The sequence below is a fragment of the Grus americana genome, chromosome 3, assembly GCF_028858705.1.
Source record: "Grus americana isolate bGruAme1 chromosome 3, bGruAme1.mat, whole genome shotgun sequence".
Lineage (NCBI taxonomy): Eukaryota > Metazoa > Chordata > Aves > Gruiformes > Gruidae > Grus > Grus americana.
Genome location: NC_072854.1, coordinates 56,455,127 through 56,599,305, shown reverse-complemented (window position 1 = coordinate 56,599,305; position 144,179 = coordinate 56,455,127). Strand labels below are relative to the sequence as shown.

The window sequence follows — 144,179 nt, the reverse complement described above, 5'->3', positions numbered from 1 at the left end:
TTCCATTTCACTTTCAAAAATCCTGCACTGAGATGGTCTTGTGATATTTTGTGAGCTTTTATTTCTCTGTATTGGTGGTGAGGTTTTCCAGTCATTTGGTTCCAAAGGATGGGAGTTTTTAAAAACAAATATGGCTGTTTCAGGTTTTCAAATCGTAGAGTAACAGAGTGTGAAAGTAACAGAGTCTTTCACAAAACAGCCTTTAAATTTCTTCAATGACCTAATACATTAGCACTGAAATAAAAGAAAATTTCAGAATGTGTATTCACACCATCTGCTACTTACTCTGATGGGTAATCTCACTGAATCTAATAAATCTGTGCACATTAAGGGCTACCCAACAATGTAAATAAAGGCTATACAAACAAACTCCAAAATAGAAACCTACTCAAATAAATGAAAACCAGAGTAGCTAACTCCCCCAATGCCTACCCAGTTGAAGATACTTTTGCACCTTTATTGATGAAAAACATTTTCTTTATTGCCACATGTTTAGAAATGTGAGTGGTGAGTGGTTTTGACATAAATTCTAATACTTTTTATCCAGGCTTTACAAACAGCAACTGAATTTCCACGGTAGTCTTTGAAATCTTGTAGAGGTTGATGAGTTTTCCACATGTGGCTGAACTGAGGGACAGAAAATTTGGCTACTTTGGCCACGTCAGAAGAGCAAAGGGGAGATGGGTGAGCTCCCTTCCCCTCAAGAAACCTTTTCCATCCTGTCCTCAGAATATCCTCAGGTTTTATTTCGTTTTGATTTTTGGTCTTCTCATTTAAATCATTCTGGAGTTTCACTTGGCATTTGAATGAATTTGGTAATGGGAGGCACTGTGTTTTAGTCACAGATCAATATATCATTGGTTACAGCAAATTAAATCGAGCTGCTTCAATACTTAAATAAGCATTGAAGCAAAACCAAAAGTACTTCTTATCTAGAAGGTCAAAATGAACATTTTATTTATGTTGATCTACTAATTGTTTAATATTTGGAAATAAGTCCCCTTTTTCTACCACTTTCTACATAGAAACAGAACTAGAATCAATTATTTATAGGCTGTCGTTTATTATTCCATATGTTTGAATAAGATTTGTTAATGACTTTTTTTTTTTTATTCATCACAAGATTAGAGAATGCTCATGGGCAGCCTTTTCCTGTAGATACAATAATTTTTAGATTGACTAGTTCATTCACATTTAGCTGAGTGACTGCGTTCACTCACCTGCAGACAGCCTGTTCTGGTCATTTTAGTGTTCTCCCCACACAACTGCCACGGAGACAAAGAGGATCGGCTGTCCTCTCACTTTATGTTTTTTGGGCTGCAGACAAGAGAAATTTAATGTCACCTATGAGAATGGGCCTGAAATACGCTGTTTCAAAAGATTTCTGAAAGACAGAGGCAGGGTGCGTGAGATGTTCCTGGCTGAAAGGCAGAGGCATGCTCACTAGGTTTCTTGATAGCATCACAGGGGTGTTTGAGGACATGAACATTTCAAGGCTTCCCTCTCATTTTCCCTACACCACTCTGTTGCCATTTATTGTACAGCTGCATGTATGTTGGTCAGAACCATTTGAGGAGCATAATTACTCCTTTCTTTTGACAGTCTGCAGGATTAACTGTGTTATAGACCTGAAAGGGTCTGCAAAGAACTGAACATCAAGAAATTTTACGTAAAAGCTATTAATAGGATTGACTGCTGGTAAAAACACAAATTGATTAAAAATATACTACTAATTAAGAGGTTCCCATAAGAACAGCTTTGGGAAAACAACTGGAAAATTAATCTACTGGAAGTAGCAATTTCTGTTACAAGAATTTCCCAGAAAGGGATCTCCCAGTATAATCCATGAGTCCTTTTCCCAGGCAGTAAAGAACATCAACTCCAGTAATCTGCTTTGAATTTAAATGTATGTACATTCATTTATTTAATTTCTCAGAAAATTTAAAATTAACCGAACTGCAAAAAAAAAAGTCAAGTTACACAGTGTATCAGTAATTTAATGACATGTACAAATGAGGCATAAAGAACATAAAAATCCCTTACTCCACAATTCAGGCTCATTAGCTATTGCTAGCACTGTTCAGCAAACATGAATGGTGCATAAGGGAAAACATTGCATAAGATATAACAATATCTTTCAGCTATTAAACTTTACTACAAACTACTTTGTATCAAAAGCATTCTAAAACCATACAAAACAAAAGCAGTACAATAAAGTGAGAAAAAATAGTTGTAATGTATTGAGCATTAAACCAAGGGTTAACTTTAACACTTCAACTTTGAATAATAAATCTCATCAGCTTTACAACTTTCTGAGGCTCCGCTGAAAAGAAAGAACTTTCAATTATTTGCCCTTAAAACTAACACTGGCATATTATCCATAAGGACAGTTCTTGTAAACTTAGAGTCAGAGAATCATAGAATCATTTGGGTTGAAAAAGACCCTTAAGATAATTGAGCCCAACTATAAACCTAACACTGCCAAGCCCACCACTAAACCATGTCCCTAAGCACCACATCTACACAGCTTTTAAATACCTCCAGGGATGGTGACTCAACCTCTTCCCTGATTACATTTCACTTGATTACAATAAAAACCAAAATGGGTACCAATAATCTCAGACTATTCCATATCTACAGAATATTTTCGGAAGATAGGAATGTAAGAATTAATTCCATGTTCTCACGGTCAATCAAGGTTATATCTTGCAAATTTTTCTGTCTAAAATCTAAATAAAAATTTGTAGGCAAAGCCAGTAAGATGCTATCTCCTATGAAAAAAAAAAGTGTCCTCATATGAGTGCTTTTTAAGGGTGATTTAGTGTAAGCATTGAGGATGAGAATGAATACAGAATTTAGGTCCTACTACAGATACGTGGAAATGAGGCACACAAGCCCTAATTTCTGGCCCAGCATGAACTCTTGCAAAGCTGAGGCAGCCCCCGCGGTGCTCGGCATGCCCAGAACCACCCCGCGTTGTGCTGCCCGGAGCCCATCCTCGCTCTGGCCAGAAACCCTGAGAAACCAGAGGCACCCCCACCTCCCTCCCTCCCTACAGAGGCCCTGTTTTGCCGTGGATTTTCAGAAGCAGCCCAGCACGGGCTGCCACGTGGGGCTTCCCACGCCATGCGCTTCTTCCCGGCTGAGGCCACTTGTGATTCTGCTCCTGCCGCTGCTGAGGGTTTTGCTAATTATTTAGTGATCAGAACACTTGCTCCCAAAGTGGTAAACTTGCTTGCAAGCCCTGCTGAGTGTGTAAGCTTCAAAATGGTATCTTGAACTTTCCAAGCCACTGCTTTAATTATTAGCAGGGCAGAGGACAACTGAAAGAAAACAGATGCATCTTTTATCCCTGTAGAGAAAGCTGCGTTATTTGCAGAAAGATTTGAAGACTTCATTAACCTGAGAAATAATTCAGAAAAAAATTACATGTGAGAATATTTACAGAATACTAACCGGCTTCTGTTTGAACCAGCGTTTGAGCCCTACACTGTGTAACTAAACCTCCCCATTTTATTCTGGTTTTCCTTGAGCATGCCCAGAAACTCCAGGAGCAGAATGACATCTCTCCTGGGGGAACCTGAGCTCCCTCCTTCATGCAGAGAATCACAAGCCAAAGAAACTCTGTCTAATGACTGGGAGATGGTATTGTATTACTGCTTCTAGCAGTTTAATGCCACACAGAGAAACAAACCCCCTGGCAGAAACAAGATTCACCCTGCCAAGCGCTCAAACCACTAAGGCAGAAAGTGAGGTTTTCATGGTGCAAGTGTCCTTTTTTCCCACTGTTTTCATTAAGTCTCAATTTCAATGCAGAAGCTCACACTTTCAAGAATATTATATATATATGCACCTTTAATACATATTTATGTATCTTTGAGATATGTATATATACACATATTGATGCTCTATATCAGGAATTAATTGTGTAGTCAATACAATGGTCACATCCCAACAACTTGCCAGTGTAGTTATATAACCTGTGAAAATATTGATGTTTTTCAATTTTGTATTTTTGGAATATATTAAAAAAAAAAAAAAGAAGAGGTGTGAAACAGTAAGTTTGGAAGAGAAAAGTTGGCTGCCAATCCCTCTGTTCACACAGAAGAACATGCACATTTTCCAAGCAGTAAGCAAGCACTTGTAAGAAAGAATTGTCTTTGTGTACTGAATTATCAGAAGTTCATTATTTCCACTCAATGAAAAATAAAAATATTAAATTAATAATACTTCAAAAGTGAAATTTGAGGAAAATTGGATCATCAGTGTAGTATATATATTTTTTTAAACGTTTCACTAACTGCAAGATACAAGGTAGAAATCCAAAGACTTTCATAACACATAATGTGAGAAAGCTGGTTACATTTTAGGAAACTTAGAATCCAAAACAGTGATATATACTCTTAAAGACAGGGTAAGTATTCATAACATGGGGTTGAAGAAAGTATATTTACTTCTGACAATTTCATATGGGCACAGCACAAGCTGATACAATCTACATGAGCCTGAGAACTCCTTTTGCTGTCCATTGCGCACGAGTTTATGGAAATTGTGAGTGATTACTATATTTCAGATGAACTTCTTTAGTCACTGTTTATAGTCCTCTGGGTAAATTCCTTTTCTGAAACCTGGAAAGCAGTCACAGGTACGAAGCCAGTTAAGCTGATAAGTGTAGAAGAAACTGCTGAAAATGTTTACTGATAAAGGAAGATCATGCTGATTAGCCAAATGAGCCTGAAAATAAGGGCTAATCTCAGGTACAGGAAAGGGAAGCACACACTATACACTGCAAGTAAAATGCTAAAACCAAAGTAAAATCTCTTTGGATTTCTTCATGAAACTGCTACATAAAGCACAGATCATTTTACAAATTCACATAGAGTCAAGTGATACCAATGCACCTGCACATTTTTTTTTCTTTCCATGGCACATAAATAGATCTTCGTTACTTATTCAACTTTTGTTCCCTGCCCTCAATACCATTTGATTTCAAGTAGGAATTCTACATCAAGAACAAATCGGGTCTCTACCAGCCTTTGAAATGGAAATGTAGAAATCTCAGTGTGAAACTGTAAAAGTCCTTGATATGCAATCTGCTCGACCCGCAGACTATGTCTGAAAAGTGCTGGCATATGTGTTGCAAGCCCTGGTGTTATACACCATCATAAATCAGCTTCCTTCCACCACTGCTCTCTGCTATAACAACTCACCATGAGTTTTTAAAAAAGTGGTTTGCTCTGATGGTGGATATGTGTAGATTTAATGTAGGACAGGCAACTGGGAACTGAGTATGTATTGCATATAATGATTCTGAATCTTAATGAAATCTAGGGAAACACATTTAAGGCAATACTATGCACTTAAAAATGTGTGAAACTTCTGTTGGCTCCCTTGCAAACTCCCCAGGGCAGGACTGGTAGGCAAAAGCATATTGCTTCTTTTATTCTATAAATTGTCCTGAGGAAGGTTTATTCCCGTACACCTATGATTGGTTGTCAGTGTTTTCAACTTCGGGGTGAAAACAAAAGCAATGAAAGAATGAACCCAAAGTATAGCAAGATTGCTTGTCTCATTCTTGAAGACACCAAAAATATTCAGGAAAGGATAACAATGAGCTTTGCGGATCAAATCCGTGGAAGGATCCTAACGCTGCAGTGCTAATCGATGTGGATGATTATCACAAAACCAACCTATTCAAATTCCTGCTCTAGCTTAGAAAGATGCTTTCCTTACACAGACTCCACAGACTGAGGCACCAAGCATGCTCCTACGCAGTCACAGCAGGAAGCAATTAAGGGGCTTCTCAGAAAATTAGGTGCCTCCAGACATGGCATTTGCTGACTTGAAGCTTCCAGGCTGTTACAGCAGTACAGAAAGACCTAAAACATAATTCAGCACCAGAAACATTCTGTGTGTTTAAGCCAAAATCTTTATCTTAATTCTAAATGTTATGCTGAAATGTAATCTTTCTTTATGTCACTGTTAATTACCAGTTTTACCACAAGCTCACATTTCTATGCAGCTCTGCAAACCAAGGTTGCAGATAGATATTAGACACAATTTTCAGATTGTGCCAAGAAGAATAACTACTACTGGGCAAAATGCCTGACGGATTGTTTAACATCCCGATCCTAACCAGGGTTTGAAGTTTTGGTGGCTAGGAAAAAGTGTCATCTGCACATTCAGCCAATTAACCTGGAAGACACTGAAGGGCAGAACATATGAATCTCCATATTGTCCTTATTCAGATTTGCACCACATCTAAATATAAAAGCAGCTCAGAAAAAAAATAAAATACATAAAAGCACCAGAAAATGTTAAAAGATAGATCCTTTTCATTTACAAAAGTTTTATTGGTGGCTATATTATTATTTTAAATAATTTAAAGATTTCTGAAAATAATTTTGATTTTATTCGAGACTAAGGTTTAACCAGACGAGCTCCGACAGGAGGCCGAGGCGTGGAGCGGCGGGGCCCGGCAGGAGGACCGCGTTTCGGCAGGTCCCACTAGGGGGGGATGTGAGCTAAAGGAGACCTTGCGTCCCGGCGCTGCCGGCGGGAGGCTGCCCGAGCCTGGGCGGGCGGGGCTCGCATTTCCTGCGGGAAAAGGAAAAGTGGGAGCGGAGGAAGGGCACAGAGCGGCGGCGGGCCGTGCCCCCGCCGTGCCTGCGACAGGGATCCCCCGTCTGTGATGCCGCTTCCAGTCAGCAAGGCACTGCACAGCCTGCCCGCTTCATCGATTCCTCATACCTCCGTCAGCCTGTACATGTGCTCATGTCTACATGTGCAAACGCAAAGAAACATTTTTCATAATATCTATTAAAAGCAGTATACATTTTTGTGAATCTACCCCCCTCCTCAAAAAAAAAAAAAAAATGTTCGTGAATGCAAGAATTAACTATAACTGTTAAAAATGTCACTTGGACATCAGGAGTTTTGGTTCATTATGGCCATTCTTCTCTTATTTCAGGAACGGACATCTCACAATTTCAAACTAGTGAGTTTTGAAGGGTGTCCACCTGAAACAGCAGTGATTCTTGAAATGTATTTCAAGGTCTTTTATATCATAGTCTATGATATATACTTGCTATAAAGTTTTCAGACTTTGACAAACCAACCCACAATTTCAGTTTGGTTTTAGTTTTCCAGTGAAAGCCAAGATAAGTTGTAGGAATGTTTGCTTCACTATCAGCTGGGAACATCTGCAAAATCAATCAACTCTCACCAAAGGCAAGTACGTCTCAGACGGTCAGTCCTTATTTTCCCTCTTGTACCAGGAATTCTGCGTTACATATGAAATACAAAACGTGCATAGTGTAGTGATTTGGCTAGGACCCCAGAGTTTTCAAGGTCTATTAGTACAACTAATTAACTGTCATAAATTGTCTTCCAGGTTCTTTACTATCATTCATATTACGCTATAAAAATGTTCTGGCTCTTCTGGGAGCAATATGTTGTATGATTTTGTCAATAAACCTGCAACACATTTTTCATTAAAGGTGTCAGTTGTATATGGAATGAGTGATTACTTATAATTGATTTGGGCAACTCCTTCTGGGCACTATGATAGAGCAATTGTCTTAACAACATTTCAGAGAATGTATGTAAAGCCTTAATGTTTTCGTCTGGAGGTTGTGTTCACCTGCAGTAAACCCAGATACTTAGATCACTTGAAATCTAATTATCTCTAGAACCATGGAAATTCCTTTACTATAAGTTAATAGAAAAATTATCAATTAATAATGATACATAATGACATGCTGTCACTTGACATCACTTCCAGAAAAGGCACTGTATGTGTTTGGGACATAAAAAAAATACTGTGTAAGGTAAATAACCATAGGTTACATGGAATTGCTGGCAGATGCAAGTAGTGGGAATTTAAACCCTTTCTTATTACTATTTATAATATAATCAAATCACAGGCACCTCTCCACTTGTACTGTAGATACAAGTTAATGCTAAGGGAAACAAATTAACAAAAAGTCAGGAATATTATGGCTTCCATCAGTTTTAAGTTGTAGCAGTTACGCAATGTTGACTGCGACAGCCATAGTAAATAGTATATCTAATTATTTTAGACATTTTCCATCTTTATATGATATTTCCAGGCACAGTTTGATAATTGCAAACATATTTATTGTTCAAAATTAACAATTTAGATGTTTACATTAATGTATATCAGGAATGCCTCAGGAATGCTCCTGATACTCATCATTCTAACCCTTGTTTCCAACATGAGTTATTTGTAGGCTACAGTTTTTGCTGCTATTTTTTCTACTGCTTGATTGATCTAATCTTAAACCCACAAGGGACTTTCCAGAAGATCATGTGTACTCCTCTAGTTCACCTCTAATAAAAAGACATGTACAAAACCACATTCATTTGATTCTAATATTTGATTTTCAGCAAAAATCTCTGATTATGCCTATCTTATATGGCTGTCCTTAAGAAAGCGTAGAATAAGGTGAATGTGTTGTGGCAAAATCTTGAGTTATTTGGCTCAGTAAAAAGCTACAAGTATTGAAAAGAAAAAAAGCATAATAGGTACAGTACTTAGGAGGTGAAAATAATCTACTGTCCTCTCTTGGCCATGAGCTTTATGACTGCACTGATGATAATGACACAGATATGAATTTTAATTAAAAACCACACTTTCACGGAATCTGTCCTGCAAAAGGTTTTCGTGTCTATGACAAATCTTCCAATGCTAGCTGCGTCTGAATTACATACAGACAAATCAAGACAGCAGGCAGGACAGTATAATTTACAATCCAAGCCAGTAATACAAATTGAAACGAAGGACAATGGCAAAGTTTGGGATTTTCCTGTCTGCCTGATTATTTGGTTTTCTGCAGGTAAGAACTGAAAATAGAAGGCAGACTACTGAAGATGCTCTCAAATGAAGGAAAATCTTTTCCAGCTATCGGGGAACTGAAACTAAAAATTCATTGCTTTTGTTCTCAGTTCTTGTGTGGCCTGAGTTATTTATAACTAACTCGGACAAAAGCCCTTGAAAGACAGCAATTCTGAAATGGTAAAACTATAGATGAGAGGACCTAATGAAAGCAATTTCCAGCTCTAAATCTTCTGATTTCGTATTTCAACAACTGAGGTCTACTCCTTCATTGTAGCAGGGAGAGCTGAAATATAGTCATAGGAAAATCAGAGATGTCTGCTTCTTGTGTCCTCTTTGAAGGCTGTGGAGATTAATCTCCATGAAGTGAACAGTATAAAGAGATATTGCTGAAGTCATGAGTGATTTTTAAACATCAAATCAAAGAAGATTAAACAATCTGAAAAAGAAATGTATCACATAAAGATGAAAAACTCTTATTGAAACCCATGCACTGCATGATGGATGTGCACAAACTTATTCAAAGCACACTTTGCCATGGCAATTTCTAGTAAACTATTATGTCTTTAGAAAAAATGCTGTGATATTTTAGAATTTCCAGTAGCTGGAAAGACCCGTCAACACTGAATTGCACTTAATAGTGGTGCATCCTACAGGAGTGTGAGAGATTTTCATGGAAGAAAAATGCACTTAGGTCTGTATGAAATATTGATGATACAAACCAGACAGTGATATGCTTAATGCTTCAATATGGATTATACTTCTGTAAATGTAGTCCGATTTTGTTCTCGAAACAACCAGACTGAGGTGTTTGTTTTACTGTGATCATCACAATGACTTAGATTTTTAGTTTGCCTTTTCAGTTTGGGAGATTTGTTTGTTTGTTTGTCTTTTTACTTTGTTCTCTGTTTGGTTTCATAATAAGCAATATTTCCTGCTCAGTATTAAGAACTTTGCTGGCTTAACATAGTTCTCAAAATCAGATTGAGTGTCCAAACAACTTGGACTTTGAATCACGGCTAAGGGCGGAGCAGCAGATAAATGTAGGAAACCGGAATTATCTCAGCTGTAAGGACTTACCTTGAAAGATAATTCCTAAAAGTGTTTTGTTAATGTAAGATTTAGTGGTTGGACATAATCAGTAAGAAGTATAGCTCCATTATGAATTTTATGCAGAGTCACGGACTGCACATAAGCAGTGTCATGCCAGTAACGCTTTGGGTAGATCTTTCTCTTGTTTATTTGGTTGCCTTCTTTCCCCAGCTTTTAGAAACTTCTCTGTTTGTCAAGCAGGGTTATATTTTATACGTACCACCTCTGGCAACATATGGAAGGAAGATATAGCTATGAAAGTGGTTGGATTAGATGACAGATTCAACTTTTTTCAACATAAAATTTCTGTGGCACCAATTGTATCTACTGTATCTGGGACAGATAGCCTGCCTTAAAACTCACAACTAGAAAAATCAGAATAATTAGTATCTAGCAAGGAGGTGCAAACTTTTATCTGGAGGTGAAAGAACCAGAAGATCATTTGGGGACTGTGATAACTAAACAGGGAAGTAGGGACCCTATCAGTCTCAATGCCTTCTCCCAAAGCTGAAGGTCCACCAGTCTTCCAGCTATCCCCTGATCTAATTTCTCCTGTAGATTAGCCCTTCCCATGCTCCAGGTTGTCACCCAATAATTGCTTCCAAGGCTGTGCTTTTGCACAGGTAAATGCACTAACGATCAACAGGTTTGCCAAACGATCAACAGTTCCGTATCTTACTCCCATGTCTTAGTACCAATAGTTTAACATGAAAACTTTCTCACTTTTTGAGAGCAACTGTAATACTCCTTTTTTGTGGAGACAGGGGTTTTCCTAGCAGTGATTCTCTATGTGATTCTAGGAGCTGGTTGCCTTACTCCCGACTTTTCCTGCAGTTGTAAACACAAATAGAGGCATATGAATTCCTCTCAGATAGTTTTCAAAATAACTTGGCTACTGAAGGATTAACTTTCAATTTCTGTTCCTTACTGTTCCTCCCTCCAAAGCATTATTTGCCAAAAGTAAGACTGTCGAATTTTCTTTCTATCTTGAATTGAGGCATGAGAAAACAGCTGGCTTACACATGTGCTTCTCTTTGGAGACTAATTACTAAAATGCTCAAGATTGCTATATAGTTGAATTTGCTAAATTATTAAATAATGCTGCAGGGTAATGCAGTTGTTCATGGTCTGCCCATTCAAAAATGTGATGGTATTTTTATCAACATTTTTAATAGAAATTCATATAGATACCCACCTAGCGAGCTATTAATCTGAACAATTTCTGTCATACTGAACCAAGAATATTGATGGCTATGTATTTGTCAGAATGCAGAACAAAATAATATGAAACCATTTTAATAAAAGGCAGTTTCTCCTTCTGCAGGATTTTAGTTGAAGTTTATTTCCATTATTTATTTGAATCATTTAATAATCTGTTGCAGTCCAATTAAAAAGACAGATTGGACTGAACCCATATTTGGAAGAACAGGGCATATTACTTTCTCCTGCTGTCACAATTCTGTTTAATTAGCACTGAAATTTGCAGCACCTACCTTTCCACCTAAATTACTGTAGTCAGCTGAAACGCAACATGTTTCCATACCAGTAAAATGTTCAAGATAATGAGGAAGAAGCAAGTTGTGCCTTAGCGCAGATTTTCAGATTCTCCTACACACCTAGCTGAATGCACTTACAAAGAAAATCTTTACCAGTATCAAAGAGGCAGATCACAGACCTGGCAACACATTCAGATTTGTTACAAGGCAATGAACCTATTCAATAATTAAGGTGAGTTGAATCCATTATTAACTTTTTCTGAAAGCAAACCTGTTATTTTGATGTTCAGGGTGTTCAGTAGAGCCAGGCTGTGGGATGTGTGTGTATACATAAGAAAAAGGAAGAGGAAGAATCACTAACTACAGAACCATCAAGCCCCGTATGTTCCCAAGAGCTGCACAAGCTGGAAACTTGTCAGGAGCTGGGCAGCATCGGTCTCACAGTGTCACCCGCCTGAGCATGCAGGGTGCGTGGGTTTAATGTCGCACTCAAATTGCTGCATATGCCACTGTCTCAATGACAGTTGTGGAGACACAGCTTACTCCACAAGTACCCTTCATCTTCTAGATGATTTTAGTGAAATGAATAGCATCTTTCTGCTCAGGAGATCCCACTGAGTTTCAGTGGGATGACTTCTAGGACAAGAGACTGCTCTGGTGAGAAAGGTTGGCAGACTTTGGGATGGAGAATAAATCAGGGGCAAAAAGGTGAGGAAAAACTGGGGATAAGATAATCTTACTTTACAAAGAATAGTTTCTTTGTCTTTTCGATAATTTATCATCAGGAGTTAGAATTTCTATCTGGGCACCTGGAATTTCAGTAAGCAGTTTGCCACCCAAGCACTATGATTTCATTTTGGAGACATCCATCTCCTTGTCTGACCCTCCTAGCCACCACTAACTCTCCCTGTTGACCCTACCTCTTCTGGGGTGGCAGCGGCAGCGGCAGGGCGTGGGTTTATTCTTACCGAATACATCTCGTGGCCCACCCATGACACGGCTCAGGCACCTCAGTGGAAGAAGTGTGGTGCCCAATCTTCAAGCACCAGTCGCTTGGTTCATAGTAACAGCCAAATTTACATAAGTACAATGTGGAACAAAATTAGTTCTTAATTTGTTGCTACAATATTGTCCAATCATTTCCACTGACACATCCTAAAGCTCTTGCCCAGGTTTGTCCTTGAGAGGATTCAACTAAGTACTGTTTTCACCATGGAACTCCCACCATTTTGATGTGCATTGAACCAGAGCTTTTCCTAGAGCTGGGTAAAGACTTCTTCAAGGTGAGTCGAACTGCGCAGCTTTGAAATATGTTTTTGTATTAGGAACCTGACAAGTATCACATTTCTACCTTGTGCATTCATTCTGTGAAATATAACTACAGTCAGCTTCTAATATGCCAAACACCTATGCCTCTTTTCCCTGTCATCTATGAAGGAGTATTTTCTCGATATAGAAAACTAGCTGTCTATTTTTTATTTTTTTTTTGGCTTCCCTGGAAAACGAAAACTATGGGTTCTAATTTGAGTGATAACATCACTTCAGAATGACGAATTGTCACTTTATGTGGGAAAATTCAAAATTGCTAAGAATAGCAGACTCCAATAGAGATGTCACTTGGAGGAAAAACTTGTATGACAGCAGGTTTTTTCTTTGCTGGAAAGCACATTAAATAAAACACTGCTAAGGCTAAATTGATCCTCCCGTAAGAAATCATAAGCTCTTGTATATTATTTAAAACATAAATAAAAGGAGTTGATTGCCTTTAATTTTCACTTGTTTAACTTCTGTGTTCACGGCTCTGATCCCACATTGTAATTCATTTCCGCATGAAGTGCCTCAAAGTTAAGGGGGACGAGCGTATTAGTGAAAAGCAAATGCACTGAATTAACATGTCAGGCTTAAATGACAGGTACTGTTTCATACACAGGATGTAGGAGCCTAAACAGGAATTAAGTAGATGTTAATGATGAAATTTAGTTGCATGCATTGCAGGTGGTGAAACTGTCTATAGTTGCAGGTGGCTAGTGCCACTTGGTGCACTTAGGATATCCAAGACATATCCATGGGACTGGGGAAAAATCACAGAAACAGAAGAGATGCTCAGCTCTCTGGCAAGACTTGCTTTGAAGTTCACCTTAAATTAGGTCATCTTAAACCCACCTGCAATTTAGGATCACAGAAAGAAACACAGAAAGCTTGATTCAGTGGACTAAAATGGGCATCTAGTGCCAGCTGAGATGCCCTAGGGCATTTGAGATTCACACATGTGTTTGGCAGATGTGACACAGGACAAACAGGATGCCTACGCTGTTCTGGAGCAGCTGGATACCACACACTGTGCCTGAGGACATCTCAAATGACACTAAATGCCATTTTTAGACAACTGAATTTGCCACTTGCTGCCCCCTAAAATCTTTCAAAGCCATTAGCCACAATAATCTATTGCAATATAGCAAAGGAAGGCCACACTTAACCAAGGAATTTTAATGTTAATTGCTCCAGAATAAAAACTGGATTTTGTTAACAGATGGATTATTTCCCATTGTTGTCATAACGTTGTTCCAAAGCATGTTCAGTACATCTGCAGGGCACTTTGCAGTCCTCACTGCCAATGACAACTCACAGATACCAAACAAGGTGGTTTCGCACTGCCCAGTTCTGCACAGCAGTGTGTTTCACGCAGTCAACAGATTAACACTTGCCAATACTCCATCACTAAGAGCCCAGGGAGGACCAGAAAAAATTTTATGAGTTTCCTTTGCGTTCACTAAACAGAATGTTGTCATTAATTGTTAATTGTACTTTCAGTCTCAGCACTGATGATGTGGAAATTAATGACCTAGATAGAGACAGAGCTGAAGCAAAGGCTAGTGACTGCTGCAAAAGCCTCTGAGCACTTGCGCACTTCTGTTGCAGACAGTCTGTCAGGGGAAAGGGCTAGGCGGTTACATACCAAAAGCAGTCTAGCAGAAAAACTATTTAACATGAAGTCTATGAATCCATGTCTTAACATGGACCACACCCTAGGTAATTCAGTTTGTCTTTTCTTTTGGCTCCTGGTTATGTGATTCATACTTACCGAGATTTGGAAAGTTTATTTCAGCCAGATTCTCCCATCAGTTAAAATATTATAAACGAAGGATGACTTCTAATGAACTAATTTACCAGTGTAAAATAAGCAAAAACAAGGCAGGAAATCACATAATTTTAGGTTCCATACATGCCTTCTATCCATTTACCAGTGTGCCACTAATCCCTTTTGAGTCTGTTCTGTTTATTCTTCTAGTTAGCAGCTTCCCAATTAAAGAATGTAATTTTGCCTTGTTTGTTAGACTCCTAGAATCATCTAAAAGAACTGACTTCAGTATTTCATAAACTAGCTGGTTTATATTCCACTTCTACTTAGCAGTTTTCATTAATGTAAATGCTTTAAACAAATTAAGGGTTCTGCCTTTATCAGGATTGAGATTTATAGTTCTAAATGCCTTCAGATCTACCCAGCAGGATGCTTAATAGTAATACAAAAAGGATGCAAATCAGTGAGTTTACAGAGTTAAAACAGGTAAATTAAAGAACCTTGAAGATTGAGAAAGTCATGGCAAAATATTAAACTGAAAAAGCTCAATACTGGCAGTGTGACACTTTTGAAGGGAGGTGCTAAGCGTATGCAAACATTTAAAGGGTAAAAGATCCACTATGGAGGAAGCTGGTTTATAGCAGTGGCAAGCTGAAAAACACAGGACAAAGCCTCTGAGAGTATGGAAACAAAGCATTCCTCACAGAAGGGATCCAGCTATGGTAAAAGAAAACAAAAAATCAGAAGATATTATAATCTGACTTTCTTTAGGAAACACAGCAAAACCTTAAACAGGAGAGACTCTGCTCCATCTAAGAACCACCCTACTTTGTACCGAGAAACATTAAACTCCATCCCCCTACCCCCAACCTGAATTGCAGGAATCTGAAGAAAAAAAATCAGTAAACCAAATTATTAGAATCTCAAAAGTTAAAAAGCACACAGCCCAAGCAAAGACCTACACTGAAAAAGAAAAATGCCAAAGAAAAGAAAATGCCAGGGACTCTCTGATGGCCTTTAGGAACTTCTTTGTTGTTATTCTTTAGCATGAATGATGATCAGCTACTCTGATAATGGCGTATAAAACTATATTGGGAGTTATTTTCAAGATAGGAACAGTGAGACTGGCTAAACAAAATGTAAATCTGATTATGTGGATTCTCCCAAAGGTTGTCGTTTCTGCCATATCAAAAAGAAAACAAAACAAGACAAACATGCACCAGAAAAACCCTCCTGAAATATCTTGTAGGGGAAAAATCCTTGACAGACATGAGGACAGAGGATATGACCTTAAGGGCCAACTTTCAAAGGGCTTTCAGCTTCGGCTGTAAATTGAGTATGCTGCCTGCAGGCACAAATGGGATCTATGCTTGCAGATAAGATTTTGCAATGTTCTCAGATCACTGCTGGGTCAGTCACTTGCATGCAGTAGATCTGCAAGAGGCCATTAAGGACTCTTGTAAAGTTGGTCTGACAGGTCATTTCCTTCTCTAATTCAAGTGTTTCTGTGACAGCATACGCTAATCTATGAACAGTTTATAGCATGAACATATTCAGGAATGTTCTACGCTCTACATCCAGCAAGACACAGTTTCCATCAGCAAGTGCAGATAGCAGGAAGCAATGAGTTTACTCCATCAGCAGGCTCACAGCTTTGCGCTACCAGGAAAATTATGCCATTATTTATATATAATGCCAACTTTAATTTCGTTGTGGCCCTGTCTTCAACTTACCTCTTTCTTTGTAGCTCCCCCAAACTTTTTCCTCTTTTTCTCCTGGTCTTTCATGCTGGTCTTTCTCTCTTTCTGCCCTCCTACTCCAGCCAAAAGCATCTGTTCTGAGTCTGCAACAGGCTGCAGGTTTTACCGTGCTTTCTGGCATCCCTAAACTGTGGCTTTACTTTCAAAAATAGTTAAACTGGGAGAATGCAAAGTCTTTATTCAGCTTCCCTAAACAGAATTTTCAACTTTCAATTTCCTGCTGTTATGGACAAGCACCACAGGATATACTGGCACACTCACAGAACAGATGCCATTAGTTGGAGAGGAAGGGCGTATAAACAGAAGTTGGAGTGATTTATTCACAAAGCATGTTTTTTCTTGTGATGCTGCATTGGCTCTTTTAATTAGTTAGTTTTGGGAGGTTTCTCTCATCACCCAGAGTTGATGCCAGTATTAGTGAGAAACAGGACTGCAAATAAGTAGCCTGAGTAGCAGTGGCTGGCGGCGATGTGTGCAAAGGAGACACTTGGGGAGCTACAGAGCATGGATACACAGTGCTTCCTAAAAAGCAAGCCCCACCAAAGTTTACTGAAAAATGCTTAAGCACCTCAAAAATCAACTATCCTTTTGGAAAACCCTGGTCTTAGCATTTTATCGTCCTGACTGAAGGAGCACTCGGAGGGAGCTCTGAAGGACCATTCCCCTTCTCCTGATAGTGGAACCTTCTCCCATACACGTCCTCAATGAAGTTAGTCAAGTCACTTATAATGTGATCAAAATGAACAGGAGAACCACTGCGTGGCTTGTTGCATTAAAGAAGCCACTGCTATCACTTTAAATAACCAGTATCAGGTGGCGTTTTATTTCAAGCCCTCGGTTTCCTCCAGCAACAACTGCAAAAATCCCTGTGGCAGAAATGAGCTCCCCATTCAAGCACAAGCCCAGCTTCCCTACCTTTCCTCTGTCCTCGATGCAACCGCTGCCGTCCTGCCACTCAGGCCATAAATTGTGCTTTCTTTGTATCCAGTCTTGCCATTAAAACGTATTGAGAAATCACTGCGTAGCCATAATTCATTTTTTGCTCTCTTTGCCCTCCCAAGACATTGTCAGGGAGCAGTGAGGGCTGGCTGTTCCTTAAGGGTTACAATTGCACTCAACAATGCTGAAAACTCAGATTTAAGACAAAAGAAGAAGCAACATGTAAAAATAAGGTAAGACCTTAAAAAGACTACCAAGAAGCTGTGTTGGGGAAGACCGACCTGTAACTACAGTATCTATATAACTTTTCTTCATTAGCAAGGAAAAAGTATTTTCTCAGACTATATTTTGTTATACTTAATATATCTGTAATACACTAGTGGTTTTTAAAAGCAAGCACACAGCCTCAGCAATTTTTCATGTTTCCCATTTTGTTTATATCATTACAACGGTAGTTGTATTATGGGACAGAAAAGCAGCCTCAGCGGACAGAGGTGAGGATGCTATGACTTTTTACTAAATCCGTTCCACAGACACAGCACACACAGCAAGGTGCTGTGTAAAGTACCAGCATGAGACCCTAACAGACCTTAAACACACACAGCAGTATGCAGCACTGGGCAAGCACTGTCCTTCTTGATGGGAGAAGTGGGAGCTTTATGGCCGGCTCGGTGCTCAGTCTCTCTGATCTGGCAGAGGTTCGTATAGCTCACTGCATCCCGTACAGCTGTCTGCTTGTTTTCTTCTGGGGACCATGGTTTCCTGTTCTTCATACCAGTCAGGCATAAGCCAAATATTTCATGGCAGGGAAGGTTATACTATTATATATTAATAGTGCACGCATTATTTCTGATACACACATAATAAAATATAGCAGTATACTTGCACAGTGCGTGACTAGGAATGTGGGGCAGGATGGTGCCGTGCTGAAGGAAAAGCCTAAAACAATGGAAACACCTATTTATTCCTAAGCATTTCTGCCACCATCACATCATTGTACCACTAGATAGAGCAGCTACTGTTGCTCTCGCTGTCATCTCCTACTCGGTACATGCATAGTCAGCATGGGTTTAATGACTACTGTTTGCTCCCAGATCAGCGGCCACAGGTGTTGGCATCAGTATAGATGACTATATGATGTTTGCTGTACTGTGCACATCGTTAAGTAGAGCTCATCATTACTAAGGGAGAAACTCCACAGCCCTGCCAGGTAGGCAGAGATTCTGCCCCGGGTTCCTGGGACCAGGTTTCCATTGCAGGTACCTCGCATCTAGAGAACACACTCGGGATTTAGATTGTGAATGGCTTCATTTCTGTGAATAACTTTCTTTATCCTTTGGGTAAATAATAAAGTTTAGCAGCTTAAGATAGACTCACATTGCTGACTTTGGGTTTTTCCCCACGGAAAAAAAATAGCAAGGAAAAGAAGCTGCTGCGGTCAGAGCTGTGGACTGTACTGAAATTCAGCTCAGCTGTCGCTGCAGCACCATCTCCCCAGGCCCATCAGACTCACTAAGTGCTATCTGCAGGTCTGCACCAGAGCACTGAAAACAGGAGCTTTTATTACTATCTGGTCGCACTGAACATAACTGAAAAAGATTTTGCAACCTAGAAAAAAATATAGGAATATGAATGAAATTAACTCCATCTTGTCTAGTAATCATTTAGTAATTTTTAAGAATAAAGATTTCTCTCAGGATCCTCCTCCACTGTCCCCCCAAAATCTTAATCAAATATTAATTAGCTAAATAACTGATTTAGATTTACTGTTTTGTCCTGAAGGTCTAGGCAAATTTAAGCTTTGTTGGTTTTCAGGTTTTTTCCCCCGCTACTTTGTACAGACTGATTCAGTTCATATGGGGACAATAATACAACCAAAATTATCTTCAAAATACATCAAATTACTGTTTAATTCACCACACAGAAAGTTATATTTTCATGGAAAATTAGTTTCATTTTCCTTATTGTTAATAAAGCCATTTAAACCGTCCTTCAGTAACACAGTGAAAACATAGAATGGCTCTTCCCATGACATAAATTTTCTATTGTCACATATGCAGAGAGGAAAAGACAACAGTGAAGCAAAATGCCTGATCAGGAGGACTACATCTATGATTCAACAAGCAGCGTATCGCTTTTACAAAGCATGCCCATCCATCATTCTTTAAATTACTGTAAAGAATTAATAAGGTTTTTTTTCAGTGCAGTTTCAGCTTTTTAAGAAAGAGTTACAGTCAGGGAGGCACCTTGCCACTACACTGCAACCCTCTTGCTGTTCGGTGCCTGCATACACATCTGTCTGGCTGATTTCATGCTTCTCCATTCTCCCTCACTTCAGCAGACCACAACCACAAGCACAGTGGGGAAATGCTCCTGTGATGTGGTTTCTGAAATTTGGCTCAGTTTTTTTCTTTGCTTGGCAAAGGCTTGTTCATTTCCATGCTCTGAGCCAAGCCTGTTCCCAGTCAATGATAGCTGTGTGCATGCATTTGAATGCTGAATTTGGCTTTTTGTGTTCAGCTGGTTTCACAATGACTTTTTCTGACTCAGCGCTTATTCTGGCAAATAAATCCAATTTTTAGTAAGTAGAGTTGATACTTAGCAGGGTTTTTTATTCGTAAGTAGATCTATACCTATGTCACTTCGATTTTTTTCTTTTTTCTTAAATTAAAAAATCAAAACCTCATTTCTAGGAACTGCTTAGACTCCACACTATATTAAATTTTCAGGTGTAACTAACACATTGTTCAGCCTTAATAGATCTCCAGTGATGTGTGGTGCCTCCTGTAAGAAGGTTGAAAATTACTTACATGATAAGAACAGGCTTTCAAAAGCAAAAACCTAGCATCATTTCTAAACGCATCCTTTCCAGAATGCAGACATTGACAGTTGTACAAAGGATATACCATAAAAATGCCTGGGAGGTCCCTGGTCCAGCCCTGCTGCCGCAGGCACAGCGCTGAAGGTCAGAGCGGGCCGTTCCGGTGATGTTAAACAGAACGGTTCCCAAGAGAGACCCCTGTGGTACTCCACTGTCACCAGCCTCCAGGTAAACACGATCCATTAATCACTGTCCTTTGAGCCCAACCATCCAACCACTTTTTAACCAACTAGCTGTCCGTAATGTCCCAACTTAGTTACTAGGATATTGCAGGAGACACTGTTGGAAGCCTTGCTAAAGTTAAGGTAAATGATATCCACTGCTCTCCCCGGTCCACAAAACTAGTAATTTCAACATAGAAGTCAATCAGGTTGGTCAAGCATGATTATTCCCTGGAAAACCCATGCTGGCTATTGCCTATCACTTCTCCTTCACGTGCCCAGAAATGTCTTTCAAGAGGACTTGCTCCAAGGTTTTCCCAGGGATTGGAGTGTCCTGGAGACTACTCTGTCGGTAGAAATTGTTCCAACTTCTATGTAAAATAAATTGTATCGTATTTCCTTCCATGCTACTAGACAGATTTGAAATCTTCAGAGTGGATAGAACATTAGGTTAATCACTCAACTTCATTTTAAGTTGGTATATTTAGGAATCCCATTCATTAAATTCCACTTCTTTAATGAGATCTTTTGTCCATGGCTTGACAGTGGAATTTAAGGCTTGGGCTATAAAATCCCACCAAAGCTGCTGAAATCTGTGAATATAGCTGAGGGAAGCTTTTCTTCCCTAGAAGACAAGTGGTGACCATAATTCATTAATTCATTATCAAAACAATGCCTTTAGTTTAATTTATTATTAGAATTGTACTTATACATTTATTTACATATTTTTAACTCTCTTAAACAAAACTGAGCTATGGTTTGAAATGTTATACATGAAAAAGTTAGAAAATTCTACCTTTAACATTGCTTTGTGTATTAAACTTGCGTTTGGGATATATGCCCAATTCTAGTATACATGAACGCCTACCGAGATGTTTGAAAGCCAGTTTTGCAGGAAAAGTTCACTTGACATTTCCAAATTTCAGCTCAGAAAATAGATACTTTTTTTAAGCATATGGCTTCTTGCTTGCTCCTTTAATTTTTATGCTTGTAAACTGTGACAGGGAGCGTCTTTCTGTTCTATGTTTCAACAGCACCTGGGACAATACAGCCCTGGTAAATGACTGAGCTCCTGGCAATAGCGAAGGGGAAGGATATGTAACAGATAAACATAGCTGCTAAGTTTTGAGACACTTCTAAGTTATGTGTCACTGCCCAGACTGATTTTGCCGTAACTTTCTTTTCTTCCTTCCTTTCTCCATACTCATATAGCTTCATATGATGAAATGAGGAGTGTAATAACCTAGTGTGCTCATACACGGGCCTGGGAGATAGTTAAGAAGAACTTGGATTTTCTTCTCTCATCCTCTCTATATCATACTGCAGGGAAATACATGGATTTTTTTTTTCGGGGGCGGGCGGAGACGGGGGAAGCCCTGCAGCAGATTTAGAGACAGATCTCACTCCACTGTTTTAGCAGTGTATTTTGGCATCACACATGGATTGCATTAGAAATAAAACTGTTTTCTGCTTTCGCTTCTGAATCAGCCCAGCCACAGAGCTTCATGGTTTCTAAATACTTCAGCTTGCTGTCATAGTTTTTTGTTGTGGTGCATGGGTGAAGGAAGAGAAATGGCAATATCAAGCATTTACATCTCAGCAGAAATTCACCAGAATTTAACAGAACAAAGAAATATTTAATTAACTGTAAGTGCTCCTTCTTCTCCTCAAAATCCTCCTGCAAATAATATGAAAAGAAAAATGTCTTCTAGAAAAAGCTGCAAGAATATTAATAGTGGAAAGTATTAAAAAGCCAAGATCCCCACTTCCCTGGGTCTCCTCCCAGTGGTAAGGGTAGGCAGCATCCTCATGCTTTGTAGTTAGGAAGATTTAGTTGAGTTTCAATACAATAAAAGGAGAGTAACTCTCAAATGCATTTCTGAAGGCTATCTGCAACTGTGCCATTAGCCAACACAAATAAGGATATGCTTCTGCAATATTCAACATTGCATTCATTAAAGAACAGCCTTTATTTGGCTTAAATTACAACACGAATTTGATCAAAGATTGTTTATGGGCCAACAGGTTAAATTCAATGCCTGAATCAAATTCAATGGTGTAGTCTCCAAATGTGCATTTGCTCAACAACTTTTGAAACAAAATGGACAAAACTGCAAAAAGATGCTGGTTTATGGCATTTTATTTAAAATCAGTAGTGACTTCTATGAACGCCAACAATCTCTGGAGCACCAAGTAAGAAGTATAATCAGCAAACATCTCTGCAGAAAATATTTTTTACTCCAGACAATAACTTTTTATTTTCCATTCAGTTCAGATCTCCATCCCTCCATGGTTCCTGTCCCCCCCGGCCCATGTAATCTGTTCATCATTTTTCAAGAAGATGGTTTTAAAGAGGACACAGACAAAAAATCCTGCATATCTCCTTACCTTCTGCCTATGGGTAAACCATTTGGTCTGATCATTCAGGTTGTTTAGCTTTTGAATATCTGCTGGCTTTCGTAGCCTTGAAACAATTTTTATCATGTCCCTTGCATGTTTCAGTGGTGCCTCCTTTTCTCCCTTATATAAACTGCTGCAGGCCGCTACACACATATTGTCAGAACATTTGGTCTCCAAGGAAGATGGTAATTTAGCTTCCCAATTTTAAAACCTCATATTTAGTAAGGACCTTTTCTCCAAATATTGGTTCTCAGAGCCACATCCAAACACAAGGCTACTACCAAAAAGATATCCAGCAGGGATCTTGATGAGTAGATTAAACAAACAATTAAAACTCCTCACTAAAATTATGAGAGACTGCTAAGTAGACTCCTTAGTCTCAAACAAATTCATAAATGACGTTGCCCTAAATTAAGGAAGGCAAATTGCTGATGAATAAAAGGAGTTACCTTCCTCCACTTTCATAAGGCAAGATCTAGCACTTCATGTTCTACCCACTATTCTTACGAAGCTATCACAGAAAGCTTGAGGGCACAGCAAAAAGATATATCAAAGAAAAATCAGAGATGTTAATTGCTAAAAAAGAATTTAAACCAGTAATATGGTAGAGTGACAGAGAAATATTTTAGGGAATCTGTTCTTACCCTGATAGTCTGATGATCAATGAGTAATCCGGTGATCAATATTTTTTTACTCAGGCTGGCAGCCTGTCACAAGTGGGGTCCCCCGTGGATCAATACTGGGTTTCACGCTGTTCACCGTCATAAATGGGATTGAAAACACCCTCACCAAGTTTTCTGATGACACTAAACTGGGTGGTGAGGTGGACATGTCAGAAGGACAAGCCATCTTACAGAGAAACCTGGACAGGCTGAAAGAGTGGACAAGCAAGAACTGTATGAAGTTTAACAAAGACAAGTGCAAGGTCCTGCAACCGGGACAGTGTAACCAAAGAGTCCAGTACGGACTAGGATCTGTGTGGCTGGAGAGCAGCCTTGCTGAAAGAGACTGGGGTCCTGGTGGACAACAAGCTGGAAATGAGTCATCGGTGCACTGCTGCAACAAAGGTAAATCAGATCCTGGGCTGCATCCACAGGGACATTATTAGCAGAGATAGGATGTGGTCATCCCACTCTACTAAGCACTTATGAAACCACACCTGGAGTACTGTGTCCAGTTTTGGTCTCCACAATTCAAAAAAGACATGCACAGACTGGAGAGGGTCCAAAGGAGGGCCACAAAGATGATTCAAGGGCTGGAGAACCTGCCTGTGAGAAAAGACTGAAGGAGTTAGGTCTTTTCTCCCTGGAGAAGAGAAGGCTCAGGGGGGAACCTTATCACAGTTTTCCAGTACTTAAAGCACGGCTACAAAGAGGATGGAGGCTCTCTTTTCACAAGCAGCCACATGGAGAGGACAAGGGGCAATGGGTACAAGTTGTAGCCCAGAGAGGCTTCATCTTGGTATAAGAAATAAATTATTTACAGTAAGAACAATCATTCACTGGAACAACCTCCCCAGGGAATTGGTGGAGTACGCACAACTGGAGGTTTTGAAGATATGACTGAAGCGGCTGCTAGGTAATCTCATCTAAGCTCCCTTTTCCATGAAAGGTTGGACCAGATGAGCTTTTGAGCTCTCTTCCAACTTTGGCTGTTCTATTATTCTATGATCCAAACTACACTAAGGTTTTTGCCAACATTTGGACATTCATTTTTGATTAACAAAATGTCCACATAATCTTGTTATTAAGACACAGCATCCTCCAGAGAGCATCACATTAGCAGCTTCTCCTTGTGAGAATAAGAGGCCAAATTCATCCCCAGACAAACCTAGATGGAAATGGTGGGCCAAGCATTCTTCTTTCTATTAGGCCGCAGAGTGTCCCTTTCTTACCCAGAGTAAGGCAACAATGGCAGAGGTTGTTTGGTGTCATTTCTCAACTTCCAATGATATAGGTCTCAGCATGTCTTAAAGACAGACAGGTGGGTTGGTTTTTTTTTTGGTTGGTGGCTTTTTGGTTGTTTTTTTTGGGGGGGGGGTGTTTTTTGGTTTTTGTTTGGTTTTTTGGGGGGTGGGTGGGTGTGGGTTTTTTTCTTTTAATGTAAGACTTGCAGGAGTCCTAACCAAGCCTGAAATTGAGAAGCAGATGGGTCAGTTCACCATTTGCTTGCCTGAATGAGATAACATCAGAGATCTCTCAAAAATGTTTGATTGTCTCCTTTGTCTCATCCTCTTTACAATTCTCTTGGAATCTAAATCAGATATGATAAATTATTTGAGGATTTGGTTTTGACAGGAATGATTGTGTCTTCTGTCCTGGCTCCAATTCATAGTCAGCGCTGAACAAGTGGCTTATCTGCTGCCCATTACCATTCTTTGACTGTGTAAATTCTGGCTGTCTAAAATAGCAAAATTATCATTGTTGCAGTCACTGTTTTACTCCTTGATGAAGGATCATGCTGGGTTTTTTTATCCTAAATTAATTACTTTGAACATGTAAGTTGGTAGAGATACAGAAGAAGAAAAATTCCACAGTTGAGAAATCATAATGAGAGGAAAGGATTATAAATATCAACCAACAAAACATAATTCGTGGGTCAGCTTGCATAGATTTTGTAATTTAATATAACTTTCTTAATTTAATATAACTTTGAAGCACAGATCCAGCACATGACACAAGTATTTAAAAGCATACAAGATTCTAGTTATTAAGAAGAAATAAAAGACCCCAGAGGATATTCTAATTTAGTTTTAAAGGCTGGAAAAAATGAAAAATTGCATCTCGAGGTCACAAGTAACTGGCAAAAAACATTTACAGAGGAAAAATCTAGTTGTGAAAGTTAAGCCAAGAACTCATGAATACCCAGGTGTGCATAGTTAGGAGATATATGCCCAGAAGAAAATTAGGAGCACCAAAATTTGCAAAGTAATTTCTTCAATAGTTCATTAAAAACATTAATGTAAGATGCCCACCTTGTTGCACTAATTTACCAGTTAAATATTGAAATTTGCATGGGACAACTTGGCTAATAGGTTAAGAGTTTTAAAATTAATTTCTATAAGCAGAAAAACATTTCTAAATGAAGAAGAGTTTCAGTGAAGAGTAACAGAAATGGTCAGAAGGCTGGGACTAATTATAAGCTACAATTAAAAGTGCTAAGTACATCAAACTTAGCAAAGGGTTGACTGAGGGGTAATGTAACCATATTCACAGATTTTTTTTTTTTAAATATTAACCTCAATATGATATGGATAAACTAATGCTGGAAAAATTTGGCTAAATATCAGTAGAAAGTGAGAATGAATGTTTTCTTGATGAAAACTAAAGGAAGCTGCATAGCCTGGAAATATTTGGTACATGAGGCATCATTATAAAAGTGCAGATGGATCCTATGAATCAGCTGGCCACTGCCTTTATGAAAAAGAACCACACACAAAAAAAGAAAAAGTTGGGGTTTTTTTTGTGAAAAGGGAGAAAAAATTCTTAATATTATCATCACTGAAAAGGTAATTACATTTCAAATAGCTCAAGACACGAGTCAAGAAAGAGCTCCTCACTGTCGCTGTAGTTACCACTGACTAACAGCAAGCAAGTGTTCTGGGGAACGAAGGTGAGCCAGGGCATTCCTCTGGCTTGCTGGATAGGGTCGCTACAGAAAGAAATTCCGACCAACACAACCTGTCCTGTGGTCTCGTGGCCATTATCCAAACCTCTCCGAAATCATCGGGAGTCTTTCCACTGACTTAAATAGACTCTGACGTCCTCTCACAGTGAAATGATCTTATGGCTAGCACCCAAAGCTCAGAAGACAAAGTCCTGACCTTTCTATGCCTAACAAGGGGGAAAAAAAAATAGTAAGGGAGGAGGCCAGGAAGGCCTTGTAAAGAAGAATAGCAACTTTGTGGCTTTCTCCCCTGAGGCATGTCTAAGGTAATGATACGTGCTGGGGGGTCTGCTCCAAACTGATATAGAAGGGAAGAGGGATCGTAGGAAGCTAGGTCAAGGAAGAGGGAGGAAGAAGAGCCTGGCGCAGCAGAGAGGAATGAAGAACACAGCTGGCAGCCCTTCCACAGAGCTCTGATAAGAGCTGCAGGGATTTAAGTATCTTATTAATCTCTCCCACTTTCCTATTTCCATTACAAATTCAAGCAAAACTGAAAGCAAAAAAGCAGAGGAGACAGAGAAGAAAGGCTTTGCTTTGGTGGCAAGAAGATGGAAGAAGGCCAATGTCATGATTTAACCCCAGCCGGTAACTAAGCACCATGCAGCCGCTCGCATTCCCCTCCCCGCGCCCCCCCCCCCCCCCCAAAAAAAAAGGGCATAGGGAGAAGAATGGAAAAAAACCTCATGGGTTGAGATAAAGACAGTTTAATAGGATAACAAAGGAAGAGAATAATAACAATAATACAAGCGATGCAGAAATGCAATTGTTCACCACATGCAGAAGGAAAAAAACCAAACAACCTGATGCCCAGTCTGTTTCCAAGCAGCGATCCCACCTCCCAGCCAGCTTCCCCAGCTCTATCCGGAGCATGATGTTCTATGGCAGGGAATATCCCTCTGGCCAGGCTGGGCCAGCTGTCCTGGCTGTGCTTTCCCAGCTCCTTCTGCACCTGGCAGGGCGTGGGAAGCTGAAAAGCCCTTGACTTGGTGTAGACACTACGACTACATAGCAACAACTAAAACCATCAGTGTGTTATCAACATTATTCTCATCCTAAATCCAAAACACAGCACTATGCCAGCTACTAGAAAGAAAATTAACTCTCTCTCAGCCAAAACCAGGACATGAGAAGAGATGGGAAGAAACTGAACATTCACATCAGAAAACTGGTGACATCCATAATAATAAGCTTGCATTAACAATGTTTTAACCTAAGACTGCATAGACGGCACCTTAAAATTTGTCTTCCTGGGAGGTGGTGAGCCTCGGCAGTCACAGACCAACTCTGTAACTACTGCTGAGAGGACAATCCCTCCTTCGGGCATGTGCTGTGTTCCACGTGGAAGGTGCTGCTCAGGGCTTTCACCAGCAGCGACTTCAGTGGAAGGGTTTTGTCTCTCTCCCCTGCCAGCCAGTCCAAGCACAAATATTTATTCAAATGGGATAAACAGCAGAAACAATTTTTGGAAGAAACAGAAATTCAATTTATTAGGACTGGGGAAACACAGTGCCAAACATTTAAAAGTATAATCAAGCCACTTAAGTCCAGCCATAACATTTAGATTCTATTTAATCCTAATGTATTTTTGTAACTGATTTTTGATGAATCAGCCTTTTAAAAATCTTTACGTAAACTGTTCTTTGGATTTATATGCAAATACTACCCTTTGTAAACCTACATGTTGGCATATATTCCCACTACAGTTTACAAGTAGGATAACTATTTACCTTTCAGATTATTCCTAGATTTTTTGATGGTAAAAAGCATCCAAAGAAAAGAAAGTGCTACCTTTTGGTACATCACTAAAATAAACAGGCTTGAAGACCACAAAGTCCCTCTGCTGACATGCTGGCAAGACGGCTGATCTGAACAAGATGAGTTAGCTCAATTTTGTTCACATTATTTGCTTAGCATGAGCAATAAGAAGTTTGGGAAATTATCTGCATTATAAATGAGCTACTTCAAAGGCTGCTAGAGTATGTCAAAAGTGCTTCCACCTCTTTATGTTCCTAGTTGACCAAAATGTTACTCTTGACTGGAACTGAGGTGAGATACCTGAATAGCACCAGATTCAAAGCAAGCAACAAAGTAATCTTGAAAAGACTTGCTAAGCTTCCCTACCAGGCCAAGTGCATTCAGGAAGAGGTAGGACAGGGAAGGGGACTGTGGACATCCTTCTGCTTAAGACGGATTTCCTATTCTCTTCTGTTCTACGAAAAGGGAAAGAATCTTTCATCTTCTTATGTGCCACGTGCTGCTTCTACAGTAGTGCTTCTTAAACTCTGGTCATATTAGAAACTTGCTGCTACCTGCTCTCATGGAAGTTTCCCCACTTACATCATTTCCCTTGCGCTACAGCTATCTTCATCCCTGTCCAGTAGCCTGGAGCGATCAAAAAAAAGTCAGTAAGACTACAGAAAACAAGAGTCACAGTCTGAGTGAACAGAGTCAGCAGTGCGATAAAGACTGGGAATACCTATAGCCTTACACATAGTAAAGGGCCCAGAGATTGCCAGTTAGAGTAGAAAGTACCTAACCTCACTTTTTAAGAGGAACAGAGATTCAAATTGCAGCTCATGTCACCTCAGATTTCCAAGAGATCTTCCCACACCCTATATTGCAGGTGACAGTCAAAGCTGTCATTTTACTGAAATGTCTGTAATATTCATGCTGCATTTTGGTGCAGTCTATAATTAAGTGCTCATATGGAGGCCATCAGATCCACTCAAACTTCATTTATGTATTTCTTGTTGTAAAGATTCACAAAATACTCTGTCTGAGTAAAACCTTCTGCTTAACATACAGAAACATATAAAATCCCTCCAACAACACTTTGCTATATTATACATGGTACTTCAGCCCTAATGTCAACTCATGCCATTCTCAGTTAGTACACCCTACACAAACACCCTCAAATCATGCATTTGAAATGCAAACATACAGGATAAGACATAATGAAATAATATGCTATATATCTATATAGTATAATACAACATAAAGACAAAGCACTATTTTTTCTTTCTCATCAGCAAATTAAGTCATTTAAATAGGCACTAAAAAAAATTAAGATTTAAGGAGTCAGGTGTTTTAAAGGGTTAAGGCAAAGCTCTATACGATAATAAAAAAAGCTAGCAAATGTAACAAGGTTTACCTGGGGAGACTTTTAGCTCATTCTCACATATGTTCTTTAAATCTACTTTGTCCCTTGGTGATGCAGAAGCAAATTAGCAACATGGGAAAAGTACAAGGGAAAACAGAAGGTGTACATTAATTTCACAGCTAATTATTAATTAATTTGCTCAGGCTCTGCTGGAATAATCAGCACTTGAACAGCTTCGCTTGTTCCCAATGAGCCACTGCAGTGCCTCTGTTTAAAATTCCGGGGCACAGAAGGGGGGTCACAGTTGCGGCAGGCAGGGAGCCTAAGCCTGGCCCTGGCCCCCCTTCCATGGGACCTGCACCACATGCTTTTATAGTACCAAGTATGGTGAGGCCACGAATGCTAGGGTAGATAGATGTGATTTCTTTCTGATAGTGGAGTTACACTAGCATAAAAGTGAAGAGAAGGAGGATTCAGGTGAAGTAGCTCCATTGGTCTTGTGTTGCTGTTAAATAGTTGAGTCTTAAGACAAACCCAGTGTTATTGACATTGGAAAAATTGCCCTGGACAAATTTATCTGCACAATGTATTATGAACCGATGCTTTGGTGCTCTGATACAAGCAATATGTAGTGTTGGGAGATGACAGGTTCTGCTAACTTATTTAATAACACACAAATCATCTTTGACAGACAGATGATGTGAAAGGCTGGCTGAAGTTTTCCTACAGGTTGCTTCTCTTTCAAACTTCTAAAATACAGCATATATGAGCAGTTCCTTGTACATTTGATCCAGATTGCCTTTCACTCCCTTCTGTACCCCAAGTAGGTTGTAATTTGCTATAACATCTGTCTGATAAAAAGCCTTTCATTTATACAAAATAAGTGACAATTTGAAAAAGAGCCTTATTTAAAGATGTGACACATCTTCCACATCCTATCCTTATTATGTTATCCTAGGTATCAGAAATTGGTGTAAGAACTCATATTGACCTAGAGAGAATTGAGTAGAGAAAGAGGCACGTGTGAGGAAAAAGGAAGGCATTTAGGACCAGATTCAGAAGGAACTCTGGTATAAACAGGACTTGGTAAACTTTACAGCCCAAACTGAAAATTAGGATGCAGCCTCCTGTTTGGCTCTGAAGATCCCCAAATGCCTGCACACCTCTTTCCGCTTCAGTCTCGCAGTGCTCACTGATGCCATCTACCTCAGCCCTAGAAACTGGGAATTCAACACAAACCTGCTCCTAGGAGAGTTTTAGAGTTGGTGAGGAGCAGGCTAGGCTGAGCAGGACTTCCCTCTTCTCCTGCTGAGGATTTCCGAAGGAGGTCAGGATCTGCCAAAAGGGAAAGCTGTCAAGGGGGAGCTTGGCTCTGCAGAGCCACTAGGACACTTGCGTAGGAGTGAAACCATGGGACTGTCTCTACTGTCAGGACTGACCATGCATTTTATATTAAACAATCACTGGACTTAAGAATAATAAAAGTATCAACACTCCCACATCAGTACTTAACCACTGTGCTACAGTCAAGCTCCATCCCTGTATGTGCTTTTCAGCTACAGGAATTTAGCACTGCTTTGGGAAACCCTTCCCCTCCCTTGCGTCGCTCACATTACGGACTGCTGACGGGGACTTTGCTGACAGAGGAAGGTTTGGGGTCCCTCCGGCTGGAGGATGCCTGATATGCAGATCTACCACTGCTAATCACTCCTCAGACGGAGCTAGGGCACAGTCTGAAAAGACTCCAGGAGCTTTCAATAGCTTATTCAAGCCATCTTGATGGGCACTTATCCTGAGGAGAGAATATGGACTCTGAATACCGAAAGTAGAAAGAGGCACGTACCTGCAGCCCTGAAGCGTACCTAAGCTCCAGAAGAGGATTTGAGGGACAGTCCCTCATTTCATATTTTCTACCTGCATCCTCCTTGTTCAGTATGTTGAGGGAAGGTAAAAAAGCGAGTAAGAATGAGCGGAGAGCCTTGGGACACTGAACCTTCCCATGCACTGCCTAAAAATGTTATTTCAATGGTCTCTTTTGGATTATTAGTTCCCATTCTGGAATCAAGTCCACAAAATGAGAGCCATGCAGTATATTTCTGTAAGTAATTACAGTCTTCTGCAGAGGACAGCTCATGTCAGTAAGCTTAGCTAAGTATTTCATAGGAAAATGGAGTGTCCTGGTTAAAGTGCAAAAAAATTCGACGTATGGGTAAATAAGAGAAAGAATAAATGGTTCTGTTCTGCAAAGTGAGATTCTTGGCATCCATTGCCTTCAGAAACAACTGAGAATATGCAATAACCCTCAGGACTGATCTTCAAGCAACCTCTGAGGCAAAGCATTACACACATAAGCTAATTTTAAAAAACCCATAAAATTCTAGCAGAGCTTATTTACTGTTTTTTACCAAGATCTATGTTTGTACAGAATTTCGTGAAAATTGAACCTAATTTACCAGGGGTTATTTCTTGAATAAAAAGTAGGAAGAAAGGGAATAATAATTTCCCTGTATTTTTATATTATTTTCATCACAGTAGGTAACCTACCTGTAATAAAGAAAATGCAGCAACTCTCTTTTGTAATGCTATGTTTATTGTATTGAGTTATATGCAATATAATACACATCAGTACCATATGGTGCATAAGCAGTAAAATAAAGAGTATGAAACACAATGGCATTACAATTATTTAGTGCTATAAACACTATAAAGCATCAGAGTAGCTAGCAAAATTATGCTGAAAACTAAGCAGGAATGTATTTTTAAAGTTTTCGGAGAACTTTGCCAAGAACTATTCAGCTGTGAGTATATCCTCCTTAAGACTGGGGTTGAATCCTCCACAAGTATAATTTAACATAGAACCATCAGCATAAATCAAGTTAATCAACATACACCAGCTTAGAGTCCACATCCGCATGGATTCTTCCCTTCAGCTATCACATTATTCTCCAGTGCAAGCCCAGGAACACGAGTTGAGCAGAAAGAGTGCACAAAAAGGGAAACAGACTTTAAAATAGTAATTAACACATTATTAGCATACTTTGCATTGCTATGGGAGTGCTCCAAGAATTCCAAGCAGAATAATCAGTCTTCAATCAAGTCATTACAAGTTCACAAAACCCATTTTACAGATGAGATATTCATTATGTGAACAGACTGAAGATTACGCTCAGCCTTATCAAAACAGGATGCGCTCGCATTTTCTTTGACGGCAAAGCCAGGTTATGAAGTTCCAACCCCCGTTGTTAGCTGACTTCTCCCACCCCAGAATCACAGTTCTTTTCCCTCTCAGCAGCACTGACTTGTACGCTACAGGTCTGGTGCAGCAAAAAAGACCATTCACAAGTCTGGAAAAAAGGTACCTCCTGAACAAAGGGAACCGAGTCCCGCCTTCCAGATCTAAATAAAATTCTGACTCAGAAGAACAGAGAGTCGGTGTTTTTTCTGGTAGTTGCCACAGACAGGTATCCATAAGTACAACTGCCTGGATGGAGGAGGTGGTTCCTTTAAAAAAGAATTGAAGAGATGAGTTTTCTGAACTGAAGAAGAGTGTGGATATATTTTTTGCAGGCTGTTCAATTTTCTTGCGAGTTTACAGATAGAAATTAAAAAAATCAGGAGATTTCATGTCAAACAGGCTGTAACATTCAAAGTCCTGATCGGGGGGATGCAAGACCTGTCCAGCTGAATGTAGTTTTGCACTTTTGCATCCTAAAGCACTGGCAGAGAGCCCTAATGATTTCTGTTGTACCTGGTCTGTGGATAGATTTCTTCATTCTGCTGTAAGCCATATGGCTTTCATGAAAATTACTTTTGGTTTTTTTTTTCCAAAATACTAAAATAAAGTAATATATGGCTAATATTTTATTTACTTGTCAATATCTTTTGGGGACAATGATTTAGTCTGGGATAAAATATGCGTTACAAAAAAAATTTTGTAACAGCTGCTGCGGAGGTGTATCAAGATAGAAGTATTTATCTTATTCCTCGCTGAAATGAGTTTGATAAAACCATGTCTCTATTGGAATTCTACTCATGCCATAAGAGCACTAAAATAAATGTCAATGAAAATATTAAGTATTCTGTTTGTTACTTAAAGATTATTATTCATGTCAGAGAAATGTATTTGCAGACTTACGGAATCAAATTCATTTTTAACACTAAAATTCACTGGAATTATACCAGAGATGAGGGTGGCATATTGACTTCAATAATACAAAGCTATAACATATTTTTCTTCTCCAAAGACATGAGATTCATTATCTTAAGGGATGTCTCTGTGTTACCAGTGAGATTCCATTGCGGAACAGATGCTGTTACACAACAATCTTAAAATCAGTTTGCATTAAAAGACCATTTTCTTAGTGTGAAGATACTCAGGACTGGTGTTTTTCTTCATCCATCTTCCTTTACTCCACACACAGTATTTGTTCAGAGAAGCTCCAAAAACTTTTCTCACATGTAAAATTATGTTAGAATCCCAGACATTATCTAACTGAAATAAAAGAAAAAGTTAAAAAGTGCTTTCTGGAATTTAAATAAACAGTGTTGTTACCAAGCAATGCTTTTACTATTTTTTTAAAACATCACTTTGATGTTTGAGGAGGTCACAGTTTGCTAGGACACAAAATATTTGAAAAACAAAGCACACATCTCATGTTGCTGAAAGTACACAGAGGAATAAAGCATGGCAAAGCACGGGCCAAATTTTGTCCTCCTAGGCAAGTCTTACAAAAGAGTATAGTTTCAAATCAGCAGCAACGAGCATGATTTGCTTACTTCTCAAGCATTTTACAGCATTCCAAAAATGAAGAGAACAAAGTTTTCTGTGCGTCATATCTGGCTAGATTAATCTGTACTTCTAGAAGAAATCCTTAAAAACAAGACTATAACTTATATTAACAAAAGAATATAAAACAACAGCTTACGTAGCAAATGTCGCAAGTATTTGCCTCCCTGCAAATATTCAGATTACAAAAAGCACTTGGTGTGACGGTGCAGGGCGGAAGTTGCATTGTGTTTGACAGTGGGATTCAGAACTATAGCAGGATAAGCCATTGGGTAAGGAGAGCTGTAGTTTATCTGGATGGCTACAATTTTCAGAAGACAGATGGAAAACAGAGGATAGAGAAGCTGTGGTGGCTCAACAGAAAACCATTTACACAGGCTTTATAGTACAGACGGTATAATAAAGGAAGTGATAACAATGACATATTTCAGGGAAACCTAAGACAAAAAGGAGTGAGTAGCAGTCGGTGTCTGCAACAGAATACCACATCAGCAGCTCAGAAGAGCTGATGAATGAATTCTGAAACGCCAGTGTGATGGGTGCAGGAATTACTGCTAATCTTGGGAGGAAATCTGAAGGAAGTCACTTCAGCGACATTGCACAGAAGAGGAGCATAAAACCAAGCAATTATAAAAATATCCAACTTCAGGCCATCAAAGTACCAGTTTGCAAGGTAGCACAGACAGTAATTGGGGAGGACCAGAAGACAGACAGACCATTCTAAGGCACGGCAATCCCCATGTGCAACTACAAAAAAGACCACCAGGTTTGCTGAGCAGACTCCTTAGAAAGCACAGTGTAATAAACTCTGTTAGCATAATTTAAAATTGTAGCTTTTGTGCTCCATGCACATTTAGGTGGGGAGGTTACATTTAAAACAAATGCACTTTCTTCCTTACTCTTCTCTCAGGATGAGACATTCAGGTCTGAAAGTATAAGAGGACTTGGGAAGTCCATTTGAACCAGTGAAGACTCACGGGGAAGCCTCTGCCTCCATTTCGCACCTCCTTTGGCAGCACGACCATCGGCTGCTATACAATCCCTTTCCTCAAGTGGCCTTTCTGGGACAGCAGTACCAGAACCTGGGCCCCTGTCCTGGATGCATTGTGAGAGCAGACCTGGACCCGACAGAAGACTTTCAAGCATGAGAGTCACCTAACATTATGGACTCCTGGGGTGAAAGACAAAGGGGAGCAGAGTCCCGCTGCAGAGATGTCTTTGCTGACTTCCATGATTCTCCACTCAGACTGCAGCTGGGACCTGCAAGTCCCTGACCAGGCAACTGCTAGCAAATGAAAGGAGAAGAGAGTTCTCTAAATTGTTTCGTATTTCTAATGTCGATGTTATTGCCTCTCCTCAGTAGCAAACCCATTTCACAATCATGTGAAGTGTATTGAGTCTAAGGCAAAAGGAGAAGTGTTAGATTCTTTTTGAATTAAAACCCTGTGATGCTGGTGTGAGATACAGTTGGCCTGAGTGACTCTAGCAGTGATTACAGATGATTAAGATCAAATGGAGGACTGGAACTGAAAGGAACCCTATAGACAGGCTATAATCTTCCCTCAGCGATCACAGATAATATTTGTACTGCTTTGAAGTGCTAATGTAGTGCCCACAAATGAGCTAACAGTTCACTTCAGAAAATGTACATGATCCAGGCTTCACTGAACTCAATGAAATGGATAACTTTAACTGCGAGCAACAGTACAAAGTTAATGAAAATATTTAATGCCTTAGAAATATTCCTTTAGCTTCTGAATTTTTACCAGACAAAAGAACAGGCAATCCCGTTACCTCAGGTCAACAATTTTCATCATGTTCTGTGGTGATATTGTACATCATATGTCCTCAACTACAATATCTATGCCATTAAAGTTTGATTTTACCATGTTATAAATAGCCATAAATACAAATATTTTACATTGAAAGAAATGTTGTATTCCAGGTCAATAGGTTCAAAAGTCAGACATCCACGCAACTCTTGAATATTGCTGCCACCTTCAGGAAACACATGATAAAAAACCCCCCAAAATATTAATCAGAAAAGAAATTGCAAATAAATCAGAGATTTATGATGCCATTTGGTTATTATATTGTACTTCTGTGACACTAATTTTCATAATGGAATATAAAGGTAATTTTATTATCCTCAATTTCCAATAAAGAAGTAAGTCCAATGTTAAGAGTTTTGCCTAAGGCCAATTAGAGCCAGTGACACATATGTCCTTAGCTCCTTGAAGTTTCACCAAGCAAGGTTTGTGGATCAGAAAATAATTTTATTGGCTTTTGGATATTTATGTTGTTATTGAAGCTTATTTTGTCTTTGATTCATCGAGGCAGTTACTTAGCATTGCAGTGTAGATTTTATTGCCTGCACTGAACCTCAGTTCCAGTAGTAACTTTTACAACCACACGCAGAGTATCTATTGAAAACTGCATCATAAAACACAGATGGAAAAATCAGAGTCTATATATTCACTAAGTTAAATTTTTAATCAATAAAATTCCTGATTGTTATTGGGCAGGATGGTTCCGAGTTGGTGCTTTACAATGTTATGTGAGAGTCCTACCGATGTCCTGCCAGTTTCTCACTTCTTTTCTCAGACAAAAGAAATCAGGAATAGTAATGTAAGATCTTAAGTCTTTATGAAATGTTAGAATAACTGAAGTTTAATTACCAAATAAGTAAACTGACCCAATTTTATTCTTTGATTCCTGCAAGAGCTTATACGCATCTCATATAGGCTTAGCTCTCAGTAGTAAGGTACAAACTCATCTGATGTAACTTTAGACTAAAGTCATGATACTTTACTTACTTTGTAATGTAACCACTATAAGTTCTATATGGACATGTTTTAACACAGGCTTTCCAAGTGCAGCTGATAGTTTGAAATGATCCAGCCCGTGACCCTCGTGCCCATTTACCCACCGATTCCTTATAGTTTGCTTTAATGGAAACATCTAGTAATGGGTTAGTATTTCCCCAGAGTGCACAGGGAGGAAAGGACAGATGGTCTCCAAAACAGAAAATTTCCTTTGGAGATTATTTAAAAAGACTTTCCCATCAGCAGTAATATTTTAAGCAGTTCCCTTTTTGATATTTATGATTAGATTATGATCTAATGAACTCTCAAAACATACTCATTGTTCCTCCAAATTTGGGAAACTCCCATGATTAGTGATGTGAGAGGGCAACAAATGCACAGTGGTCATAAAAAAGGTTGATGAAGTGTCTTAACCTTTTATTCAGGGGCTCAAGAACTGCTTAAGAGATGTCAGAGTATTCAGAAAGGTTGAGTAGGCTTCTTGTGTTATCTCCAGCACCAGACTTCACACTTATTTTTACTTCCCTGACATCTCTCTTAGTCCTAGTTTGGGAAACTCTAAAGTGGGAATATCCTGACTCCTCCTGGTCTTGACTTAGCTCTGGAATGGAGTATAGAAAGTTGATTTTGTGTTTGTTTGTTTGTTTAAATCAAGTGTTGTTTCCCTTCCCCTTTAGTTCTTCTTTGGTATATACTCCTTTGAAAATAGTATCAGCCAAGAAAAACAGAAAGTGAGATTTCAGTACATACTGGTTATGGTAAGTTATTCTATCAGATACTAAAAAATAACACTTTTAGTTTGCTAAAACAAAGGTCCTACCTACTGAGTTGCTGAAAGTCTTATTTAAACATTCTTGGAGTCTTTCATAATGGCTGTGTATCAACTGTATAAAACCAAAATCTCTCCAGACCTTTCTGTGCCATGCACACAAAAGGGTCGTCCTATGGACAGTTACAATGAAGGAAAAGAGAAGAGGGCAGGGCAGAAGAGAGGAAAGGCGAGAAATTATGTCCCTGGTGTAATGACATTAGCGCTAAGACCAGATGTTCCCACTAGCTAAAAAGATTTCTTTGTTGTCCACGGTTTCCTCCTTTCTGAACTGCCATGTTGGAGACACTGCAGGAACATTTAAAATTTACAGAAATTTGGAATAAACTAGTAATTCAAATTTTGGGAAAAGTTCAAGGTATGGTGAGAGAATCTTCTTATTAATCCTCAGGTCCAAAAAATTAAACTTCTCTGTAATACTTAAATTACTCACATCCCTATAACATTTTACAATTTCAAACTTTGCTTGTTTATATGCTACACATTCTAAGAACTGGTGCATTTGCTGTTTCCTCTAACTTTCTAAAATTATAGAAGTCAGCATTGGGACTTCCTACAAATGCTGAAATCCTAAAAAGCACGTTTGTATCTCATGTCTTCCCTAGCCAGGGTTAGGAGCCAGGGGCTTTCCTGTTTGCACAACTGGAAGAGAATATCTGGAATATTTTTGCCATTGAAAATGATGCCTCAGTCTAAGTGACAGTGGAATCTCACCAGTGTGAAATCCATATGAGCAATTTCACAGTGATTGCAACCTCTCTTATTTGACTGACATCCATCCATGTAAACATAATGCGCTTCAGAATAGTGCTGCTCACCCTCGGAAAGTATCTGCCTGGATGCACCCTAATGATCATGCCAAATGGCACCTGAGATCTGCCAGCTCGGCTCAGGAGAAAGGGCTCTGGGTTCCAAATGCTGCAAAATATTTGGCAAAAGAAGCTGGATGAAATACAGAAGGTGGAAGAGAGTAGAAAGGAATGGAAGGATTTCAAAAACACCACAAGTACCAGGAGAACATCTTCCTGTGATGCCACTACAACTTCAATTTGTCTTATAAGGTGTTTTATAAAATAGGAAAGGTGTGCTAAAATGGAGCCTCTCAGTAAGGACTAGGAATGCTGAATGTTATGTATATTGAGTTTCTTTACTCCACACCAGCCATGAAATTGAGGTGCTGTCACTTGAATCAGCGCTTGTGAAGTGACAGAGGAATTAGAAGTGGTGTACCACAGCACAGCACTTCTTAGTTGGTATGGGGACAGGAAAGAAGCAAACCGCTCTGTGGCCTGTGAAAGAAGGGCCTGGCATGGACGAAGAATAAGCCGCTGTCACTTGCAGCCCATTCCAACCAGTGCACTTAGAAGACATGGAGGGTGCATGGCTGAGCTAACAGGACTCCAGTGAGTTTACTCAAGATCCTTTGCAAGCAGCTGTCAGCAGACAATCGTTGCAGTTTTTGTTTTGTGGGTACCTGAGGGCACTGGCCACTTCAAAGCACTGAAGAGAACAGCGTTAAGGGTACCACAGAGACTCCATTGCAACCTATCAAAATCTTGTTTTTGAGGGACTAGCAGTAAGACAGGTTTATGTTTTGATTCCTGAATCATCACTTTTCAGTAGAAAGACTGCATTTTACATGCTTGGCCCCAATATGCTAGTAGTTCTACTGTGAGAGTGGATCCCCGCACTTAGGTAGAGCTCTATTAACTGAAGGGGCTACAGATCCACTTACAGGAACATGTAGTCATGGAAGATTACTATTAATGATATTAGCAAAATCATTAGAAAAAAGTAGGGAGTAAAGCATTAAGAGGTACTATGTGTCACCTTACATACAAGCACTGTCAAACATCATTATGAGTGTTTGTTCTAAGTAATTTCTGGCTTGTTATAGCTAAGGTAATGGAAAATGATTCAAAATCAAAATGCTTTTGCTGATTTGTGTTATGCATTTATTTTTTAATAGAAAAAACACCCCTATTTGCTCTTTTTGTAGTAATTTCTCCATCCCAGGAGGGGATGGAGAGTTAAAGAGCACTGGAAAATACCTTGCCATTAATCTTTTTATTTATTGAGACCATCTGCTCCCCTGCTGATGTAAATTGGGAACAACGGCATGAGCGTATCCCTTTGCTTTCGGCGGAAAACCCACACCACGCTGAAGGCTGGGGGGCCACCACGGACTGGATAGAGGTGAGCCCTGACACGCTAGCCTGAAGACAGGGAGAGCCAAGTTACCTGCGGCTAAATGTTTCATGAGCTTTGCCGAGGGGGGTAGGGGGGGAACGGGACACGGGATGCACAGACACCACCACACCCTTATTGATAAACGTGTCCCAGTTACCCGAGCCCCGGCTTTTCCCTTGCCGCCGCCTGGGTGCAGGGTGCTTCGCTACAGCGCTGAAAGAGAGGGGGAAGCGCAGATCAACTTTTTTCAAGGTCAGTGCTATTCCTCGGCACCTTCCTTTTACGTAACTTGGCCGACAAAGCAGAGACCACCAAGACGCGCTCTAAAGATGGACTGCGAGAGCCGAAGAGCCTCCCTGCGCCAAAGGAGGCCGTTTCACGCCTGAATCCGCTGCCAGAGGGCCTCTGGAGCTGCCGGCCCGCCGCCATTCCCGCCTCCACGTCGGCCGCGCCCGTGGTCGGGGAAGCCTGCGGCGATGGAGAGCGCTGGCGGGGGGCCGGGCCTGGTGCCAGCGAAGAGCCGAAACCCCGGGCCAAGCTGCCATAGCAACTTCCCCACCCGGGCAGGGGAGAGCGGGCAGTGGGCTGCGGGCCCGGCCGTCCCGCGTCCCACCGGCCTCTCGCGATGTTGCTAAGGGCCCTGTGAGACTCAGCAGCGGGCGCCGCCGGTTGCTAAGGGCCGCCGCCCGGGGAGACGCGCGGCCGCCGCTACGGGGAGGGCAGCCGCCGCCTCAAGGTGATTCCCGCCGGCCCGGGGGGGCTCGGTGCGGGGTGGGGGCAGAGAGCCGGCGAGGGCGGTGTATAGCGACGCCCCTCTCCACAACCCGCGGGGCCCAACCAGGCCCCCGGAGCCTGGGGCTGGGCGGAACTGGGAGTGCGGGGCCCCGGGGCCGGGCCGGGCGGGGGGGTGGTGTCGGAGACCTCTTGGAGGGGCGAGACCGGTGCGGGCGGCTGCAGCAGCCGCGGTGCTAAACAGGTGCCTGGGGCGAGCGCGTCCAAGGTGCCCTGGCAAAGCCCCGCTGTAGTTTTAGGGGTAGCGTGAAAGGCCTGGTCAGGTGTAGCCTTTCCTCCTGACCCTTTTAAAAGGACAAGCTGCTTTCATACAGGAGTTGTCACTAGAAATCTGGTTACTGCCAAAAAGTGATAGGCAGTTGAGATGACTGACGACAAAAATCGAGAGGGGGTAGGAGTTCTTGCGCTCCTTTTATTTCTGTTACCTGCTGTCTTTGGTTTGTTGCGGAAAGTATAACTTTTTGTTGTTCAAAGCCTTGCTCAAGCAAAGGCTTGTGAAAGGATCAGTGCTGGCTGCAACAGGCCGCTTCTGAATCGTCCGTGGGTTTGGTCAGGCCTCGCAGTTGTGGGACAGTGCTAGGAAAAAGAATTTGAACTTGAAAAGACTGTACAAACTGTGCTTGGGTAAGGTTTTTTAGGGAGAAAATGATCATTTAAATTTGGCATGGAAACTGAGTGGAGATATGTCTGCTGGGAAAAAAACCCACCACCATAAAACCAAACACAACAAACCACAAACCTTTACAAATTAATTTTAAGATAAGTGTCACTGTGATTACATAAGTCAGATAAGACTTTTCAAAGCGAACTGGAGGTGAAACTGCAATATTCTCATGGTTTGTCTTTATGAATAATTTTAGTGGGGCTTTGCACTGATTGCTAACCAGTATCCAGATACTTGCACTTTTAAAAATGCCTAGTTACAGCACAATACAAAGTGAAGTTTTTCACAGGGAATTAGGATATTATCTAATGTTAAAGTCAAACTATAAGACTTAGGAGAGTGGTTTATATAGACCTAAAAATGCATTGACTTTGGTTAAATATCTTGAGACTCTAATTTATAAGCAAGATGGCTGCAGATCAGGGAGTTAAGACTATTACGAGGCATTTGTGTTTTTTCTTTTGTGTTTTGGGAGTTTTTTTAATATAATTTTTTTCTAGTGCAGTTTCTGTTAAGATGATTGAGTTAATGTTGAGTTATGTTTGATCAAAGTAAAATGTTCAGCAACTGTGCTACTTACTACAGTGAACTGCTAACTCAGGGAACCATTACCTTTCATAAAGGGTAACTCCTCCAGCTGGTGTTATATGGCTTTGATTTTTTTGTTTGTTAATAGTGTTTAAGTCTGAATAAGTGATTTATTATATTGTCTCTTCCAAGTGTGCATAGTGGTTTTTTGCAGATGCTTAGAGAGTCTTTGATTGACTTTTTTATATATAAAGTCAAAGGTCTTTAAATCATTCTTCCTTAAATAGACTAGAAATGTATAAACTAGAACTGCCACTGGGGGTTGGAAGTGTTCCTTGGCATATAAAGAAGTTTAAGCCATGAATTTAGTTTAATTAATCAAGATAGAAATGGAGCTTTTGGGGGTTTTTTTTGCAGCCTTTGAAAATTAAACTGATAAGATGCTGTCTTCTGGATTTGACAGCTGTTTCCAGTTTATCACTGCTGCTGCTTCTCCCAGTTTTTCCTAGTAGCTATAGGGTTAAATTGACAGAACTCTGTCAGGTCACTGCAGTTGATTACCGCAGGGAGATTAAACAGTTCTGATAATTCTACCTGGCTGCAAAAGCTGCCAGCACCTTTCGTCATGGGCACAGCAACAGCTCTCAGTAGAGGGATCCAAAAATCAGAACTGGGTAGCAATAGTGGATGAGAAGCAGCTGAGAGACTTGTAGAAGTTTCTCATCTAGATACAATCATTACATCTGTAAACCCCTCTTTGTTTTAAATTACAGTGTAGCCTTGCTCCTATTTGATGGGCAAGTCCTCAAGCAATTATGAACAGGAATATGCAGGTTTTTCTTAATGCAATATCTCATTTAAGAATATTGTACTAAGATAACAGGAGGTTTATTAAAACTATTTTGATTATTTTGTTTCCAGTTTGTCTGAAGATAAGCTCTATGAAATATTTCCCATCTGTGATCATGTTTTTTGATAGAAAATCTCACATTGTTGATAATGGGGGGAAAAAAGTGGCAATTTGAGGGATTTATGCTTTTCTTAGCATCTTGAGGGGAGGAAGACAACCAAAACTATAAGAGCGTGTTATTGTTATATTTGTTTTATACAGATGTCTCACTTCACAAGTGAAGATGAAGCTCTGCTACAGTCTATGCTTAGACGGTTGCTGCAGAGTGTGAAGGAAAAAATCACTGGAGCCCCATCAGTAGAATGTGCGGAAGAGATTCTTTTGCATTTGGAGGAAACAGATGAAAATTTTCACAAGTAAAAATTTTTTTGCTGTTTTTAATATTTTGAACAAGATAAAATGTGTTGAACTATGTTATTCCTGGGAAATGTTTACAATTTATATTGCTGTGTGCATGTGTATGTATTTATATATAGAGATATTCCTGTCACTAATCAATGCTGAAAAGATGCTAATTTAGAGAATAAAATTAATGTTGCTGTTTTTCTGATTTTTTTTTCTTTAACCTTTTTCACCCTTGGTAATATATTTTTACTGTAATAGTAATCGATGTGCTGTAAGACACAGAGGAACTTACAAAACTACTTAAATTAGCCAACTTGGGTTCATGTGTACATGTAATGTTCTAAATGCACATGCAAACAGAAGCTAGAAGAAATCCTCACTGAAGGCTGTCAGGCAGTATTTTTTACACCTGCTAGATAATATAATTTTGTTTTTCAAAATAAGGTGGATTTTCAGAAGGCAATTGGCTTCCATATTTGATTGTTCTGTCTGGATTATATTACTGAACCCTTGTATATCCTATCAGTTACTTGTTCTTTTAATTTATATTTTGAATAAAGCAGAAATGTATTCCCATCACACTTCTGTTAAATCAGACTTGACAGCATGACCTCACTTTACATGTGATCTAGATTTCTGGAGCCCACACTCCTCTTTCCTTTCCATGCTAGTCTAACTTGTTTATTTTTTTACTACATTGGAGATTTTTAGTATGCATTTGTGACAAGTCAAGAGAATATCAACCTGAAATGACCTTGAAGACATTTTAATAAGGACCAGAGTTCTGTGCCCTGACTTCTGAGACAGCTAATTCCCTGCCAGTTTTTTTTCCGAAGTGGCACTATCCAAATTCTCTTAAATTTGTCTAGATTTTAGCATTGCTTTGTCAGTGGTAGAAGTTAGGTAAAAGTAAATAAGTGAAATAGAACTTGAGTTTGTCTAAAACTTCACTATAATTTTGAAACTTTTATGCTTTTGTATGTTCTGAAGATGCTAAATGTTTTAAAATGTATTTTAGCTCAATTTTAATTTGTATTACAAATTGAATCAGGTAACACTTTTGTTGGTAGTCTTGTGAATTTTGAGCACCAGATTACTGGATGACAAGCACGAGAGTAAAAAACTTGGTTATAAACATAGCAAAGTTGAAAATTACATGTCATTTTGAAAGAAAAACATTTTTCTTTAAAGGAAGATACATAGAGTAGGGAGACCCAAACAACCAAAAAACCTATGAAATTCCTTCTGTCAATGTTTCTTTTGAGGACATACTAGGAGAATACTCAGGATGAGGGAGTAAAGTCTACAACTGGTGGCAACAATGCATACATAGCTTTCCCTTTAGAACAGTGAAACCACAGCATCCATTACTCTTTCTGATAAAAAAAAATGGTGATCCTAAAGATTCTTTCTTTTCATGAGAAAAGTTTAAACTTAACGTGTAATGGAAAACCAAGTATTGCTTTAAATGCAGAATTAGTCTCTGGCCCTGGAATATTTCTGGAGGTATTCTAGTCTTGTTCATGCCCCATAGCAGTATAGGCTGGTTTTCATGGGAGGTCTGAGAGTTCATACGGCAATTTATTAGTGAGACCATTAAGAAACTTTCTCCTTGACCTTTACCCCATCCACCCAGACTGCTAGCTCATTGATTAGTAGTGTGTGCTCTTGGATTGTCTGATAGGTTAGTTCAGCTCAGCATTTTGATCAGTGCTGTTTCTGCCTCATGGTTATTTTACCTCAGTAATTTTATCAGATTTTGAGACCTTACTTTATCCTTTGTTCCCACTTTGATGTAGAAAAGACAGAAATACAGGTTCCTCAGAAAGCTAATTAAAAGGAAAATTGAATCAAGTTCAAAATGTATGTGCAGTAGTAGAAATCAGGATTTTTAACTATATAAGTACCATGTTTTATGTTGTATTTTTTCCTTAAAGTCCTAGAGTTTTTTGAACACTTTTTTTTTTCCCCCCCGGTGCTTCCTTTATAAATCCAACCACATCAGTCTGACTTGATTCTGCATGTGAAGAAGTAGTTCTATCATTGCTGAAACACTTCTTTGTTACAAAACATGTTCAAGGGGGAAGAATGGTAGAGAAGATCAAGGCTAGGACATCAAGCAGACATAAACTTAGTGGCATGAGTAATGATGTGATTGCTGTGTACTTCAGAGCAAAGCAGTCACTGCAAAAATGTATACCCTGGAGATGTTACTGTCATAAAACAAATGGGAGAAAGTTTTATGAAAGCTTTCATTCAGTGGAGATTCGTGTGCAATTTCATTATTGCAAAAGTAAAAACCTAGCCTTGAAGACAAATGAAAATACAGATATACATAGTTGCATCTTTCTTGAGATGTATTTCTTTTACTTTCATTGAGAACAAAAGTGATGTAAGAATGGAAACGAGAAATAAAAAAAAGACCAAAAAAAAGACTGTTATACCTGATGGAACTTGAGGTGGGCAATCCAGTGAGGAAGTATGTATCATTATACAAGACCAATTTCTGTGCTTATTTTTTTAATGTATCTTGAATATAGTCTGATTTTTAGGTTTTTTTATTAATATCCAAAAAAGGCAAAAGCCGCTGCCTGTTGTAAGAGTTGCTTTTATTTACATACGTTTGCATTTTATAGCTTTGGATTCTACCTACACAGTGAACTGACTTTTTTATTTGAATTTTTCTCACTCTGTATTTATCCAAATTAACACAAAATAGTTGCACACTGCACTTGATATAATGAAAAGATAACGATGCATCTACTGTTTATGTATGATTACTTTTTTGTGTATTTCTGTTTGCCTTGTGCTTTATACAAATCAGAAGACTAACAAAAAAAAGTTCATATATTCTGAGCACCACTTTTCAGAAATTTCTGTAGCTAATACAGAGTCTGAGGACCCAGCCAGAGTCTTTCATTTGAAGTCCTCCTCCGCTTATTCTTGTGTTTAAACAAGTTTCCATGACTGTCTAGTATTAAGAGTGCAAAGTGCCAATTTCCTTATGTTTAACGTACACATGTAATCAGACAGCTAGTTTGTCAGTTTGACTGAGATCTGCGTACTGTCACAACACACAGACTTTCATAAGCCTTAGACATGCTCATACACTAGAATTTATGAATTGTATTTTCTGTGTTTCTTCTCATTTTGTATGTATACTGCATAAATAATAATACCAGGTGGATATACCATAAGACAGTGCTATCTTCAGGATGCTCCAAGTAATGTTTCTTTTGGAATTTAAAATCTGAGATTTCTTGATATTCTATGATTTTTGTCTACAAAACCCTAACCTTTTGTCTGAGTAGATTTTTACATTTAGAAGTACAAAAGGAAATTAGAAACTATGGTATTGTTTCTTCCTGGAATATGCTGATAATGACCATATTAAAGAAAATCAAACTTTCTTGTGGTTTTTTTACACCGTTGAAGTTTATTTCTCTGCAAGTCATAAACCCTTACCTTAAAGCAACAGGTCTGCTGGGAGAGAAGATAACAAATGTTAATATAATGTCAAAAATGTTTGACAGTGAGCTCAAAGAAATCTGTTACATTTTAATTTTGTATATTTGTTACAGCTATGAGTTTGTGAAATACCTTAGACAATATATAAATAATACTGTGGGATCTGTGATTGAAGAAGAAACAGAAAAATGTACTTCTGCTCAAAATCAGGGTGAAGTATCCGGCTATGACACGCTTGTCCAACGTGTTACTAAGAAGACCCGTGAATCAAAAGAGTGAGTGTATGCGTGTAATTCACATTTTTGTTTCTTCTTGGTCTTTGTCTTCCTTTCTCCTTTCCAGAACTTGTTTTGAAAAAAATAAATTCTGAACCAATGGGTAAAAAAAAAGATTCTTTGCTTTCAAAAATCAGTGCTAAGCAATTCAGATATTCCCACCTACATTGGAATTTGTCATGCTTCATCTCACTCCGGAATTAAGACTATGAACTATTGCATAAAAAGATTGGTAGCAAATCTACGAAGTTTTTGAGGTATCTAGGACTAGAGTTGGGCAGGGGTAAGATTTGCGAGAAGAATCACTACTTCATACTATTTCACTAGCTGCAAATTAAAATCAGTTGTGATATGGAAGTTAGGTAAAGGAAAAATTGGTTTTATCAGGTATTAAAGTCTGATAATTTCCTTAGATATAAATGGAGAGTCTACATGACAAGGTTGTTTTCTAACAAAACCCCCAAAAACCAAACCAACCAAAAAAACCCAATTGGAATACATGTGTATTTTTTTTAAATTGCTTCCTTGGGATCTAGCCAGGTGTCTTGTAAGAGTACTGTGTTTAGACAGATCTGATTTCACTGACTGGTTTAAAAGTTGAAGTTTGAGCTATCTTTCTTTGTATTTTAGTGTACATGTAAAGATACTCTTGCAGTGCTGTCTGTATCATGTATATTGTGGTATGTGGACCAGCTGAGTATAATTATCAAAGGTTTTTTGACTCAGACTGTTAGATGGCCAGAAATCAGTAGGTGTGCAAAACCACATATCAGCATATTACAGGGTCTGTGGTCCAGATTAATTGGCTTTGAACACTGTATTTGGTAAAGAAACGTTAAATAGAAAAAGCTCTGTGAGTACCAGTTAAATTCTTTTCTTAGTCACCTCTTCCCTGCTAACTTTATTCATCTTCCTGTGGGCGTTAAAATAAGTTTTCCTTGGAATACAGAGGCTGGTAGCTCTCTTACTGAATTTTCATGTTTTGGATTTGGAATTTGCAAAGGCAGATAATGTCCCTGATTCTTTAAAGCTGTAATCAGTAGTACTTATAAAATAGATTTTAGTATATATAGATGTTATTTCCAGAACATATGTAAAACTTGAAAAGTTTAGTGTATGCATCATATTGGTTTTGGAATTCCTGTACAAAATCTAACTACATCATAATGCTTAAAGCAGTTCTAAAAGTATTCTTTCTTTAATTAAAACAGACAGTATACTTTTGTTATCATAGTGAACCAGGTCCTTGCCTCTCTCTTTTTAATTGTCATAGAGAGCCATGATGAGAGCTTTACTGAGGTTGAACCATTACAATGTGAAATCAGTGAAAAGTGAGCACCTGGAATGGTGAATATTGAAGCATTGAAACCAACCAACCCCCCACTACTTTTGCATCAGTCATCAATTTTATGTGTTGCAGAGGAAGAAAACAAAACACAATTTTTGTCTCTCATATTTTAGCCACTAAAAAAATTTTATAGACTACTTCAGCTGAACTATTTTTTCATTCACTTTTATTGCCTGATCTTAATCTCTGACTCTGTAGTGGAACTAGGATTTTACAGTGATGCCTACTGTTTACTATGTCTCCTTGGTAAGAAATGAATTAAAAAATAGTGTATGTTTCTGTTCCAGAAGATTTTATTTTCTGTTTGTTTTCAGAAGGTTTCTTACCTAGAAGTACACAGATATGTTTTATGAGCCATTCTTTTACAGAGTCCTTTTCTTGTCACGTCTGCAAGCATCTGAACTCTGAGCATTATTTGGTCTCGCTGTGATGGTCTTGATATCATTTCAGATCATTCAAGGTTCCAGTTTTGTTCATTGCAATTACTTATTTTCTGTGGTAGGTAGTATGCTTAAAGGTATTTATGGAGAAAAATGTGTTAAGGAATTTAACTCCTTAGTGATATGTTCTGTATTTTCATAGTACAGTCATTTATGTTAAAAAGCAGTTCTTAATCAACTACACTTGGCTTTTATTTTCACCTAGAAAATAGATGTTAGGATGACTGTTTTTTAAATTACGCTGTTTGTGCCTCTTTATTTCGAGGATCAGGACCATAGGGTTCTTGTGCTTGTTAAAGTTTGGAGAAGAAGCTCCAATGAACTAAATGTATCATATTTTTAATTTGAGAGGTAGGAGGATATTAAAGCATAATATGGTAATTTATATCTTTGACTGTAAAATAAGTTATAGAAGCCTTCAAGTAAAAAATAATTTGAAATAAAATATCAACGTTTTACAATAGGATGTTTTTCTGAAGCAGCTTTATTTTGAATTGCTTCATTGTGGCTATTATTATTTAATTTATGTAACTTAGAAAAACCCTGGCTTTGCTGAAATAAAATTATTTTGTGTGCATGACCTGTACTCAAGATCTTGAATCAGGATGATGTGTTCTCTTCTATTGGTTCTGCTTGAGGCTTATAGCAGAAGAAAAATTGGGTGTTGAACTTCAAGAAACACAAACAGTAACAAGGATGAGAACTGGCCTGTTTTCTCAGGGACAGATTCTCCCTTTTGGTGGATTCACATTGTTCGTTCTTCAGAACTTCTCAGAACAGGTTTATGTTAGCAGTATTTCACTGAATAGTTTTAGAAGGGCAAAAAGGAATTTTATTATTATTTTAAAATACAGTTTTCTGAAACATTTAAGGTATATACGTGTTTTGTTGCTCATTTTGGATTTGCATTTGTTTTACATTCATTTCTGTAAAGTCAGTGAGTTTGGATCTAAGTAGCATTATGCCATATTCAGTTATTCACTATTTAGTGATCATTTAAAAAAAAAAATAGTGATTTTTACACGCTTTAATGTTAAAATCATCTTTGCTTTGAAGGTACAGGGAAATGATGCATGCCTTGAAGAATGTCATGATGGTTGTGGTAGAATCTTTGATTAACAAGTTTGAAGAAGATCGGATGCGTAATAAGGAGCTGGATAGTAAAACAAAGAAAGAACATCAGAGTGGCTATGATACAGACAACTGTTCTGACAGTGACTCCTCATTCAACCAAGTACAGTGTGTTTTCTCTCTATGTTACGAAATAAGCATGGTACTGCAAAATTGTTAAGTTTCTGTCAGTGGACATTGAGAAGCAGCCCTAGAAAAAGATTCATCCTTGCTATCATTGATATATCCTAAACTGAATTCGTTACCTTTCCTTTGCTAAAGTATGAGCTTATACTAGTTGTCTAACCTTTAGACAGCATATACGAGATTAATATGATGCCCATATGCTCTAAAGTACCTTTGCAAGTGCTGCATAAAAAAAGATAAAATAATGGTAAAAGCGGTACATCATCTAACTTTTTGTGATTTTACCTTAGGAACCAAGTAATGTGCAGTTCATTTCCAGACTGCTGCACTATGCTGTATTACTTACTGAATGAATTATTATGAGGGATTTTATAAAGATACAGGAAACTTTTAAGTAAAGAAAAGCAAAATATGGAATGAGAATTTTGTTGCTGTAAATTTAACTTTGGGCAAACGGCAGAAAACATTTAGAATGTTGACTTTAATGTAAAATTAATATAAATTTTGAAGTCCTAATTATTAAAAGTAAATTAGATATCAGAAAGACTGATGATTTTAATCTTCTGCTGTTCAGTTTAATAAAATATTTTAATGATAATCTCATAATGTGTATTACAGAGTTATACGTTCATGAGTCAAGAACAGTTGCAGCTGCTTGTAGAAAGACTTGACCCTATTCAGCCTAAGGAAGTAAGTTTCAAAGAAGAAATAAAATGTTAATACAAATGAATGTTTATGGCATATTGGAAAACAAACTGTATGTACATAAGGGTTCATGTGTACCTAACTGGAATCTTGTCTTTGTTGGTTCATATATCTTGGCTTCAGTGCAGCAACTGCTTTGCAGTGCAGTATTTCATTGTTCATAACCATCTGGTTCAAAAGCTAGTGTTTCAGCAACTATCTTATTTTTTTTTGTTAGGAGTTTATGTGCTAGAGATGGGCATTTTTAATTTGGAAAAAGTTGTTCTGTGAGAGAAAAAGTTATTGAAGCTTATTGTCTTGTTTATGTGCCCCTTGCCCTTCTTCGTAACTTCCATGTTGTCCTTTCTGCTACCCCTATGAGAAGAGAGAGATGCCTGCTGATTTGCCAAGAGACCGCTGCCAGATGGAATATATAAAGTCCAAATTAGGTTTGCCTTCCTGTCAGTGGCAGTACTAATTTGGGTCTCTAACCACCAGTCGGCACCAGCTGCTGATATTTTTGAAGCTTGGAGAAGCATCATTTTGAATGCTGTCTCAGTAAGATTTGTTTAGGATTGTTTGGCAGTTGAAAAAGGCATGGTAGATGGAACTGGTATTAACATTGTGATCGAGTTTTTTGCACAACCAGGTAAAAAGTCTGATGCTATTAAATATTGTTGAAATTTCCTACAGTTTGTTTCGGTAATATGAAATTACTACAGATTACAGTTGTCTACAAATAAAAAAACAATTATTTGAAATTATTTAGATTATAATGCTGATGCAAATTCAGCAGTAAAACATAGTGTCTAGTAATTCCGTTTCCACGTTCCCTTGCTGACTTTTTAGCGAGCTGCTAGGCACATTTGTAGTATTTGATGATAGTTTCCTGTATTCCCTGATAAATATTTTATTATAAGCAGAAAGTAGAACATAGTCCTTGCATCCAGTATTGATAAAATGGTTTTGTTGCTTCTTCAAATATATGTTTGGGTTTTTTTTCTCGGTGATGTAGTGTTTTGTCTAAATCACCATACAAATATAGCAGAGGATAAGTATTCTAGAATTCCTTGTCTGTTCTACAGTCAAGTCCTGTTCCTTCCTCCTTCCAAATTATATTGTAAATTACATATCTGAGAGGTTGCTGTGAATGAATTTGTATTGTTTATCTTTTTGACCACTTCAGGTTCGCCAAGAAGCATTGCAGACACTCTGCTTTGCCCCTCCCTCTGATATACTGAACTCTGAGAGTTGGCCAAATCTGCGTAAGCATCTAACGATGTCTCTGTCAGATCCTGATGCAGCATTCAGTGTAAGCTTATGTTCTGTATTTCGTTATCAGATATGTAGCCTTAGTAAAGAGTACTGAAGAGGAATAAGAAGTTACATATGTATTATGAGTTGTCCAGCAGCATCCCAAAACGTTTTATTATTTGTGTATGTATCAGATAAACTCTTTTTGAAGTAAAAGAACTGTAAGTTTCCGGTAGGTCTTGATTTAAAGGATTACAACAGGATTTTTAGAGACTGGAGTACTTGTTTACATATCTTTTAATGGGAATGGAGAGGTTTGAATGTCTTTTAGCAAACAGATGTTAAGAAAAAGTCAAAACTTCTGCAAAACTTGTCATATTAACATTTCCTGTTTGTCAGGTATATGCTCCATGATGATGAGAAAATGATACATAGTAATATTACACAGGCATCGATGAGAAAAAATGGCAGTTACTTAAACAGCTTTTAGATTACTTATTGTGCCAATTAAGCTTTGTTTTCTTTTTCTTTGAATTTTAAAGTGATTATCAAATAAGTATGAAAGGTGCCCCTGCTGCTGTCATGTATTTCAGCTTAGAAGGTCTACAGTTTCTTTTGAAACAGTGCTAGTTACGAGTCTTTGGTACATTTAATAACATAAAAACATTAATGTTAATGGAAAAGTACAGTAATGTTCCCCAATCTGCTGCTTTTTATCTCAGTGAGGTTTTGCATTGGTGCTGCCAGTTAAAGTATTCAAGTAAAATTTCCTTTGGACTGGAGGTTTCTGTGGTCTCAAACAGTATATTTTTATAAAATATGTTTCACATCTGTAGAGATATCTGAGCAACATGTAATATTAAGTATAATGCCATTGCATATTGATTATTGTGCAATAATAATACACAGTTACATGACTATTTAATACATTGCTTACTTTTTCTCCCTTAGGAGAAAATTCTTAGGTTCTATGCAAAAACCTTTTCTTCTTCTCCATTTAATATGACAAGAGAAGTCTATACAAGTTTAGGTATGTGCATTTAATTACATTTAAGGCTTCATGATTCTGTGTGCTTCCTGAATATCAATCAGTTGACTTTTATAATGAAGCTGTATAATGCAGTCTGTTTTGCCACTATTGTCATGGAAGCGAGATGGGGTTTTTTCTTTTTTTTTTTTTTTTTTTAGCCAGACACTTGGAGTTGTACTTTCTTTCTGGAGAATATTGTCTTCGTATTTCAGCTGGTCTGGATATATCTAACACAGACGTAAATCGTTTACTTAAAAAGGTATAAATGAACTTTCCATACCTTTTTTTGTCATTACTGAAACATCATGCATTATTTATTTTTTAATTTTAATAATTATGTTTTCAGGTCCGCCTTTTAAATGAGTACCAAAAGGAAGCTCCCTCTTCCTGGATTCGTCATCCAGAAAAGTATGTCACCTTCAAAAACCTGTCACTGTTTCTTAATGTAATGATTTTTGACATATAATTAGATGCATGTAATTTTAGCAAAAGGTTAATTACAGGATGTACAGATGACTGGCCAGTGATAAGGGGGGGATATAAATAGAGAGTGGCAAAAGTGGAATAGGGAAGCTGCATAGGAGTAGTCATGGGTCATATTAAGCTGCTTATTTACCTTTTGAAGTGTTCCAAGTGCTTTTTAACAAAAATAATTTGGAAGTTTTACAAAGTAACAAGTATAATAAAATACGTAATCATGTAGGAGAATACACATGTATGTTGTTATTAGTTTTATTCATGGTAACACAAAGAATTAATATCCTTACAAGATCAAGTTAAAGATAATGTTGTTGATATTTATGATTTATCTGAACAATGATGTTTTACTAGAAATTTTTTTCCTGAGTATTACTGGTGGGAAGATTTAAAAGATTTTTGTTTTCTGTTCATTTTTTCCTATTTGTGTCATAAGGTACATGGAAGAAGTAGTAGAGAGTACCTTATCGCTTTTGTCAGTAAAACACGAGCCTAATCATCCCGCTTCTCCAGATTTTTTGAGTCCAGTCTACTTCTTGGCTCTGCTAGATATCAAAGCAGTATGGTTTAAAAAGTGGACGGTAAGCAAAAAGAAAAAAAAAAAAAACAACCCGTAACTTGTTTGTCTGACATGTATTTTGAAAAGTTTGATTTATGACTATTATTATCACAGACCTATTGTGACCTGATAACAACCTATAATGAGCACTGCAATTAAGGAGGTCTGGGGGTTTTTTTTTTCAGGCATTTATGTCTTTTGCCCTTTAACACTGCTCTCCTCCTCCATTTCTGTTCAGTTACTAGTTTTCATAAAATTTCTGAGAACTTACTGTGCTTTGGGGCTTCAGTCCCTTTGTCATAATTGATGGACAGCTATCAAGAGTTGCGAATATTTTTCTGGAAGAAGTGATGAGCATGAAAATACAGTTATGCATACAATATGCTGCACACAACTTGCTAACCTCCAGTGGACATTTGAGCTTTTTGCAGCCTACCTTGTGTAAACTTATAATTTAGGATTTACGTGGCAATGTCAAAACATGTAGTCTAACATTTAGCGTAGCTATTGTTTTTCTGTTTATTGTATGTTCTGCTACACATTTTACTAATGACATAATTTTTTTTTTGTCATCTTAAATGTACTGCAAACCAAAGGCTCAGTTGAGTATAATACTGGTTTACACAAGCTGGAGTTCAATAGATTGAATATGTACTATGCACAAGATCCCTAATAGAACAGAATTGGAGATAATTTCTACTTCTTAATTAAAAAATGAAATTTATGTGTTTGAATTTGACATTAGGTCTTCTTTGTCATTTTAGCATGCGTATTACAGCAGAACAGTGGTATTTAGGCTTTTGGAAAAGAAATATAAATCTTTGGTAAGTATTTCCCAAGGCAAATTTACTTGGAACTTGTTCTTGCTTTCACATTGTGGTTTGAGCATTTTTTTTCCTTTTTCCCCTTTTGTCAGAGCTGTTCCATGTTGTTTAGCTAGATGAGCTTTTTGATTTAATTTTTTTTTAATTTCTCCTTGCTTAAATGAATCTTTGTTAAATGCAAAGAAGGGTACGTGACCAGCTCAGAGTAAGGGGAAATTTGGATGGTTTATAGCAGGTGTTTAATTAGGAATATTATTTATTGATTCCGTATGTTGCATTCATATTTAGAATTAATTCTGAAAATGCATAAAAATAGTAAATGGTGCGTGAAAAAATATAAAAACTCTGTGCTGAATTTGGATTTTTGATGAAAAGAGACTAAAAAACCGCCATTGTGTTCTTTAAGTTGTGATATGAAGCATTAAGGATTCAAAGTGTCAACAAAATAAATCAAACTGGGAAAACATCTTTAGTAATGTAGTTTTTAATCCTATCACATTGCATTCTGTCCATTCTATATGGACAGATCTCTTCACTGGGATGGAAGTTTCATTGTTTTAGTAAGATCAATATAGATGTGAGATACATTCATATAGACAGGACTTTGGCTATGTTTTGTAAAATCTTGTAATACAAATGAAATATAATGTAAAATATATATGTAACTGATAAAACCTTAAGATGGGGGACAAGGATACAGACAACTATAAAAGATGTTTGTGTTGTTTGTCTGTGTGCATAGAACAGAGCATAGAATAAAGCATGTTCCAAGCAACAAAAAAAGTATAATAGGAAGTCCATTACCAGGGTAGTCTAATCTAATTTATAAACATAGAATAAACAACTGATTTTTTTTTTTTATGTTAGTTTGTATATTTTACTTATATTTGTGAATCAATCCTAGCAGGTCCAAACTGTAATAAATCTAAATGTACGTCTTTGTTCATATGCTATATTTCTGATTCATTTCTAAATCCATGCTGATAATTTTTAAACTTTTATATACATTGATTTGATGATAATGCTATGATAATGATACAATACATCTACAAAGAACACTAAGAGCACTGACACCATCCAAAAACCAAACTTACAGTTTAGTAAGTGTGTTCAAGACAAAATTTTTCATGTCTGGAAAATTAAAATCTTCCATAGTAATGACAATACGGCAGTTACAGATTGCCATTAACTTATCAAAATACTTGCATGTTCTCTGTACTCTTTTTTATAGATTGTCTTAATGCTTATAGAGTTGGTAGTATGGTAATGTAGTAATAATGGCAATGTGTTTTAATAGCCCTGTAAAATTTTGCCTCCTGTTGGTTAACCCATACAAAGCACAGAAACATAAGGTAATTGCAACGAAGTAGATATTTAGGTTCTTGTGTTAAAGGACAGTACTTGGATAAGAGCGAATGACTTTATTGTAAAATACCAGGTATTTTATTATTTTGTGCTTTTTTTTCCCCACAGATTGATGCAGCTGTCCAGCAATGTCTTGATTATTTTGAATTTTGCAAGGCAGCTGTTAATAAAAATTCCAGAGTCAATGACTTCTCCCAGCAGCACCGTAGTGAGTATCTTTGCATGTCTTGCATTATATGCACGTACATCCACATTCAGTAGGTCTTTGAGCATGCTACCTCAAGAGGAAAACATTCTATCTGTGCTTTTTCTTCTCAAAATATTGTATGTCTGTCTTTTGAGAGAACGCTAACAGCAGTGGTTAGTTACTTAAGTTGTCTGTCTTTATGTACAAAATGATCCATGTACGTTGCAGGTAGTAGCTAAGTACTGTAGAGCAGACTGAAAGAGTCAAGTTCTAATTTTTTGGTTTTATTGTTAAAGGTGATAAGCAGAACTTTTCTTACACTGGACCAGAATTGCAGTACATCTATTTTGTTCATTCGCTGTGCCTTTTAGGAAGATTGTTGATCTATAAGCAAGGCCGAAATCTCTTTCCAGTACAGCTGAAAAATAAGAAAGGTAAGGGAGGGCTGAGGAAAATAGAACCTGGTGAGTAACACTTTATCAATACTTGGTATATGTTTCCACTGCAATATTGTGGATGTTACAGGACAATACTCTGTTCAGCAATTTTGTGCCTGGAAACCTTTCTTAAAAGATGGTGTAGGTCATTTGGAGCATCAGCACAATTTTTTAATCTTTGGATGTGGTTGAATAGATCACTTTTACATTTAATGTATTCATTTCATGTTGAAGCAGAGTTGGATTAGTGTGTAAGTAATTCTGTCTTTCTAGATATGAGTAATACCTTTTGTCAAACCAATTGATACAATTGGTTGGAAAAGAGACATGTCCAGGGACCAAAACTGTTTTTTTCATGTGTGAAACAAAATCAGTATTTCAAGCTAATCGCAAATTGAAAACCATTGCTCTGAGCTTAACCTATTAATATAATTAATGTAAAACAATGGTAGAGGAAAAGGCTGGTACCTGTGGAACAGAGGTGTTAATAGGAACAGAAGATAGGAGATGGAAAAGCCCTTGGACATCCAGAGAAATCTGCATATGGTGATACATTGTGCAGGGTTGGCAAATGCAAGTGTGTGAGAGCAATTGTAGTGTTCCATTATGCTGATCTCTCCATTCAGTGTAGAATTCAAAACATCACTGGATACTAATTCTGAGAATTGTCTTTTGAAGGTGCTTTGTCCCTTAGGTTTGAGGATCAGGACTTAATAGATCCAATGTAGAGCAGTTGTGAGGAAGAAGAATCTACTAATCAAGTGCTTTTGTCATTTATGGATTATCTGTATAACACCATTCAAGCACTGATCCATTGCTGATGGTTGTTTTTTTTTCTCTGCCCTACAAAGTAACAATCTCACTGTCATCTTAACAGTGTCCTTCTCAGCTTCATAGATAGCACCCCTTCCTCACAAACTGACTTATTAACATAATTACATTAAACTTGGAGCAATAGTTCCCAACCTGCATTTAGCTACATATTTGTTTTTGTTTCAGACCTGAGGAAGAGTTGTCTGACAGCTTGTCTCTTTTCCAGTTGTTTCACTTAATCTAGTAACAAGGTAATGCTTTTTCCTACAGCCATGTGTGTTCAGCGTTCTCAAACTTTGGCTGCCATTTGTTTCAGTGGAAGACATGGTAAAATGAATATTGGCTAAATTGGGAGCAAGATCAAGACTTATAAGTTGATCATGAAATACCTTGATAGAGACCCAGGGACATGCACATCCTTTGCTTTATCAGTTGTACATATGTTGATTTCCTCCATAAAGCATAGCATTGTTTACATATATTTACAAAATCTATTTTAGTTGTAAAATTAAAGTGGCATTTTTTGCAGAGTACTTTCCTTTTTTTTTTTTTTTTAAATAGATAGTGTCTCCATAACCGATCTGTTGGTATTATTTACTCAGCTTATTTATTACTCTCCAAGTTACCCAAAGACAGCTTTGGCAGCGCAGACAGGTAAATATTTTGATTTTAATATATGCTATTATATATAATTATAATGAGGCACGTGGTAACTTTTGCAGTTTTGAGTCTGCTATTTGTGCAGATTTTTCTCTTCCCTTCTTCCCTTTCCTTCTTCCCCTCTGTGTTAAATCAGTGCTTAATAAAATGATAATTCAGAAGCATCTACATAAGCCATGTAGATATGCTTGTGTACATTAAAATATAAACAAATACTTCTTGTGTTCACCAGACAGTTATTCTCCAGCAAGTCTTGTTATGGAGATTCTGCAAGTTTTTTGTGATCAAACAGGATGTACTGCTGAATGTTTATATACGGATGCAGTGATAGATGCCCTACTTCACCCTGTTCAAAGTTTACTGAGTGGCACAGAGGTTTGTAGTAGTCTTCCAAATTTTAAATCTACAGAATATTGTAATTTTTCTGTATTTTCTATGTAAAAGATTTATTTAGACACATGGTAACTTCTGTTGTATTTTCTACATTAGCTATTATAGTATGCCTTAAATAGTGTAGGCTGTCATGATTGGTCTGACAAACTTGGTTTTCTTGAAATCCTGTGAATAGTAGCAAAAATTGTGCCATAGTGAGACCGTTCCCTTGGGAAAGTCATGTTACTTAATTTATTTTTTTCTTCCAATGTTTTTGTGTCTTTTGGATATTTCTTGGATGCTTATTTGCTTTACCTGCTTTTTAAAAGGCAGCCTACTTGTATTCCTTTTTAAATTCAGCTGGCAACCTGAAGTTAAGTGTTCTCAATAATTAGTATAGGTAAAATACATAATTCTTCATGGAAAATTATTATTTTCTGAATTGCTAAAAGGAAAAGGTTTTGTTTGGGTTTTTTTGTTTTGTTGGGTTTTTTTAAACACTTCTATAAGAATTGTAAAAATCTTGGGAAACGTTATCTACCTCTACGTACTTGGAAAATCTAGTTATAGTTTCAGTCTGTCCTAATGTTTTTGTTTGGACTGAGATGATTTAATTGACCTAGGTGACTGTAAGTCTCAAGACAGAGAGGCTGGAGGTCTTGAGATGCCCATAGAGGAGCCTGAGCTGTCTTACGTAAAGAGACTTTGAGAGCAATTAATGGCTAAGAAGTTTTGAATTTACTTCCTGAGACTCATGCTTGCAAAGACAGTCTGAGCTCCTAATTTAAATACCTCATCTAGGTTCTTAAAGTTGAATTTTGTCAGTATCCTTCCGATCATTTTTTCAGTGCAGTTTGTTTATTTTTTAGAAAAGACTCTTCATATGAACTACTGAAAATATTTTTACCTATACAAAATTTTTCCAATGCTATTTCAAAAGTTTAAACAGTCAGTTTCCAAGTAAATATTTCAAAGTATGTACTTCTGTAAAGCTTAAAACCATAGTCCTGCAAAAACTTGATGATGTCAATAATTTAGCTCTTCTGTGGATATCTGTACTGAGTACAGTAACATTACTTATACATTTTATTATAAGGCTATCTATCTTGCTTTTGCAAGATTAACACTTTAAGTCATCTTCTTTTTACTCTACATTGCAAAAAATTAGTGCAAATTTTTTCAAGTACAAAAAAATAACTGAGCCTACATATGCTTTGAACACTGATAGTCAAATTTAAAAACAGTACTAAGGCAATACTTCATTTATTTGCTGTGATGGAGGCCTGTGTAATCCCCGAGGCAATCTCTTTGGTCACACGGTATTCTAAAGTGTATACAACTGTCTCTTCTTTATTATACATCAGTAGTTAAAAAAGAAATTATCTCAATGTTTAACAGTTCTTCCCTTTTTTTTTTTTTGTTTCTGCCATGCTCAGCTGTCTCTTGTAGGTAGCTGAACTCTTAACAAATTGTAAGCCCTCCTGTGACTTAGTAACTGGTCTGTTTAAAAAAAATGGGTCATGTTCAGGAATATTTAATGCACAGTAGCTGTGGTAGGTTGGTTATGTGTTGCGAATCTGGAATGTGGCGTATTTGTTCTAATGAAGGTGCAAGTTGTTTTGTATTGCGTCTGGCAAACCAACAGCTAGAAAGGTAGACCAAGTCAGAGTGACCCTATTCCTCTTTTACAAGAATTTGAAATGTTTTGCTTCCCAGCCAAATCGTTGGCACTTCTTAGACTCCCAGGAATCCTAATGCTGGACCATGCCTACCTCAGAAGGAAGGCTATGGCCATGCATGCATCTCTTTTCAGCTGGCGCTGGCGGGCAGGTAGCACTGGAGCTGTATATCAGGCTCCTTGGTTGTACGGTGGGCCTAATGAGCAAACAAAATGCTCTTATTTTACATTTGATCTCTGAATTCACTCAGATATATGCAAGCCTTATGTGCCTTTTAAGCAGCGTAGTATTGTGTATGTGTAGTGGAGAGGAGAAACTCAGTGGCTATCAGCAGGAGTTGTCAGAAGGATCAGTTTGTGGGCAGGAGTATTGAACTTTTGGGTTCTGTAGCCTCTGAGTTGCTGCTGAAGCATAGCTGGTGCAGAACATTGCATTCACATTTAAAAAAAGTACCATGGTTTTGGGGTGTTTTTGGTGTTGCATAGGGAAAGCAAAATAATAACATTCTTAAAGAAACAGGGACAGCACAGTATGTTCCTTTCTTAGAATCCTGAACAATGATGCCCAGTAAACTAAAAATAAAAGGTCAGGGAGATTAACCCTCTGTATCACTGAAAATGTTAACTAAAAAAATGAAGTAAAAATGGTATTTTTCTCTTGGGTTACTTTGATCACTGCCATTAATAGTAAATTCCTTACATTTTAAAGTAGGAAGACAATTTATTTTTCCTCTGTGCACTACATAAAATACAGAACTGCCTGTAAAAGAAAAAGTAGGAGCTGGATTGCATAGCATTTTAAAAAGTAATTTCTCTTGTGAGTCCAGCTGTCCTTGATGAATAACAGAAGAGTGGAAAAGATTTAAGCAGTGGACTTCAACTTCAGGAGGGTGGTGCTTTATTCCCCATTCTGGCATACCAGATATTTAACAAGTGTTACTGTAACCAATAATCCCCCCTAGCTGTTCTCACTGACTACACTCTATTGTCCCAGGTGTGGGTAGGGGGGAGCTACCAGAGAGGAGTTCTCATTTTGAAAACTGTCCTTCTTCTTTGTAAGTACATTTGTGTGTAAGTCCAGGAATCTGGAGTGTTTCTCAGTCCGTGGGTGTGAAGGTACACTCTGATTATCTCATGACCAAATTATTGAGGCATATGGACAGGAACAGAGTTTTGGTGAGCACCTTTAGGACAGTGCGTAAGTCCTGCAGAATTACAGCTGCTGTCTACTGTCAGGCTCTCCCCATTACTTCCCCTCCCCTGGACTTGGCAGCCTGGGCTCAGGGCCAGCATAGGTAATGCTGTGGATGTCCAGCCTCAGAGACAGCTGTTTGAGAAAGCTCTGCTAGGAAGTCTCAGCAGAGATTCCCCCAGCGATGCATCTGCTAATAAGCCTCTGTGTGGAATCACTCCACCATCCACTCAGGAGTGTTTTTTAAGCTGAGATTCTTGTCCTCGTTCCTTGCCTGTACTATGTTGTAGCAGCACGGAAGCCTAGTGTCCCATTGATCTGAACCCTGACCCACAGACATGACTTCTTCGCTTGCTTTACCTCAGACCTGCTTTGTGACTATAGATCCAGATTCATGCTGATCATTGGGCTGTGTCTGACTCTGATTATGGGGTCTGGAGCTGACCCTGACTCACTGGCTTAAACTTGGACCTCCGTCATCACTGTGGAGGGGATCTGGACTGTTGGGTGAACCTAATTACTGTCACTGGACCTTGTCTGCTCGCCTTGCTTGTGTATGGAGGACTGCCTGCCCATCCGATGGCAAGCCTCTGCCTCTACCTGTCTCGTTATCACACTCAGTTCCTGACTTCTCATCCCTTGCAGAGCATCCTGCCCCTGCCACTCCCTGACAGGTTCTTCATGGACCGCCCATGTTCTGCTTGTCTACTATTGGAATATTGACTTCACTTATTAATGAGCAATGGCCAGTTTAGCATTAATTCGGGTAGTACATTCATTAGTGATGGTACCAGACCAAACAGTCTGAATCCCCGTGTTAAATGTTCAAGTCTGCTTGATTACAGCCTAGTTGTGCCTACAGAGTCAGTGCTCTGAAGTGAATAAGGCATCGGCTTTGCTCCAGCAGGGAAGAATTTCCTCATGATTCCAAAGCTGTTTGGGCCTACCGCAGCCTAGAAGTGAGGTGGGTGCAGAAGATCTTGGGAACTAGAATTCCATTCCTAGCCAAAGAGTTGCCAGTGCATATGCAGCAGTGAGGGAGTTAGCATGTTTCTCACCTTGATTCAGGTATTGCTTTTGTACCCCTAGATGGCATATCAAGAGCCTTTCCACATTCATGGTGGGAAAAGAAAAAAAGTTTAGAAATGTCTGTTTTCTATATCTGTGCAGTCATTGAACTTCTGCCATTATCATTAAAAGTGGCAATTACTGCCATTTGTGATGAAGATTTCTATGTGATGGCATTTGAACATAGGCTGTTTACTTACTTTGTTTAAGCCATTAAGCAATCATGAGAAAGGTGACCTTCAGGTTCTGCATACATAAGCTTGACTTGAATAAACAGCTTTCATGAAGGCATTGAATCAAAACCTTTTTTTTCTTTCTTCCAAATAGGTGTGTATAAATTATCTTGAAACCACTTTAATTGATGTAGCTGATATTTTGGCAAGGATTGCTGCTGTAGAAGATGGTCTTTCTTTTCTTCTTTATGGAGAAAATGAAAAAAAAGCCAAAGAAGATAGGTAAGAGTGCATTAATGAATAGTATTAGTGAGTACTTCAATGAATTACATTAGTCCTATGAGATTCATTTTCTCTTTTTTCATTTATTTATAACATGATATGTTTTGTTTATGTTTAGAGTAAAATATCTGATTATCAAGTAAAGTAGTAAGTTTTTTAGAGAATGAATAGGGAGACATGTATAACCAGGTGAAATGGAAATTAAAAGAATACTTTTATTAAGGGAGATTTCATGGTTTACTTGTTTTTCTTATTCATGTGAGAGCTTTCCTTTCTCTGAATGTAGTTCCGTTATATTTGTAGTGCTGCTGTTCAGGCCAAAGGCCTCTCTTCTCTGTTTTTTTGTTTGTTTGTTTTCAGAATAAATATTAAAAATCAACCTAATTTATTGAAAGAATAGATTTAATGTAGCATTCACTTTTCATTACATCTAGTAGAGAGAGATTTTCATATCAGAAACTGACATTCGTAACACAGTACCTAACTTAGGATCTGTATGATCCTATGGGTAGTATTTGGTTAGCTGATGCTAAAACTTGAAACAGGGCAGTAAAATTGAGACTAGCCTTTAAAAATATCTAAGCTGCATGTCGTGAAAATGTTTGGAATGTATGTCTTCTAAGTGGAGGAATCTGAGAAGTTGCGTATGTTTTTAAGGGGAATTGGAAGTAAAAGATAGTATTTTGGAGAAAGAGTTGTCCTTTGCATTGTAAGTCTAGAAGACTTCAGAAGGAGATCTCAGATAGGAAAAAGGAAGAGCAAGGACAAATTTTGCATTGTAGTGATATCCTTAACACTGATTAAGCGGAAGCTAAAATTATTGGCTTGTTACTCTTACCAACTGGACTCCTATAAAATACACAGCCTGTGTAGCTCATGTCTGCATGGGCTGGCTGGAAGGCAATGGATGCATTTTTCTTTATGTAGACCTGTAGCCAAAGTAAAATCACTTGCTGTACATTTCTTTTCTTCTGACTGCTGTTGCGAGTTATAATATAGTTGGTCCCCCCCGTAGTGGGTCGTAGTTTCTTTCCATAGTTTCTTTTCCCCTAGAAAAATTTAAATATGTTTAGTCAGAGGATTTGTTTCAAGGCTTATTGATGACTACAAACCAACATTTTAAAAGTGTTGTTTTATTTCTAGTCCTACAGCTGTTCATGTAATTGTTCAGTTTACAAAGAAACTTCTTCATGACGACATTTCTCTTTTATCTGGATCTGAGATTTTGCCAGTAGTTAAAGGAGCTTTCATTTTTGTATGTCGTCAGATGTACAGAACTTGTGAAGGCCTGCAGATGCTAATTCCTTATGGCTTGCATGAATGTATCGGAGAGGCCTGGAAAAAGGTAAATCTTGTTTCGTGTTAGAAAGATTGGAAAAAATCTTACTGTAACAGGTTCAGCTTATGTAATAGTTGCTCTTTGCTTCAGGTTGCTTATATTTAAGTAGTGGGATAATGCTTGGAATTGTTCTAAAAATGAAGTTCTACTATTCAAATTTGCTTTTTGTATGTGAACCTAGCAGAAGCTTAGTTTGAGACTTCTGTGCCGTAAGATTAAACCAGGAACTCTCAGGATGCATCAATAGACCTATCATTCGTAGATCAACTCCTTTCTAAACATTGTCCTTGACGCTAGAGATCACCTGATGTCATGATAGCTGGTGTCCACCACAGATGTGGCCTTCACTCTTGATTTGGGATATTTTGAAAGGAAAAACTCCTGAGGTGTGGTCTTAGTAATTTTTAAGTTAAACTAGTTAACTTTGGTGGGAGATACGGAGGGGGGAAAAAAAGGAGATTCCAAATATTTGACTTAAATAGTTAGTTGCCATTGCAATATTCTCAAGAGATCATAATGAGAAGTGCCAGGCAGGAGTTCTTGTCTTACCTGTGCACTTGGATATCTTATGGAGTGTAGAGTTTGTACTTCAGCTTCAGTTTGATTGTTAGTCTAATCCTTTTTCTGCGTAAAAGAGTTTTGGTCCAACAGTTCTGCGTATTCTGCTTTCTGTTATAAACTTACTGAAGAAGGTATAGGATCTCTACTTTATTCACTAAACTTTTCTATTTTCATTGTTCTGCTAGCTATATAGAGTGTGAAAATTCTTATCCATTACTATAAAAATTCAGTTAAGATGGAAAAATAACAGCAGATTTTGCAAGAGCAGTTTTTAAAAAAGTTCACAGTGAAGTAAAATTCAAACAAACGTTTGAATCATTAAAATAACATTGGCAGCATTTAGGTAAGGGTAGCACACAGAGCTTCAACTTTGGCTTCCAGCTAAACTGAAAGCATATTTAAACTATAGGTATTAGAACTCTTAGTGGAAACCCAAAATTTAGCTGTATTGTTTCACTTCATACTGAAAAATGGAACTATGTCTTTTTACCTCCAGTGATTGCAAAATATATTCATAGAGAACGATCAGACCAAGCTGGAATAAAAATTGACTAAAAACCTAAAGATTCTTTTTGGAAGCGAGGAGGCAGGAAAGAGATTGAATACAAGGGAAAGAGAATGGAGCTATTCTTCCTGTCAAATGTTGTATGCTTTTATTATGATTAGAACTATAAAAAATGCAGTCATAATGTAAACTGAGGCAGAAAATATCAGAAAGATAGAACATGAATAGGAGAGAGACTTAAATCACCAGCTTGTGGGTATTTCTCACTGCTTTTATATGAATATTGTCATGAAAGCATACATTTTGATTGAAAAATAAAATATTTTATTACTTACAATGATAATTATACCACAGTAAACTCTGTTTCTCATCAAAGAACATTAGTTTTGAAACTTACGTTGTTCCTTGCATTGAGAACTTTAGGATTTTATTGAATTAAGGAGTTTAGTTCACTTGAATCATGCTGTAATTTACATAATTCAACAATCTGTCTTTTTGTGCTTTGCTATTGTTTAACTAGTCCGTCTTGAACTAACTTGTTACTGTATTTAATGTTTATCACAGGCAGACTGTTATATGCTTTTGATGGGCATTTCCAGTTATTTGCTCTAAAGCACCACAGCATTTGCACACGCACAAAAGACTTCTTTGCACATTAAAATCCTTTATTATGGTATACAACATTGTTTAGACAAATTGTTTTGACACATATGAGTAGGCTGAATGTGTCGAATCAAAAAAATCATGAAACATTTAACTGAAAAAATGCCATTTCCTCACTTTGGAGGTCAAATTGAGACTGAAGTGGAATCATAAAATCACAGAATGGTTTGGGTTGGAAGGGACCTTAAAGACCATCTAGTTCCAACCCCCCTGCCATGGGCAGGGACACCTTCCACTAGACCACGTTGCCCAAAGCCCCATCCAACCTGGCCTCATGCTCAGGACTTCAGGAATTGTCAAGTTAGTAGAGGAGAGTCACATCTGCAACTCTGCCATCTTGATTACTTTTTAAATTATTTTCTCTCATTTTTCAATTTTAAAACAACTGCAGTTTATAAAATATTCCACCATTTATAGTGTAGCAAAAATGGTGGACTATGATGGACTTACTCAAGCAGTAGTGACAATTTTTTAATGGCTAGACGGGTGTCGTGGTTTAACCTGGCAGGCAGCTAAAACAACCACATAGCCATGTGCTCACTCCTCGTCCCCCAGTGAGATGGGGGAGAGAATTGGGAAAAAACTGTAAAACTTGTGGGTTGAGATAAAGACAGTTTAATAGGACAGAAAGGGACGGAAATAATAATAATAGTAATGAAGATGGTAACAGAATATGCAAAACAAGTGATGAGTAGCACAATTGCTCACCACCCGCAGACCACCAATGCCCAGCAGTTCCTGAGTCACAGTCTAAACCCCCAGCCAGCTTCCCCCCGGTTACATATTGAGGATGACGTCGTATGGTATGGAATATCCCTTTGGCCGGTTTGAGTCCTGGCCCTGTCCCCTCCCAGCTTCTTGTGCACCCCGAGCCTCCTTGCTGGCAGGGCATGAGAAGCTGAAAAGTCCTTGACTTAATGTAAACATTGCCTAGCAACAACCAAAATATTAGTGTGTTATCAACATTATTCTCATTGTAAATCCAAACACAGCACTATGCCCACTGCTAGGAAGAAAAATAACTCTATCCCAGCCAAAACCAGGACAACTGGTAACTTGTTTCCTCCTATTTTACACGTCTCCTGGCGTTTTAAGACTGATGGAGAAACAATTTTTTTCTTGGCAAATTCTGCTGGAATTCTGGTACAGATTGTAATGAAAGGGGAACTTAACAGATTCAGGACAACTGACTAGTTTAATAGAGGAATCTTTTGTGCATTTATTAGATCACATTTATAAGAGAGTAAATTTATGACTGCTCACTTTCATTTGAGGGGTGCAATATGCTTTTTATCCCTAGAAACATAAACCAGCTTTAACCATTCTTCTTAAATAAACAGTGTTTTTCACACCAGTTATTTTCAAATATAATTTAAATTAGAAACTCCATTAAATATAGATAAATACATACATATTTTTATGTCTGTAGCTCTAATTATATCCATACTGACATAGATATATATAATTTATAAAAAAATAAAAATTAGCAGAATTACTGAATAAATTTGGTATTGAGTTGTTGGTTCCAGAGGCTGTTATTTTCATTTTCCTGTGACAGAAGTAAAGAGTTGCTTTCTGATTTTTTTTTTTTTAATGCTGATTTTTTGCTTTGGGCATTTCCAGTTAAAGAGAAAGAGGTTTTTATTTTAAGAATTTTAATAAAAATTTTTAAAATGTACTAGCTTTAAAATGGCTTGTACCCAAGGAAAAAACAAAAAATAAGCTTTTCTGAAATAAAAAATGTAGTGGAATAGCATATTCTGTGCCAAAGATTAGATTACAATGTCATGACTGTTACTTTTTTAATATATAACAAGAGAACGAGGAAGATCTGGAATTTTAAAATGGTGTAAATAAACAACGAGGAGATATTTATTTTATTTTTTCTTTCACAGACGAGTTTGCTTTCCGAAAGAGTACCCACTCCTGTAATCGATGCGGACTTGACTTCGTCAGTAAGTCTAGAGTCAAAAAACACGTAAGTTGATGCTTAATTTATGCACCTACACAAGTATGAACACACACTGCTACTTTATCCACAATCGAGGCATCTTAGTACCCTGTGGATTTTTTGCCAAAAGCATAGGAGTAGATAGAGGGAGTGAAGTCATGCTAGCGTATTTCTCAGTAGAGTTACAAAATCGTTCTTGACCTTTCAGGACTTTCTTGGCTTACAGAGTTGTGTCTGATCTATGTAAAATTGACTTATAGTTGATTCTTTCTGACTACAGAAATTGGTTTGACGAAAATGTGAATTAGAAAGCATAAAACAAAATAGCTGTCAGAGTTTATCTTACGGTTTTGATGTGGTGTTAATTTAAAATGTTGTTCTGCTGAATGGTATCTACACCTTCAAAATATTATGTAGCAATATTGGCAGCATTGTGGCTGAAAGTCTGATACATAATAAGTGAAAGGCATCCTTCCTTTTATACTAAAACTTAATGTCCCTTTATAGGTGTTTGTATGCATTATGATGAGAAAAACACAAATACTTGTGAGCCTGAAAATTCAGACTTATGTTGGTGTTAGTGCAGAACCTAGTTAATTCAGTAGATTCTTGTTTATGCTTTACCATAGATTTCATGTATAATTTGCAAAGATACCTCAACAGTTATTACTCTGGTCTGTAGTTACTGGAGGCGTGTGAACTGGTTATAGCAATTCCAATCTAGTGGTAAAAAGCAATCTAGGGATGCAGAGCTGCAACTGAGGAGGCTGTTGCTAATCACTGCCATTGACATAAGCTACAATTTCTTCCTAGCATCTAGATTTTTCATTTAACTATGGAACAAGACATGCTGATATATTTGTGGGTGAATTTTTTGCTTCTGAATATGACATAGCAGGGATTCTGCAGAAGAAGTGGTTAAAGTTTGGGGTACTGGTTGACTGCTATGAGAAAAGGTGTGTGCTGCTTGTTGGTGATAGGAGTCAAAAATGGGAAATGAGAACTAGAGATGAGAATCCAGTAAAAAAATGCTTTTAGAGAAGAAGAATCACAAGAGTCTAGTAATACCTGCAGGGATGATACCTAGTCAAATGAGGGCTGGAGCATCTTTCCTATGAGGACAGTCTGAGAGAGTTGGGATTGTTCAGCCTGGAGAAAAGAAGGCTCCGGGGAGATCTAATTGCGGCTTTCCAGTACCTGAAGGGGCCTACAGGAAAGATGGGGAGGGACTGTTTATCAGGGAGTGGAGTGACAAGACAAGGGGTAATGGGTTTAAGCTGAAGGAGGGTCGATTTAGATTAGATGTTAGAAAGAAATTCTTTACTGTGAGGGTGGTGAGGCACCGGAACAGGTTGCCCGGAGAGGTTGTGGCTGCCCCCTCCCTGGAAGGGTTCAAGGCCAGGCTGGATGGGGCTTTGGGCAACCTGGTCTAGTGGAGGGTGTCCCTGCCCATGGCAGGGGGGTTGGAACTAGATGGGGTTTGAGGTCCCTTCCAACCCAAGCCATTCTGTGATTCTGTAATTGCTTCACTTTTCTTTTTGGGGCACAGAATATTTTGTAGGCAAAGGATATTGTCATACTTTATTCTTGCAATTGCTGTTCTTCCTGCCATGTCTATAGAAAATATTTTCCATTTACTATTGTTAGTGTGTGAAGCTGTTGTGTATATACACCGCTTTATTTTCATAATTCTGTACTAATTTCTAGGAGGAGCCTTTATCTCCTCAAACGTGAGTTTGTTTTAGCTCCTCATAGTGTTTTTACATTGGTGAGAAGTTCTGTGCCTGCTTTGCCAATTTCTAACTGCCACATTAATACCATAAAAGACTTGTCTAGAGTCAGATAGTAAGCTATAAGTACACTTAAGGATGGCATGGATCTTCTGGGTTCCCCATTACATCATCTTTCAGTTCTATGTTTCTACCTTAGTTCCTAACCTTAGTTTTGCCAGGATGAATGTGTAATACAGTGTAATACATATTATAACTTTCCCAAATGCTTTTTTTAAACTAACATAGAGTAAATATATAAACATAGAGTCCAGTGAATGAAGTGGTGGTGTTTTTCAAATTTAGAAATTGTAGTTTTTTCCATGCTTTTTACATATCTTTTTTTAATTATTATTTTGCTACTCTTGCAGTTTGTTATGGGAAGAGACTTTGTTAGATGCCTTGCTAAATTTTTCTGCTACACCCAAAGGACTATTTCTGCTTCACAGCACAGGTGCCATGAATGACTGTGTGAACTTTATGTTCAGCAGTTTATCAAAAAAACTCCAGGTAAGCATTACAGAGTCTGTACAGTTTTTCTTTCTTCTAATGATTATAATAAAGGAGAAAGGAAACAATAAGAAAATAAATCCAGAAACCATTTTTTCGTTTATTTTTTGCAAAAATTAATTTAACATGTCGCTTATCATCTTTGGTATTGGTGCCATGCTGATTTAAGTTTGTTGGATGTTACTTATTTTCAGAACATCTGCTATATATTTAGTTTTTCTGACTTTACAGTAAAAAGTTTGAAATTCTAAGCAAAATAGTTTTTTTTCTTCTAGACCAAGTTACTAAGTGGTGTTGAAATCTAGATATGCTAGACAATACTTGAAATGTAACCAAAAATAGGATCATATGCATTTTAGGAGGAAAAGCATAATCTTGTAGACATCTTACTGAATGTGTGCAAAAAACATTATAATACTAATTTTTTTATTTGCTGATGTAGCACGTCTTAAGCATAGTATTTTGCATTTAAATTTTGATAAGATACTTGATAAAGATGTTTGGGTTGGAATCTGGCCCTGGTACCTCTATGAACTGTTCAAGTCTAACCATAAAGTGGATTAAATTCTGTGAACAAGTGTAGGAAAGATCAATATTTAAGAGATCATTTGAGAGTTTCATGCCCTCTGAATAACTAACACTGTGCTTTTATATTTGTTACTAACAGACAAATGAGTATGAAGAGTTTGGTAATAGAGTGATTGTTACACAAATGGCAACAACACCAACAGGTGCAGTAGCTCTACAGCGTTCAGGTAAATTGAAGAATGATGCTGTTATGAATAGTTACATGCTGTAGTCTTGCATGCTAGAAAAGGATGGTGAGAAAGATGTTAAAAAAGATCAGCTGAGTGGAATGATTACGCAGTATTAACAAAGACTGCTTCAATGTCTATTGATTGCTTCTTGATGGAAATTTATTCTTTCCAACTCTTAAGTCATTCACTTTTCTTGATGCCGGATTTTTTTTCCCTTACATTATGCAAAAATCTTCGCTTCATTGGTTTGGTTTTCCAGAAAGTTCCTGTACGTGCACAAAGATATTTATATCTGTTAAAAAATAAGTTGCTCACAATTTGCAAGTTCTTCTTAGTGATCTGCAGATCAGAATTAATAACTGTTGATTTCTATAATTTGTATGTACTTTTCCATGGGTACTGACTGCTCAAAGAGTGAGAAGCTGCAAAGGCTTGAGTGTCATTGGCACTCTTATACAATAGCGAGATGGAATTGAGATTCTGAATTGATGATTCTTCTCATATGTCAACCCATACCACAAAGTCCCTTCAGATTCATTCTCAGATAACTCAACTGTTGCCATACTACCCAGAAGTCTAGGTAGTTGTTGTGTTAAAACTAGAATCTTACGGTAAAGTAAAACTACCATCTTAAGTTGCTAAGGAAGTCCATGAGGTACAACAATTACAAATATACTCTCTGAATATCTAGAGGTGGCTAGTGTGGAATAAAAATGACTTGACTGAAAGACTGTCAGAAAGGCAGGCAAATTCTGCCAGTCAAGGAAACTGATTGTTAGTTGCTTATTATTTATGCCTCTGGGATCTTTCAGAAAGCAGGGAGCAGATCTACATGGGGAGTAACCCATATGTTCTGTTTAAGGTTTGCAGCCATAAGTTTGCTGCTTATGGCCCTTGGCGTTAAAGTCATATGGTAGATCAAAAATAATCAGCATTGATTTTTCAACCCCGAGAGGCAGTTGTGTGATGTATGTGAAGTTTGTATTTAGCCTGTAACTTACATAGGGAGATTTCAGAGTTAGATGGCTATCTCTTCCATTTTAATATTTAACGTTTCAAATTCAACTAGTAGTGCTTCTCTTAAAAAGATTTTTTTTACAGTCCTTAACTTTTCATTGTGGTATGTTTTAATTTATTAATGAGTTATAGTAAATCTGTATTTTTAAAACCACAGAGCCAATACTAGCTAATCCTTGATCTGTAGCAGATAACTTGTTAAAGAAGGTCAGCAGCTCATTTACATGAAAGATAGATAAATATCATCTTTCTTTAGTATAATAGTCTTTGAAAACTGTTGCTGTAGATTTTAGATTGCATATAAGCAGACCACTGTAGAAAGGTAGTTTGACTAAAGGATTGAGAACAACAGGGAGAGTAACCCTCAGGCAGTCTGTCTTGTAAAATTTTAGTCCACAATGTAGAGAATTTTGAGAAGCTGAGTTGGAATTGTGGTGAAAATACTTCAAAATATGAAAATTGTTTTTCTGGTATGCTTGCCATTTTCATGATTAGAACATAAATTTGTTTTAGGCTTTATAAAGACACTTGTAACTGAATTATGGGCACTTTTGGAATGTGGAAAAGATGATTTAAGGATAACCCAACCCAAATCTACTCCAGTTGACCCTATTGACCAAAGCTGTCAGAAGGTGAGAAATTATTTGATATTCTGTATTGGCATGGAAAAACCAGTGCTGTATTTCAGATAGGATGACACATACCTTTTTGTAAATTTTCATTGTGTCTATACCTGCTTCTTGGCACGTGGGGGAAAAATTAATATAATAGTGAAATGATGACTGATTGAAAGGATTCTTGTGTTGCATGGCAGGTCACAAAGCCAAGGATCCATTAAAGTCAATATAAAATAATAAATAACAACCGTGACAAAAGTGAAAGTCTTAAAATACTGGCCATCAGTTCATCTCTCTGATTACTGTAGGAAGATCAGCGAGAGTAACGTGTTTTAGAGTATGCTGTGTATCTAGATTTTAGAATTACATGATAATACAAATATTATAATTTTCAAAATTCCTTGTGCAATTTAATAGATGATACATATTTCTCAGATGCTATTGCCCTTTTATATAGACACCTGCCAGAATCTGTAGTCTTATTTTGGGCATCTCTGTTTATGCCGGCCTACAAAGAAGGATAAGAACAAACTTAAAGTAAATGGCAAATGATTGTTAACATTTCCTTGGTTATACTTAACTGATTAACATTCCCTTTTGTCCTCCCTTTTTTTTCTTTCTCTAGTCTTTTCTGTCTCTGATAAACTTGCTCACTTACCCTGCAGTTTTTGAGTTCCTGAGTAAACAAGATATACCAAATAAGCCAATGTATTCATTCCGCGAAGTACCTACAGATATTATTGTAAGTATAGTTTTTTATTTGGAAAGAAAAATGAATACTTGTGTGAAGACATTTTTCCTGAGAAAAATGTTACTGTAATCATAGAGTAAGTTTTCTCTTCTTACTGAAAGATTTCATCATTTTCTGCATTTTGTATTATATACAGCATGAGGGCAGTATATGCACATATCACTTCATGTTAACCTAAATTTTCATTTTGAAATCCTAAAGATAATATAAAATTTGGTGCCTAATATAAAGATCATCTTTCCTGGCTTGTGTTAGAATTATGTTTTTCCATGGAAAAAAAAAAAAGACGTACATAAACAACTCTGTGCACGCAGTTACATGCTGGAAAATATCTATACTTGTATTTTTATAAAATATTTCTTTATCACACTATCTGTGAATTTAAACAAAAATTTAAAGAAAACCAAACAACAAACTAAAAATGAAAAACCCTCAGGCTTTCTTAATAGCACAGATGATTCACACACAGAAAGAAATCACTAATTGGAAAGTTACCGATTAAGGCATATTTCAGTCCTAAGAAAAACAGTATTACTATTTCTGTATTTAGTATTATTTCGTATTAGCTCATCCAACTGCAGTCTATCAGGTTTTTTTCTCATCTACAAAGCACAGGCAAATTTAATCTGTGACCTTGAGTGGCACTTAAAATCAGATTTTTTTTTTTTTCTAATGAGCTATCACTTTGAGTTGCTGTTGTGTTAAAGTGTTTGTTTAGCACAAGCTCTGGATTGGTGGTAGTTTAAGTTGTTTAGACAGAGTATATCATAATAGTGTATGTTACATTTTGAAGGGATTTTTGTAGTTCTTCATTTGTAATACTGTTTTGATGATTTCAGGAGGAAATGGGATCATAAATGTCATTTTTCATTCCACTCAATGTTGATGTGTCCACTGATGGATAGTTCTGTTCAGTCATGAAGTTTTCTGAGGCGCTGGGAGCAGGGGCGATAGATGTATGTTGAAGGTGATACATATTTAAGAGCTTTCAGATTGGGGTAGATCTTAAGTAATGATTTGTGTGACTTTTGAAAGCTTATGTTGTTTTAGCTCTTGAGGCACTTCAGCATTTTGATGGAATTCTCTAGGTTCCAGAAATAGCAATACTAATAAAATTGTTCAAAGTTCCCCGAAGAGTTACAAATGTTTTGGGTGGGATTTGTCTCACTTAACTACTGTGCAACAGTGCATTTTGTAAGCCTAAACTAGACATTCAAGATTATGTAGTTAACAGAAGGGAAATAGACAGTTCATCTAACGCTGATGTAACATATAATGGTTAAGTCTAAGTACTCAGAAAAATTCTGGGGTTAAGCAGACACATAGATTTGTTATAACCATGTTTTTGGGCAGTGATTGCAGAAAGGTAAAGATAAAAGATTTGACCAGATGTAACGATGGTTGGTTAGAAAGCGAAGTAAAAGCAGTTTCGGTGCCACTAGAAGATTTGGTTAGAAGACCTAATTGCTTTGTGTGCTTCGTTTTTCTATATTTCTGAATCATGTCACATTGCCACAGAATCTGTAATTTTTTTGCAATTTGTAATATTTATGCTGAACAATATTTGATAATGCACAGAACTTAATTACCTTTCTATGCCCTTTATTTCTTAAACACATGCAACTTAAACATTTTCCTTCCTTTGTATTTTTGGATAACTGGTTGCATCATTGACTGAACAGATTATATCAATTGGGCTTTTGCTGCTTTTGACTGTTGACTAATCTGATTCTTATTTTGTGCCCTTAGAAAATTTTTCTTAATACATGCCAGATTTTTTTTTTTTTACTCTGGTTGCCATATAAAAGTATTTTAGAAAACTGAGCAGATGAATCAGGGTCCCTCTGCCTGCCTCCACTCTTCCTTTGAGAGGTTCTATAGTACACATATGCAAGGGAATTTAACTTGGAAAGTACCCTGCAGATGTGTAGCTTTGAAAGATATGTTAAAGCAGGTGAAATTCCTTTTCTTTTCCTTTTCAGTGATTATGGAGTATCTTATATTTAGATGGTCTATCTTAGGTATTCAAAGTAGATGACATCCTACCTGTAATAATTAAGCTATGCTCTGTAGTTGAGCAGTGCAGATCTATCTGCACATTTTTCTGATTGGATCTTGTGTTGGACCTTATTCATGGTCTTCCTTCCTAGTATCCCAAATCAGAGCTTGGTGTGCTTTCTCAACAGTCCTCTCTCTGTGCCTGCTCTTTCTACTCTTTTGCAGGCTCCAAGCTTTGATGTATAGATGAGAGGAGGAGGTTGTTGCCAGAGAAACATCCCTTGGTGTTTAATTCTTTATATGTGCGAGTATCTAAAAAGCCTTAAACCCTAAACAAATCAATTGCTTGCATTAGTGATTTTATGAACAGCCTTGAGGTCCGAGTTGAACTGGTTTATTGTGAATTTTGTCATGAACATAATATGTAGAAAAAACGCATTCTTCGCAGCCCTCTCCCCTGCCACTCAAAAAAATATAACAGGGAAAATATGGTTTCACCATATTTTAAATAAGAATGTGTTTTATGAAGACAGTTTACTTTGATGCATTCTAGATTTTTTTTCCTGCTACTGAGAGTTTTACTTGTGGTGTTTACTTTTCTTTCTGTTGAAAACCAGAGCTTTGGTTGATTTCATGAAAGTATGGATCCTAATTTTTCTCTCATATCATATCAAAATGACTCATTGATGTAACCAGTTGAATAATAGCTCCCTCTGCTGTCTCTGAGACTATACTTCTTAAATGTGAGGAAAATAAAAGTTTGGATTTAATCCAGATTAAATAAAGCCTATAAGGATTTAGTAGTTTGTTGCTGTGCTATAGTCAGAAGAAATCTGTGTCTGAGATGATAACATCAGTGAATGTTTTTATGCATTTTGTAGTCTTTTGATGAAATTATTTCTTCAGAAGCATTTTGGATATGCAGTGAAGTAGAGGGGAAGATAATTAGGTTGGATTTCTGGTAGAAGTGGGAAGCAGCCACAGGTCATTGTCTATTACATGAGATGCTTTAGGATGAAAGATGTAAGCCTCGACATCGAAGCCAAGCCTTGCTACACTGAGAATAAATGGCTGTGTTTTGAAGCATGTAGTACTAACCAGTGTTAGAGTATTATACTAAAGCATTTGCTGTTCTTTTCATTAAAATAGATGTATACACATTTCAAACATACAAAAAACAGTTTAACGTTTCTTTTGTGGTTTAATACTAAATAAGAACTAGGATACTTGACATGTTAGGATCTTTTTGTATGTTTAGTGATTTTTAATTTTTTTTTTTAAACTGAGATATTTTTTTTTTCCTAGCCTTCTGTATGGTTTCTTGTTGCCATTGACTTCCGTGGTGGAAAGCACCTCTTAGAGAAACAATTTTAGTGTGTGTTTTAGTAATAGGCTTCATTTTATAGTAAACATCCCTATGTAACTATTACGTGCCTGAAATATAAAATCATACATGAGTTTTTTACATTTGTCTTCCTTTGGCAGGATATCATTGACAGGCTTATAATTTTGAATTCAGAAGCTAAAATTCATTCCTTATTCAGTTATGAACAATCACATATCTTTGGTCTGAGGTAAGATGCTCATTTTTTATTCTCTGGTCACATTAAGTAAATGGGATATAACATGCTTGAATGTGTTGCTTCTAATAAGATAACATTGTTTGGTTTTTATTATGCATGAAGGTGAAATTCCCTCTTTTTTTAACATAAGAAGATTAAATGAAAAATGGCCTACAAAATGAGAATAGCAATGAATCTAATCTTATTAACTGTAAATGGATATATTGTAATACGATAAGCAGTAATAGAAATTGCATGTTGTTATTTTGCCTCATTGATTGAGAAGAACATGTGGATCCATTGCAGTGCATAAAACCATACCAAAATACTAAAATAAACCAAACTGATAAGAACATGGTACTTTGTTTATCTAGTATCCCTGTATTTAAAATTATTCTTTTTAATGTATTGCTTTAATTACCACCAATTTCACCAAAACTTATTTTGAGAAGAAGAGTACCATTTGATCCCAAATATTTCTACAACCTGAAGGAACACTTAAAATATGCTCACACTGTCATGCTCATGTTTTTTTAATATTAAGTTCTTTATAGTATTTCAACATGGAAATTAGTTTCTGCATTTTTTTCTGTTTTCCAAAGTTGAATATGTAAATCCTTGAATTCACACTTTTGTTATGAACTTATTTTGTGCAATTGAAATAAAAGATCTGCTGTATTGTACTTCATAGTATGGAAAACTTTGATAGCCTTGCTTGGGCAAGATATAGCCCATTGATTAAGTACTGCAGAGTTAGCTTTCTGCAGCTGTATTTGTATTTTGATATCAGAGTAAAATTATTTCGTACTATGTATGAATAACCATAAGATACAGTATAATTTGCTGATAAGGATGAGCATGGAGGAGATGAACAGTGGCAGAATTTGGACTTGCTGCAGCGCGGGCTTCCCACCGGGTCACTGCCTCCTTCAGGCATCCACCTGCTCCAGCGTGGTGTCCTCCACGAGCTGCAGGTGGAAATCTGCTCCACCATGGACCTCTATGGGCTGCAGGGGGACAGCCTGCCTCACCATGGTCTTCTCCACAGGCTGCAGGGGAATCTCTGCTCTGGTGCCTGGAGCACCTCCTCCCCCTCCTTCTGCACTGACCTTGGTATCTGCAGAGTTGTTCCTCACATCTTCTCACTCCTCTCCCTGGCTGCAATTGCTCTTGGTGTTGCACAGGGTTTTTTCCCCTTCTTAACTATGTTACCCCTGAGGTGCTACCACTGTGGCTGATGGGCTTGGCCTTGGCCAGGGGAGGGTCCATCTTGGAGCTGGCTGGCATTGGCTCTGTTGGACATAGGGGAAGCTTCTAGCACCTTCTCATAGAAGCCACCCCTGTAGCCCCCTGCTACAAAACCTTGCCATGCAAACACAATAGAATTATGTTCTGTCTTTATAAGGTAAAAGAACAGATTTCTTCTGCAGTGATATTAAGAACCCTTGTAAGGTGTAGGCAAAAATTATTTATTCAATCTGATTGCATAAGCAGTTGGCTCCCATGGTGTAAGACAGAGACTGGTACACAGATACATAGATCAAGTTTTGAAGTTGTGTTGAATGCTTACAATATTTTTAACAAGGCCTATACCCTATGAAGCAACAGAACTACCCATAAGGACACATATGAGCAATGTAACAAGCTCATCTGTAATCACATAAAAGAAACTATATTGTTACATGAGCTTCAGAGTTCACTGGGGTAATGACGTTTTCTGCTGGACACTGACTGAGTAAAAAAAACAAGTAAAAATTCAGTCAAAATGTCAGATTTCAAGAAAAGATTAAGTAGTATTTTCAGTGAGGAAACCTACTCATAAAAGGGGTAGATACCTTCATAATTAAGTAGTAATCAGATAAAGGAAATTTTAAAAAACCATTTAAATATAATTTTCAATAGATGCTTTGTGTTCTACTGGATTCCAGGTACTTCTGGAATCTCAGTGATACCTAGGATCTCATATTTAACTTTAATTTTTAACAGAGTCAGTCTTTTTTTTATTGTTCAAAAGTCCTATTCCATTCCCCACTTTATTTTATTCCTTTTGCTATAAAAGAAAGGCAGATACAATTCTAGGGATTTTCATATCTGGCTGTGTACACCACAGATAATGTAAGACTGTTTTCTTATTGTTTAAATGTCTTTTCATGAGCATGTGGGGCTTGCTGTACAATTGTTTTTTGCAACTAATAGCAAATTGGCACAATAAGCCTTTTATTATGACTAATTTGACTGCCTGCACAAAGAGAATTTTTATTATTGTATAGTTATTCAAAGTTTCCCTATTAAAATGATACCAGAATTCTGGATGATTTTGGAATTTGTCATGCTTACTGTATTGTTTTCAGTATTAAGGCTTGCAAGAAACCCTAGGCTATAGTATCTGAATATGAGAGTAATGGAGTTCATTTTATATACCTTTTGAAACAAAGTTCCTTGAGCTTTTCTGTGAGTGCTGCTGATTGCAGACATCTGTGTTCTGTAAAGCGAACCTTGCCTTGTGTAGTTGGTTTGCTCCTTGAACAAATTCCACCAAGAATACCAAATTCAGCAGCAGTTAGGTTGAATAATATCAAATGCTTAACAGATCTGAAAATTTAGAAAGTTAATGAGAAAGCAGGAAAGAGAAATGCAGATCTTTTGCTCTATGTAGAAATAAAATATGTAAATGTTTATGATAACCGTAACATTGAAAAAACAAGCAGTTGTGTGACCAAATGATTTTGGTGAAACAGTTGTCTAGAAACATTTATTTCTACTAGACTTAATACCAATGGTACAGCCAAACCCACATTCTTTAATCATTCACAGATCTACACAGCCATATACTTTGCTATTTGGTCAGCTATCACTGTGCATGTTGCTCACCTGGAGCCATGTTATTATTAAAGGAAAACTTTAGGCAAGAAGTTGGAGATAAGAATAGAAAAGTGGAAGTAAATAAATGGTTCCTAGCTTGTGTATAGAAAGATTTTCAAACTGTCAGTTCAAGTTTTAACTTCAAAGCAGATTTGTACTTATTTAGAAGCAGGAAGTGTCTCAATCAGCCAATGTTGGTTGATAAGAGAACACTGAAGGCTGTCTCAGCCACTTTTTTGTACAGCTTGAAAATCTGGGTGCACAGGAACTGATGCAAAAATTCTCAATAGTCTTTCTATTTTAGAAGATTATGAATTTAAATTGCCATCAGAGCACAAATCATAGAGAAAGGGAATTCACAACAGTAATCAAAGTAATAAATTTATAACATACTAAGCACAGAGAATTTTCTTAATGAACAGCTTTATTTCTCTCATACACATGTACCCATTGATCTGATCTTAGAAGTTATTGGATGTGAGAGAGACCAATTTTCATAAAGGTGTGACACTGGAGATCTTAACCACCTCCCTTTCAAGGCCAAGCTCTTTCAATCTCTGTAACTTATTTTAACAAAGGAATTAAGTAAACAGCGGTAACATACTTTTTCTTTCAGACCAATGAATTATATGGCATCAAGGCAACTTACCTAGTATTTCAATACAGTGAATGTCACATCCATGAGTTGTGAGTTTTTACAGCCTGCCAAGAAAACATATGCATAATATATATTTTTCAAAGCCTCTGCCTAAAGCATTATTCAGGCATTTACATATTGCTGTTCTGTCTATTCAGAATCTGAGTTTTCTGTGAATGTTAGTGACACTTTCTTGTTAGCTGGATTAAAGTGTAGCAAAATACCAAAGTTTTGCCTTCGATAACCAACCCCTTGTCCCTAAAAAGTATCAATACTCCAAAATAAATTCAAAGATAGTCAGTGTTGGCTTGCATAAAAAACAGAAGGACAAACAGGGTTGCTGGGAATAGGCATAGACTGTGGGCAGTGGCAGGGGTTCAGAGTTGGTTTACAGGCAGCTTTGCAAAAATTCCCCTCATTTAATAGAGTACACTTATATACTGTTCCTGGAAAAATGTTTTTTACCCTTTTTTTTTTTTGATATATGATATTATGGTAATAATAGGCATCTGAATAGTTTAAAGAGGGGAAAAAAACCCCAACCCACTTTCTTTGGCTATCTTATATACATATGCCACTATGGAATTATTTTTTTTTTTCCCTTTCCCCCACCCCCAGTGGCTTATTTTGGACATAAGTCAATAAAACTCCTAAATATTGTGAGGTAAAAAATCTTTCGTAGGTACCTTCCGAATCAAGTCAAATAACAAAGATTCTTTGTTATCCCCACACTTGTTCACTAGCCTCACACTAGTGGGCATCAAGCAACAAGGACAGCCCTCTGAGAGTTTGGCTTTCTGCAGGAAAATACGTGGAATATTGAGAGTAAAATACTTCTCCTTCACGTATGCAAATTGGGACTGTTTAATTTTAAAGACAGAATGTGCTTGCTTAGCACTGGAGATATCTGAAGATACCCTGTTTTGTAGAATTGTAATTTGAACTGCAATGAAAAATAGATTTTTTTAGATCTGTGTAAGGTAAGGCTGAAAAAGGAGTATTTATTATAGTGTGTGAATTTTCTATATGCATTTATGTTTCTGTGGAATTATAGAAAATTGTAAATACTAGTCGAAGTCACGTGTTCATCAATATTAGTATTGTAGAACTACAGAGCCTGCTGCAGATAGAAAAAGAATATTGGCTTGTTATTTTCAGATTTCTGTAATAAATACTTTGATGTTGTTAAGTCACATTTTTTGTCACATAAAATATCATGGTGAGTATGGTTTTTTTCTTATAATACTTATTATTGGTGCAGAAGATAATAAAAATGCATCGTATCTATTTCTGTTGGCCTGGAAAACTAGTAAGAAAAAGATTTTGGAAAGAGAATTTAAATGGCTTATACTATATTGACATCTAAATCAGTGTCTTGAAATTTGCTTCAAAGTAGCATGTATTAATCAAAATTTCACCTAGTGCACTCCACTAAAATCCAGGTGAATGAATTCAATCCTACAGGAGCTGGGAGATGAACAAACATGTGACAGGCAAGAGACAACTTTGTGGGTTTAGGAAATACAGATAATAAACACCTGTGCATTCTTTCCCATTGTGTTTTCTTCTGCATTGTAAACACACCCTCTTACATGTAATTGCATTTTAATAATGAGGTAGCTTCAGCATATGGAATAATTTGTTCCCTTAATCATACTTACATTATGTGTATCGTTAATTAAGAGAATGTGTAATTTTAATGATTGCAACACAATGCAAGGAACATTAATTATCTTGTTTTCTGAAGGCAGAAGATATAAATCCCGATCATTCGTTTTCCTCAGGTCAACGTGCTCTTTAGATTTATCCCCTTTTTGTCTTTCTCTTTATTAAAAAGCATTATGAGCAGCAGAAGCTTTTTGAAAATATTTATATATTATTCTTTAAAATCTCATTCGTTATAAATTGAGGCAAGACTTTTTATTTAAAATTGGTTTTAAACAAACTTGGTTTCCCCTTTAGAAAATGTGACATTCTTTTACTCCTTTCACGTTTTCTTTTCCATCTTCCTTGCAGAGCCAGAAACAAGGCTGTACCTCTTGCTTTCCACCTATCTTTCTTTTAAATACATTGTCATAGCCCATGAACGCTGTTGTCTAATGTCACTGGTGAATCTTTTTGATCACTAACATTTGAATGACTGGCTGGTACATCTGTTTTTGCAACACCACTTATGGTGCTATTGGCTGGATGTATTGAAGAAACCCTTCTCATGCCACATCCTGTGGCATTCGACATCCTTATGTCTTTGTGCACGGAAGAAAGCCATGTTCACAGAGTTCCTTCTCTTGAAGGAAGGGAGGAGTGTGGTGAGAGAGGGGAGGAATTGAACCTAGCAGTGTTGGTTTCTTCCTCCAGATCTACCAGATTTGAATTTTTATGATGGAAGCATGAAAGACTATGTAGTGATCAGTTATTTTCTACCAACCTTTTTTCAATTAAATAAGGAGAATTGATTGAGTTAATAATTAATTAATGAGCCATTTTAAGTATGTTTTCTGTCTAGTAAGTGATACACAGTTCTTTGGGAACTTACCTCTTTCTTCCAAGTGTGCATGCTGGATGTCTGTGAGGGAAAAGACTTCTGCAGTAGTGTACGTGTCCTGTAAATCTTTCACCCCTGTTTAATAATCCAAAGGTAAAAGAGGACAGACTCTACATTAGTAGATGAGGATTGCAACAGGATTATGTTGGCATGCTTCCACATCATGTAGTTACACAGTTAATTCAGTTTTTTGTTAGTTTATATGTTAATGGAAGTTTATTAGGTTTATTAATTTAAAACAATTTATAATTACTAAAGTAGGAACAGCAGATTCTGTGATAGGATTGTGTCACTTATTTGTTGATGGTTTTCTTTACTTCACTGAGGGAAATTTCAACGCTTCACTTCCTGCAATTTAAAATCTGCTTCACTTCTGAGTCCTCTAGGCTGGCAAGTGATGCTCATGAAAAGCATTTTTGTTTAGCTAGGGAAACTCTTTTACCACTAGCAATCACATTACCTGTGATTTGTAAGTACATTGGGTAGCTAAAGTGCTGTAGGTGCTCTTTTGAAAATCTTTTCATGTGGAAAACATCGTAAGGAATACATCAGTCCCTGAGTTTTCTTACTGGGAGAAACATGACTGCCCTGAGCTGGTAGTTTCCAGTGCCCCGGGCATTGGAGGTGCAACTCAGGGTATTGAAAAATACTCTGTGTCCAGAAGATCTCACATTTTTCAAAACCACTATGAGCATTGCCTTCAGTGGGACAATTAAAAGCCTTGATTCTTTAGAAAGACCACATGTAGAAGCATGTTCTCTCTGCTCATTGCTAATGCCCTTTGTTCAGTCTGCAGAGGCAGTGTGCAAAGCTTTGTGTGGCTGAAGCTTCCAGTGTTCTAATGCTGACTAGGTAACTTTTGGCTTTTTTTTTTTTTGCTAGCCATTTGCCTTTGTCTGCTGGTCTGGCACACTTCATAGTAATTGCCACTCGCTGTTTGAATCAGTGTTCTCATTGGAGCTCAGGCCATTGCTTAAAGCATAATAAGAATAAATCAAATTGGTAATGTAGGCTCTGATGTTAAATGTTTTGAGGTTGTACCCCATGACGACGACACTGGAATTATTTAATGAAAATTTTGCTTTGGGTTTCTCTGTTGGTATGCGTGTTCATTTAGCAAGAAGGAGGTCCTGCTACTGCAAAGAGGTTCCAGTCCTTTTTTTTTTTTTCCACTTACGTTTTTAATATTGATTCCTGGGAGAGAAAGACAGACCTTACCTTGTCCCATAGCTGAGCTCTTTAGAAATGTCATGCTGTATATTTTGTACTGGCCTGAATCAGCTATGTCTGTATCTACAGCAGGCAGTAACTACTAAGCCAAAAGAAAACCTTTAACAAATACCAGTTTAGCCCACCATTTTGGGGTCACATCACTGGAACACCTTATAGACAGCATAGATGCAAACATTTCAGGTTTGGTTAGCTGTTGCACACTGCCTGAATGCATATATTACTGAAATTGCAGTATAGGTTACTTTGGATGTGCCAGTTTATTTTTTCCGCATGGTGGGTGGACTTCTGCTTATAGCATGAAATTTTATCTTCTTTTGTTAGGCCTGTGTACTGGCTGGGGCGGAGTTAATTTTCCTCATAGCAGTCCACATGGTGCTGTGTTTTGGATTTGTGACTAAAGCAGTATTGATAGCACACCTGTGTTTGGGCTGACACTATGCAAGCTCTGCTCAGCAACAGGGCTTGCTTTTTTTCCACGCACTCCCCAGCAAGTAGGCTAGGGCTGTGCAAGAGGCTGGGAATGAACGCAGGTGGGACAGCTGACCCAAATCAACCAGAGGGATGTTTCATACCATATAACATGACCCTCAGCAATAAATTCTGTGGGAGTAGGGGGAGTTGGTCTTGCCAGGTAGCCATTGCTCGGAGGCTGGCTAGGTGTTTGTCTGCTTCTGGGAGATGGGGAGTGAGTGAGCAACTGGCTGAGTGCTTAGTTGCTGGCTGGTGTCAACCCACCACGGACTATTACAACTGCTGTACCCAAGAACAGGATCTTGCATCTTTCAGCACCAGCTGAGCATTTGCAGGCATCCCTGAAGTGAGGACAGAGCATCTGATTGGCTTTGGAAAGAACATATGTTATGAGAGTAAGGAAGAATAGTCTATGGGAGTGTAGAGGGAACTACAGAAAAATAGAATTGGGTTTACCATAATAAAGGTGAGAGAGGTATGATTTGAAGTTGGGGGGGGAAATAAAGACAAGAAAATGGGAGTACAGGGAACATCATATTATGTTCTTAAAAGGAACTCATAGAAAAAGTATTGAGAAATATGATAATAAGCTATCCTCGTAATAGGTGTTTTTAGCAACTTGGAGAAATTCATAGGTGGTTTAATTATTATTAATTAATTCATTTTCAGGTGAAAAAATTTAGAGAGGCAACATAAAAATTGACAAGGTTTTTTTAACAGCTAGAATTATTTACTAGCTGGTTTATATCCCATGAAGGACCATCTGTTCTGCCTGTAATTAAAAGAAGTTGTTATGATTCCCCTTACCAAAACCAAGGAGATAGTTTACATAGGTACACAAGTACTAGTTAGCATGCCTTCTTTCAGACTAGAGATTTCCACAGTGAAGTATTAGTTGTGAAATTATAGTTGAAGGGGGAGAATCCAGGAAGCACCCTCCAAGAAAGACAGGGATGACATAGGACAGGAAATGCAGAATTCAGAAATAAAATTACTTATTACTACCATATTTTCACAACTATGATACATATTTTGATTTTTCTTAATTTCTTTAAAATTACAGGTCTATAGAAGACTACCTTCAGATAACCTTGTATTTTATCTGTGTTGCAGTTTGTTCCTGGGAATATGGTATATCTTAGTAGGAGTTTTCACAGAATTACAGAATTGGGATTGAAAGGGAGATTGAAGATTGTGTAGTCCAACTGGTCTGCTCAAAGTGGGCTCAACTAGAGAGTGTCACTCAGGGCTGTGTCCAGACTGGTTTAGAATATCTCCAAGCCTGGAGATCCTGCAATATTTCTGGGCAACCTGTTCCACTGTTTCACGACCATCACAGTTTGTTAAAATGGAATTTCTTGTGTTTCAATTCATGCCCATTGCCTCTTGTCCTTTCACTGGGTACCACTAAGAAGCATCTGCCTTAATCTTCTTCAAACCTTCTTGTCAGATATATCTACACATTGATAAGATCTCCCCTGAGCCTTCTCTTCTTCAGGCTGAGCTCAGCTTCTTTCCATACATCAGATGGCCTTTAATCATCTTCGTGGCCTTTTGCTGGACCTGCTCCAGTGTGTCCATGTCATTCTTTTACTGAGGAGCCCAGAACTGGACCAAGCACTCCAGGTATGACCTCACCAGTACTGATAGAGGCAAAGGGTCACCTGCCTCACATGGTCTTCTGGTAGCGCTCTTCCTTACACAGCCCGGGATGCTGTTGACCTTCAAGGGTTTGTTGCTGTCTCATGTTCAACCTATTGTCCACCAGGGCCCCCAGGTCCTTGTCTGCAAAGCTGCCCTCTAGCTGGTCAGTCCCCAGCCTGTACTGTTGCATGGGGTTAGTCCTTCTCAGGTACAAGACCTTGCATCAAAGCATGTTTTCAGCAACATTTAGGTTGGGAGTTCTGTCTTCTGCTTTAAAACCAAAATTTAAAAATATATCTCAAAAAGATATGCTTTGATTTTTATTGTATTATATCTGTCAAGGGTTCATACCTTTTTATAAGCATGCACTGCTTATAGATAGGATATTGAGCTGGGTGCTCTGATCCAATTCTTATGTTCCAAAAGCAATTAAAAAAGAGAAACTCCACAGCCATATTCAAGAATCCTCATAAATATACACACTATAAAATGTGATTTTTTTTTTTTTTTTTTTTAGTTTCAAACTTTAGTCTGTACATTCATAACTTTGGAAGATAAAGCAATGGAATATTACCTTAAACCAAATATCTGTACTTCAGTGGTGGCATTTTTAAATGGATTTTTCCATGTAGATGAAAATTTCATTTGAATGTCCTAGCAGAGACTGCTTATGGTACGTCTCATGTATTTTGTCATTTATCCCACCACTGTCCTTTCTACCTAATTTTATTTGCTTATGGTTTGTTTTATTTTTTTGCTCTACCTTGTGTACCAGAGGAGATGTTATAAGCATTCTCAGCACTCAGTTTTCTCCCAAGTGGTTTTTAACTGCTGGAAACAGGTTCTTTTGCCATTTAAAGTCATCATACTTAACAGAAGAAATGGTGTATCTTCATTATGGTTTCAGTGCTCTTTTTGTAGATTTTTCTTCTATATAATAATAATAAAAAAATATAGTTGAACTGTCATTTCTTTGGTGATTTGAAAAGTATTGAGAACAAATCGATGTCAGGAAATAGTTAAAATAAATAAAACTCTAGAGGACTGAAACTGAATAAATCAAGTTATATTAAAAAAGCAACAGGAAAAAAAAAAAGACATATTATGATCTTGACTATTTAATCCTTGGCCACAATTGTGTGAATTTGCAGGTGTTAAATTATCCAGAGAATGGCTTGTGAATTTTTGCTATTGTCAGTAGAAGCATATTGGGAATTACATGGAAGAAAATAAGCATTGACTAACAGACTGCAAATTTCAAACAATATGTATTCTGTAGTTCTTATCAAGGCTGATGTGAATGGAAAATATAATGCTGATCAGACTTAATTTATGTTGTGTTTTATGACTGTGATAAAACAGAAAATAAAAATAGCAACAAGAATGTTTAGTCATATTATTTTCCATGAACAGGAAACCTTCAATGCAATTATTCTGTTACTGTGTTAGAGTGAATAGATTAGTTTGGGGTTGTTTTTTTTTTTTTTTTAAAGTAATATGATTTGGATTGCCCTATGTCAGATTTACATGAAATATATTGGAGTACTTTCACTATTAATTTGCCCTGAGGTTATAAAAGAAAATTGTATGTAATGTGCTGTCATATGCTCTTGTGATTAACTTCATTTACCGTTGTTTTATGTTTTTCTGAAATAAAAAAATACCAGCAGATTTGTTGGTTTTGTTACATGTTAAATCTTTTATTGCTTTTGAACTGTGTTAAATTTGATTATACAGAAGTGCTTAAAAGCCTGTTTTCTAAAGGAAAGATGTATTTTTATCTCCCTCCCTCTTTGGACAACCTGATTCTGAGTTGCTTTACCAGCCTATTACTGTATAATTTCTTCACATTTCATATGGAATGTCTTATTAAGTCTGTGTCACTTTTTTTATTCTGTGATATAAACTCAAAAGCAGACTGAGCTGACCAGTATTTTCTCTGATTGTTCAGTGCACATGAAAAATCTGTTGGGAAGCATTCCTTGTTTGCATAAGGCTGTGCCACTTGAGTGGCTAAAAAGGATATAAAAGAGTGTTCCTGACCCAGTTCTGTCTGGTTATTTTTCAGACACTTCATGGTTTTTTTGGTTTGTGGTGTTTGTTTGTTTGTTTTCTTTCCATTTTGAGATCTCATAAACATGTTTGCCATTGTCTTCCTCTGCATTACTGGATTTCTGACTGATGTGCCATCATTTCAATGTGTCCTTCTGCAGGTTGTTAAATGTGCTATGCTGTGAGCTCAATACCCTTTTACTCTTGGAGACTCAGTATAAGGTGTCACAAGTTTTACTAACTGCTCAGGAGGAAAATGTCACAGAAACTTCGGAAGGACCAGGGTAAGAAGTGACTGATCTACATGTTGTTTTAACTGTTAGACTTTTCTCCTGCAAACAAATACATGACTACCTTAGTGCTTTAAACATACAAATGCTCTCACTCAAGTTGGCTTCTAATCTGCATAGGTTTATTTACATGCAGGTTTATCATCAATATTAAATTATGAAAAGATACAACAGTCTTGTTCTTTCTCCCATGTCCACCTCAAAAGTGTAAGAAATAAAAAAAGGAAATATTTTTCTCATTTTTGTGTTAATCTTAAGTTATTCCTTAAAAAAAAAAGTGCAAAATTTGTGGATGTAAGTATGCCTTTTTATTTTATAACATTCTCTTATGTTATATATATAAAATATAGAATTAGGGTATTGTTTTAATGTTTATGAATTAAAGGCATCATCAATACTTTCAGGTTTTTTTTTTGGTTTGGGTTTTTTATTTATTTATAACTTGGTCAACTCTCCAACTTCTGTGACTTTCCATCACTGACTTCTAAATAAAATTGCACAATGCATCCTTTCAAAAAGGAAAAAATGCATTTTCGGGACAGAAGTGGACAGTCATTCAGTCACAGACATTTTGTCCTTTCTCTCAGCATGCTGAATTTGAGAGAACTTTCTTTCCTCTTACTGTTTGCTATATGGGACCAGTACAGAGTTCAAATCAAACAGTTTGAGTGAAATCTCAGCAGATATAGATGATTGTTGTATACCACTTGAGGATGAAACTTACTATTTCCTTACTAAGGAAAAAGTTGTAAGAAACTTGATGTATAAAACCTGATTTTTATTCCTTTTAAAAAAATTGGTACCTTGGGCTACACAGTGACTTCAGACAGCAAGTTGGCTGTATGTTATGAATAACTCTGCTTATTTGTGACAGTAGAAATTTGCTGGTAGGCCAACTAAGGACCAAATTTTGATGGTCCATTAACTGTCTCTGCCCTAATTACTGAGCATGTGGGCATAACAGAGCTTGCCAAGCTTTCTACTCTTGTGTGTCCAATAACTGCTTGGATGGTTCTTATCAGCAATATGTAGGGAAGTACAAAGTTAGGATAATGCTTGGAGACATCTCAAGATACTTCATGTTTCTGTTTTTCTTTATACCTGTATGTTTTCCAGGTTGTGTTTTAGCTCGGTATGTCTCTGGAGGTATCTTTGCTCATTAAAGTTTTCTGAATTAAACAATCAGTAAATCACAGTGATTCTGATTCTTGGAGCATTTTGGGTTTTGTTCTTTTTTTCCCAGGGATTTTATAATTGATGGTCTATCAGTGGAGAGAAACCATATTCTTGTAAGAATAAGTCTGATTGGAGGACCACAGGAAAGGATTTTGCCTTTGAGAGTGCTAGATAAGGTTAGAATTAAAGTTTAACAGTTTCGCTTTCCATAACTCCTGTCTTCATTAGTTGAATGTTTTTACTGATAATTCAGCATGTGGAAAATTATTTAACATTAATATCAGTCCAACTTTAGCTTTATAAAGGGCTAATTTTTTTAAGAAGCGATACACTGAAAAAATACATTCTTCCCACTATCAGGGATTGGCATGTGCCTAGGATATATCAGGTTCAGATGACATGTTTGTATTGCTCCGTTTTAATGTTACTTTTACTACTATAAAAGTTTGTCTAATTTTTACTTACATTTTTCTGTGCTTTCTTTATTAGCTTTCCATTTGTTATATCACCCTTTTATTTTATATTTTTTTCTGTGCTTAGGTTTTCATGTCCAGTATCTAATACCTCGAGCTTTCATCGATGGTCTAACAATACAGTGTTTGTTAAGTACCTCCTTTAAATGTTCTGCTTCTTGCTGGCTGTCAGTCTCATAAAGACAAAGTACAAATTACTGTCAGCACAGCAAAGACATCTAGATCAATGTATAAAATTGGAAATACAGTTTTGCGGGGTTTTTATTTTTATGAAACTGCAATTTCCTTTTTTGGTTGAAAAAAAATATAAAAGCAAAACTGTCAGTGGTATATACTGGAAGAACTTGTGGCTCAAATGCTTTTTGGATTTTGTATCCCTGAACTTTTTTCTTTCCTTCTTCTTAAGTACAGAGTATCTCATTGCAAATTGTATTATCAAGCATCATTTTGGTGTGTGGGCAATAACTCTGGGAACTTTACCTGCGTGTTAATCTAGCAAATATCATTAATTCTTCTAAATGAATTTCTTTCTGGTCCTGTTTCTAGGGCAGTGATCCATATCCTTGGCCAATGTTTTCATCGTTCCCTTTGCCAAAGTGCTATCTTGCAGAAATTCCTAGGAGAGCTGAATTCAGACAAGGTATGTACAAAGCATGCAAGCAGTGTAGATGTCAAACAGGTATCTCTGTCAATTTTTCAATTTTTTTTCTTCCTCCCCCCCTTCCACTCCCCCCGTCCCCCAGATTATAAGCTCATAAGTACTTAAGGACTTTTTATTGTTGGCTGCATTTGTAGTTAAATAAGTTTGTTTGGTTTTGCTTGTCTGGCTTTGTGCAACTGTCAATCTGCAAAGCTCTGTTTAGTAATCTAATTCTTATGCAAACTCCAAGATTAACCTTTTGGCTCGTCTCAGGTGGGTGGCTCATGAGATGTATTTATATCATCTCTCTAGTAACTGAAGCAAGACAGTATGGTTAAGCTACAAATTTTTTGTACACTATTTTCTTGATTCAGATCTCTGTGTTTACAAAGCTTGGTGGTGTGTGAAATAGACAGCGTTTAGGATAGTTGGTTTCCACCCTGAACATCAATTTGGAATGTGGGTAGACCGGAGAATCCTTTGAAGAACTATCTAGGCAAAGCAGTTTAATTCATATAGAGAAACCGTTTTAAGGTTTTAATTTGCATAGACAATGCAAAAGAATCTGATGAATGGCTTATAGTAAATAAATCATTCTTTGTATTTGTTCATGTTTACTGCATCCTTGAGATGTACTTACTAGAAATTATTTGTGAATTTCCTTAGCAGATACAGATTTTCAAAAGTGATAGAAATTCTACGTTAACTGCAGAATACAAAATAGTCTGTTTATAAATATCTAGAAAAAACTAAAAAGAAAAAAAGAGGGAAAAAAAAAAAGGAGATTCCCTCCTCTGATGAGAGGAAAAGCCATGTAGTTGTAAAAAAAGGGAGTTTTCTGTACCTTAACTTTGGTAATACTGTTCCAGGCTTCCCAAGGCAATTTTCATAAGGAAAGAATCAAATCACTGTAAAGTGCGTGCCCAGTTGTTTTAAATATGTCTTTAAGGAGGCAGGTAGTATTATTCCTGGATTGGAAAAGCATATTTTATTGTATCCCACAGAACCTCTCTGTTCTCTGCTTCAGAGCAATTCTGTGGGATAATAGAATGAAGATTGTAGTTGTCACTTTTGTGGATGACAACCATCTAGGAAAGCTAGGGTAAGACTTTCCAATTAACAGTAAATTTGCTGAAATGAAGTTTCAAAGGTTTGCAAATGTGTTTGATGAACTATTAAAATATTTTTATTTGAAATGGCATTTTTGATATTAAAGGTAACTGAAATAAAGGGCTATCTAACTGAAAAATGAACAGAACATTTAGTTTCATAGTCAAAATATTTTGGTTTTGCTGTTTGGGGAAAAAAAAAGAAAACAAGACACTGAGTGTTCAATTTCAATTCTCATTAAAAAAAACCCCAAAACTTATAGTGAAAAAACTATCAGAATAAATAGATTAAAAATGAAAAGAATGAAATTAATAAATATCTATTTCAGTGCTTGGAAAAAAAAGAACTCAAGAGCATGCATAGAAGATGGGGAATATCTGAACTGTATTCTTCAGCATGACAGTATGGCAGTGATAGGAGTGCTCTTTCACAAAAGAGATTAAAAATATGATTATAAGATCTGTGAGTTGTATTTATACAAGACACAAGATGACCTTTGTCAGATGAGGGTGGCGAGTCCCTGGGTGGAGTGCCTCTAGCACATGGGCACAGCAGTCTAAGGAAAACAGATATGTTCAAGGGATTCTAGAGCACAGATACAGATCATGACCTTGAAATGTGATATGCGAGTATAGATTGAAGTAATATGGAGCTGGCCGATGCTGAAAAGACAGAGGTCATGCAAGTCTCTTAGTATGTTAAAAGCAGTTATAAGGAGGGCAGATTGATTGTTTTCTATGTCCTTGTGCAGAAAAAGGAACAGTTGGCTTACTTGGCAATAAAGATTTGTTACAAATTAATAAAATAATAATCTAGTAGGATACATCTGAAAGTTGTGAAATCATCATTGGAGTTTTTAAGAACATCATCTTTGATGTTGTGAATATTCAGAATTCATGTTGTGTGTTACATAGCTTGCTCAGAGGTTTTAAAAACAATTTAGACAAATACTTGCTATATTTTAATTCTGCTCCAGTGAGGAGATGGACAGGCTTCACACAGACTTCTGAATGGCGAGAGTTCTGCAGCCATGCAAACACTTGTACGTCGTATATGAGTGCAAACATATGACGGCTTTGTTACACCTGTCACCAGGGATCGAAGGCCAGCACAGTGTTTCTGCAATTCTCTGAAGCTGTCTGCGTTCACATTTCATGCTGTGGTGTTTCATTGTGTCACCTGTGCAGCATCATTCCTGTCCTCTTTTTGGGGCATTTCTATTAAGCGAATAATTAAGACTACTACGTTCTTAGCACTGTTAAAGAATGTCCAGTTTCTTTGGCTGAAAAGGCTGTAACTGCAGGTTTTATTCTGTCTGTCCTGACCTCTTATTTACCTCCTCCCTTATTACCCAGGAGACATGGACACCTGAAGAGAAGCTTACCTTTTCTTTCACCTTTGAAAATTGGTCCTGTGTCCATCATGTAATTGTGATGTTAACTATAAAAACATAACTTGAGTTGATTTTTTTCTTTTTTTTTCCTCCTTAATATGTCTGTAGATCAGATATTGGAGATGGCTGGGGAGGGAGGGAAAAAAAAAGAAAAGGGTTATGGTTGTACACTCAGATGTGATATTGCTGTCTCTGAACATGTTTCACTTCTGACCCTCCCTTCAGATGGAGTTGAAGGACAAATGCAATAACAGAATCTTTGTTTCCCAGGGGTGTGTCTCAACTAATGGAAGTTGCCTTTTGGACTGCAAGCTGAAATTACTTACTGAATATTTTTGTAGAATCACAGAATATCCTGAGTTGGAAGGGACCCAGAGGATCATTGAGTCCAACTCCTGGCTCCACACAGTACCAGCCGAATCAGAGCATATGACTGAGAGCGTTGTCCAGACGCTTCTTGAACTCAGTCAAGCTCGGGGCTGTGACCACTTCCCTGGGCAGGCTGTTCCAGTGCCTGACCACCCTCTCAGTGAAGAACCTTTTCCTGATATCCAACCTTAACCTCCCCTGTTGCAGCTTCATGCTGTTCCCTTGGGTTCTATCACAGGTCACCAGAGGGAGGAGATCAGCACCTGCCCCTTCGCTCCCCCTCGTGAGGAAGCTGTAGGCTGCAATGAGGTCTCCCCTCGGTCTCCTCTTCTCTGGGCTGAACAAACCAAGGGACTTCAGCCTCTCCTCATACGTCTTTCAGCTCTAGACCCTTCACCATCTTTGTTGCTCTCCTTTGGACACTCTCCAATAGTTTTATGTCCTTTTTGTACTGTGGTGCCCAAAACTGCATGCAGTACTTGAGGTGAGGCCGCACCAGCACAGTGTGGAGTGGGACAATCACTCCCCTAGACCAGCTAGCAATGCTGTGCTTGATGCACCCCAGGATACGGTTGGCCTTCCTGGCAGCCTGGGCACACTGTTGACTCATGTTCAACTTGCTGTCAATCAAGACCCCCAAGTCCCTTTCAGCACGGCTGGTCTCCAGCGTCTCATCGCCCAGTCTGTATGTATAGCCAGGGTTGCCCCCTCCCAGGTGCAGAATCCGGCACTTGCCCTTGTTAAACCTCATGCGGTTGGTGATTGCCCAGTTCTCCAGTCTGCCTAGATCTCTCTGCAAGGCCTTTCCACCCTCGACGGAATCAACAGCTCCTCCCAATTTGGTGTCATCCGCAAACTTGCTTACGACACCTTCTAGTCCTACATCCAAGTAGTTTATGAAAACATTAAAGAGAACTGGCCCTAAAATGGAGCCCTGGGGAACCCCACTAGTGACTGGCTACCAGCCTGATGTAACCCCATTTACCATAACTCTTTGGGCCCGACCCGTCAGCCAGTTGCTCACCCATCACACTATGTTTTTGTCAAACTGTATGCTGGACATTTTGTCCAGGATACTGTGAAAGACAGTATCGAAAGCTTTACTGAAATCTAAAAAAATGACATCAACTGGCTTCCCTTGGTCAACTAGATGGTGACCTTGTCATAAAAGGAAACTAAGTTTGTTAAACAGGCCCTTCCTCTCACGAACCCGTGTTGGCTGTGACCAATGACTGTGGTGTCCTTCAGGTGTTTTTCAATAACTCCCAGCATAATTTTCTCCATAATTTTACCAGGCACTGAAGTGAGACTGACAGGCCTGTAATTACCAAGGTCTTCTTTCTTGCCCTTCTTGAAGATTGGAACAAGGTTTGTCAGCTTCCAGTCAACTGGGACCTCTCCAGATTCCCAAGACCACTGAAAAAATAATTGAGAGAAGTCTCGCAATGACATTAGCCAGCTCTCTGAGCACCCTGGGATGAATCCCATTGGGCCCCATGGACTTGTATGCATCCAGGTGGAGCAGCAAGTCCCGCACAAGTTCAGGATCAGCTGGGAGATTATCATTACCACAGTCACAGTCCTGCAACTTGGGGCATCTGGGGTCCCAGAGCCCGTCATCAGTGTTGAAGACAGAAGCGAAGAAGGCATTAAACATCTCTGCTTTGTCTATGTCCCTGTTTGTAAGGTGACCATTTTTGTTGAGTAATGAGCCAATATTCTCTCTGGTCCTCCTTTTGTTATTAACGTATTTAAAAAAGCCCTTTTTATTGTCCCCCACAGTACTGGCCAGCTTCAACTCTAACTGAGATTTGGCTGCCCAAATTTTCTGTCTACAAAGGTGAGCAGCATCCCTGTAGTTCTCCCACGTTGCCTGACCCTGTTTCCAGTGACCATTCACTTTCTTTTTCCGCCTAAGCTCTAGAAGATCCCTGTTCAGCCAAGCCAGCCTTCTGCCCCGCCTGCTTGACTTGCGGCATTTTGGAATCTCATGTTCCTGAGCTGTTAGGAGGTGGCCCTTAAAAAGTGACCAAAACTGATGGACCCCGATGCCTTCAAGAGCAGTTTCCTGGGGGACCTGACTGACTAGTTCCTTGAGCAGCCTGAAGTCTGCTGTCCCAATATCCAGGGTTGAAGTTCTGGTGTCATTTTTCCTCCTGTCACCAAAGATTTTAAATTCTACCACTTCATGGTCACTATGGCCAAGATGGCCACCAGTCGCCACTTCCCCCACGAGGCCTTCTCTGTTCACGAGTAACAGAGCTAGGAGGGCACCTTTCCTCGTCGGCTCCTTTAATACCTGTACCAGGAAGTTGTCATCGAGGTGTTTCAGGAGACTCCTGGACCTGCTGGTATCAGCTGTGTGGTGTTCCTAGTTGATGTTGGCGAGTTGAAGTCCCCCATAAGGACAAGGGCAGTTGATCTAGAGGCCTCTCTTAGTTCCTTAAAGAATAATTTTGGAACTAGTGTGGCTGTTGCTCACTGAAAAGATTATGTACTGCTGAGGTCAGGGAACAGGAAGCTTCATTTCCACAGCCCTAGACCTCATGTAGCCTGTGAATGTATCTAGTGTAATGGCAGCCATTGATAAAGTAGCATATGAAGGGTGGTCACCGAAGAGGACTTATTCACAATGAGTTTTCTATGAAGAAAACTCAAGAAATAGTTTGTTGGTTTTTCCTTCCATCGCTAGATTCTTTTGAAGGACAGCGGTAAACATGCAGCACTGGCACCTTTTTGGCTGTTCAATTTGAGGAAGAAAGAGGGGGAGGACAAGTCAGCTGTAAGAAAAAGCAGAGCAGTGCTAACTCTGCAGTGTCTGGAACATGTGTTTCCCAGCACCAAGGCTGCATCTTAAGAGAACTTTTTTTTAACACTCTTGCTATTGCTCTGTGGTGATGTAGTGCTCACAAACACTGGCAACTGGATATTTTGCCTCACTGGATCAAAAAATGAAGCTATCATAATTTATGCTGGTAAAATTAGTAACTACATTGGAGTAGTGGAGTAATTCTTCCATTTCATGATGACACTTTGAATAGGTAGACTCACCTAAAAAGTATATTTGTATTTGAGGAAAACCTGTAGCGAATCACTCTTTACAACTATCTGCCCTGGTTTTGCAGATGTTAGGCATTTGCCTGTATGGTATATGTGTCTGTAGGAAAGGATGTACAGAAAAATAAATTTATTGGGTTATGTATTAATGTGCATAAATTATTTCAGCCAGTATTTAGAGTCAGAAAACTATTCGATAGCAGTGTATTAATGGTTCATTTTTGTCAAACATAATTTATAGTGAAGCTTCAAATGATGTATGCAGATCATTATTTACATGTGGAAATTAATTATGCCATTTCCACCTGTTTACACTGCGGCAAGATACCCCATTGCTTTTCTTTTGTCTTAATTGTTCAATTATTGTTTCAGTAAGATAGTTTGAGGAAGAACTATTAAATAGTTTTCAAAGAGTGATATAGTCCTTTGTTATTCAGGATACAGCTATTAAAACCAATGATTATTTTTATTTGTAATATTAACAACACTGTAGGTTATTAAAGTTAGACTTTTTAGAATTATATTAAACTGTAATATTCACTCTTCTGATTGCACAGAAGATGTTTTCTTCTCCTAGCTCTTGTGACAGCTGATGAGTGTGACTGAAGAATAGTGTCTGTATTGTCCTGTAATGACACATTCAGTGCTTAGCATTTCCATGTACATACGCACGCCATCATTCATTAATCTTACTCTGACTTGTACAGTCCAGAATTGCTACCAGAAAATCTTCTGTGATAGTGTTCTTAAAGTCTTTTGATGTTTTATCTCAGCCACTGTTCTCTGAGTTCTTTGCTTTATACTTTAACTTGAATGGGAACATGCTGCCATGTTTCTGTTTTGTGGTTGTTTTTTGTTTTCATCAGACTTCAGCCTTTTCTTTTATATATCTGCCTGAAACTAGCAGTCTCTCTTTTGTAAATTTTTTTTAAACTTTATTTGTCAACAAACCAGCTATATTGGCTTTTCTGTTATCCCTTAGAATTTCACATAGATGTATTCATCACCTACACTTCTTTGACTTGTGCTCCTTTTTATTTTTGGCTCAGTATTCATGTATGAGCCTGTTGTCTTCTACCCTTTGAGGAGTCTACTCAATTAATGAAAGATGAAAGAGAAATAAGTGGACAAGTCTATCAGAAATGTACATGAGCTTTCCTAATATATATATATACACACTTCTATGGATTTGTTTTCATGTAGTAGTCAAATACAATATAGTCAGGCTATTCATTATCTCTAAATTTAAATTTTGAATAAGATACACATGGATTTACAGACCTTAGTTTCTTAGTCACAGAAAAACACTTTTATCACAAAACACAGTCAGATCAGAAAGGGCTTGTGGGATTTCTGATGTTTTCTAAAACATTTATGAATTTTTCTAGGTCCTACCCGCTTTAGATGCAAAAGCTAGATGAAAAATTATTTGAGGAATTATAAAGCAGCATCTTTTAGGGAATGAGATCAGTTTAAACTTGTAGAAAGTTATGATGTGGTGTTCAGATTTCATACATGCAGATAACTGTAGGTTATTTATAATGCAGTTCCATAGCTTCATAAACTAGTAAATATGGTGGGGGTTTTTTTTTTCTTCCTCTGTTCCCTCACTTTGTGTCCTTCACCTCCTTCAACCATTATGGTATTTCTTCCAGGAAAAAAATTAATTCAAGTCATTAATCTAGGATAACTAGAGAACCCATTCAGTGACGTACCAGAAAAGAGAAGAAAAATAGAGCAGGATTTCTTTCTTTTGGCATTGGCATGTGTTTAGAACACCTCTAGCGATGATGTGAAAGCCCAGCCTCAGTAACAAGCCATATGCGTAGCCCAGGACTGTGGTAGTGGAGTTCCAGTTATGTGGTAATACTGTTAGGAGGTTATAGTTTTCATTCAAAAAAAACTCCCAAGGCTCGCTCTCTTTTTTTTTTTTTTTAATTATTTATAAAACGCTACCTTCCCAGAGGAACCTTAAGGCAAATACAGTGGTCCATGGCTTTTAGCAAAATTTCAGAAAAGACTGTAATAGTGTAATCTTTATTTACTTACTCTATTGGTGGAGCATAAATTAACGTTGTAAAAGGTTACATGTTTAAACCACAATTTTGGATGCATTGTTTCTGCTAGATACCAGCATGTGTGCATTTCAACAATCACAAAATGAAGATTTAATTTTGTAAAACTTGCAGGAGAGGAAGAGTATTAGGGAGAGACAAACTGTGCAAAGAAAAATAGGGATTAAATCAAGAAGCTAGAAGGAGACAGAAGAGATGGATGGGCCATGGTCTTGAAATCCTGCTGTCTTGAAATTATTGGGATTTTTTTTTTTTTTTTAGTAGTTTTCTTTCCTTCAGAGGAATCAAAGTTTCACCCTGGTCTCTGTTTGGTAAGTCGACTGATTAAATCTCAGCTTGTATTATCTGATCCTTGTGTGCCAAACTGAATTACTACAATCCTTTAGGAAGTAAAATAACTATTTAACTTGTAGAGGAGTGCTGCTTTGCAGTTCTAAGATTTTCTTCAGTCTTCACCTGTTATAGAAATAGCAGAAAAGGGCAGAGAAAGAACTAGAAATCCTACTGATAATACTATAAAATTAAATCCTTCTTCACATTAAATTTTCATACTCATGTAAGCTGCTCGAAGCATCAGTGCATGTTATTTGGAAAGATATTAACTGAGGACTTAGTTATTTGAGGATAACAAAGGAATTTCAGGTTAATTAATTTGGAGTAATTATTAATGATAATAATTAAGTTACTATAATAAGCTTCTTTTGAAATACTGTATAATAAATTGCAATGACAGACAATTTACTGATTATAAATCATTAAGGTCTTTAGATCAGCTTTAAATAAATTATATGCAATATCGTTATTATGTTGAAAATATTCTAATAATCTTAAAAGAATAAGATAATTTGAAAATAGTATTTTGTTTGTGGAAACAATTGTTTTATTGAAAAACTGAAATGCCTAAAAGAAGTAAAAGTAACAGCAGGTATTCTAAATAGCCATCAACTTGCTCAAGCAATTGTTGAATCTTTAATCAGAAGTCACCTTTCATGACAGAGTTCATTTCTATAGTGTCCAAAATATAGAAGGAGAACAAAGGAGAGCTTGTAAGGTATGAAGAACCTTCCTCACCTTAGTGAATAGTTAGTTGCAGTGTAGGCTACGATCCTTTCATCATGAGGGCAACTGCATGGTCTCACAGCAAAGGGATTGCGCACAGCTGGAGTGAGCGCACGTGCATTTACCTTAGTACAGATACCACCTTTATTTTTCCCCTCAAGTTGACCAGAAAGTATTTCATAGCAGCATCAAGTACTCTGGGAACCAAGTTGCCTGAGGAGAGGCAGTCTACTTGGTTGTTTCCACTTTGTATGGGCCAGTATTTTCTGTCAGAAAACTGAGTTTGATCAGTTTTATCTGATATAAAATTACTCTATAAAATGACTTGACATTTGAACTTGAGATTTGTTACGCCTTCAGAGAGATAGAATTGGAATAGTCAGCCCTTCCTGGTATATTAGCTTTTTATAACAATTGTTGCATATGGGAAGAAATTATTTCCTCTTTGATTTACCAGAGCATATGTATGCATTATTTTAATCGCTATATTGCACATATTATTCAGTTCGCTGTGTCATCATGCGTCATGGTAGCTTGCTAATATGCATTGTTCAGTGTGAATTCCAGAATAGATGTTTTGTTTGCAGAAGATGTTTGCTTAAAGAAAAAATTCTTAAGGCTTTAAGTACAGCCATCATATTGTTGAAAGCCAACTTAACATTTTCAAGTATGTTGCACATGCTGGTTCTGCGTTTGTCACTATGGTGGTTCTGTTTTCAAACCTCTGAGAAACTCAGCTAGTTATGAAATTTACTGCCTCAGCCTGTGATATTTTATTCTATAAAATTGGTAAAGTATGTGTAATTTCCTCTAACTTAGTAGAAAATAGAGGGGAAAAAAAATCACTTTTAGCCAAGAGAGAACATACATATTGTCCTTTTGTCATTGCATCACTGGCAATTTTAATTTTTAAGGCATGTCTCCCTGTTATAAGAGAGAGAGTATCTTTAATAACAAGGTAATAGTAACAGTAAGGAGCAATCTTTGAAATTCTTTCTCTGTATTTAAAAGGTATCTTTCATAAAGATCTTTTTGTAAACTGTTCCGCAGATTTGTTTTATAAGCAAGCTGAACATATAATGAAAAACCTTATCTGATATATTTGTGCCTCATATGTAACAATTGTACCAAAAGACTGTGTTTTAATAGTGCTCAGGTAAAAAGTCAGGCATTCAGAAGTTAGAAAATGCCTGAATTGTTGCAGCCTCTGACAGCACCAGCAAAGAGCCTGGGCCCTGGCATGTTGGGTGCACATATTTTCTTCAGAAAACACCATTTAAAATTCAAGTTTCTCTAAATAGTAACGCAAAACTTGCAAGGTGGCATTTCAGCGATAGCAAAAGTATACTTTTAGCATAATCTCTTATCCCAATTTTAAGTCCTTGTGTCAAAATTGGAGAACACTGGAGATTATCAGCAAAGCTATTGTAAGAGTTCTCATAGCATGGGCAGCCCAATATATTTTTGCAAAATTTACTTGATAGGTATGCCTAGCAACCTGAAGGCATACGCATATATGCCATAATATCTGTCCATATGGAAGGAAACCTGCTTACAGAAAGAAGCAGAAATTTTCTATAGAACACTGTTATGTTGCTGTCTATCATGCTTCATTTCATGTTCTACAAAGTTTTTGTTTTATTATTAAACCAATGATACTTGGTGGAGGATCTTTGCCTATCTTTTCTATTTTAGATTCTCAGAGTGGTAAAATTACATGGAAATACCAAACTACTTTCTTTAAAATGTCTTTCCAGTTCTTATCATTTCAAGACAGGGGAGTAACAACTTTAGGGGAATTATAAAATGTGCCTCAGAAATGTCTTAGATGTTTAAAACCCATCAGTGAGTAGAATGAATGTTTCTGTTCTGTATGAAGCAGAATGTTATCAGTTTTAGAACTGCTTCTCCAATTTAATTGTCATAGAATAAGGGATATTTATTTAGTCTTTTCTTCCTAAGGTATGAGGTTTGCCAAAAATACCAGGCAATGACAGGGCTTTCAGCTGCGTCTGACTTTCTTGTTCTTTGTTGAAATGGTTGAAAGTTTGTGAATGCATCTACTTGTCTCTGTGGCACTCTGTAACTGATAGCTTCTTATTACTTTACATAAGTTTAAAAGAAAGAAAAAAGAAAAAAAAATGAACCAAGATTATCATTACAGAATAACACTCATTTTTCATTTTTTCTAGATGAAGATCTTGACAAGCTCTTGTCACTCTTAAAAAGTCCAGAGAAGCAAACTGGGTGGACAGATATTTGTAGAAAACAATTCTGCAAAGTCATGAAAGCCAGACCAGATGTCATCAGTGGAACAAGTGAGTATGACTTACTGAGTTAAACAGAGCAAGCAAACAGAAGGCCACTAGTAAGCAACTGTTCTTTAAAGTTTCATTGAGGATTGCATTATCTATATAAGTAGGCAATAATTTTGTGTCGATTATGAAAACTCTTTCATTGGGATTTTCCTGAGAAAACAAGGCTTATGTCTCATATCCTATTTTTCTCTGTTTATGGCCTGCGCAGGCTATTTTCACATTGACGTGTGAAATTTCACAAATTTGACACAAAAAGAGGGCTGAAATATAAGTATCTTCTATGTGGGATCAAAGTAAACCAGCATGTGTGTTTTACATAAGAGACTTGAAGTTTATGATAAATTATATAGCAATATAAAAGTTACAGGGCAGTTTCAGAAGCCTTAAGCAAGTCATTTATACAGAAACTGATTTAATATTAAAATAGTTAATAAGAAATTTGTCATTTGTATAATGTGGTTAAGGATAATAATTAATGTTTCTAAATTCTCAGAGCTTTCTGTTCTTATTGCATGTTTGAAACAAGCTTGAGTTTATAGTGTTAGGTGATTGTAAATCAGTCTGAGTTTTCACCTTCTCTTTGGAGTAATGTGTGTGTGTACAGAATATGTATGTATTTGTATATAATGCATATATGCAGTTATAATATACATTTTATTGTGCATGTCCACAAATGCATATATTCAGACAGCTTTGTGAAACAGGTGAACAAATAGAGATTCATAACCATTCAGAAACAACTTAAGGTATTTTCAATGAGCTTCTGCTAGTATAAGAAAAATAAACTGAAGAGTAGCAATTAAAAAAACCCTAGATTTTTCACATGAAATTGTATATTTACTTTTCTTGCATGACTCTGATCTAGTAGTTCAGTAAGGGCTTTTTTTGATGTTACATATTGTGAAGCGCAAATAATTTAGTCGTAAAATCAATTTTATTTGAATGCAGTGTATTTACTAGACTGTTCTTTTCTTGGATTATATATTTTTTTTGTTGAAAATTGTTAGTCTTTCTTCCTGCATCTAAAAGGAGTTATTTGTTGAAAAAATGTATGTTCTGGTTTTTGTAAAAATATATTTAAAGTAGCTGGCTTACAAAGAAGAATAAAAGTCTTTCCTTTTGTGCTTTGTAGTTATCCATACACAGCCTCAAAACCGTTGTAGGTTGTTTTCTGTAGCTTTGTTGGAGGTACCAGAAGCTAGAATGAGGAATTCAAGAGAGTCTTTTTGTTTTGGGTTAACAAATCTTAATATTATGCTTGCTTCTGAATAACTGTTTCCAGCTGAGGTGGAACTGGGAGTAAAAGTCAGCAAGAAAGTATCCGCGGAATTGTTGTTAAGCCTCACATGGACTTCTGCAAGTGCTTTCACAAACCATACAAAAAAGTAAAGTATGAAAATAGAAACAGAATAGTGTAATGAAACACTAAATAAATAAATAAAAATGCCCTACAAAATATTATAAACTAAGTGTAAGCACTGGTAATTTAAGGTGGATGCAAAGCTGTTCAAATGTTGCATATCTGCTTGGAGATATTTCAGAAGCAGCAGAATACCTGCTACGAGTGTGGTTTGACACATCATCATGTTCTTTGAAACTATTTTATGAGAGACAGCTGTGCTGCTATGTATCTTTTGAAGCATGTGAAGCTCTCCCAAATTTCAGAGAACTGAGAGGCTTCAGTCCAGATCCCAAGAAATCAAAACATTCTCTTGTTACAGATGGAGCAAACTCGAAGGATTACAGAACAAAGACACATACTTACGCTTCCTGTACTGGGCCCTTTCTAAGGGAGACTAACATTAACAGCAGTTGAACCAGAACATAATCAGCAGAGAAGACATTGGATTCAATAACTGCATAGTGTAACATTTATTGATTTTTAAAATATTTTGTGATCTGGTGTCAGGATTACCAGATGCTGAATCCTGCTTGAACTCCGTAAGAAAATTCTTGAGCAAACTGTATAGTATTAATATCTCTGATTCACTCTTCTGGTGTTGATTACCATCACATTGACTTGGCCAATGTTTTTGTGCTAAATGCTGCAGTATCACATTACTTTGGGGAATGTCCATCTTCATCCCTAGATAGGTGTTTTCTCTGCTAAGCATCACCTCTGACTGTGGCTTTTAAGTCTTTTCTGTGGTCAAGCATCAAGATCCAGTTTTGAATGGCTTTATTGAACTGCTGACAGGAGATACAAGCCTGAGGAACGTTTGTATGTCTTTTAGTGTGGCAGAACTGAAAGTGTGGGATTTTTCTTGATCATCTAAAAGCTAATCATATTGTAGACAACCAGCTTCTACGTTCTATTGTTCTAAGCACAATAAGCTGAGACAAAGGCATTCTTCTAGTCGTTCCTTCTATAGAAGTGCCACAGAATTGTGGATGCTGGGGATATACCTGTTTGTTGTTGATTGTCTTTGCATAGGTCACTTAGGTCAGCTAGAGAACCTCCGATAGAGCCCGTGGTCAGGTTAACTCTTGGCCTCTTTTGGACTACTCTTTGCAATGCTTGTGGCCTCCGTGAAGCATCTTTAGTGCATCTAGATAAGAACTTTTTGTGTATTGGCATCTAGGGTTTGTCAGGAAAAGGAACAGACAAATCAACTCCTCTGAGAAATAGCTTCGATTTATGTAGAAAATTACTGGACTTTGTGAATCTATTGCATGTTCAAATCATTCATATCATTGGGAGGTAATTTTTTTGAACCAGTGATCTTGGCTTGACTGCCTTTTCCAGTTCTCTCCCCCTTCTCATCCATCAGGTTTTACAGAAGGCATTTCTGTTGTTTTCAGCCCCAGCAACTCCTTTTTTTTATCTGTTCCTAGTTAGTGTTGTGTCAGCAGTTGAATGTCTCTCCTGTCTGGGCAGATTCAATGCCCTTAATCCTTTCCTCTCTTAGGAGACTTTAAACTCTAAGTAACAGAAATTGAGGGTGTTGCTGAGATCATATGCTAACATTCTTCCCTTCATAACTGAGAGGTAATCAGTCCCCAAATCCTAATCATTCTACTCAAGCTTTATATCCATATGTGGGTATGGATAGGGATAGTAAACTCAGCTGAAGTGACTTGTTCCATGGAGTCATTCGGAATTTCCATGACACATCTCCCTCAGAAATCTGGACTTAGGTTACCAATATGCTTTTGGGCCTATTAATTTACCTCAGAAATGTTCTCTCTTAAACAAGCAAATACATGTGGGAGGTATATTTCTTTTTTAAGGTAATTTTTATCTTCGAGCAGTTATTCTTTTAGTCTCAGCAACTATTGATGACTTCAAGGATATGAAAAACATAGCAGGTCTTGAAATTGCATATGAGATCTTACTCTAAACACAGGATTTTTCTTAATTTTCTTTACAAGGGGCATGGTTGATGCAAGCAGAGTGGTTATGATCAACGCAGTGTTCTTCAATCCATTAATGCTTTGCAAGCTCTGCATCATCTGAGGTAGCTCTGTCAAAACATGCTGACAAAAAATACTATGAGGCAGTGTCATTGTTTGTTACATTTGGGTGCTACAGCCTTTAGCAATTGCTGCAAAAAGTTGAAAGTAACCACAGAACTGTCCCCATGGGATGAAGAGCCAAAAAGAATGATATTTTCGGTAGGTATGACTGTTGTGTGTGGTTGTGGGGGTTTTTTATTCAGCATAACAAAATGCTAAACTTTGGCAGTTTGTCAAAATAGCCTAATCAGGCATTGTAAATGTAGCTTATATCAAGGTATATTTTACAGCTACTAGAGTCTCAAGAAGGAAGGTATCTCAGTTATCACCACTCTGCCTGTATGTAAAAGTAAAGATAATAGGGACTTCATTTTTTGTTGAAATGGATCTTCTGGATTCAAAGACAATGAAATATTACATTTTCAGAGCTATTACTTGCATGTTGGTCCTTCTTTTAAGGAGAAAATTATTTAAATTTCAGTCTTTGTTAGGTTCAGCTAAAGATTTGACTAAATTTAGTCTTGCGTAGTAGTCTTCTGTAGGCTCTTGTTAAGTGTGTGTGAGAGAATTCTCTAGGCTGTGATTTCAGAAAGACAAATCAGGGTAACTGCGTTAGATTTCCATTCTGAATTGATCCTTAGAGGAGCCTATTATTTTCTGCAAGAAGGACATAGATTCTCTAAGCTCAGTTTGATCTTTTTAAATATGGACCAAATCTTCTGCCTCGAAGATTGTTCAGTTAGTTGTAGCTTCTGCTTGTGGTTTGCTCTCATTTTTTAGTATGACCAATTTAAAAACACTGCATTTGCAAAAGAGGAAAGAGGGGTTTAGAATAATACAAAAGAGGTGTTTACCTTTTCATGTCCCTACTTGATTTTGCAAGGAGGCTTGTTTCAAAATTACAGTGGAATGGTGGGTCTTTCCTGTCACGCAGGAAGAGCAATTGTAGATCAAAACTTTTCTTCTATCCCCCAAACCAGTTTGGAGCAACTTCCAAAGGAATGTCCTGTAAGCAGTGCAAGCGCGTGTGAATGTGCGTGCATGGGTGTGAAGATTACGACATTTGATTAGGACTTGAAAGGCTGTTTTTTCCGTTAATAAAGAAGATACTTGTATATTGGTATAAGATATGTGACCTTTATCTCTAATGGAAGCACTGTCAGAATTTTTATTATCTTGTTTTCTTCTTTTCAAAGAAAATGCAGATTGTTCCTTTGCCATTTCAATGTACAATAATTGAAAGTCTCCCATTATCTTAGGAGTTCCCAAAAGTCCTCTTTATTCTTGCCATTAGGAAGGTAATTGCCAACTGTGTTTTTCACAGATTTATTAAACTGAAGTATGGTTGATGGAGTTGAAAATTTCTGACACTACTCTTAGAAAGAAGTCAGCTGTCTGAGGTTTTCACTCTTGCATTTTTAACCTCTAACACAAGTCCAGCAAGGACTACTGTTAACTCTTTTGAGAAAGTTCTTTTTCTTTCGAACTCCTCTGAAGCATCTGTGAGTTGGTATAGAATATGATCCAGTAACCCTAGTCACATTAAAGGATCTAAAAAAAATCTGATGCTTTTCAGTTTTTTATCTTTTTGGCTTAAACCAAAATTAGAATTAGATAACCTCTCATGGTGGTTACCTATTAAAGAAGTTTTAAGCACATGAATGTTTTTTGATCAGTGTTTTTATCCAATTTAGAAGCCATTTTGATTACCTTCCTTTTGTATATTAATTCTTCAAGGAAAAAAAAATCTGCAGGAATTCAGTTTGTTTATGAGCATACTGCAATCATTTAGGCAATTTTAAAACCTTTTCATTTATTTTGTATATGATTACACACTCCTAAATTAAAATTGTCTTTATTTTGGATGCGTGGATTAAATTTTCATGAGGTAATTGCCAGTCTCTTAAGAACTTCAATGTTAATACAGCCAAGCTAGCAGAATTTAAGATATAACAGAATTACTGTTGGTAAGCCACAGCACTCATCTCTATCTCTGAACATAACCTCTGCATGAGAACGTGGGCTTTTACTGACTATTCTATACAATGAACTTTCCTAAATTGTCTTTCATCTACTTTTCCAGTTAAATGAAAAATCACTGAGTCGGCTTCCACCTTTTTATAAAGATTTTCAAGGAGTGTCCAAATGGCAGCTAAATGATGTAGTATTAAAAGACAAAAATTAAAGTAACTACTTGTCATTTCTCCTGGACATTCTTTTGGAAGAGAATGTCTTGTGATAACCCTCTATTTGTGTATTAAGCAAATTTGTTTTGATAAACTCTTATGCATGTCTTCCTCTCTCAAACTTGATTAAAAGCTTCTCAGAGATCCTGATAGGCACTTAGATAAATACTTTCAAATGGTGGAAATCAATTTAGTGCTTGAGTTTCAAAAAATTGCTTAGCAGTTGAGCTGTCACTTCTCCCATTAACTCAAGCATTGAACCGAAATATTCGACTGCTAGGTCAAGTGTGTGGATGCCTTCCAACAAAAAGAGAAGAAATGTACAGTGTTCTGACTTGGTTTTAAACTTTCTGAATTAAGTGGTATTTCAGTCTTTTTAACATAGTTCCTCTTTGTTATTGTAGTATGGCGTATTTCAGTAATCACAATACTAATAGTCATACAGTAAACATCTAGCTAGTTACTAATTTTAAGTGTAATTTCTGCTTTTTGCTATCTACAGCTCCAGGTATAGCCACCTTTTCTCATTTTACAGAAATATTTGTTATATTTTTTGTAGACCAAATTCCACTAAGTATATTAGTGAAGATTAGTGAGATTGTTTATTCTCACAAAATGAATAAACTGTTGCTCTTCTATAAAATAAATTGCTTTTTGCTAGCCCCATGTGGCTTATTAACCATGATTAAAAATAGCTATATTAGGTTTAATTAGCAGTTTATTCTCTCCATAAGAATATAAATTACACATGGGGTTTTTTTGGTTTTGATTTAGTAGGTCTTTGCAATGCAAAGTTAATTTTGTTACTGTTGGAGTTGCCTACTCAAACTGTAAATCCATGTTTAGCTGTTGTAGTGAAACTTCTTTTCCCCTTTGCCCTACCCATCAGCACAGTATTATCAAAACTCAGCCTCTTAAAAACTTTTTCTGGACTCGTCCAATGTAAATGAATTTCTGTAAATGTTTTATACAACTAATCAAGAAAAAAAATAATCATGATTTAATGCCGGTATATTAGGTTAAGATGGTTGGAAGAAGAGTTAATTGTCTTAATGATTTTTTTTCCCTCATTATTTTTCTGGCATAACAAGCATCAGACTATGGGTAGAGGTTCCATCTTCCTCCTCCTCACACATGGAATAGCTTGCACTGCAGTCTCCTTCTGTGTTGGTTTTCCTGTCAGCAAGGCTAGTTCAAGAACTTTCAAGCTTTCTCCATTGTCACCTCCGCCACAGATTGTTATGCCTTACTTGTGCTGCTACAACTGTTCGTACAGCTAAGCACTAAAAGGATTTAATGGATTTATTCAGTCTAAACCAGCAAAACCACCCATGGGAGCATGGATTTATGTGCAGGAGTGGGTGGTTAGGGGCTGAAGCTTCAGTGCCATTAAATTGAGGTGCTGCCAAGGAAGTGGTAACAAACCAGGACATCCCATGGGTAGCAGCGCTTGTTACTCTCTAAATACACTTCCTTGCTTTGCATTATTGTGAAAAGACCAGTATATCACTGTTCTTTAAATCCTGTTTATCATGACAAGAGCAGCTGTTCTGGGATAGTATTTACTTAGAAAAAATGTTCACTGTTGCTATGTGAAATTCTTAACGTGGCTCATCTCAGTATGGGCTTCCTCCATGCAGTATATGTAAAGGTTTCTTTGCATCCTTTGTTTAAATCTGTAAGGTGGCAGCATGCTCAGTTAGAGTAGCCTCAGACTTGCAGAACTGAGGAATTTGGAACAGTTCTTGCTAATGATTTATCATTGAGAGTTCTCACTAACTTCCTGGCTAACATCCTGTGAAGGTGGGAGATAGGATTTCCTATATAGGGACCAGATGTCAGCATATGACTTATCTATGCAGTATCTGCAGACTCAAAGTTCCATGACAAGAACTGAATAAGAACATTATGGTCATCATAAAATACAGAATTTCCCAAAGGAAATGCTCCTAGTCATAAAATACAGAATTTCCCAAAGGCAGTGCTCCTATTGCTTTAAGTGAATAATTTTTATCTTGTGATGGCATAGGTGGTTTTATATCATGGTTTTTTTTGAAACAGCCCTTAAAACTTTTGTTAGCATCATTTTGGGGTGGTATGGATTTTTTTGTTGTGTGGGTTGGTTTTTTTTTTTTCCCCCTGTCTACATACACAGACAAATATGGTAAGATATTGTAGTTTAATTGAGTTAATTTTCATTTCATATTGAAACTGTGTAACAAATTCTGAAGTAATTCTTGGAGGATATAAATATAATATGGGATTCTCTTTCCATTTACACTGAATATATTCTCAGTAAAGCTATTAAATTTTAATTTAAGTTAGGAATGGTGTTAGGAATGCAAAAGCACAATGCATGCTTTGAAATGTTCCCCCATAAAACCATGAATAAACATGCAGGAATTCAAACAGCTTTAGTTTCTTACATATTGTCACTTCGTTAGGTAATGTAGTTCCACATTTTGTTCATTGCCTCTGATGTTTTAATGGGTTTTTACTTTTTGCAGTTTTGGCAGAATTAATTGAAACGTTCGTGTCGCATCTTTCTGAAAGCCGATCGGATTGTTATTTCAGCATGGGAAACTATAAAGGTCAGTTTCCTCATCATTTATTGCCAGCAGCCTCTTCATATTTAAATTACTTTCCTTTTAAATGTATCTGCAGCATTTTGGAGGTTGTTTTAAATGTTCTTTAACAACTCAGAAATTCATTACTTAACTGGTGGGAAATACCTCACTTTGGAGAAAAAGATGATGTGCTTGAGTAAACAGTACAGAAAATTATTAGTGATGGGCTTTCATATTTCTGTGTGTGTAATGGAAAGATGGAGATGCAGAACAGGTGAGGGTATGATTCAAAGTATTTGTTGACACCTATTATAAAATGATTTGCAAAGCTGGTGGCATAAACATTTAAGATGGTGTAAGCAATCTGGCTCACCTTTTGAAAACCCCATAATATATAATCAACCCAAAGGCATGCAATTTATATTGCGTTAAAGGATCTGCATTAAAGAACTGCTATTATTGGCAGAGTAATCTGAGTGTTAGTTTCGTACAGATGTCGTGCTTGCAGCCAAGACTAAAGGATGAATGATAAAGTTAATTTATCCTGAGTGTAAACTAATAGATTTTAATATTTTGAAGCACTTGCAAAATTAGAACATGTAGAAGCATTGTTAATATCTGCTGGAAAATGCACTTTCATTCTTTACTATCTGTCCAGGACTATTCTCTTAGGTTGTAGTTCAGTCATTTAGAGTACTTACTCTGCCACTAACTGTGGAGAACCAAGCCTGTTTTGGGAAGAGTCTGTTATTTATACTGCTGTTTTATTCTCACATCCATAGGATGCAGATGTAGTGTCCTTGGAGACTTCAGACTTGCCTTTGAAGTTTCGAAGCATAAAACCCCTTTGGTAATTTAGAGGATCTCTTTCTTTTATGTAGTGGCCTTTACCTTCTGAAACCTTGCTAATGGAATACTCTTAATTTTATTTGAGAATCAATCTCTTTGCTTAATGAAGAGAGTTGCTGAAGTGACAGTTCTTTCTGTCATTATTTTATTTTTCCTTAAGAGATCCTTAAAAGGTTTTTTTGTTGTCCTGCATTAGTTTGTCATTTACCTTTCAACTTCTCAGGACGCATAATGAGCAAAAAAATGCTTTCATGCACTCATAAGACTTGCTATTTACATATTTCTGACACTTCCCAGTTCAAAGATGATTTTGATGGTTCCTTGAAAAGCCCACATAATGTCTTAATGACATAAATGATTTATTTGACACCTAGACGGCACCTCTTGCTCCGCTCTGTAGACCTCTCTTTTTAGGTCGCAGTTGAAAGTATCACACATTCTCCAGTGATAAGGAAGGCCCAGGTGTAGTTTTCTTTTCTGTCTTGCGGAACACCTATCTCACATTTCTCTGGAGAGCAGTATAGCCCACGGACCTAACTTGTCAAGGTTATCTTAGTATTTCCTGTTAGAAAACCAGGAAAACCTGCTTGGTTTGAATAAGGCAAAAACTAATTAGAGGAGGAGCACACATCTGAACAGTTTCCAAGTGGATGCCTTGCCCAGTGAAGATAGCATGCTGCTAAGTGCTTCCATCCCATGTGGAAGAACTGTAATGAAGGGAAGCAGTAGTCCATACTCTGTTCACTTAGAGGTCAAGTACCTTAGTTTCAATCCACTCTTCTCAACCTTTTGTTCAAAGCTAGGATTTAAAACACGTTCAGGAAAGTTGAACCTGGATCTTCTACTTCATCGATGTGTGATTTCACCATGGATCATTGATTAGGTGGAGGTGGCAAGAGCACTACGTTATTTATCTAAAATTTAATGTCAACTTTGAGGAAACACCAGGTTTGAAAGTCCTGTGACAATTGCATACATTACATAATATTTTAGAACAGAAAATCCCCAAGAATAGGTACAGAAGTAAAGCAAAGATAACATAGTAAAATTGAAGCTATGATTGTACTCTAGAACAGTAAACGGGCTTGATTGCAAGAATCAGTTGTACAGCTAAATTTACGCTCATTTCAGGTTCTTTTTTGCATAATAAAACATACAGTGTGGCATTCCTATGAAGATAAGGAATGTACTTTGAGAACCCAAATCTGTATTTGCTTCCTTTATTTGTACAGAAGGGACAAACAAAACACGCTAAAATCTGGAGAGGGACTGTTTATCAGGGAGTGGAGTGACAGGACAACGGGTAACGGGTTTAAGCTGAAGGAGGGTCGATTTAGATTAGATGTTAGAAAGAAATTCTTTACTGTGAGAGTGGTGAGGTACTGGAACAGGTTGCCCAGAGAGGTTGTGGAGGCCCCATCCCTGGAAGTGTTCAAGGCCAGGTTGGATGAGGCTTTGGGCAACGTGGTCTAGTGGAGGGTGTCCCTGCCCATGGCAGGGGGGGTGGAACTAGATGGTCTTTGAGGTCCCTTCCAACCCAAACCATTTTATGATTCTATGATCTTTATCAGACTATATTTACTTAAAATTAGGTTTCTCACTGATTGAATAACGATTGATCAAATTTGTATATGTTTTCCAGGATTGTCTGCTAATGTGTATGAAGGGTTGGAATTTCTCCAAGAAGAACAATTAGCTATTGAATGCCATGTTATTTTGTGGTATCTTTTCTATATACGTATGTTTAAGTGCTATTTAAGCTAAATCCTAATACTGCTGTTACAGTAGAGACATTTTTCTGAATTAGGTAAGGTTAATGAATTGTTAGAAGGTAAACTATATTCCAGATAGATGTGCAGCTAGAAATATGCAAGTAAGCCAAACATGTGGTTGGCAATTGTGTGTGTCCACCATTCTCTTGAATAGATTTGGGTCTGAGGAACTGAAAAACAGTTTCGAACAGTTGTTTAATTTTAATGAAGAGAAGCCGCAATTTTCATGAAAGGGGATTCTGTACAATGCATAGATATTCAGTGTTTATCATGTTTCTTGAAATGAGAAATTGATTATCTTAAAAAATGACAGCTTTCTAAACCCGTAGGTAGTTGTAATTAGAATAACACAGTCATCCATCTGCTGTGGAATCCCTGAGGATTTCAGTCAATTATAAAATTTGCAAATATGGAAAAATCAAATTAGTTTGGGTTGTTATCACTTTCTAGATAAGAGAGAAGGAAAAACATCTGATAAACCGCTATGCAGTTGCAGAGTTTAATTACAAACAGTAACACAAATCTTACTTGAAGTTTACTTTCAGCTAGCAGCAATGATACTGCTGTGAGGTGGATTCAGATGAGTAAAATAATATACAATAAGTACGTTAAATGTTAATGAACTCTGTCTATCCCCTTTCCCAGAATTAATACTTTCTAGTTTGTTTTTATTTTTCTTTCTTTCTTAAAAATCATAATCATTGAAAACCAAATCATTGATGTCTAGCTGTAATAGGCAATAGGATGGCAAGAAACTGAAGTTTGCTGTAGTAGTAAAATAGGTATTACTCATTAGGGATACAAAGTTCCTAAAATAGCCACTTGCTCTTCCTGTTGTTAGTAAATTCCAGTTTATTGCAACATAAATGCTCTGTGGAAATGTAATAGTTTTCTCAAGGTTCCAACAAACCCATTTCTCAAAGAATTCCACTTGCAGAGTAATCTAATATGCTAGTGTCTGGGTTTCTTAATTGATCTCCACCATATATTGCAGACCGCCCAAACTTGGGAATGCTATGACCTTTCAGGATCAACTGGGGTTTTTTGGTAGCTCTGGTTGTGCGAGTGACCTTGCAGATGAGTTCTCTATTTCCACCAAACTTTGTCTCTGAAACAGCTCTGCCATGTACCGCCAAACAGACAGAACCTCAGGGACTTCGGGTCTTGGCCGTTAAACTCAAATGTCACGGTGTGTTCCTTCTCTAGATGAGGCTTTGTTCTCTGGCTGAACAAAATCTCATAGGAACTTTCCACCGTTTAATGAGTTCTTAATCTTCTAAGGGTCAGGAGGATTGGGTAATGAACTGAGAAATTTTAAAAACACCAATGGTAAGCTATCAATATAGAGCTGATCAGAAGGAGTAGCAAATGAGAAATACAGGACTACAACTCCAAATTAGGCTGGAAGGAAAGGAGAAGGAAGGGCGTTCTTCCCTTCTTCCTGCATCATTTGATGAATGTGCTTCTTTAAAGATGCTGTTAGCAAAATGCATTTTGACCCTTGCCAGTTCATATGTAACTAGTCTGAAAATGGGGTTCATTCTTAGTGATGTTGCTGCCAAAAATAGCTTGAGTATTTGTGATGACCAATACATAAAGAAGGTCTATATATGAATATTTTGATCTTGTATTGTTATGACAAGTGCACTGATGATGTAACAGATACTAGTCAAGGTGGAATTGCACATGAGATTACCTAGCTCTGATGAGAAGCCAACATTCTCCAGCAATTATTCTTGGATCTTGTTTACATCTTCTCCATTCACAGTTCAAATCCAACAACAATGATACTTTTCTTTGAAGTGGGATTTTTTTGTAGGCCATTCTCACAATGAATATGAGATTCAGACTGTCAGAAGTGCTCTAGATGAGTAGCCTCGTGGAGGAGATGACACCATCAAAAAATGGTAGCAAAATGGCAGAAGAGAATACAGTGAGAAACGTATGACTTCTGCTCTGCCCCAACTCAAAGTAATGTTTTAAAGTAGAAAACTTTTATAAGGACAACAGGAGAGACGACAGATACTGACAAAATGTAAAGTTCTATATTGACTGCTTGGACACCTGCCCACTGACAGTGTCAATGTTTAGATACCCATTGAAGAGTAAGTAAGAAAATGGTTTTGGTTAAAAAAAAATAAAAATTAAAGAATTGTGAGTTCCACAATTTCAGTTTATATGGACAAAGCCAAGGACTAGGATCCAATAACTACATGCTTTAAAGATTTTTGAAGCATTTGCAGGAATTATGCAGATGGCTCTGGCCATCATGGGATTTCAATAACTGTTTGCAGTATTGTTACTTCCATGGTACCTTTGCATCAAAAGTATTTTGCATCTGTACAAAGACAATTAATCTTTCTTACCATCACTGAAGTTAAAATGTAACCTTCATTAACATTTTGCGAAGATTATTTATATAGCCATAAAAACATTCAGCCTGGGCACCAGGGAGAGAAAAAACCTAAATCAATAAAGTCAGCAACAGCTTTAGTCATTTCCTCCACTTAACACAAAAGGGAAGCCAGTAGTTTCTTTGGGGTTACAGCAGTTAAACAGGAAAATAAATTAATTATTGCCTAAAGACCATACGAGTTGTATGAAATAAGCTGTAAAGCTGTTTTAGTTTGGCATCCTGTCGTTTCAGTATGAATGTGATGTAGCCCACTTTATGACTTAAGCACGTAAAAGCATCTTCATGCTAAGAGGGAAAAGGAATGACAAAGCAATCTTTCAGGGGAGTTGTAAAGTTGCCTGAAGTCTAGTCTGATCAGGGAGAATACTACTGGACTATGTGTGCCAATTAACTGACTCTGAAGTGTTTGCAGCTACAGACTGAGTTTAGTAATACTATGTAATTGCCTTTGCAAATCATGCCGAATGGGATGTCTGGTTTTGTGCTCCTGAATGCTACAAAGTGTTTTTGAGAAGCACTGCCCATTGAGGTGTTTGAAATGGGTATGGTCAGAGTTAGTACAAGTGATCAGTTATGACCTCGAAGCAAGGAGACACTGAAATTACTTAAAGAATTGCTTCCTGTCTTCCCTTCATTCTGTTCTTCGGATTCCCCCTAATCCCTTTTGACACTTACGATTGCTCAGAGTTTTGCAGGAAGACCTGGAAAACAGAGAAGACAGCCCATCTTTTCCTGTTGACACAAGATGAAAACCTTCAAATCCCTGTCACTAGGTTTGTGCAGCAATAAATAAGTGACTTGTAAGCAGAAGTCAGTCCCCACCTCTCCTCAGGATTACCTGATTTGCATCTGGAACTATCCAGGATGCACAGGATTGCTTCTCTTTAAAGACGAAGACAAGATAAGCAATAGGAGTGAAGCAGGCTTCACCTAGGAATCCCACATTTAGGCTAACGAACCATGTGGGCCAAGTTGCTCAATGAGCCCTCTTTGCCCTATGTTGCCCTGCTGCCTACACTCATTGCTCCCCCACCCCAAGCAACAGGGGTCCTAATTATCTCTCTTTTTGGCTCCCTGTGGAACACTGAGTTTGATTTAGAGGTAGAAATGTTGGAAATGAGAGGAAGATTACCAAATGATAAAAAGAAATAATTTATTGTAGAGAAAGATAACACTGCATGCGAAAAATTGTAGAATATTCTTTTTGTTGTTGTTGTTTAAAGTTGTTACTGACCATTAATAGTTTGCAATCTTTGGTGTTTCAAAGGAAGTATTTTCTCTTTTGAATGAACAAAGTTGTATTAAATAGTGGATTTAAAAAAAAGATTTGAGAGCAGGCATACCGATATTTCTTATGATTAGCTTATCTGAAGTATGTATGATAGGTTGCTAATATAAAGAGGAGTTGCATGGCTAAAAAAATAATAATATCATTTACCCTTAAACCAGTCCATATTTATTGCTCTGAGGTTTTTATGCATTTTACAATGAGGGAGAAAGTCAACTTTCTATAATAATATTTTTTTAAATTGTAAATTGGCTCCTAGAGAATTCTGCTATCCTTCAAGTCACTGATTTCATTGTGGCTTAATTTCTATTTCACAGTTTTAATTTCTATTTTAAAGAAAGAAGTGTAATATACCTGTTCAACATAGAATTTTTGTTTTATTAGATAAATAAAAAGGAAATTGCCAAAGCACATTGTTCATTCCATTTAATAATAGCCACAGTGCTGTATTATGTTGTTATCTAATTCATGTTCAGAGAGGTGTTCTGTCCTTTGTTTGAGGATAAACAGCATTCTTATTTGGAAAATTGATCTGTCAATGCATTTTGGTTTGAAACACAGTGGGTTTCTAGACAGTTAGTTATATTAGGTGTATTGATAAATATCTGTCAAATGACTTTTGTAGAAAATTAAATTTAGTGTATTAAATCAGAAGTATCATGAGCATCATTACAATAGTACAGTCGCAACATATTCCTGCAAGCTTACTAGTCAACTTTTTATCCATGAATTGCAATATGCAGTATTTCAATATTCCACTTACTGTTAGTAACAATTTTCTAAGCTCAATGGAGCATATAAGGTTTCTAGGTCCACTTTTTAATCAGTGGGAAGTGGTCCTTTGTGTATTCTAAATGACTTTATAGTTTTCTAAAGCCTAGTCTTCCCAGTCTATTAACTGGTAAACAAAATGGAAAATCAAAACTCTTGACCCAGGACAAAGAACCACAGTTTGTGTGTTCCCATTGTGAGTTGTGCATTGGCAGCAACTTGACTGCCTAGTTTACGGAGCTATGATTATATAAAATACACCAGTGTATGAAAGCAAGAGGTTTTGCCTTGATGAGGTACTGTGTGATGTGAAATTATTATTCAATCCAAAGTCTATGTTAATTTTATCTTCTTTCACAGTACAGGGGGAAATATCAAAAGGAAAACTGATAAGGAGAAAACCTTTTTCAGCAACTAAGAAATTATTACAACAGAGAAGAAAAGGCAATGAGAATCAATGAAATCAGTTGTGTTCTTTTAATGTTAATGGGAAGTAAGCATTCAGTACTTGCTGTAAACTGGTACAGAATGGAAACTGGGCTCAGATTGTGGGTCGTGATACAGCTGTTCCTCATTCCACCCTTGCTGGACTGGGATACCAGCTCTTCCATTGCCACCCACAGGAGAATGCACCTTGGAATGGAGACAGGGCTTCCTTGTGGCTTAGAGATTGATGTCCCGCTTGCCTCTCCCCTCCCATTCAGTATGGTCGTGCCAGGACTGAATTAGCTGTTAGTCACAGCCAACTCATCCCCCTGGTCTGACTTCCATCGTGGTTTCTAGGACATAGGTATGCCTCTTGCCTTCACAACTGCAAACAGGAACCTGAAAATGAATTGACTGTTGGTATAGTAATTGCAGCTTAAGTAAACAGGTAACTTGGAACAGGAGCTGTAAAAAGATATGAACTGTTTCACTCATCTCTGTGTGTTTTTAACTGAAATGCCTGGTGATTTTATATGTATTCTTCCAAATATTGTGCTGCTGGTATACTATGCAAAAGATATTTCAACTTCTGTTCTTGGGTAAAAAAAAAAGTCTCTAATGTGGGATTGCTATTTCAATCTGATCAGATTATTGAATAAATTTGTTTTACTCAGACCAGTTGATTTTTCTTATGTATACATGTATTTGTCAACAGTACAACATTAATTGCTCATGAACCTACCACTTAAATCATTATCCTTTATTAAAATTATAATACAGAGCAAGATTTTTTTTCTTGTACTTCCTCTGCTGAATTGTGTTGCTTTGTTGTTGAGTGTAACTTTGCTGTATTGTTTTCTTCAAGAAAATTTCAACCTACTTCATCTCATCTGAGCAGAGTGCTTCTTAATTTGTTTTTCTTTAACTTTGCTTCCTAACCAGAGGCATTTCCTCCCATAACCTGTAAATATTTCTTCTTTAATACCTTAGTCCCCATTTGCTTACCAGGAGCATATAGTGTTTACTTGAATTGGTTGCCAGGGAATCCTTCAGCTTGATTTCTCTGTCTGAGAAGGACTTAGAAAAAATACGTATCAAGTTACTGTGCAATCTGCTTAAATGATAAACTTAAAAATCTGATTACATGAATATATTTTAACTTCTGTTTCCCTATCTGTTGTTTAAATCTAAAAAACCCTAACAATCAACATACTTTGTTAAAAATTTATTTAACTGTATAACTGTATTTTTTAATTTTTTCTTCAATTAGCACTTTGTGTGAAAGAAACATATTAAAGGTTTTGAAAGAAACATATTAAAGGTTTAAGCTCTTGGCTTTGTAACTCATAATATTGGACTGTAGTTTTTCTGAGGTAGACCTATATTAGATGATATATGTACATGAGAGAAACAGTGCCCAATTTTTAATTGCATTTAGAATTCAAAATTTTGAGAAAATATTACAACAGTGGTTGCTTTAATTCAGATTCGGTAATTCGTCTAACTTGGATTTTTAATTTAAACAAATGCAGGAAATGGGGTATATATTACTGTGTGAAAGAACAATGCATAGTAATACAGGATTTTTTAAATCCATCAGTTATAAAACTTTCTGACATTGATATCAAAGTAGAATTTTTGTTAATAAGGCTGGGTTTACAGCTAGGAGACTTCAAGGCTACTGGAATGGAAAAAGTAGATCAGAAAATGCTGCTTTGTCTCATTTCTTGACCAGAAGGAATAAAGCTCTACTAAGAAATGGATCTGAAAAAGATGTTGTTTACATCGTGCTGTAAAGCTAATGATAACCATACCACAAGTGAAGATTGTCTTACAAAGAAAGTGATTTTAATTAAAAAAAATAAGTGTATAAGGAATGCAGATTCTTCATGCATCCTTTGCAAAGACTACTAAACTAATTTCAAATAAGAAACAGTTCTCCACAATTGGTATTCCTACATAAAAGAAGCTTTACATTAGTATTCAGTTAAAATCATATCTATCACAGTACTTTATTATATTTTTTTTGTTTTAGCCACAGATGCAGATGTGAAGAATGAAAGTCTTTCATCTGTGCAGCAGCTTGGTGTTGAAATGACAGTCAGGTACATGGTATTAAAATATTTCCCTAGTGTATTTCTAGAATTTGTTTGATTTTCATGGAATGACTTTAATGATATTTAATCCATCAACTCAGTGCTTTATACCATTTAAATCTAAAGATCATCTTTAAGAAAATGAATTGTAACTTGGAAAATGAAAAAGGTATTAGTACATAATTAAATTATCTTTACAGATTATATATGTTATTATCCTTTATTGTTGTAAAGGCTAATTGTAACTTGTTAGTAAGATTTACCGTAAAATTACATTATCCTGAGTTATGTGTCTTTCTTTCCTCACATTACTTCTCTAAATGGTTCTGTTTAGCTAAGCTTAGTTATATGCCATTTAAACATTTTCTTTGGCTGGTAATTTCCAGAGCTGTGATGAAGGAAAAGCTAATGTGTCTGTACTTCCACAGATTGTTATCTTTAGCATTAATATTTGAATTCTGATGCTCATAATTACATGTACAATATACTTAGATGGAATTCTAAATAGGTATGTGAAGAAAATGAGTCATGTGTTAGAGTAGTTGCTCTTCCCCACCCACTACAGTCTCTGAACTAAAAGGAATTTAGATGAGGAATTGTACCACTGAGTAGCAGGTGTTTGGTGTGTATCTTTCCTAGATAAAGCATTAGAGGTTTTATTAAACCATTTATGTGTATATCTGCAACATAGTGTTTGTGATGAACAACGCTATGACAGCTTAACTTTCACAGGCCTATTAAATATGAGTTCTTGCTTTTTAGGAATTAAAAAAAAAAATTTAACCAATAGGTAACCTTTAAACAGTTTTGGTTTTTAACTTTTTGTGCTAGATACGGAAAATATCTAAACTTGCTAAAAGAACATGCTGAAAATGGACTGTGCTTCGTGCTAATGAATTGTGAGAAATTTCTGAAACAACAGCAAAGAACTGTGGTATCTTCACTTTGTATCCTTTCTTGATGGCATAAATTGTATTACCTAAAAACGCCAGTGGAATTTGAACTCTCAATTTGGGCTTTTGATGGTGGTGTAGGTGTGTAATATGTAAGAAAGAAAAAAAAAAAAAGCAGCACGCTTGCTTTGAAATTTTGTTACGTTACATGCTCATGCAATACACTCAAGAAAATCTTCACCCTTTTGTTCCCATACTTTTTGAAAATTGTAAATCTCATTCATTTTTGTCACAAATTGTTTTGGAGTAGGATCACACCTTCCTGTATGTGATAGTGTAGAGCAACATGTCTTTGAGCATTAATGAGTATTTGTGGTACTCCTACAATACCAACGTTGGTAATGCCCATGTAACGATACATGGCTGTAATCTGATCAACAGGAATGATTTTACTTCTGACTCTTATACGTGGAACTTTTTTTTTTTTTTTTTTTTTTAAATAAAGCAGATAGCCCTGTCCAACAAGCTTTGTTATGTTCTTCAGGTATTAGACTTACAAATCACTATTAAAACCACTTCGGGTATGTTAGTCAGAATATGTTTAATCTCTTTTTTAAAGCTTTTCTTTTACTTTGTTTTTTTTCCATAATCTTTACAACTCCTCTTCCTCTACAATTCTCCTTTTCTTGTAGTATAGGCACACTTGTTTTCGTGTGGGGTTTTTTTGCAATTTTTTGTTTGCTTTGCTTGATTTGGCTTGACTGCTTATGGACTGGAAAAAAAGTAGTGCATAGGGAAAACAGCTGAAATCGTTTCTCTTCATTCAGTTTGAGAGGCAGCTGTGCCTCGAGAAGCTGCCTTCTGCGCAGCAATATTCCCCTTGCCCCATCTCTAACAAACCAGCTCCTGCCTCTTGGTGCATGGGCCTGGGGAGGAGGAGGGCAGCAGTTCCCGCAGGGCAGCGAGGAGATCTCTGTCCGTTCCTTAACCTTCTCATGCAGGCTGCTTGCAGGAGCGCTATGCTGGCTACGACTGGTTTGCGTCTTGTGTCTTCCTCATAATGTCAGGGGACGGGGAGAGGACACTGACGTTTCTTCAGCGGTTTTCGTGTCTTCTTGTTTCAGCATTTCTCTGGCTACCAAGACTGCATGCATCTGTAAGAATTTAAAAGCTGTTTCTTTCTGAAAGGCAACTTCAAAAGTTTCTAAAGGAGGCTTTATCAATTTCTGTAGTTTTGGGTGGGGTTTTTTAATGCATTAAGTTTTTATTAAAGCCCTTTTAGTGAATACGTGACCCTGAAAAATTCTCTCAGAAAAATATAGATTTGGCATTTGGTCAAATGGTTGTTTAAAAGTTGTGAAATAACTGGTGGACTGATAGTAAAGGCAATGTTACTGAATTTTGAAGCTGGCAGTAAAATAAACTTTGTTAGCGGCGTTAAATTCTGTGTGAAGGCTGCAATACTGTTGAATGACCTTTTCTTCTTTATTAGAGTGTGCAAGTCCATCCTTTTGAATTTTTTAGTAAATCTATCAGTTTTAAAATTTACTCAATATGTAAATACTGAATGCTTGGCAGTTTTAAATTATTAGTATTTTGGATCAAGTTTGTAGTATAAGAAACATCATGCCCACTTTTATTAGATCTGGTTCCATCTGTTTAAAATAAAACCTTTTTGGTTTGATTTTGTACATTGCCACGTTGTCTTGACTGTTTTGAACATAAATAACTGTAGTCTTTACTAGAGAAATCTGGGGTATAAGAAACACAGATTAGATTCCGTACCTCTTCTGTAGACAAGCCTCTGTATTAATGAGTTGGTCTGTCTTTTCACCAGAAGCGACCGTGTTGGTCCGCTCACAGCACTGAGTCCAGCTCCGAGGTTGTTCCAGCATGATGAAATGTTGCTCCATTGTGTGAATATAATTGTGCTGAACACCCTCAGTGCTGAGAACTTAAGTGTCATCTTCCATACAAGAACTAGTCAGCATTGCAGGCAGGTTGCTGCAGTGCTAATGTTCATTCTCAATACCTAAATCATTTATCTTTTGTAATATATCTTGAAAACACAGAAAATTCATTAATTAACCTATTTGCATGATTTCCACAAGGTAAACTAAGATAAAATGTCAAAACATAAATGAGGAATTATCAAGCCATTGGACTGTGATGCTGCCTACCTCAGGAAGGAGGAAAATTCCAAAGGATGTACTTTGGCCTTCTAGCACGAAGCCAAAGATTCATTGCCTAGAACCCAAGCACTGACATCCAGAGCTTTCCGTACTGATAAAACCTCTGTTCCTTTTGCTGCACAAAATAGAATTTCACTCATACCAGCCACACATACTGCAAAGAAACATGCACACAGAAAACAACTTCACATCCTGTAGAAGTTCCACTTTCTACACCAGTAAAAGGGGGGAAAATATCCAACAGAAATTAGTCTTTTTTTTTTTCTTCTTTTATTTAAAGTATAACAATGGTTTCTCCATCCCTACTTTGACAATTAAAGCTTACATACAAAAAACTAGATTGCTAATGCAAAGGAATAGTCAGGATATATTTTTTTATATATATAAAATAACAGTTTCTAACTTTTAATTTTCTTTAATTTAACTACATGTTTTTCCTGATGGCAGCACCGGCTTTTTTGTTTATTCTATTTCCTATCTTTAAAAAAATTTGGATGACTTGTCTTGCAAGTAAATGTGTATAATTTTATATATTGTTCTTAGCAAAGTATTTTAAAATAACACATTTTTGTAGCCTGTAATCCTTTTCCTCAAAGTTGTTGTTGTTGTTAATCAGATGCACCTGCCTATTACCACGGTGGAATCTGGCATCCATCCAGTCTATTTTTGCAGTGCTCACCACATTGAAATGTTGCTGAAAGCTGAGTTGCCACTCGTCTTTTCAGCCTTCCACATGTCTGGTTTTGCTCCATCCCAGGTAACTGATGAAAGCGTATCAAAGTATCGTCAACTTTTTGACTTGAATCCACAAAATCAAGGACGTTCAGGAACAACTGTGGTTTTTCTATATGGCACTTGTATGGTGGTTGTGAAACTGGGGGTAATAGATGGTACTGAATGCGTGGTGACTTAAGAGCGTCTGAAAATAGAAAGCAACTGACTTTGGTAAAGACAGTGTACTGCAGTGTATTGATGACCTTCCATAGCGTGTTCATGCAGAAAACTTGATAAAAATAAAATATACTAAAACCTCAGATTTCTCATTAAAAATAAATAGAGTATCTTATTACCTAGAATAATTTTCTAAATTTTCCATAGGAGAAAAATGAGTAATTTGGGATACGTGAGTAATAGGAAGCAGTTCAGGTGATATTAGAGCAAAATTAATTTTATATAAGCTGGCATAAATATTACAATCAGGTAACACACTATTCTTCTATATTAAAGAGATGTTACTACAGAAGAATATTTATCCATAATGTTAGCACTCATTTTACCTACTTACTACAATTCTTTGGTAATATGGAAAGCTATGTATGGAGCATTGCTTGTAAAGACTACAGCTCTGATGAAATGTAAATATCTTCATGCAAAAATGAGTTAGATTGCCCATGCAAACGACCTCTCACCACACTAAGAAAGTTATTGCTCTTCCAAGGCACGAAAAACATTTTTTGTCTTACGCGTCCAAAATTCCTTTCTGCCACAAGTTTTGCAGCTTAAGGGACTTCTTAATGGGGGCAGATGCCAGTGTGGTACAACAGTCAGCTTGGGATTTGGTCTTTGAGGAGAGACGATTGGCAGATGAGGGACTGTCTCAGCATAGGAATGAGATGCCTATAATGAGGTTCCTCTTTTGGGGTGGGAGAACACACGGGGACAGTCGTTCCTTCCTCAGCTAATCTTGTGTAAGTTATACTGTATGCTTTTTTAATTGCATTCAATTCATAATAGACTAGTTATTCTAAACTGCTGACAAGATTTTTTTTGTTCAGGGATTTTTTTTTTCACTTAATGTGTTATTGAAATGCCATTGGTGGGTGCCGCTGTATCTTCTGTGTCATTTTGCAGTTCTACTGCAGGATTAAACCCAAACAAACCCTGAAGTGCGAAAACAACTCTGATGTATTTAAGTGCTTGTGTGTATCAATACCTGAAAACAGATTTAATGCCAGAGTATGGCTGCTATCATCTAATTAGAATCTTGGTACTTCTGCTGCTGCATGTTTTTAAACACTTTAAGGACTGATTAGCAGAAGATTTGTGGTCTAGAACTAAATGAAATGTGCTGTACACTTCTTAATACATTGTGATTTTGAACTGGAAAAAGAAGTCACTGTGTTTCATACCCACTTCATTAAATGAAAACATGTCTTAGGGAAGGACCTGACATTCATTTATAAGGCAAAGAACTACATTAATTTAAAGGAAAATCCACATTAAGCACACCATCACCCTCATTACCCTCTAGGCCACATTATAAAAAAAATATTGAAAAAATCATGTTTGCTGTCATTGGACTTTGAGTTTTATGTCTCGACCTCAGGAGTTGCCAGAATATACTCAGATAAGTGAGATGCACGAATACAGGATGTTATGTCTAGCAGAACTCACTGGAAGTCTGTTCAGAGTCTGTAATGTAAAAAAATGGTGATTCTTGGCTTCTTTTGTACTTTATCCCTTGTATTTTCATAAGGAGGGTACTGTTATAGGAAAAAGGTCTGTAGTATAGAAAAGTTAAGAAATGAAGCTGATCAATTATGACTGTCTACAGCAATTTAATGATATATAATTTCATTCTCATCTAGATTTGTCTGCAATGGATAACTCAGTGTTTCTGGAATTACATGGACTGGAGCGAAATCTGTCACTACATTGCTATATGTATTTTCCTGGGTCCAGATTATCAAATATATATGTGTATTTCTGTGTTCAGACACCTACAGCAAGACATCCTGAAGCACACTGAAGCCCAAGATCTCCAGGTTTTTCTTAAAGTAAGGGTTTCTTTTTTAATTTTTCAATTGCCGAAGGGAAGCAAAGCTCTCAATACTGAAAATACATATGTTACTTAATCTGAAGCTTTTACTGAATTTCACGTACTGATTTTAAGTGAGTAAAATAATGCTTTAATTTTATTTAGTTCCTGGCAAGAAATTGTGGTATAGTATTTTCCAGACAATAGGTTTCCTGCATTTTGTCCTGATCAGTTCCCTTTGTATGCAAAGTAAATAGCAATGTTAAGTCATGAGGGCATTTGATTCAGTTCTCTGTGTGGCCCTACTCTCATTAAACTAGATGTTCTCCAGAAAGGTGGGTTTATGCTGTGGTCTCCTGCTGAAGCTTGAAGACGTGGCACAAAGCTCAGTGAGCTGTTACTTTGAACACATTCCAATTACTATACAACCAGCCTCACAGTTTCATATTTTTTGCCATATTATAACTTATATTTGGTTATTGGATTCTTTTTGAAGGGTAGTGCTTAGCTATAGATGCAGTCATGAATAGATGCGAATATTTGACTCCTGCTCTGAGACAGTTTTGCTTTTTTCTCTTTTTTATTTCTCCAGTCAAAATTCTTTTGAGAGCTATATATCTGCATCTTAGTCTGTCCTAACAACAGTAGTTTTTTGACTAGTTTGCATCCAACTTGCATATTCTTAAATAGGAATAATATGTCAGATCAATAATTTTCCTTGAAAATGTTAGACTGTGTACCAAACAAGTGAATTGTTTTGTTTGACCTGTTTTTAGTCAATGTGGCTTAAAAACTACTTCATCTTGATGGCATTATTGGGATACTTTATGTAAATTATAGCAGAGAAAATTTATATGTTGTCACCTATGGTATAAACAGGCCAAATATTTGACATGATACTGTTAAATGAATGAGAAATACTGTATATTATTGCAGTACTGGAGTATTTACAATTCATTGAGTGCTGCAGAAAAAGAGGAGTTAATAGCGTACTTAAACTGTACTCTTGCTTTTGATAATCTGTCATTGTAGTCATTCAGTTTCAGCTATATTATGGGCTTCATGTGAGGTTACTTGGGTTTAATAGTTGCAAAAGTGTTAGTCAGCTGCCCTTTTATTGAAATAACCAAATTCAGTTTCAAGATTTAGCCTATATCTCAGCACAACATTCACAAATTTGGATTACTGTAATGGAGTGATTATCTTAAAAGTGGAAGTATACACTATTCTAAGAACATAATCCAAATTAAGAAAAAACCAACCATCAACGACCTTTGAATGTTCATTTTATATTTTTTTAAATGTAATGTCATATCTTGAACTTCGTACTAGCTATGGTCATTTGCTATACAAACGAGTCCTGCTACCTGTTTTCCTTCCAAGAACAAATAGTACTTTCTGGTTTTAAGCTACTAACATGTATTATATCTGTCATGAAAAGATGACGATTTGACAGCAATACACCTTTGCTGGTATTATCTAGTAAGTAGTTACAGCTATCTATTAAAATTATAAACACATATTTTCTTCTTAAAATATAAATATACTTTCATTTCCACACGAAAAAAGAAGTTGGAGACAACTTTGCTGTCAATTCAGATGACATTATGCCTGGCACTTAAAATACGTAATTCTCCTATTCAATGTGTCCTTCTAATAAAAAACAAATGACAACCTGTGAAAGAGATCATCTTCTATTACTCTATAATTTGCCTTTCCTCTGTGCCAAGAGGAAAGTAGAAGTAATGAATTGTCCATGAACACTTTTTCCCTTTCTCTGGTTCTTCCTGGTGGCTGAGATGGATTACTAACAGTTATGATCCCTTTGAGATATCTTGAAGTTTCAGCATTAACTGAATTTTAAATTTATTGCCTGGTCTTTTATTAATCCTTTCATGGAAGGATGAAGCCACATAACTTTGTAATTTCCATATGTGAGCCAAGAATACTGTAACACCTCAGTAAACCCGTCTTGACTCTCTTGCTTTCATTGGTTTCATTTGGGTTAAATAGAGAAACTGAGGCTACAGGGTTTGCAACTTGTTGTAATAGTGCATGTGGGCCAGTGTGTCACTCTCTTCTAGGAGTAATTTAGCTACTCTTCAGTTTATTTTCTGTGACTGTGGGCCATATTATTGACAACTAAGTTGCTGACCATTGCTTTAAAATGTGTTCACATTTAATCAATATAGCATTTGACTGCTTAAAAAGAACAAAAGTTAAATATCTACTATAGTTCTCTATTGGAGTCAGCTTTCCACTGTAGTCAGCCTTCTCACAGTGCATGAAGAGCAACTTGGAAGGTAAAAATTTGCCTTTGCTTTCACTTTTGAGTAGGGGAGCAGAAATATGAGGACCATCTTGAATTTCTGTTCAGATGCCAAAGTGCGGTATTCCAAGCCTGAGCATGTGTTCTCAGGAGATTTCTGCTTAGCAGAGATGCACAGTTAATACACCAGCAGATGTATGTCCACAAGGACTGTCTGGCTCCAGAGAGATTTTTGCAGCACATGCTGCCACTGTGCAGTAGATGGTCTGCACACAAGTTGTTCCAGTTCAAAGCATCAACAGATTCACCCATTTTACCTAGACTGTTCTTCAGGATCCTGCTTTCTGCAGTGCATCCTCCGTCTCTAGTATAGTGGCCATGAGAAGGAATATGGCCTGTTCGTTTCTTTTTCCAGAGGGCACCTTCTTTTACTCTGCGTTTTGGAATTAGTAAAAATTAATCATTTGTGGTTATGCAGAAGTGTTTATTCTGTTTTTATTTAAGCACTTCATAAAGATCTTTCTTTATCATTGATTTTAAAAATAAGTATCTACTGTTACTCTCCTGGTTTTATTGAGAATCTAGTTGATACAAAAGCCACACTAACAAACTTTTAGCGTGTCATGTGCTGGTATAAAAATCTTTTGAAAGAATATTTTAGTACCTGGCTTTGCCTTTTTAAAGCTTACTTTGTTTTCCTTAAAAATCTTCATATGGCATGTTCTCCAAAAATGAGATGAACAACATCCACCTGAAAAAAACTATTTGTTAACAAGACTGTTATTAGGAAGAACTGTCTGGAAGCAGAGATTACCAATCCTTTATTTCTAAATGAATGTAATAAAATGTGTGTATTTTAAACACCCAGGCTGTGACAAGCAGAACAAAATGAGCTATATTTAACAGCTTGGAATTCATTAAATTTGAGTTGTGCATCTTTTTTTTCCTAACATAAATGTTTTCTGTATTTGTGCAGGAAGAAGCATTCCATGGATTTCGAGTGAGTGATTATTTAGAATATATGGAAAGCTTGGAGGCAATCTACAGATCTATGCTGCTGAAAGACATGAGGAACATAAGAGGGCAGAATACATAGATGAAGCAAACAAGCACTTTATTTTCCAATTTTGGTTACATCCTTCAAAATGATGCTGATTGATTGATATATCAGTCTTAGCTAAAATAAGCCAGGCTGTGTAAATGTACCTACTGTAAAATAAATAAGAAGGGTTTTCAGAATAGAGTTTTTGCAAAAGGACCTTAAGTTTAATGACCTAAAATACCACATTTTCCCAGATAGGCCTTATGCAAAGCCTCATGTTGTTCACAGAAGGCGGCTTCAAAACCCACCTGTAGGATGCTGAATTGTCTTCCTTAGAACATAAGTCTTCCTTATAAAGCCTTGAACTTGTTCCCAAATCATTGCATTATTGTTGTCATCTTGTAGCACAGTCCTAAAACCTTCAGTTATTTTTCTCAGAAACAAGTGTTAGTGTGTATTCATATGCATGAAAAGTCAGCAAATTAAGAGCAAATTCCCTGTACACAGCTGTTCTGACTTTGTGGTTACGGTTGAGAAAATGGGGTGTTAAAATACATACAATGAAAAAAGACTAATATTCCTGTCTTTTTTTTCATAAGTCATTTTATGTCATAAAACATCTATTTGTAACATACACTTTCTGTATGCATAAGTGAATGAGAAGCCCTTGAGTGGCTTGCTTTTCATCTCTCTGGAAAATGATCATTTTTAAATGTGGTTTCCTTCAGACAGGAAAACTAGTAAGAAGCATCATCTGTGCTTCCCTTTCATAGAATCACAGAATGGTTTGGGTTGGAAGGGACCTTAAAGACCATCTAGTTCCAACCCCCCTGCTGCAGGCAGGGACACCTTCCACTACACCATGTTGCCCAAAGCCTCATCATCAATAAAAAGCAAGAATTAAGGCTGCTAGGTATTTTCTAACACCAGCAGTGTAGGTGAAATTTCAGCATTGTTGAAGTTTACTGAAATGCCCAAGTTCAAAAGAAACATGGTTTTCTTGGGGAGTGCTGCATCCTATTTACTGTAAGGATAGGTTTTAGGTAATGATCAGTGAGCAGCTGAGGAAACATTGTAGTGTCGGTCTTTTTCATATTCTATCACTGTTAAATATTATTTAAAAAAATCTATATATGTGCACCAATTAATAGTTATTTTTTGAAATCAAATAGTGATCTGGGCATGATGTTGAGTCAATAAATAATACTTAATTAGATGACAACGTATTCCTAAAATGAATACTACAGTTGGCTTGTCAAGAATTAATAAATACCTTTGTATTTGATTTAAATTAAGGCCAATAAAATGATAGTTATTAGCAGGCAGGAGGGCTTCCTTCAGTATTAGCAAGTAATCAAAGTATGTAGATGGAAAATGACAAGGTATCATCCTGTGGCCTACCCCCCCACAGTATTTGTAGATTACTTCTTTTAATTTTGCAAGATTTTTTTTTCCCCCCTCACTTCTATATTTTGTTGGCCTTCAGGGCTTTTCACCTGTGCTTCCAGGTATTATCTCAGTTGATTCACTAATTCCCATTTCTCAGAAGGTCTGTTCTACCCTATTTTTTTTGTCCTCCACTACATGAGGCATTATAGTGACGTGGACTTTCATCTCCTTTTTATGTACTACCTCACCAGTAGAACTTTATGGTTTGAAGCTCTGTCTTGTGAGTTGTCCACGTTCACTGTCTGAGTATTGGGAAGGTTGAAAGAGTTCAGACAGTGGGATTAACTCAGCCTCGGTGCAAAACTTTTGGGAGCATTTCAGACACACTTGCCTGCTTTTTCTCCTCTGCTACCCTGGGTGTAGAACTGGCATTTGTTGCATGCTGGCCCACAGCCTTCCCCTCAGAGTAATGGTACTGGTGTTTTATTATACTCATTCATCCATACCAGGTAGTTTTGACTGATGATCTCTGACTTTGGTCTGAAGGCTGGGATTTTCTTTTTGTAATTATTTCACCGATGTTGTCTTCTGACAATTCCCTCTGCTTTAGGCATTATGTTCTATAAATACCAGCATTATGCCATACCAGTCTACATCAATTCTCTGAGGCTTCCATGCAGTTCCACTTCCTATGTTGCATTTTCTTCTTTCTGGGATTGTTGAAGGGTAACATCTGAAACAGGGTATCTTCGTGATGGCGGATGGGAAGAAGCAGGTAAGGACAGGCTATTCTCTTGAGGAAATTTCTAGTATAATGGCTTCTGGAGTATCCAACTCTGATATCTGACGTACAGATGGCCACGAAAGGAAGAAAGAAGTGAAAACTATCATAATCATAGAATCATAGAATGGTTTGGGGTTGGAAGGGACCTCAAAGACCATCTAGTTCCAACCCCCCTGCCATGGGCAGGGACACCCTCCACTAGACCACGTTGCCCAAAGCCCCATCCAACCTGGCCTTGAACACTTCCAGGGAGGGGGCAGCCACAACCTCTCTGGGCAACCTGTGCCAGTGCCTCACCACTCTAACAGTACGGAATTTCTTCCTAACATCTAATCTAAATTGACCCTCCTTCAGCTTAAACCCATTACCCCTTGTCCTGTCACTCCACTCCCTGATAAACAGTCCCTCACCATCTTTCCTATAGGCCCCCTTCATAATAAAGCTAGTTGTCATCAAATCAAGTGTTCAAGAGTCACACTGGGTTTCACAATATTCTGTAGTAGCTGTAGAACTGGTTTTAAAAGCTATGCTCACTTCAGAGTGTTTAGAAATCCTTTTGCACACTTTTCCAAAAGTGGCCTGGAATACAACTGGATGACTATTATCTATTAAGAATATTATGTTGCATGAGAAAGCTTTACATAAAAAGGCCCAAGGGACCTCTGGATAGGTTCTAAAACTGGTGCATAGCTCCCTTTTCGTTTGGGTGCTGTGAAGAAATTCACCAAGGAATCTTACTCCTGTATTGTGAGGTGGCTCACTAGCAGCTGCTTAAGCAGTGACTGTCCTTTTGTCTTCCTGTTTTAGAGGTAGGAAGCAATCTGTTTTCAGAAGTATTGCAGTCAGTAGGCAAATCGTAGGTGAAAGTTGACTTAATGGAAGAAAGGAAGTAATGGCTTTAGTGGAGATTTTGCTTAGAAGGCTTCATCCCTAGACACTCTCCCCACCTCCCCCCTGTTTCTCTCCCCTATATCTGCCCTTTATTAATGCATTTCTTCAAACTGTGTTCTTTGGAAAAAAAAAAACAAACCAACTTTTCAAAAACTCAGACATAGCACAACAACGTTCTCATCTAGCCCAGCCTTGATCAAGACTTAATTACAAAGTCTTTCCATGAAACTGCCTTAACTTTCATTCAAGGTCTTAAGATCCTGTGGTGGAACCTAGTGTCACTCACTAATGGCACGTTTGGTGATGGCATCTAAAGAGACTTTGCAATTGGATGAAGTAAAAGTTCTGCTCCATAGAAAACAGAAAATGCTGGGTTATTATTTACTTCGAAAGTATAAGAGGGTCTCTAGTGTCATCAGTATCAAGTTCCTAAACAGCTTTTTGAAAACACAAGATTATTTTTGGCTTAGTCTTAGACAATAAACCTGTACTCATTTTCCCTGATTAAATTTGCATCAACAATTCTGAAGTTTCTTGAAATTTGTCCTTCCCCCTTCAACCACCCAGAGTTTCTAAAAGGCACATAATGTATCTTCTTATTTGGAAATCTATCCTTTCTTAGGATTTCAGTTTTATTTCAGCCAAAGTAATTGTTGCACTACTTCAATTTAGAGTGAAATGCCCTGTTCCTGCAGTTACCTTCAAAGAGATTTTTGGTCTTGGTAATTATTTTGCATAGAAAGTTGGTAAAATTGCCTTGTACCTTGGAATATCAGACCCTAAGTACCTTGATGTTTCCAATGACATTGCTTCTTTATCAAGTGAAACAAGATACAACTTCTCTAGCAAAAAGTTACTTATCATCTGTATTTTTACACAAAGAAGTCTTTACACGGTGAATTATAAGTAGCCAGCATAATTGGTCAAGTCCCTGCTGCAGCTAGTTTAATAACTAAGCAGTATAAATTCCCCAAATGCATCCTAGCAATGTAGGCAACACTACCAGATGATGTTATGTAGTGAAAGTTCAGTTCTTTATTTGGCTAAAGAAATAGGGAAAATACTATGTTTTATCAACACCTGCAATAACATTGTCTTTACAGAATGCCTGGAATCTCAAAATATTTTCATTAGAATGTGATATAATAAATGCTTTAGAAGTCCAACAGAAACCACAAATGTTGAATTTAGACTTACCCAATATCATTGCCACACCTTCCTGTGAGACAAACTAAACATTACTGCAAAGTTCTTGAAAACAACTTCACTAGATAAAATTAATGTGTGAGCACATAAATGAATTCAAATCATAAGATACGGTAGAACCTGCAGTTGAAATTTCTGTAATTATACGCAACCTAAGAGTGAGCAGCACTGACAAAGGTTTTGCCACTAATTTCAATATTCCTCACAGTGCATTTCATAAGTTCATGGGTTTAGCTTTTTTTTTCCTGTCTAGAAGAAAAATGTTTTAAATATTTTTGGACTTTTGTGAACTGTGTGGGCTTACCTACGAGGCTGGCAAGCATGAGGAAAGAATTATGACAACAACTGATAGAACCAAGTATTTGTCTGACACCAGGGTCAAAGAATGCTAAGACTCCCATAAAATCTGTTCTTTTAACCTTAATAATAGTCTCTTTTTAAAAAATAATTTTTTGAGCATATATCTCAGAATAACCAAATGACAAACACCCAGATGTCAAATAAAACTAATATATATGTTTCTAGAAATTCTATACATTTTTAAAGAGACCATGGTTGATTAAGCTACCAATTATGAAGTCATCAGTTCCTTTATCAGCAGCAGATATTTGTCAGGAAAATTAGCTCTTAATGCTAGGCATTTGAGTAACCCAGGGACTCTTGCCATCTAAATAGTTGCCACTTTGTATTCCTCATCCCCCAACAAAGAAAAGCAGAGGCACTGCAGACCTGACCCTTGATATCAATGACTTTCATCAATATTGCATCAAATCAATGCAAAGAGGTCCAATACACAATAATCACAAAGAGTCGAATACAAATATAAAGCAAACAGCCTGAGTACCAAATGCTGCTACTGACAGAAGCAGTTCTTGCATTGCCTCCAGCAATTCAATCAACTGCAGTTTCCCCATCTGCAAAACAGCTACAATTTCATACAGTCCATGTAGGTGCTGAGATAATTAATTAAAGAATATTTGTGAAATATTTAGTGCATGAAAATTCTACGTAAATCTAAATCTTAATACCTGATAATACTATAAAATTCCATTGTGCCCTATGACAGAAACAGAACATTGACACATGTTACAAGAAGACTGAAATGGAGTTTGAAGTGATGGTAGTCAGGGAAACCAATGGCATCTTCTTTGGATCAACGACAGTCTAAAAACAAATGACCATTTTAGCAACAGATATCTGAAGACATGCTTACATGATATATTACCGCTGGTTTGAAGACTCCCTCATCCAGGCTGCCTTATATATAATTTTCTCCATTCAGACAGCTCCCCATTTTCTTTCAGGAAACTATAGTCTACTAAGATGTAGACATTTTCTATCTCTAAATCTATTTCTGTTTTTCTTGTTGCCTCTTCTAGCTTCTTTTCCCCCTGCTTTTCATCTTGATTCTTTCCCTCCCTCAGGCTTTTTCTCTCTCTTATTTTCAGCTGTCTCATCATTCCCAATCCCCAGTGACAGTCTAAGCACTAAAGGATACGTTATATCCTTGTTGTACCTAAAATGTGTAACTAAGCATGCTTTCAAATAAACATAATGCGACCAAAAAAAAGGAAACACTAAATAAAACCCCCACTTGGAAAAACTGGGAAGCCAGTTGTAGGAAGACATGACCCCCCAAACAAGCTATCAACAACCCTGACCCGGTCTCCTGCTGTAGGGAGCTAAGCATTGCTGCCTCTGCCTGTCTGTCACATCCCCCTCACCATCAGCTGGGATGCCATGCTGAATAGAAACATAGGTGTTAGCCCTAAAAGATGTGCAGATTCCAGGCCACCTCCTTCAGCAGCCTCTGCAGCATGACTCAGGTTTTTGGGATAAAAATCAGTGTTCTAACAAAATATTTTTCACCTGTTCATGTCTGCCATGTTGCCTTTTGTCAAGTTATTTTACTTCTGAAAACTTTAAGTACCTAAGAAAATACAAGTAATGCTTACTTGGTTTTGTAAAAATGACAGTTCTGCAGGTGGAAACAGTAACAGTTTTCTCATTACCATACAAGAAGAGAAATACTGGCAGCGGAAGCAACTAGAAGGTTAAAAAAAAAAAAAAATCCTTTAGATCTGTAGGGGAAAAAATAGATCAAAGCTTAGTAGTTACACTCTAAATTCTGTTTTCCACTGTTTTAAAGACGTCCAACTCAAACAATCACTGGGTCAACAGTCTCAGCTTCTATAAACCATTTTGTGTGGTCTTAAAGTAACTTCTAGCTAATCCACAGCAATATTGGAGCTAAGTTTGAGTAACACTAAAAGATCCTAGTAAATAGGCTGAATTTCAGTACAACATGCTATCATTAATGACAAGAGATCGCAATACAGCATAAAAGCAGAAGCACTGCTAAGTTGGCATTCAGAAGGAAGTTAGGAAATGCTAGACTACAGGCAAAGCTGTGGTGTCATATAATGCACAGTAGTGACATAACTCTTCATTGCCAATGTCTTTGCATTTAATCACCTCAGGCATGAGAATCATCCTTTATTGCTTGTCCAGGTAGTAGTAGTGAACATGAATTTGGTTCAATCATTTGCATTTTTGATATAGGGATGATGTTTCAAGGATGGCAAGATATTTGGCAAGAAATACGAAGTTTGCACCCATAGAGGTACAGAATTTGTGTGTTCTCTGTCCCTCCTAAGAGCAACGCCCAGATTACAGCAGGTCCCTCACTCACTGGTGAATTACAGCAGCAGCTTCCCAGGGAAGTAAACTGGGAGTCTCTCAACATTTGAGAAAAACAGGCACATTGTTTGACATCATTGCTAAAAACCAATGAAAGCATTTACTTGAGACTGCATTTCCTAAGGAAACAGGCAGGTTCATCAGGCTTATCCACACACCAGGGCAAGGACTTGCACCAGCAGGAACTGCGACAAAACCAGTGATGTAGGAGAAATCATAACACCCTCTCTCAGAACATTTCCAGATGACCACAAAGGTCCAGATGGAGCAGTAAATAAAGACTGAGATAAGTAAGTGATCGAGATTGATCCAGGTCAGTTGGTGAAGCAGTCTAATTAGAATGCATTTTAATACAGCCAACTGCCATGTCATATATCTGAACAGGGGCCAAACCTCACGTTTAGAACATGAAGGACTTTGTTATGAAAGAACAGCAACAAGGACAAGTAAGTTTGCTACCCAAAATAATCCCATACTGTCGCAATAGAGAAATGTATGAGTTGTGGTTAAGAAAGAAATCCTAATTTGTAAATAGACAGTTAAGGACCTATGAGGCATAGTCTAGCGAGTTCATTCAAGAGAAGATTGTTAGGTTAGATGGTTAGAAGATGATTTGCTCACTGTCTGTGATTGCCTATGTGGAGAACAGATTTCTGATAACATGTTTTTAATCTAGCCAAATGGCTTCCCCCTACCCCACAAACAAGAAAAGCACATCGCCAACAAGAATGTGAGAGATCTAGGAATGAGGAGCTATGGAAACAGACTGAAAGAGGTTGTCCTTTTACAATAAAGATAACTATCCAGTAGAACAAAGTTACTTGTAAGATAATAAATCATCAGATCAACATTTTCAGTCATGATCTGAACTTTTTGAGATATATGTTATTCTAGAACACATGCCACACTAAAATATATAATTTATTCCAAGTTGCACAGCCCAAGTTATACAGTGATTTAGGTCTGTGATAGCTGATCTTTCTGTCCCTAAAATATATTTAAAAAAAAAAAAAAATGAAATCACTTAGTATCAATGGGATATGATCTTTTCCAGTTCTCTTTGATGCATTTTAGGCAAGTCATAACAACAAACAAAAAACCAAAACCAACAAAAGGAGTTACAGATGAACAAATCTGAGGTAGAACAGCAAAAAATTTCTATCAAGAATTTAAGAATAGATGGTAATGACATTTTCCCTTTCAAATTATACTATATACCTATATACCACATTGGATGATAACTGAAGATACAATTTTAACTACTTTGAGCAGATAGAAAATCAAAATTTGTTTGAAACATAACATTATATTTGTGTCAGAAGAAATAACTAGCATTTATTTCCTGTAAGGAAGTAATTCGGAGAGCTGCAATGTTTGTACCATTTCTGCAAATCAGTGGAGTATATTCATGACACCTCTTCTGGCCTTTTGTTTATTAACTGATCATACATAAGTAGACAGAGATATGACTTACTTCAAAGCTAGATTATTCAACCTATATTAAAATGCTATTTCCAGATACACAGACCATGTCCTTTCAGGTTTCAGTTCTGTTCAAAATCTAAGCTAAAGCAGAACAAATCTTTTCAATTCATATCATGAATGAGGTACCAGTTTTATTACTTCACCTAACAGGAACTGGTTCAAAAAGCTTTGTATACTCAGCGGAGTATCTGGGAAAAAAACACCTTCCCTGTTCCTCTGATACCAAACCACCAGTAAATTAAAAAAAGCCCCACAGCTCCAGAGCATAATGCTGTTTGATTCTGTTTCATCAGGAAAAAAAGAAAAAAACCAAAAAGGTCTTAAATCTTAACATACAACTGCAGTGGTGCATAGGGAGGTATCAACATGGTTTGAAAAATTAGTTTAGATGGGGTTAAATTGGGAACTGACACTTGACTAATATTCCATCAGGTCAGTTTCCTGCTCAGAAATAGAATGAGACAAGGAGAATACATGAAATTCGCTTAGAATGATGAATGGGGAAGGCAGGCTTTTTTATGGTAGATTTTTAAAGAAACAAACACAACAAAAATAAAAACTCCAAGGGAAATTAAACATCTGAAAGAAATTGGTGTTTACTCTCTCAAAAGATTTAATCTGCTCATGGTATTTCCTGTGCTCTAACTCAAAGTCTATCATGGTGTCAGATTCGTCCATGATGTGGGAATTAGCAGCTTTTAAGCTGGACTCAACTTTGAAAATGTTGCTTTAAATTAATACAGACATTAAGCCAACACAACAATCCATTTACACTGCAGCATTTCTTTGCACCATGGCTGCAGGTAAGGTCACTGCTGAAAGAAAGCAATATTCCATATAAAACCAGGAGGCTGAGGGTCTCACCATGTTGATGAACATTAATTGAAAGAGGAAGGAGCCTAATAACAAAATCCATTTGTCAGCTGTTCTCTAGAGTAGAAGATGAAATTTCAAGCAAAGCAGTAAAAGTGATGGAAAAAAAAAAATCACTTTCCCCTTTTTGTCATATTTGCAGTCATCCATTTGAACTTCCTTCTCCTCCAAATTCTTGATGGTTTAGATAAGGTACATTTTCTGGGGTTATCAAGTCTACCTCCTGCAGCACAATATTCATTTAGAAGGCAAATTACATGTATTGTTTTCAGATCCACCTTTTCTTGGCTTGTAAAACCCACTGCTGTGAACAATGCCATATACTGTCACAATTTGTGTCATGAGCCTTCTAGGTAAAGCTTTCAGGTCCAAAAGAACATATTCCCCATTTTGATGCAGTATGGTGTTTAGTTATAATGCTATTTTTCTCCTGCTCTAAATCAACAAAGAAAAGGCTCCTGCTAGAAAATAGGAAACCAAGGTTTGTAACAAATACAGTTTTGGCAAGGAATTCCTTCTAAGGGAAATTATAGACCAATGAAGCCAGTTAGACCATCTGTCTAAATCACTTTGGACTCATTCTGATACTCGCAGGAAATTCATTTTGTACAGATCCTGGAGGTGAGGGGAAACCAAAACCATGGCCTCTAGATATCCCAACCCTTTCAGATTCCCATGAAAATTAAGTTTAATGAATTTTCAGTCAAATCACTTGGAGCCAAACAGCTTTCTTCCTTAGAAAAACTAATTTTATATCCTGAATAATTGTCTTCACCTTCAACATGCAATAGACGTGAAGCTTCCAAAACGTCCTGAACTGCAGGAGTGGGAGAATCTCAATGTATCGCTTAACAACCACTGTTCCGGATTCATTCTGCAACGCTACTGCAGACTACCATTCTTAATGCCAGCTGCTTTATATCTGTAAGGTTAGAGTTTCAAACAGCTGTTGACCACATCATGCAATACTAACATGCCATGCTGAGGAAAACAGTATCATCTTCCACCTGCAAGCTGCTAGCTCATTCTCTTTTGTGAATAATAATCGAATTGTTTGCCACAACAAAATTTTGACATCAGATTTCATCAAATATTTTCCAAAAGCACAGTGATTCTTTTCAGAGAGGGAAACCCTATTAAATGTCTCCCATAAAAGTAGCCCCTCTCTCCATCAGCACTGCCCCCCAAATTAACAAGGAATTATTTAAAATATAATACTCCTTGGAGAGAGATAGTAATAAAGAACTCCCAGGACATGCTTTTACATGCAGCTAAAACAAACTAACAACCTCCTATCTTCTGTAATCCCCGCTCCTATATTAAATACTCCCACAACTTGCAGCACTCTGATTCTGACCAGATCCTTCCACTAGCTATTTTATATCATTAGAAGAGCAGAAGAATATCATCTTATTTTTTGGGAGTTGTTTTCTAGATGCTCAGAAGGGGAGTGGAAGCCCCATCAGGGTTGCAGGCTGAACCTGTAACATGAATAATAGTGCACACATGGAAAAATCTCTCTTCCACTTGTGTCATGCACAGTTAAACTAACATTTGTTACAGTAGAGAAGATGAAACTGTCAAAACCCCAATGTAAGAACAGTTTGTTTTCCCCCCACATAAATGTATTCCTACTATAAATTTCAGCTACTGAAGAAGAAGTTTGAAAGATTTAAAGAAATACATTAACATACTTTATGGTATAGCATGGTCTAGATTGTAAGCAGCCAGTTTGACTTGACTTAAACAGCAGAAGAGGTAAATGTCAGAAACTGGTCTTCCAAATGAGCCTTTCAGGAGATATGAACAGGCAATAAACTAGAAAATGCCAAGTGTTCTCTCCTATTCTAACCAAGAAAACAAGCTTGGCACCTACAACACAAATGTTTTCCTTTAGGAAAACCCCAGCTGCGACCCACAGTAACTTTTCTTCAGCACATAGCTTTTACTTCGGCTTGTTGGTTGAACTGTCCTTTTCCTTCCAGTATCTACCACAGTTGCCAGTGTCTACCCTTAAGGTCCTTGTACAGCCACCACTTAGACTTTTTTAAAAAACAATAGCAAAGTTATACAATGACTGCAATGGTATAAGATCAGGAATTCACTTTAAAGGATTTGTGATCTTCAAGCAGAAGGGTACACTCAAACCAGTAACTGTAAAGGGGTACTTGAACCATTGCTTGCAAATTCCAGGTTGATGGCAATACAGTCAACTCACGGTGGTTTTGGGGTCTCACCATGTGTGTTGTGCATCAGCCAGGTTTAGCCTTTCTCCACCTTCCCTGACTGCAGCCACAGGCTCCTTGCACAAGGCTTTGCTCAGCCTGCTACTGCTTAAAAGTTGCCACAACTCCTAACAGGAATCTGTCTGGAAGCTTGTCCCAAAGTGAGTGCTCTAAATATAGTCTCTGAGTGTTAATTACTTAAAAGTATAGAAAACTCCACATAAACATCTTCAAAGGTCTTTTGTCAGCAGACACTCAAGACAAAGAGTTGCATTTAGTTTCTGACTCCACATCCTTCCTCACGGCAATGGTATGCAAATCGCAAGTTCTCCATGCTGCAGATCCACAACTGTACAACATGGAGAATAGTACTTGGTCCCTCTCCACCTTAGCTCCTGCAAGATCTTCAGGAAAGACACTCCTCCTTAGTATTTGTACTAGCAATTTCTATTGCAATTTCAAAACATTTCAGGACAGAGGACAAAAAGGTATGAAGAATTCCTTAAATTACAGTAACAGTCTCATAGTTTATGTTTATGAAAAAGTCAAAGTCACAAAAAGAATGTGCTGCTCACAAAGGCCAAGGAACCTAGCTGCACTTTATCACTTTAGAAAAACATGTTACTCTGCCATGTAGTAGGGGCCAATGTTGATACATCTTTGTTTTATTTAATCCCAGTGATAATTTCAGTGAGATTAGATTAGGCTATGTGTAAATTCAACTTCAAAAGTTTCATCTGTGAATACAGAAATCCATGCTAAGACTTGCTAAATCTTCCCTGCAAAAAGGTAGATTGAGGAATTTAGACTAGATGTGATGGTTAAGTTAATATGTAGCTTTAGAATTATTTAGTCTGGCTGAAGAAACTAAATCTTTAAAAGTTCTACTTGCAAAGAAAATCTTAGAATTATAAACTCAGTGAGCAACAGGGGAGTGAATGTAAACTAGTAGCTTGGAAAAGTAAATACTTTTCTCAAATGTTATATTAAGATACATCATTATCTTTAACAAAGAACAAAGGTAGGTTTTTTTGAGAAATCTCTTGCTTTTATTAATTCCAGAGCAACTGACCTGATAAGATCTCAGGCTTTCTTCTGATAGAGCTGAATGTTAGGTAAAGTTTCTAGTCACGTGTCAATATGGAGAGTGAGAACTCATAAAATTCAGCAGAAGTTTTAGCAAACATACTGTGATCATATGTGAGGTGACTGTGCAGTTTGATAGATTGCAATTATTATCAGTTAAATGTTCAATTCTTTCCACAAAGTAATCAGCCAACAAAGATTAGCTCATTATGCAAATGCAGACAGTGAACACTGTGTGCACAGTGGTGTAGCAAAGATGCTGTACTGGCAGAAAGCTACTTAAGGTACAGAGAGAAACCAGAATTTAAAACAGTAAATGTAATAATAAAAAACAATTAGAGGGAGTGTAAACATTAGGTCTGAGACTAAGAAATTAGAAAAGAAATAACTATCAAATTAGTATGCCAGCATGGAGTTGGAAAGCAAGGCCCTTCATAAAATAATCAGAGCACAACAGAGACCATCTGAATTTAAAATTGCAGTTCCAATGGATATGAAACTATCATCCGCTTGCAACAAAAATCAGCCCCAAGGGGTATATGAAATCAACAGAGCTCTCACCCTGTGTCTTCTGTGCAATGCTGTCCTGTGTTTACACAGCTGACAATTTCTTGACAGAACCATTTTGTTAAAACTGCCAGTGTATTGGCCTCAGGCAGGTCTTTTGAAATATCTTAGAGTGAAGAGTTTCCCATAAACCCATGGCAGGTATTTTAAAACCCCTGGTTGGCTTACCTGAGATCAAGCTTTTCCGACTCTCCCAACTTGGCTGCTCTGGATGTACGGGCAACCTTATCAGGAAAGCACTCATCTTGTAACACCAGACAAGTTGCCCAGGCTGTACGCTAACAAGGCACAGCACAGTCCAGGTTGGGAAGCCTTTTAGCTACGTGAATGCATGTGTGCCCACATAATGCCCATACAACTTCCAAGCAAGCGTGATCAGCTTTGAATTAGCATATAATTGCACATCTCCATGTCAGTCTAGCGAATTCCAAACTCACTGAGAAACTGCAGGTTCTAAACACCGTATTATATGGAAGAGCTTAAATAGTTCCAGGTTTCTGATGAAAAAAAAACCAATTAAAAATATTATCTGGAAGTCCCAGCTCTACACATTTGTTTAGGTAAAGGTATTCAAACTGCACAACAACGGATAACCAATCCTGGAAACTAACTTAAAGAAAGATACTTGTTTCAAAGTTTGGGGCATTTAATACTTGGCATCCAGTTCTCTGTATAGGCATTCAAATTGCCATATGTACTCAGGTTCTAAGGTTTTAAAACCAGTGTTTGGATGTTCCACTGCCAACTATGGGTGTGTCCTCTACGAATTTGCTCAGTTTCTTTCAAATATTTTGATCATTCACAGTCTCGGATGTGCATCACTGATACATTACTTTCCAATATCTAGTTGCAAATAGTTCACTGTTTTTCAATACGATCTTCTTCAGGCTTTATCCACAAGCGACCAATAATCTATCTCAACTGCTTTTTGCAAAGGAGAAAGCAGTAATGGATTTTAATTAGCCACATACAGTACGCAAGGGTTCATTCAGGAGATTGCTTTCTTTCCATTTTCAAATTGTGACTAACCCCATCTCCCCACTCTGCTTTGCTGTGACTCTGCAAGAGCCATTTATTTCTTTGTGAATAGGGAACACTGTCAGAGAAAATCTGTTCTGAAATGCAGCAACAGAGCACTCCACGTGGTCTACAGATGAAAGGTACAAAAGCTCTTAAGAAGCATAGGTCATTCATCAAAGAGAAGGATTTCAGACTGGAAAAAAAAAGCCTCCTTCACCCACAAAAAAAAGTAGGGATGAAGCCCATGCCCAATTTTATAGGGAACATTTTCCTTTCTGTATGTTAGACTGAAAATAAAACACCAGTCTTAGAACCTGATGTAGATGAGATGTTTGCAAAAGAAGAATTACACAGGAATTAATTACACATTACCTTGGTTTCTCAAATTTCCCATTAAACACCAAAAGTTAATTGAAGAGGGAAG

General features: G+C 37.2%; 1 protein-coding gene across 7 annotated transcripts; it reads left to right on the top strand.

The window, feature by feature from the left end:
• The first annotated feature begins 40,298 nt into the window (after positions 1-40,298).
• TBC1D32 (TBC1 domain family member 32) lies at positions 40,299-130,100 on the top strand. 7 transcript variants are annotated; one of them, XM_054821980.1, is made up of 34 exons: positions 40,299-40,313; positions 43,157-43,311; positions 46,882-47,043; positions 49,888-50,065; positions 50,707-50,778; positions 51,959-52,084; positions 52,978-53,056; positions 53,215-53,315; positions 53,403-53,464; positions 53,970-54,114; positions 54,857-54,916; positions 56,390-56,489; positions 56,765-56,902; positions 58,280-58,372; positions 58,611-58,753; positions 63,016-63,143; positions 64,287-64,488; positions 68,107-68,189; positions 70,303-70,441; positions 71,109-71,196; positions 72,730-72,848; positions 73,459-73,575; positions 77,068-77,156; positions 88,750-88,872; positions 90,122-90,230; positions 91,074-91,167; positions 102,423-102,548; positions 110,698-110,781; positions 120,315-120,384; positions 121,207-121,322; positions 122,270-122,424; positions 124,077-124,217; positions 126,049-126,237; positions 129,464-130,100. In XM_054821980.1, the coding sequence occupies exons 2-34, from the start codon at positions 43,157-43,159 to the stop codon at positions 129,581-129,583; spliced, it is 3,906 nt and encodes a 1,301-aa protein (XP_054677955.1). In that variant the 5' UTR covers positions 40,299-40,313; the 3' UTR covers positions 129,584-130,100. The 7 variants fall into 7 exon arrangements, with proteins under 7 accessions (XP_054677955.1, XP_054677956.1, XP_054677954.1 ...); XM_054821981.1 differs by lacking the exon at positions 40,299-40,313 and adding an exon at positions 40,334-40,797 and having other exon boundaries at positions 120,321-120,384; XM_054821979.1 differs by lacking the exon at positions 40,299-40,313 and adding an exon at positions 40,334-40,797.
• Positions 130,101-144,179: the final 14,079 nt, after the last annotated feature.

What these genes read in the sequence shown, in the direction of transcription:
- TBC1D32 (XM_054821980.1), top strand. Translation starts at nt 43,157, where the DNA reads ATGTCTCACTTCACAAGTGAAGATGAAGCTCTGCTACAGTCTATGCTT. An exon ending in TGGATTCGTCATCCAGAAAA is followed by an intron (nt 53,465 to 53,969) that starts GTATGTCACCTT and finishes TTGTGTCATAAG; the next exon opens with GTACATGGAAGAAGTAGTAG. An exon ending in GAGAGCTGAATTCAGACAAG is followed by an intron (nt 91,168 to 102,422) that starts GTATGTACAAAG and finishes CATTTTTTCTAG; the next exon opens with ATGAAGATCTTGACAAGCTC.